This window comes from Bos indicus, chromosome X (genome assembly GCF_029378745.1).
Source record: "Bos indicus isolate NIAB-ARS_2022 breed Sahiwal x Tharparkar chromosome X, NIAB-ARS_B.indTharparkar_mat_pri_1.0, whole genome shotgun sequence".
In the NCBI taxonomy this organism is placed as follows: domain Eukaryota; kingdom Metazoa; phylum Chordata; class Mammalia; order Artiodactyla; family Bovidae; genus Bos; species Bos indicus.
Genome location: NC_091789.1, coordinates 54,554,793 through 54,698,971, shown reverse-complemented (window position 1 = coordinate 54,698,971; position 144,179 = coordinate 54,554,793). Strand labels below are relative to the sequence as shown.

Sequence of the window (144,179 nt, the reverse complement as noted above, 5' to 3'; positions counted from 1 at the left end):
CTGACACAAGGTGTCAACTGGGGACCACACCCAGCTTCCCATACCCCAGGGTGCCGCCTATAGAGACACTGCCATTTCGTTTTTGCAATGGTACAATGTAAAGGACAGAGAAGGCAATGGCACCCCACTCCACTACTCTTGCCTGGAAAATCCCATGGACGGAGGAGCCTGGTAGGCTGCAGTCCATGGGGTTGCTAGGAGTGGGACACGACTGAGCGACTTCACTCACTTTTCACTTTCATGCATTGGAGGAGGAAATGGCAACCCACTCCAGTACTCTTGCCTGGAGGATCCCAGGGATGGGGGAGCCTGGTGGGCTGCCGTCTATGGGGTCGCACAGAGTCGGACACGACTGAAGCGACTTAGCAGCAGCAGCAGCAGCAGCAATGGAAAGGAAGGGACTCCTGTGGGCTCAAAGTATGACCTGGTGCTGGAAGGCTCCCATGCAATCTGAAAGCCTTGATCACTCATTGGACGGCAGTCATGCCAATCCTGGCCTCCTGGCAAATGAGCTTAGAGCTGGCGCTGGAGGAAGTGGTCGCGGTTGACCCTTCCAGCTCCACCTACCGTCACCAGCCCATCAGGGTCTTTCCCGCCTTGACTGCCGCCAGCTCAGCTTCAGTCTTGGTGGGCCGATCTGCGGGCCACCCCCTCACCATTCCTGTTGTGGGGCCCACACCAGCCACTCCCAGACTCCTGTTCCCTGTGCAGCCGACGTCTCTGCTGTCCCCACCCCCACCCTGCGGTCCCACTGCCAACAGCGTGTCCTCACCGCAACACTCAGCTGGGCGGCCGCCATCTTCCCCACAGACATCACTGGAGGATGATCACTGTTTGGCACGTCTCTCCTGCCGTGTCTGCCACAGAGGAGCACGACTGGATCCCAGGTGGCCTGGAGAGAGCTGGTGGCGGGGCGGGCCGCGACCCCAGTCTCCTTGGGGTCCAAGCATCTGCTTGGGAGGGGACGGAAGGAGTCGAGGAGGCCACGGCTCTTCTGGCTTCCTTGGAGGTCTCCAGAGCCCTTCCCAGGGAGCAGGGTTGGCCACAGGCTGCAGTGGAAGAGGAATGTGGTAGAGAGCCGTTAGAGGAGTTGGAGATGGAGGAAGATGTAGAGATGCAGGAGGACGAGGAAGAGGGTGAGATTGACTTCGACTTGGAGAACTTGGAGGAGGAGGAGCACCTGTCTGTAGAGGGCGAGGAAGAGGAGGACGAGAATGAGCAGGAGGGTGCGGCAATGGTTACAGGCCTTGGGTTCTTCGTGGAGACGTTTGGGCCCCTGTTCTGGAGTCACGTCGACTCCTTTCTACACAATTTCCGTAACAGCAGACATGTCCTGTTCTGGCCTCACACTGACCGCCTGCTGGCCAGAGGCCGCTCCCAGCCACCCTCGGACCCTGGAGAAGGTCTGGTGCCTCCTCAGGAGCAGGAAGACCTGGGAGAGGGAGGCAGAGTCTTGCAGGGTGAGTACCCGGTGGAGGGCGCTCCACCCTGGGAGCTGCGGGATCCTGCGGAGGGGGTTGCGTCCTAAAAGACAGAGGAACCAGCAGTGGAGGCTGAGTTCTGAGCGAGAAGCCCTGAGTGCTGCCTCTGAGACTGGGAGGTTGAGGCCTGTGATCCCGGAGGGGCTGAGGCGGGCAAGTGGTGGCTGAGCCTTCAGGCCCTTGTGGGGCCATTGAGCTCAAAGGCAGGTAGGTCTCTAGCAGTCACGCAGTGGGTTAGAACTCTCAAAAACCTCCGGGCACAATTTACACAAGTGGAAGCCCAGTTCTGGAGACCTTCATGGTCTCGAGAAACAGCATGCTGCCTTCTCCCAACCTAGAGGCAAACAAGTGGCATCCCTCCCTGTTGGTCAACGGCTTTAACAAATGTGAATATTCTCGGTAGGAGGATCTGAGAAAATGATGACATAGCACAGGGACACTTTTCAGCGATTGAGGAATCTGTGAGTGTCCCCATAGAATTTGTCTTTAAGTCAAACGAACATTTTTTTCCATTGAAGCTCCGACAAACACATACAAAATGGTATCAGTATCAAATGATTCGGATCCCTTCTCCACAGGGGCCAGAAATAATCAGAGAGATCTGTGTACCGATCTACTGGAAAGAGGGGAAAAACATTTGTGAACATTGTCAAGCAGCAGACATGATGGGGGGCTAGAAATGTATCCAGGTATTATTTGTTGTTTCTTTCATTAAACCTATTTCTCTTCTCTCAGGCCTAGACTCTGCTGCTGGTTTTAAGTTGGGATATTTTCCCTGCCAACTTTTGACCCCAATGTCTGCATCATTCTGCCCCAATGATGAGGGTGAGGATCAGTATGAAAACACTGATGAAGAGGAAGAGGATGGAAATGAAAAACCTGAAGGACTCTAAATGGATGTGGTCTCAGCAAAGAGCAGCTCTGGATAATACAGGTATTGTTGTATAGGCTTTCGTACGACATAACCATTCCTGACACATACCTGTTACTAACAGCTTTATATTTTTTAATTTTTCTTCTGTAAAGTAAATAAGAAAATTGTTGAAATTTAATTTTGGAAAAACAGTTTATTGTTAATAATGTTTTCTAGATAATGTAGGAGGCAGTATGTTCTGAAATGTATTTCATTTATAGCCACAAGTCCTTTGTCCTGTAGCTTTAAGTCTACTGTAGTTGGGGAATTTATCAGACCTGGAAATGGAGACCAGTGCTTGTTTAGAGAATAGTCACCAGAAGCAGCAGCTAAAGTGACTAGGCCATGCATTAGCTGTGTCATCATCACCTGGCCACAGAATTGTAGTCTCTTGTACTGACAATGACTTTGAGAAAGCGATTCCTTACAAAGTAGTAAGATGTTAAGGGTTTCAAGAGAAGTGCATTTCAGGATTAATTCACAAATATTAGTTCAATTTAGGTTTTTTATTCAAAGGAAAAGAAAACTAGTCTCAGTAATATTATTGGTTGTCACTGAGTTGATAATTAAATCTTTGTTTCTCTTTCCTCTATTCATTCATCTTTTGGTCTCTCTCACTCACTCTCTCACTCTTTCTTAGTTTTCATGCATGTGGATGTTTGATAAAGCCTCATCCTCATTTTACACATGTGGAAACTGAAGGTCTCTAAATATAAGGGATTGATGATTTGTGCAAGGGAACACCAGTTTTTAAGGTAGAATGACTTATTTAAATCACCGTGTGGCCTTTCAAGGAAACAGCAAGCATTTATAGTGGTGGGCAAGAGGGAGATAAGTTTTGCGTGAGCAATGATGTGCACCCTGATCACCAAGGGTCTGGGTTACAAGAAGGAAACATTTTTGTTTTCTCCTTGTTGAGAAAATAGATGTACATAGTATTGACTCATATTTAGAAAGTCACTGCATGTTATTGAGGTACAATTGTTAACTGGCTCTTATTTCATCCTACAGTGGGAAGGCATAGAAAGAAGCAGACAGCAAAAGACAAGATGAATTTGTTCTTCATGGATATTCTTGTTTTCATTAGCCTGAAATACTAATTTTGTTTCAAAGTTTCAACCGCCCAAAATGATATTAACTACTGACATCTGACTTTACTGTTACCTTTTACAGATAATTGATAGTATTGTTCACATTGGAAATAAAGCTTGTTTGAAATTAATTCTCCCTTAGCCCAGTCAAGTTGACACGTAAAATTAACCATCATAATTCCTGTGGAGAATACTCACCCTGTACATTGCCCATGAGATGACATACTTACAGGACGATGACCTTCCACCTATAACAAAGACAATTTGAACAGCTCCTAGGTGTCAGGTTGCTCTAACAAACACATTTGTTAACAAATGTATTTTCTTAATTAAGAATGAAATGGATAACATGTTTATAAAATAGTCTTTGAAGATAAGTTTGAGAAAAAGGTATTCTAAAGGCCAGTGACTAGAGGCCCATCCCTTTGTCTCCATTTATTCTGCTCCTGCCCAAGGTCAAGATTGATTATCTCTAGCTTGGATCATTAACAGCCTCATTCTCTGATTTTCTGCACTTTCACTATGATGTGTCTAGGAGTGAATTTTTGTTTTTTATCCTGCCTAGAACTCACTGAGCTTTTAGAATCTGTGCATTTCACTTGCTCTGAAAAATCCTTGGCCATCATTTTCTTCCCCATTTCTCTCTACTGTCTTTCTGGGATTTGAATTAAACATATACTTTGTATGTCTTATCCTACTTTTTTTCATATTAATCTATTTCTCCAGGCAGAATTCTGGATGATTTCTTCTAATCTATCTTCCAATTCAATAATTGTCTTAGGTTTATTTTTCTTGATTACATTTATCATGATCTAATGGTTATGCCAATTTTTGTTTATTTGTTTATTTATTTTTTGCTGAGCTTTGTGGCTTGTGGGATCTTCCTTTCTCGACCAGGGATTAAAACCAAGCCACTGCAAAGCACAGTGAAAGCATGAGTCCTAATGGCTGGAGAGCAAGAGAATTCACTCTCTGCTGCTTTTTATGATTTTCTGTTCCCTGAAGATATTTTAAAACATACTTTTTAATTTTTTGAAATATAGGCCATAGTGATTTTACTCTACTCTTCATTCTGGCTGTCACTTACAGTATAATTTTTTTTTTCCTTATGTGCCTACATAAGGTACAGGGCTTGAAGTTCCTTGGATCACTACAGACATGTATATCTAGGCTGCAATTTATTCCAGCGCTTGTTACTTCTGGTTCACTATTACCTGAAAGGGGTAGTCACTTATTTTCAGCTTAAAGTGGTGGCAGAGCTCATCAGACCTACTCATTGGAGCTGTGGGATTTGACTTTCATTTTCTTTTCCCATGAGGCCACCAAAACCACAGATCAGTTCCATAATTCTTTCTTCTAGATTCAGCTAATGCCCTCAGGAAAAACTGGCTCTGAGTGCTGGGCTTTCCTATTTGGGTTCTTGTCTTCTTGAAGAGTTTAGTCTCATAGTTTCTTAGTGCTTAACAAAGATACTTTCTTTATACATTTCATCCAGTAATTTTTAGTTGTCCTCATTGGGATGGTTAGTCCAAATTACTAAGCCTGCCATTACTGTAAGCAGAGGTGTTCACCACCCTCCTAACTTCTCTCCTTGTCACCAATCTCTCTTTCTTCCAGTTTCTCCTCTAGAAAGTAATGGAAAGTTTCTTCCTGATGGTGTTATTTTCCTGCACAAATCCTCCAAAAGCTTGCTGCTAAATGTAAATTAGAAATCAAATTCCTCAGTTTGGACAATCAGATCGAAAATGCTCTTTCTGAGAAAGTACTGTACAGCGCAGGGAACTCTACTCAATACCCTGTGGTGACCGAAATGGAAAGGAATTCTAAAATAGAGGGGATAACTGATTCACTTTGTTATACAGCAGAAGCTGATATAACATTGTAAAGCAACTATACTCCAATAAAAATTAACTTAAAAATAAAAGAAGAGATGTGGATGCAAAGTGGAGTATGTGGAGTAGATTATGGAGAGAAAACATGAAGAAAAGTTCTCTGCCAGTTAATGAGAAGTCTGAAATTTTTAAAGTAAGAAAATGATGTGATTTTATTTGGATTTAGACATGGCACTTTATTGGCAGTATGGAAATTGTGTAAGTGTCATAAACAGAATGTCTGCATTCCCCCAAAATCTGTATGTTGAAATCTTAATTCCCAGGGTAATGGCTTCCCTGGTGGCTCAGACAGTAAAGCGTCTGCCTGCAATGCGGGAGACCTGGGTTCGATTCCTGGGTTGGGAAGATCCCCTGGAGAAGGAAATGGCAATCCACTCCAGCACTCTTGCCTGGAAAATCCCATGGACGGAAGGGCCTGAGAGGCTACAGTCCATGGGGTCGCAAAGAGTCAGACACGACTGAGTGACTTCACTTCACTTCAATGGTATTAGAAGGTGGAGTGTATGGGAGGGGCCTAGGTCATAAGGGTGGAGTCCTCACAAATGTGATTAGCGCCTTATTTAAGAGGGTCCAGAGAGATACTCTGCCCCTTCTGCCAAGTGAGGACATAGTGAAAAGTTGGCATTTAGGATCCAGGAAGTGGACTTCAGGAGACACCAAATCTGCTGGTGCCTTGATCTTGGATAAACCTGCTTCTAGGACTGTGAAAAATAAATGTTTGCTGTTTATAAAATAAAACATTCTTTCTTAGCTTCATTTATTCACTGAGTAGGTATTTTCTGTGCACTGAATGTGTGGCCCTCACTAGGCCAGATGCTTCCTATTCTTTTGCTTCTTACTTCATTTACCTCTTGTCTTACCTCCCAATCCACCTTATACTTTAGCAAAACTGAAATACTCATTGTCATGTGACAGAGCAGGGTCAGATAACATATAGGCCAACTCCTAGGTCAATGATATTTCCTCTACCTCAAAATATGATATTCATGTTTAAGTCATAATACCATATTCATGTTTAAGTCCATACAGTCTAGATATCTATGTACATTCTAATAAATGGCCAAGACAAAAACTCAAAAAGTACAGAGTGACTTTCTCATATTCCTTACTGTCTTTTGGAATCTTTCTCAAATAGTCTGGGATGTAAGCTCTGGAAAGAAATTCATTTTTGCCATCAAGCTTTTGGTAATTTCCATAGTCACAAGGGGGGCTTCCTTGGTGACCCAGTGGTAAAGAACCCACCTGCCAATGGAGGAGACACGGGTTCGATCCCTGGGCTGGAAAGATCCCCTGAAGAAGGAAATGGCAACCTACTCCAGTATTTTGCCTGGGAAATCGTAGGGACAGAGAAGACTACAGTGGGGTCCCAAGAGTCAGACACAACTTAGTAACTAAACTAAAACAGTAAAACTGTGAGGCTTTTCTGTCTACATGTTGGGGCCAGAATGCTGGAGCATTAGAGTGGCCTGCTCTCCAGGGGCTAACTGCCTTGAAGATCTGATACACTGACCTTTGCCTTCTTCCCCTTCTATGATGCCAGCCAAGAAGCCTCACGTCAACTTTGCACCCCTTAGCTACCGGAGGGGGGCACTCCAGGTGCCCAATTTCTGTACAGATGACCCTCCAGAGCCCTGTCATAAAACACATTGACTGAACCTCTTCTACCCTTTCCAGAAGAGAGGCACTTGGGTTGCCTGGAAGCCCAGGGATCTCAGAACGATCCCCAGTCAACTATCTTCTGATCCCTCCAAGTTGTCTAGAGCTTTCAGAATTCAACATGGACAGTCCATTTACTCCTTTCACAATGAAAAGCAAACTCTTGGGTATATCCTGTTTGAAGAGAAAAGCAGATTTTGCATTTTTGCAGAGGGAAGGTGCGGAGTGGGGTGCCCCACCACTGCGAACACGCAGCCCAGTTCTCCAGCTGCCAGGGTGCTGGAGCTGACCTAGGAATGACCGCAGTGGCCAGAATGAGCAGAGGGCTAGGTGGTGCCCAAGCCGTAATAGCAGGCAGAACCGCGTGTCTTTTTGAATGGCTCCTGGCATCTGCGGGATTTGCTGAGCTGGCAATGCCATTGGGGTGGGCAGAGCCAAGTGCATGCCAGGCTTCCTGAAGGCTCCCTGGCAGGCAAAAGTGCTTCAGGGGCTATGCACTCCAAAGCAGAGGGATTCGTCCTTGGCGTGCTTCATGGTGTGGAGTTGCTGGGCTGCTGATCTTGCCGCTGTCAGGCTCAGGCGTCACTCATCCATCCCTACCTTCCCTAAGGTAAGATGGGCTCACCCTAAAGGCTGGCTCTTAGAGGAAAAACAAGCTCTACTCCCCCGCACCCACCCACCCCCTCCACTCCCTCCACCTCATAGATTACCGGTTCACCCTGTCCTCTGTCTTCCTCCGGGTCCACAGCTGCCTGCAGTGTTCTCCAACTAGGAACTATGGCGTCCAGAGGTGCTGCGAGTCGTTGTATTCCTACTGCTCCACAGGATCCTGCTCTTGAAGGGCAACAACTGCAATACCACCTGGAAACTCCAGTTTGACGTCCAGCCCAGCCTCCTCTGATGTTCCTGATGTCATTCTGGACTTCTTTAATTGGTAAGCGGAGGTCGCCAGGCTGCCAGGAACTGGGAGTGCGGTGGATGAATGGACAAACTTTTAGAAGGAGACGGCTGGGGGAGATGGCCTGGGGTTTTTAACCCTTGTCCATGCACCCTGCCTACTGGCCAGTTCCTAGAGGAATTAGTGATGAAGGCGGGGACGTGCAGTTTAGACGGAGCCCCCTTGTTCTAGTGCCTATGTTACTGTGGTAGCTAACAGCGCCCCGGTCGTGGGGGTTGGGGAACTGCCATCCAGGGTCCGCCCATGGTCCAGGGACTGAGTTCTCCTCAGTCATGTGTACTGGCCTCTGTGTTTATGTGTGTATGTGTGTATGTGTGTTTGTGCATGTAAGCAGGGAGCGGCCCATTGTGAGATGATGGCTAAAAATAATACTTTGCACTGAGTTGACATGTGGTATATTTGAGAGAGCCTTGAATGTCCTACTCTCAATTTCTCTCCCCGCTCTGCTCCACCAGATGGGGTCCTGTAGCAACAAACCTCCATGTTGAATGCACCAGATGCATTCCCACTTAATATCGCTGTATAGTGTTTCCTTGTCAGGTTTCTTGTTGATTCACAGAAACCAATCACATCCTTGCTCAGGAACCAGGAGCTACCTCACCCTCCAAATACTGCAAATCCCTCTTCCCACAGACCCTTCTGCTTCACTCTGTTCCAGAATGCATCTCCCATATGTCCTACATGGGCCTGCGGTGTCCACCTTTCCTGGGCTGCACAAGAAGTGAGTCACTGTGTCTCTAAACTATCCCCGTAACCACCCAGAAGGTCTGGACCACTCATGATTAGACGAGATAAAAATCCAAAGCTGTAAATTTGCACTGCTAGGAATGTGAAATATTCTGACGGGATTTGTACAGAGAGAAAAGACAAAAAAAAAAAAAAAAAAAATCCATGCAACTGAAGTGGCAGCACATAGCAGAAGATGGTTTCAGTCTGTACCCCTCTGGCTTGGGGGCCCAGCAATCTTCTGCTGTGCCACTCTGTTACATTTGTCCCTGATTTAGTAAAAGTCCTGATCATCCTGGATACAGGGAAAAATGACCATAGCACTTTTGTGACACAGTGGTGAAATGAATTCAACCCCAACTCAAGCCAGAGACTTTAAAATTTATTAAGCAACCATTGTCATAGAGGAGACCCCTAGTGCTAATGAAACTGATTTGAAGCTCTCTGAAGGAAAAAAAAAATGCATAAATGTGAGCAGAGTAGAGAGGACACCTACCCCATCACACACAGAAAGTATATCCAGTGACAAACAAGCAAAAAGGATCAGAGAGAAACAAATCAGAAAACTTGAATACAGAGGGAGGAATGAATTTAAATTGATGCAAAGGCCCACAGTTTAATCTGGTTGGAAATCTAGAATTTGCTAAAAGAATTTATACCCCAGTAAGACCTTTGTCCTTGGCAGACAACTGTCTTCTCACTGTGTCCTCACATGGCCTTTTCTTTGTTTAGCGTAAGGGGAGAGAGAGAGCTCTGTGGTATCTGTTCCTCTTCTTATAAGGATGCCCCCCTATTGGATTAGAGCTCCATGCCTATGACATCCATGTCACCCAACACAGTCAAATAGGGGTTAATGCTTCAGCATATACATTTTGAGAGAATAGGATTCAGTCCATAACATCTTGATATATATTTTGTGTGCCTGTGAGGCCAGTGATTCCCAGAGTTCTTTACCTCAACTGGGACAACTTTTAGGCAATGGCCCAAGAGTTTATAATAATGTACAGATGGGCCCATTTGCCAGCCAGGGCATCCAGTACTAAAATGAGGATGGGCCAATTGTGCTGACCCATTGGTCCTGTCCTTTATCATGGGTATTGTCACTATCCATCAGTATTATTGCTTTCCATCCCTCCAGGGGATGATGGTGACAATACCACATGTAGTGCACAAACATTCAATATTTTCCACACAATGGATTCCAGGTAGCCAAGAGGTCTGGAAGAGGGATGGCTTCTTCTACCACTATCTCATCTGCCCTCTTGCAAGAAAGATATGCCAGAAACTGTCTTGTATCAGGGAGGCCTCAGTAACCATGCTGAGGTTTTGGGGTGCTGGTTCCTTGATCCAAGGAATGCTGGACAACTGAGTACAGGGTGTCACTGGCTCAGGGACTCTGAGAACCTCTATTTTGACGATTGCTCATTATGTGGCTGATACTTGCCACTCTAATGGTTTGTAGTACAAAGCCAAGAAGGGCAGTTTCTTGCATCAGTAGCCTGTGGACAACTTATAGCAATCATGGGTAGTCCAGAGATGCCAGGGGGCATGAACAAAGGTTACTAAAGCCTCAGCAATGAAGAGGCTTCATTGGAGACACTACTGGGAGTGTCCATTGTTTTAGCCTTGGACAGATTCTAGAGTCTTTTGTTGGAAAAAGCTTTTATCATTTTGTTAATATAAATTCTTTTAGTAAATTCTGGGTTTCTAGTTGGATTAAATTGTAACTTTAGACAGAAGCAGCCATACGACAATTTATATATTGATTCACAAGGAGCATAGGAACCTAACCCTATATACCCGCTGGGAGCAATGGTTTAGTGGCCACTAATTCATTACTTGTAGTGACTTTATAGGATATAAAGTGAACACACACTCACACGTTGCAGGAACTGATGTTCCTTGATCAGCATGTGAAACTATGTTAGGATCACAGTTATGCTCAGGGCCTGTTCCCATTCCCATGCCCTTGGGAAGGAAACCTACCTGCCAAAAGTCTCAGGTATCTTGGTTGACACATCAGAAAGCTTTGGGAAGGCCAGATACCTGTAGGGCTCAGGCTGGGTACTTGAGTATACTCATCCAAGACACCTCCAGGCTGGAAGCACATGATTAATGAGAGAAATGCCAGTTCCCAGAATGAATGTCTTTGAGAAGACAGCCTTAAAGCCTAAGAATCTGAAATGAATTTTTTGGGTAAAGCCAGAAGGTTCTCTCTGTGTGTCAAGCCACATTCCCAGTTCTAAAAACAGGTATACAAGAGAAAGGTTAACATGGTTGTGACAACAAAATGTCATTCCCAGCTCAGATAATGTGACTTTGTGCAGGAGAATGTAGGCTTGTTAGCTCAGCTCAGGAGGGCACTGAGGGTGGAAGATTACTTTTCCTGGCGCAGTCAGCTGCCCCTGGATGGATCCCCACCAACATGGAGAGCTGTGTCCATGCTGACTCCAAGATGGGGCTCTTTAGGGGGTTGAAGTAATTCTTTTTTTCTGTCGGCTGCCCTCTGCCTGCTTCCTCTCCTCTCCACTTGCCCAAATGCCTGCACTCTATCCCAGCCTCTCATCCTGCCTGGTGACATTGACCCAGTCTTTGTGCCCCATCCTCTGGAGAAAAGCTGGAGAGGAGAAGAGGAAGAGGCTGCCTCAGTGCGTGCTTCTGGCTCACTCACCATATGAAGAGAAGGGAGCAGGGGAAAGAATGTGCATACATAGGACTATATGCGTCTGTATGTGTGCCGGAGAAGGCACGGCCCTCAAAAGGTGACAGCTGGGGTATTCTCTGCTGTTTGTTCTCTGGGAAACTATGTGATATTTACCGATAACCAGTGACTTCTCTGTTTCAGCAAAAGCCTTGCAAATGAAGCTGGTTTAGATTTTTGACAGGGTGCTGACAGGATATCGTGTCCGTCTTAATCCACATAAAAGAAGAAACCTGCTTCTAGGCACTTGAGGGGTTTTTTTGTTTTTGTTTTGTTTTGTTTTGTTTTTGAAGTATAGTTGATTTTCAATGTTGTATTAACTTCAGGTGCACAGCAGAGTGACTCAGTTTTACATATATAGACATTCTTTTTTACATTAGTTTTCATTGTGGTTTATCACAGGATATTTAATATAATTCCCTGTGCTATACTGTACGACCTTGTTGTTTACCCATTCTATGTATAATAGTTTCCATCTGCTAGACCCAAACTCCCAATCCATTCCTCCCCTACAACCTCCCCCCACTCAGGCTAGGCAACCACAAGTTTGTTCTCTATGTCTGCTAGTCCGTTTCTGTTTCATAGATAAGTTCATTTGTAGACATTTGAGGGTATTTTTAACGACTTTTTAATTGTAATTTTAAAAGAATACATTTGAATCAGTTCTAATGAGGTGGATGAAACTGGAGCCTATTATACAGAGTGAAGTAAGCCAGAAAGAAAAGCACCAATACGGTATCAGATCAGATCAGATCAGTCGCTCAGTCATGTCCAACTCTTTGTGACCCCAAGAATCGCAGCACGCCAGGCCTCCCTGTCCACCACCAACTCCCGGAGTTCACTCAGACTCACGTCCATCGAGTCAGTGATGCCATCCACCCATCTCATCCTCTGTCGTCCCCTTCTCCTCCTGCCCCCAATCCCTCCCAGCATCAGAGTCTTTTCCAATGAGTCAACTCTTCGCATGAGGTGGCCAAAGTACTGGAGTTTCAGCTTTAGCATCATTCCTTCCAAAGAAATCCCAGGGCTCATCTTCAGAATGGACAGGTTGGATCTCCTTGCAGTCCTAGGGACTCTCAACAGTCTACTCCAACACCACAGTTAAAAAGGATCAATTCTTTGGCGCTCAGCCTTCTTCACAGTCCAACTCTCACATCCATACATGACCACAGGAAAAACCATAGCCTTGACTAGACGAACCTTTGTTGGCAAAGTAATGTCTCTGCTTTTGAATATGCTATCTAGGTTGGTCATAACTTTCCTTCAATGAGTAAGCGTCTTTTAATTTCATGGCTGCAGTCACCATCTGTAGTGATTTTGGAGCCCAGAAAAATAAAGTCTGACTCTGTCTCCACTGTTTCCCCATCTATTTCCCATGAAGTGGTGGGACCAGATGCCATGATCTTGGTTTTCTGAATGTTGAGCTTTAAGCCAACTTTTTCACTCTCCACTTTCACTTTCACCAAGAGGCTTTTAAGTTCCTCTTCACTTTCTGCCATAAGGGTGGTGTCATCTGCATATCTGAGGTTATTGATATTTCTCCCAGAAATCTTGATTCCAGCCTGTGTTTCTTCCAGTGCAGCGCTTCTCATGATGTACTCTGCATATAAGTTAAATAAACAGGGTGACAATATACAGCCTTGACAAACTCCTTTTCCTATTTGGAACCAGTGTGTTGTTCCATGTCCAGTTCTAACTGTTTTTTCCTGACCTGCATACAAATTTCTCAAGAGGCAGATCAGGTGGTCTGGTATTCCCATCTCTTGAAGAATTTTCCACAGTTTATTGTGATCCACACAGTCAACGGCTTTGGCATAGTCAATAAAGCAGAAATAGATGCTTTTCTGGAACTCTCTTGCTTTTTCCATGATCCAGCAGATGTTGGCAATTTGATCTCTGGTTCCTCTGCCTTTTCTAAAACCAGCTTGAACATCAGGAAGTTCAGGGTTCACATACTGCTGAAGCCTGGCTTGAATTTTGAGCATTACTTTACTAGCATGTGAGATGAGTGCAATTGTGCGGTAGTTTGAGCATTCTTTGGCATTGTCTTTCTTTGGGATTGGAATGAAAACTGACCTTTTCCAGTCCTGTGGCCACAACTGAGTTTTCCAAATTTGCTGGCATATTGACTGCAGCACTTGCACACCATCAGCTTTCAGGATTTGGAATAGCTCAACTGGAATTCCATCACCTCCACTAGCTTTGTTCGTACTGATGCTTTCTAAGGCCCACTTGACTTCACATTCCAGGATATCTGGCTCTAGGTGAGTGATCACACCATTGTGATTATCTGGGTTGTGAAGATCTTTTTGTACAGTTCTTCTGTGTATTCTTGCCATCTCTTCTTAATATCTTCTGCTTCTGTTAGGTCCATACCATTTCTGTCCTTTATCGAGCTCATCTTTGCATGAAATGTTCCTTTGGTGTCTCTGATTTTCTTGAAGAGATCCCTAGTCTTTCCCATTCTGTTGTTTTCCTCTATTTCTTTGCATTGATTGCTGAAGAAGGCTGTCTTATCTCTTCTTGCTATTCTTTGGAACTCTGCATTCAGATGTTTATATCTTTCCTTTTCTCCTTTGCCTTTCGCCTCTCGTCTTTTCACAGCTATTTGTAAGGCCTCCCCAGACAGCCATTTTGCTTTTTTGCATTTCTTTTCTATGGGAATGGTCTTGATCCCTGTCTCCTGTACAATGTCATGAACCTCATTCCATTGTTCATCAGGCACTCTATCTATCAGATCTAGGCCCTTAAATCTATTTCTCACTTCCACTGTATAATCATAGGTGATTTGATTTAGGTCATACCTGAATGGTCTAGTGGTTTTCCCTACTTTCTTCAATTTAAGTCTGAATTTGGCAATAAGGAGTTCATGGTCTGAGCCACAGTCAGCTCCTGGTCTTGTTTTTGCTGACTGTATAGAGCTTCTCCATCTTTGGCTGCAAAGAATATAATCAATCTGATTTCGGTGTCGACCATCTGGTGATGTCCATGTATAGAGTCTTCTCTTGTGTTGTTGGAAGAGGGTGTTTGTTATGGCCAGTGCATTTTCTTGGCAAAGCTCTATTAGTCTTTGCCCTGCTTCATTCTGTATTCCAAGGCCAAATTTGCCTGTCACTCCAGGTGTTTCTTGACTTCCTACTTTTGCATTCCAGTCCCCTATAATGAAAAGAACATCTTTTTTGGGTGTTAGTTCTAAAAGGTCTTGTAGGTCTTCATAGAACTGTTCAACTTCAGCTTCTTCAGCGTTACTGGTTGGGGCATAGACTTGGATTATTGTGATATTGAATGGTTTGCCTTGGAAACGAACAGAGATCATTCTGTCGTTTTTGAGATTGCATCCAAGTACTGCATTTCGGACTCTTTTGTTGACCATGATGGCCACTCCATTTCTTCTGAGGGATTCCTACCCGCAGTAGTAGATACAATGGTTATCTCAGTTAAATCCACCCATTCCAGTCCATTTCAGTTCGCTAATTCCTAGAATGTCGACATTCACTCTTGCCATCTCTTGTTTGACCACTTCCAATTTGCCTTGATTCATGGACCTGACATTCCAGGTCCCTATGCCATATTGCTCTTTACAGCATTGGACCTTGCTTCTATCACCAGTCACATCCACAGCTGGGTATTGTTTTTGTTTTGGCTCCATCCCTTCATTCTTTCTGGAGTTATTTCTCCACTGATCTCCCGTAGCATATTGGGCACCTACTGACCTGGGGAGTTTCTCTTTCAGTATCCTATCATTTTGCCTTTTCATACTGTTCATGGGGTTCTCAAGGCAAGAATACTGAAGTGGTTTGCCATTCCCTTCTCCAGTGGACCACATTCTGTCAAATCTCTCCACCATGGCCCACCAATACAGTATACTAACGCATATATATGGAATTTAGAAAGATGGTAACAATAACCCTGTATGCAAGACAGCACAAGAGACACAGATTTATAGAACAGTCTTTTGGACTCTGTGGGAGAGGGAAAGGGTGGGATGATTTGGGGGAATGTAATGGAAACATGTATAATATCATATAAGAAACGAATCACCAGTCCAGGTTCAATACAGGATCCTTGGGGCTGGTGCACTGGGATGACCTGAAGGGAAGGTATGGGGAGGGAGGTGGGAGGGGGGTTCAGGATGGGGATAGGGGGGTGGGAGGTGGGAGTTCAGGATGGGGAACACGTGTACGCCCGTGGCGGATTCATGTTGATGTGGAGCAGAACCAATACAATATTGTAAAGTAATTAGCCTCCAATTAAAATAAATAAATTAAAAAATACGTATTTAACTTATTAGTTTATGTTGGGTCTTAGTTGTGGCACATGAGATCTTCATTGCTTTCATGCAGCATCTCTTAAGTCAGGGCATGTGGGATATTTATTTTTAGTTGGCGGGTTGTTTAGCTGCAGCCTATGGGATCTTTTAGCTTTGGTGTGTGGGATTTTGTGGTGGCATGCAGGATCTTTGGTTGTGGCATGGGGGATCTTTTAGTTGTAGTGTGTGGGATCTTTGTAGTTGCATGTAAATCTTTAGTTACAGCATGTGTGATCTGTTAGTTGTTGCATGTAGGATCTTTTAGTTGCAGAATGAAGAATATGTTTAGGTGCAGCTTGTGAGATCTACTTGTTTTATGGGGATATTTGTTGCGATATGTGGGATCTTTATTGTGTCACGTAGGAACTTTTAGTTGTGACATGCGGGATCTTTTAGTTGCAGTAAGCAAGATCTTTAGTTGTGGCATGGGGCATCTTTAGTTGCTACATACAGAATCTTTTAGTTTTGGTTTGCAGGATCTTAGTTGCACCATGCAGAATCTATTAGTTGTGGTATGTGGGATATTTTAGTCACAGCATGTGGCATCTATCAGTTGGGAAATGCAAGATCCTTCTAGTTGCCACATGCATGATCTGCATTGCAGCATATAGGATTTTGTTGTAGCACATGAGATCTTTACCTGCGGTATGTGGGATCTTTGTTGTGGCACACAGGATCTTTTTAATGGTGGCAGGCAGACTCTTCATTGTAGCGTGGGGGATATTTATAGTTGTGGTATATGGGATCTTTGTTGCAGCATGGGGGATCTTTAGTTGTGGCATATGGGATCTTTTCATTTTGGTATGTGGGATCTTTGTTGTGGCCCATGGGATCTTTGTTGTGGCATGTGGGATCTTTTAGCTGCGATGTTGGGATATTTGTTGCAGTATATGGGATCATAGCTGCGGCATGTGAGATATTTTAGTTCAGGCATGTGGGATCATTTAGTTGGAACATGCAAGATATTTTTAGTTGGAGAATGTGAGGTCTTTGTTGCAACATGTCCGATTTTGTTGTGACATGCGGGATCTTTAGTTATAGCATGTGGGATCTTTGTTGCAGCATGCAGGGTCTTTTAGTTGTGGCTTGCTGGATCTTTTTGGTTGTGGCATGTAAGACCTTTGTTGTGGCATTCGAGTTAGCTTTTTACTTGTGACATGTGGGACATTTTAGTTGAGAGATGCAAGGTGTTTTAGTTGCCACATGTGAGATCTTGGTACAACATGTGGGGTCTTTTTAATGGTGCTATGCAGAATCCTTGTTGCAGCATGCAGGATCTTTTTATTTGTAGCATGTGGGATATTTTAGTTGTGGCATGTAGGCTATTTGGTGGCAGCATGTGGGATCTTTAGTTGTGGCCTGTAGGATCTTTTAGTGGTGCTATGTGGGATCTTTTTTGTAGTGGCATGTGGATCTTTAGTTGGGGCACGTGGGATCTTTTTAGTTACAGCAAGCAGGAATTTAATTGTGGCGTGGGGATCTTAAGTTACAGCATACAGAATCTTTCAGTTTTGGTATGTGGGATCTTTGTCACAGCACGTGGGATCTTCTAGTTGTGGCTTGTGGCATCTTTTAGTCGGAGCATGTGAGATGTTTATAGTTCCAGAATGCAGGATCTTTGTTGCAGCATGTGGAATATTGTTGAGGCATGTGGGATCTTTAGCTGTAGCATGTGGGATCTTGGTTGCGGCATTCAGGGTCTTTTTAATTGTGGCAGGCAGGATCTTCGCTGTGCCATGTGAGATCTTTTTAGTTTTAATATGTGGGATCTTTGTTGCTGCATGTGGGATCTTTTAGTTGGAGCATGCGAGGTATTTTTAATTGCAGAATGTAGGATCTTCATTGCAGCTTCTCAGATTTTATTGCAGCATATGGGATCTTTATTTGTAGCATGTGGGATCTTTGCTGTGGCACACAGCATCTTTTAGTTGGAGCATGTGAGATATTTTTAGCTGCAGAATGCAGGATCTTCTTTCAGCATGTGGAATTTTGTTGAGGCATGTGGGATCTTTAGTTGTAGCATTTGGGATCTTTGTCAAGGCCTCTGGAGTCTTTAATTGTGGCAGGCAGGATCTTCATTGTGCCATATGGGGTGTTTTTAGTTGTGATATGTGGGATCTTTGTTGTGGTATGTGGGATCTTTGCTGCAGCATGTTGGATTTTTTTTTTTTTTTTTGGCAGCATGACAGATCTTTTTAATTGTGACATGTGGGATAGTTCAGTTGGGACATGCAAGGTCTTTTTAGTTGCAGAATGTGAGATATTTATAGTTGTGGTATGTGGGACTTTTGAATTGTGACATGCGGGATCTTTTAGTTGTGGCATGCAGAAACTTCAGTTGCAGAATGGGGTATCTTTATTTTGTGGCATGCAGGATCTTTTAGTTGTGGCATGTGGGATCTTTTAGTTGTGGTTATTGAGATCTAATAATTGCAGCTGTGAGATCTTTCTTGTGGTATGCAGGGTCATTTGGTTGTATCACGTGGGATCTTAGTTGTGATATGTGGGGTCATTTAGTTATAGTATGTGGGAGTTCTTAGTTGTGGTACATGGCATCTTTTAGGTGGAGGATGTGAGATATTTTTAGTTGCAGACTGTGGTATCTTATTTGCAGCAGGTGAGATTTTGTTGCGGCATGGCATGTGGGATCTTTAATTGTATCATGTAGGATCTTGTTGCAGTATGTGGATCTTTAGTTGTGGTAGCGGGGTCCTTTGTTGTGACATGCGGGTCATTTTGTTGTAGTATGCAGGTTATTTTAGTTGTGGCATGTGGGATCATAATTGTGGCATGTGGGATCATTTTGTTGCAGCACGTGGCATCTTTTAGTTGGAGCATGCGAGGTATTTTTAGATGCAGAATGCAGGATCTTTTTAGCATGTAGGATTTCGTTGCCACATGTGGGATCTTTAGTTGTAGCAGGAGGGATTTTTGTTGCAGCATGTGGACATGTAGTTATGGTAGTGGGGACCTTTGTTGTGGCATTCAGGGTCTTTTTAATTGTGGCAGGAAGGATCTTCATTGTGCCCTGTGAAATCGTTTTAGTTGTGATGTTTGCAATATTTGTTGTGGCACATGGAATATCTGTTGCAGCATGTGAAATCTTTAGTTTTGACATGCAGGACCTTTAGTTGCAGCATTCAGAATCTTTTTGTTGTGGCATGAGGAATCTTTATAGTTGCTGCACGTGGGCTCTTTTAGTTGTGGCATGCAGGATCTTTTAGTCTTCATATGTGGCATCTTTGTTCTGGCATGAATGATCTTTTTTGTGGCATGTGAGATCTTTTAGTTGTGGTATGCAGGATCTTTTAGTTTGGCATGTGGGATCTTTGTTGCTACACGTTGACTCTATTAGTTCTAGCATGTTGGATCTTTTACTTGTGGCATGTAAGACCCTTTTAGTTAGGTCACGCTTGTTCTTCATTGCCGCCTGTGGGATTGTATCGCGGCATGTGAGATCTTTCTGTTGTGGTATGTTGGATCTTTGTTGTGGTATGTGGGATCTTTATAGTTCTATTATATGGCATCTTTGTTGTAGTATGTGGGATCTTTAGTTGTGTTATGGGATATCTTTAAATGTGGCATACAGTATCTTTTAAAAAGTTTTGGTATGTGGGATCTTTGTTGCAGCATGCGAGATCTTTTAGTTTTGGTATTAGGATCTTAGTTTTGGCATGTGGGTTATTTTAGTGTGGTACGTGAGATCTTTAGTTGCATTATGCAGCATCTTTTAGTTGGGGCATGCAAGATATTTTTAGTTACAGAATGTGGGATCTTCATTGCAGCATGTGGGAATATGTTGCAGCATATGGATCTTTAGTTGTTTTAGTTGATATCTTTGTTGTGGCATGTGGAGTCTTTTTAATTGCGACAGGCAGGGTCATCATTGTGCTATGTGCAATCTTTTTTATTTGTGACTTATCAGATCTTTGTTGTGGAATCTTGGATCTTTGTTGTAGCATGTTGGATCTTTTAGCTGGTGGCATGTAGGATCTTTAATTTGTGGCATGTAGGTGACACGACTGAGCGACTGAACTGAACTGAGGCTATTTTTAGTTGTGTGATCTTTGTTGCATCATGTGGCATCTTTCTTGCAGCACGTAGGACCTTTGCTGGATCTTTTAGTTGTAGTATTGGGATCTTTCTTACAGCATATGGGATCTTAGTTGTAGGATGTGGGACCATTTAGTTGTGGTATCTTTAAGTTGAAGCATGTGGTAACTTTCTTGTGGCATGTGGGAACTTTTAGTGTGGCATTCAGCATCTTTTAGTTGGAGCATGTGAGATATTTTAGTTGCTGAATGTGGGATCTTTGTTGCAGCATATGGGATTTTCTTGTGGCATGTGGGATCTTTAACTGTACCATGTGGGACTGTTGTTGCAGCATGTGGGGTAGTTTTAATTGTGGCAGGCAGGCTCTTCGGTTCGTCATGTGGGATCTTTTTTGTTGTGATATGTGGGATCTTTGCTGCAACATGGGATCTTTTAGTTGCAGCATGCAGGATCTTTTGGTCGTGGCATGTGTGATTTTTCTTCTGGCATGTGGAATCTTTGTAGTAGCATGTGGCATCTTTAGTGGTGGCATGCGTGATCTTTTTAATTGTTCTGTGTAGGAACTTTGTTTCAGCATGTGGGATATCTTTTTATTTTGGGCATGTGGGATCATTTTGTTGGGGCATGTGAAATCTTTTTAGTTGCAGCATGTGAGTTTTTTTAGCTGTGGCATGCAGGATGTGTGTTGCAGCATGAGGTATCTTTATTTGTGGTGTGTGGGATCCTTGTTGTGGCATGTAGGATCTTTAGTTGTAGCATGTGAGATCTTTGTTGCAGTTTTCAGGGTTTTCAAATTGTGGCAGGCAGGATCTTCCTTGTGCCATGTGGGATCTTTGTAGTTGTGATATGTGGACACTTTGTTGTGGTATGTGGGATCTTTGTTGGCGACATGCAGAATCTTTTTAATTGTGGCATAGGGTCTTTGTTGTGGCATGAAGGATCTTTTTATTTGTGGCATATGAGATCTTTTAGTTGTGCCATGCAAGATCTTTAGTTCAAGTGTGGGGAATCTTTTTATTTGTGGCATGGAAGATCTTCACTGTGGCATGCATGATCTTTTAGTTCCAGCCTGCCAGATCTTTATAGATTTGACATGCAGGATCTTCAGATGTGGCATGCGGGATCTTTCGTTGCAGCATCAGGATCCTTTAGTCATGGTATGTGGGATCTTTGTAGTGCGTGTGGATCTTTAGTTGGGGCATATGGGATATTTTTTAGGTGCTGCATGCAGGATCTTTAGTTGCAGCATATGGGATCTTTCATTGGGGTAAGTAGGAAATTTGTTGCAGTATATGGGATCTTTGTTGTGGCATGCAGGATCTTTTAGTTGCAGCATGTGAGATATTTTTGGTTGTGGGATGTGGGATCTTTTTAACTGGGGCATGCAGGATATTTGTTGCAGCTGAGGGATCTTTTTAATTGTGGCGTGTGAGATCGTTGTGGCGTGTAGATCTTTTAGTTGTGGCAGGCAGGATCTTTAGTTGCATTATGGGGAATCATTTTATTTGTGGCCCGCAGGATATTTTAGTTTCAGAATGTGAGATCTTTTTAGTTGTGGCATGCAGGATCTTTATGCAGCATGCAAGAACTTTAGTTGTGGCATGTGGGATCTTTTGGTTGTGGTATTGGGATATGTGAGCAGTATGTGGGATCTTAGTTGCAGCATGTGGGATCTTTGTTGTGGCTTGTGGGATCTTCACTGTGTCATATGAGATCTTTATAATTGTGGTATATGGGATCTTTGTTGCTGCATGTGGAATCGTCAGCTGCAGCATGTGGGATCTTTAGTTGTGGCATGCTGGATATTTTTAATTGTCACAGGCAGAATCTTTATTGTGGCATGGAATCTTTTAAATTGTGGTATGTGGGATCTTTTATGCAGCATGAATTTTTTTTTTTTTTTTTTGCAGCATGTGGGATCTTAGTTGTAGCATGCAGATCTTATAAATTGTCACATGTAGGATCTTTGTTGCAGCATGCAAGATCGTTTTATTTCTGGCATGTGGGATGCTTTAGTTGTGGCATGAGGAATCTCTTAGTTGCAGCATGTGGGATCATTTCAGTTGTGATACATGTGATTTTTATTGTGGTGTGTGGGATATGTGTTGCAGCATAGGTGATCATTTGTTGCAGCAAACAAGATTTTTTTACTTGCAGCATTTCAGATCTGTTTAGTTGTGGCATAGGGGATCTTTGTTGTTTCACATGGGATCTTTTATTTGGGGCTTGTGACATCTTTTTAGTTGTGGTATGTGGGATCTTTTCAGTTGTGACATGCAGGATCCCTGTGGTGGCATGTAGGATCTTTTCTTTCTAGCATTTGGGATCTTTGTTGTGGCATGTGGGATCTTTTAGTTGTGGCATGTGGGATCTTTTAGTTGTGGCATGCAGGATCTTCAGTTGGGGTATGTGGAATCTTTTTATTTGTGGCATGCAGAACTTTCATTGTGGCATGTGGGATCTTTCACGTACAGCATGCAAGGTCTTTTTAGTTGCAACACGCAGGATCTTCAGTTGTGGCACGTGGCATCTTTAGTTGTGGCATGCAGGATCGTTAGTTGTGGCACGTGGGATCTTTATTTGCAGCATGTGGAACCTTTAGTTGTGGCATACTATTTAATTGTGGCATGTGGGATTTAGTTCCCTGACCAGGGATCAAACCTGGGCCCCCTGCGTTGGGAGTGCAGTCTTAGCCAGCGCACCACCAGGGAAGTCATGACACTTACGAATTTTGTGTTAGGTATACATGGGTTCCCCATCCTGAACCCTCCTCCCTCCTCCCTCCCCATACCATACCTGTGGCAGATTCATTTCGATATATGGCAAAACCAATACAATATTGTAAAGTTAAAAAATAAAATAAAATTAAAAAAAAAAAAAAAAGAGTTTTGTGTTAGGTTGAAAAGAGCTGAAATGCAGCAAACCAGCTGCACCTTACCAGTGGCACTCCCCCCAGGCTGTACATATTTGTATTTGGAGTACACCAACACGCAGTCCGTAACACTTTTAATTTGCCTTTTTGAGATGTATGGATACTTCCACTACGTTCTCATGCAGATCCCTTCTAGCACATAAGGCGTCCTCTCTGGGAAGATAAAGTAGAGCATGTCTCCCGTCTTTTGGGCTGCATCTCAGAGCCAGGGCACGCAGCTTGATGAGGAGAATGTGGACTGTATTTCAGCTCCCATTTGCTCTTATCGCTGGGAGTCTCTCGACCAGGCCCTGTGCTGGCCCTTTAGGGTCTTCTGGATCCCACCCAAAGGGATGGCTGTCTGAGTGGCACTAAATGGTCTAGAATGAGAAGTATGACCTTGGGGTCGGTGGGGTCCCTGGCTCCCTGGGCCTGCTAGATTTTCTTAACTGACATACATAGCTTCCATTCTCTAATGGCATGTTTGTGGGGGGTGGGGTCTGAATGGTTGGAATAAAGGGCTGTGTTTATAGCAACTCCTGTAAGCACTTTGCTGGGGCTTGATCATGGTAACCCTAAATGCTAGTGTCTGGGATTTGACCTAACACAGAGCCCCATTTACTTCTCAGCTGTTATTCAAACAATTATTCCCAATAGCACTTTGCTTTCTAAAGCGTTCGACTTGGGATAACTTATTTCTCTCTTTGCAGGTCAGCTTCTGGGCAGTTAGCCTGCAGTGAAGCCAGCAGGGTGAATCATGAGAGTCACACATGTTTCTATAGGAGGGGTGGGATGTTATTTACAGAGAATAATGTGCCCTAGCTGTACAGCTGGTTATAGACAGTTTTGAGCCAATAGAGAAGAAAAGCTTATTTGTGCACAGTGCCTTACATTTCACCATGTGGACATGCAGTCCTGAAAAAAACCCAGGGGGAAGAAACACACTCAAACCCATGCTCACACATTCAGTCACACTTTCCCATTAAATCTATAACACACATAAGAATTGTCATACATTCACTTACTCAGATACATGCTGACACATTCACTCTTGAACATACTTACTCATAGTCTTACATTTTTGCATCAACATGTTGACACATGTGGACGTGCTCACGTTTTTTTACACATGAACACGCTGGTACATTCCCACACAAAGAGACTCTTACACTCAGGTTCACTCACACATGAACATGCTCACATGCATGTGTGCTAAGTCACTTCAGTTGTGTCTGACTCTGTATGACGCTACTGACTGTAGCCTGCCAGGCTCCTCTGTCCATGGGATTCTCCAGGCAAGAATTTTGGAGTGGATTGCTGTGCCCTCCTCCAGGGCATCTTCACTATCCAGGGTTCAAACCCGCATCTCTTGCCTCTCCTGCATTGGCAGGCAGGTTCTTCACCACTAGCACCACCTGTAAAGCCTGAATGTGCTCACACACGGACATATTTGCATATTCACTGAAACATGTGCTCCCACTTATGCACACTCAAATCACTCACACGTCACATTCACACATTCATACAAAGAAATATGCTCACACACCCTTATGGCAGAAAGTGAAGAGGAACTAAAAAGCCTCTTGATGAAAGTGAAAGAGGAGAGTGAAAAAATTGGCTTAAAGCTCAACATTCAGAAAACAAAGTTCATGGCATCTGGTCCCATCACTTCATGGGAAATAGATGGGGAAACAGTGGCTGACTATCTTTTTGGGCTGCAAAATTACTGCAGATGGTGACTGCAGCCATGAAATTAAAAGACGCTTACTCCTTGGAAGAAACGTTATGACCAACCTAGATAGCATATTAAAAAGCAGAGACATTACTTTGCCGACAAAGGTCCGTCTAGTCAAGGCTATGGTGTTTCCAGTGGTCATGTATGGATGTGAGAGTTGGACCATAAAGCAAGCTGAGCACCGAAGAATTGGTGCTTTTGAACTGTGGTGTTGGAGAAGACTCTTGAGAGTCCCTTGGACTGCAAGGAGACCCAACCGGTCCATTCTGAAGGAGGTCAGCCCTGGGTGTTCTTTGGAAGGAATGATGCTAAAGCTGAAACTCCAGTACTTTGGCCACTTCATGTGAAGAGTTACTCGTTGGAAAAGACTCTAATGCTGGGAGGGATTGGGGGCAGGAGGAGAAGGGGACGACAGAGGATGAGATGGCTGGATGGCATCACCAACTCGATGGACGTGAGTTTGAGTGAACTCCGAGAGATGGTGATGGACAGGGAGGCCTGGCATGCTGCAATTCATGGGGTTGCAAAGAGTCGGACACGACTGAGCGACTGAACTGAACTGATACATGCATATTAAATGGGTCACCCAAAGAAACATGCTCACACACTGATAGACACAATAGCATACATTTGTACTCACACACACATCCCAGGGATGGGGGAGCCTGGTGGGCTGCCGTCTATGGGGTCACACAGAGTTGGACACGACTGAAGCGACTTAGCAGCAGCAGCAGCAGCAGCATACTCACACATCATTCACACACATCAACATACTGAGACAGACAACTCCTAGGTAGGTTGATAAGAAGTCCGGGGTCCCCGTGGAGGAGAAAAGGGTCTAGTTAAGGCTCTCAAGGAATAGATAGGTGTCTGGAATTCTCAAGGAGGAGAAAAGGACAAACTTTTTTTTTTTCTTTAAGTTTTTTTCTTTTAAGCTGATGATTACACAACAGACAACTTGGCTTAAACTCTGTGCTAAGGATTATTTAACAACAATGTATCCTGTTTGAGGATAGTTGCTCCTTCTTAAAAACCTTCTGAACTGAACTGAACTGAAAAACCTTCTGACTAGTCCTGTTATCTTAAAATGTGTATTATGGGAGTTCCCCTGGCAAGATCTTTCTATTTTTGGTTCTAATCCTGTTATCTTACAATGTAAATTGTGGGAGTGGGTCTAGTAAGATCTTTACAACCTTGGAACATTATTTTGATTTTTTGTAATAACAAATTAAAAAAGTATATAGCTCCCTTGTGGAGACTAGCCAGGGGGACATTCTCCATCCCCCTTCTGATATCTATGTCAGCAGCTTTCTCTGTCCCTTTTTATTCTTTAATAAAACTCGGCTACATAAAAGCTCTTGAGTGACCAAGCCTGGTCCCTAGTTCTGAAGCTAAATCTTCTTTGGACATCACGAATTGCACATCATTCACCGTCCGCTATCAGTACTGATATTCTCTCACACACTCACACAGATAAAATTCATGTTTGTTCACACTTGCACATGAATGTATACCTACAGACTCACAACCACTCTCAAACACGCTCATGAATTCAATCACACATAGGAGCATATCATCACCTTCATTCACGCAAATGAGCACACTCATATTAGTGTGTTTCTATGCACAAACGTGCTCATATATCTGCTCAAATCTAGATACACTCAAATCTAATCCCAGAACACTCATCAGATCAAATCAGATCAGATCAGTCACTCAGTCGTGTCCGACTCTTTGCGACCCCATGAATCGCAGCACGCCAGGCCTCCCTGTCCATCACCAACTCCCAGAGTTCACTCAGACTCATGTCCATCGAGTCAGTGATGCCATCCACCCATCTCATCCTCTGTCATCCCCTTCTCCTCCTGCCCCCAATCCCTCCCACCATCAGAGTCTTTTCCAATGAGTCAACTCTTCGCATGAGGTGGCCAAAGTACTGGAGTTTCAGCTTTAGCATCATTTCTTCCAAAGAAATCTCAGGGCTGATCTCCTTCAGAATGGACCGGTTGGATCTCCTTGCAGTCCAAGGGACTCTCAACAGTCTTCTCCAACACCACAGTTCAAAAGCATCAATTCTTTGGCGCTCAGCCTTCTTCACAGTCCAACTCTCACATCCATACATGACCACAGGAAAAACCATAGCCTTGACTAGACGAACCTTTGTTGGCAAAGTAATGTCTCTGCTTTTGAATATGCTATCTAGAGTTCAATAAAAAAAATAGAATAAAAATAAAATTTAACGTATCAAATGTTCAGCATTATACAGATGTGATTAATTAAACATTAAAAAAAGAAGGCTGGGAGGTTATGGCAAGTTAACTTAGTGGCAGGGAATGTGGCTATTTTCTCATGGAGTTGCAACACTCTAGTAAGTCCAGGTTTAGCTCAATCCAGTAGATACATTACCATTTGAATACAGACCTCTGCTTGTATGGGAGAAGCTTCTGCTATCACCCAGGGCATAATAGGAATCTCCACTCATAGCATAACTGGCTCTGCTCCAGTAGAGCTTTGAGTTTCAGTGAGGGCTCAGTGTATCTCTGGAAGTTGCCTCTCCATTGGCCAATACTTTTGGACTTGAGTCTGCAAGTTGCTTATGCCAAAAACCCATGGACATGGGGCCAGTGGATCGTAGAAATCAATTTTTGGGTGGCTGAAACTTCTAACTGTAAGTCCTGTTCTCAGAGCACTAGTGGGAGAGCTGAAACGATAGACTTCTTTAGTTTATCTAGTGTCTGTTGTTGCTCGGGTCCCCACAGATAAGTGGATGTCCTGAGGGTGGCTCCATACACAGGGACCAGCAAATATTGGAGGTTGGCACTGGAATTGAATGTTACTACCAAATGTTGGATCTCCTTTACCAACATGGGAGGTTGGGGCATGAGAAGCTTTTCTTCTACCAAATGCAGACTAGTTTACCCTTCTGAGTTTCAATTATAGACCAGACATTGAACAGACTAGGAGGCTCCCTGTAGCTTATGGAGGGCAATTGCCCATCCCCTCAGTGAAGTGTTTACTCACAGTGGTGACAGTGTGTGACACAGAGTCATAGCCAGGTCCCGGGACAAGGATGACATCAGTACAATGCCAGAGCTGAGTTTCTGTGGGAGGTGCCTGGTGCAGAGCAGGAGTCTAGATCCAGACAGCAAATTCCTTGTGAAATCCCGGAGGTATTCATGTACCCTACAGGCAACTGGGAAAAGTGTACTGTTGATCCTCAAAGGGGAAGGCAAATTGTGCTCAATTATCTTATGACACATTTAACAAAGAGAACATGTTAGACCAGTCTAGGCCTCCGGACCATTTACCAATATTACTTGAGTGTCATTCATTCTGGTATGAGATTCATAATGTCAATACCTAGTAGAGGGGCTCTGATACAGGGAGCAGCCTCCTTTAATTCTCTCTAGTCCATAGATAGCCTCTACCCATTAGTAGTGGCTTGAGGACAGGCCATAGCAGGAAACCACAAAGTGGGGATCCGTATCCTTTCACTAACAAGGCTAAGACAGGTCATAATCTTCAGTGCTTTACTTTTAGTCAGTACCTCCCACATGGGTAGAGGAAAGTTCAGTAATTTCCACTGGCCAGGGCCTACTAGTAGAATAGAAGCCTTAGGATTGTTTCGTGAGGTTATCTGCTGATTCCAATAACAGGAAAAGAGATAATTTCAGAGAGAACAACCAGGGCAGAAGCATCTTTTAGCAAAATTAAGTCAATTTTAAAACCTCAGTAGGCAATCATCCTTTTAATTAATTATCCTCCCAAGCCAGTCATCTCCTGAGGAATCCCTTTGAAGCAACAGTCACAAACATTTTTGGCACCAGGGACTGGTTTTGGGTAGAGAATTTTCCCATGCACCAGGGTGGTGGGGGATGTTTTAAGTATATTACATTTGTTGTGCCCTTTATTTCTATTATTATTACATCAGCTTAATCTCAGATCATCAGGCATTAGATCCTAGAGGTTGGGCACTCTTGTTTTAAAATATGAGTGCTTACTAGGATTAGGGAGATGTGGGCATCTGTATCCAAAACAGCCAGCCAGTGTTGTTAATATTTGGGAGCCCACACCACAGTTCATGTGGTAAGAGGGCAACAGCCTGCCAAAAGAGGCCTGCTTTGAGAATACTGGGTCCTGATGTGGGGGCGGCATAATGTGTGTGTGTGTGTGTGTGTGTGTGTGTGTGTGTGTGTGTGTGCACCTATGTGTGTGAATGAGACTGTACCCACATTTGCATGTGTGATTGAATGTGCATGTTTGTGAACAACTTAAGGAGGAGTATGTTCATGTATGTAAATTTATGACTGACACAGTGTATGTGAAGCATATTGAGGTGTGTGAGTGAGTGCATAACTATTTTAGTTTAAGCATATTTGTATTTGAATGAATTTGTCCATGTGTCAGCGTATCTATGAATGGGAGTAAATCTTTGAGCGTGTTCATTTGAGTGAATGTGTAATTTGTGGACGTATGTGAGCTTGTCTGTGTGTAGGAGTGAATTGAGCCTGTTCATATGTCAGTGTATTAATGTGCTTTTGTGTGTTTCTGTGTGTTCACGTTTTTGAGTGAATTTGTAAGCATGTGCATGATGGTAGCATGCTTACCTCTGAGTGAAGGTGTAACCATGATGATCTGTGTGAACTTGTTACTGTGTACATCTATTTCTGAATCAATGCATGGATGTATGTGTGAATGCTGATCATATGCATGTACACAACTGTTTTAATGAGTGTACTTGTGAGTTTGTGATCAGGTTCACTGTGTGTATATGTGAACATGTTCATGTTTGGGTGTAAATGACTGAGTATATACATGTGATCATATGCCTGTGTTTGAATGAATATGTAAGCATATCATGTACTTTCATGAATGTGAGTGAATGTATGCTTTGTATTTATGTTTTTGTACATTTGTGCTTGCGAGACTGTGAAAAAAGTCTGTCATTAAATGCATGAGCATGTATATGTATATCGATACATATATATGTGCATATTAATATACAACTATAAGTGGATATAGCAACATGTGTGTGTTAATGAATATCTAAACATGCTTGTGTTAGGGCATGGTAATGTGTGTGTTCTTTTCTGTGAGTGAATGTGATTATGTCTATGTGTGATTAAATGTGTGTTCACTGGTGTGGAAGTGATAATGTGTGTCTGTGTGCAACTGTGAGTGAATATATGCATATCTGTGTGTGAGAGATTGTGTGAATGAATATGAATATGATCCTGTCTAAATGTGAATGTGTTATCATGTCCAGGTCTCAGCATGAGTGATTTTGCAGTGTCTGTGTTAATACACATGTGTGTGTTTATGAGCATGCAGGCTTTGTGAATAAGTGAACTTGTTCATGTGTGTGAAATTGATCATACATGAGTGATTCGTGTGTTAGCATGTTGTCTGTTAAATAAATGTGAGAGTATGTGCATGTATGAATGTGTGTGAGAGGTCGGAGGGAGTGGATGTAAGTGTGCAACTGTGTCAGTATACAAGTACATTAGAATATGTGTATTTTTGTGGGAATTTAAGTGAGAGTGTAGACTTGTTAGGGAGATAACATGTAAACATGCTTTGTGTGTCTGGGAATGTTCACGTTTAAGTATGTCCATGTATGAGTGAACATCTGAGTATGAACATATGTAAATAAAAGTGTGAACACATTTGTGTTTTGAGCATGTTAATGTCAACAGTGAAAGTCTGTTTGTGTGTGAATGAATTCACGTGTTCATATCTGAGTGCATGAGCTCATGCATGCATGGGAGCATGTTCATGTGTGTAGACTGATGCATGATCAAGTTGGTGTATGTGAAGGTGTTAATGTATAATTATTTTTCCTGAGTGGAACTGAATGTGTAAGCAAGTTCATGTATGTGAGCATGATGTAAATTTGAAGCAAATTTGTGATTGTATGTGGGCAAGTCCGTGTACATGAATTAATCATGTGAGTGAATATGTCAATATGTTTATTTGCACGTGTTTATGTCTTCAAGTGTTAATGGAGTGTTTGAGCAGGTTTTTGAGTTTTATTGAATATGAGCATGTGCATTTATGTGAAATTTTCTTTGTGTAAAAAAATTTGTGAAGGTTTTGTGTGTTTGAGCATGTCAATATATGAATAAGCTCATTTTGTGAATGTGTAAATTTGGGTATATGTGAATGAACATGTAAGTATGTGTCATTTTATTGAAATCTGTGTTTATCTGCGTATACTTATATATGTGACTATGTGATGGCATCCATATGTGGATTAATATATGAATAGGTACATGTGAGTGAATGTAGGAGCAGTTTTCTGTGTGTATAATTCATGTCGGTGAAAATCTCAACATCTTAGTTTGCTTGACTGTATGAGTGTTCTCCACAGGACTGGAAAAGGTCAGTTTTCAATCCCAAAGAAAGGCAATGCCAAAGAATGCTCAAACTACTGCACAATTGCACTCATCTCACACCGCTAGTAAAGTAATGCTCAAAATTCTCCAAGCCAGGCTTCAGCAATATGTGAACCGTGAACTTCCTGATGTTCAAGCCGGTTTTAGAAAAGGCAGAGGAACCAGAGATCAAATTGCCAACATCCACTGGATCATGAAAACAGCAAGAGAGTTCCAGAAAAGCATGTATTTCTGCTTTATTGACTATGCCAAAGCCTTTGACTGTGTGGATCACAATGAACTGTGGATAATTCTGAAAGAGACGGGAATACCAGATCACCTGATCTGCCTCTTGAGAAATTTGTATGCAGGTCAGGAAAAAACAGTTAGAACTGGACATGGAACAACACACTGGTTCCAAATAGGAAAAGGAGTTTGTCAAGGCTGTATATTGTCACCCTGTTTAATTAACTTATATGCAGAGTACATCATGAGAAATGCTGGACTGGAAGAAACACAGGCTGGAATCAAGATTTCTGGGAGAAATATCAATAACCTCAGATATGCAGATGACACCACCCTTATGGCAGACAGTGAAGAGGAACTAAAAAGCCTCTTGGTGAAAGTGAAAGTGGAGAGTGAAAAAGTTGGTTTAAACTCAACATTCAGAAAACCAAGATCATGGCATCTGGTCCCACCACTTCATGGGAAATAGATGGGGAAACAGTGGAGACAGAGTCAGACTTTATTTTTCTGGGCTCCAAAATCACTACAGATGGTGACTGCAGCCATGAAATTAAAAGACGCTTACTCATTGAAGGAAAGTTATGACCAACCTAGATAGCATATTCAAAAGCAGAGACATTACTTTGCCAACAAAGGTTCGTCTAGTCAAGGCTATGGTTTTTCCTGTGGTCATGTATGGATGTGAGAGTTGGACTGTGAAGAAGGCTGAGCGCCAAAGAATTGATGCTTTTGAACTGTGGTGTTGGAGAAGACTGTTGAGAGTCCCTTGGACTGCAAGGAGATCCAACCGGTCCATTCTGAAGGAGATCAGCCCTGAGATTTCTTTGGAAGAAATGATGCTAAAGCTGAAACTCCAGTACTTTGGCCACCTCATGCGAAGAGTTGACTCATTGGAAAAGACTCTGATGGTGGGAGGGATTGGGGGCAGGAGGAGAAGGGGATGACAGAGGATGAGATGGGTGGATGGCATCACTGACTCGATGGACATGAGTCTGAGTGAACTCTGGGAGTTGGTGATGGACATGGAGGCCTGGCGTGCTGCGATTCATGGGGTCACAAAGAGTCGGACACGACTGAGTGACTGATCTGATCTGATTTGATCTGATGAGTGTTCTGGGATTAGATTTGAGTGTATCTAGATTTGAGCAGATATATGAGCACGTTTGTGCATAGAAACACACTAATATGAGTGTGCTCATTTGCGTGAATGAAGGTGATGATATGCTCCTATGTGTGATTGAATTCATGAGCGTGTTTGAGAGTGGTTGTGAGTCTGTAGGTATACATTCATGTGCAAGTGTGAACAAACATGAATTTTATCTGTGTGAGTGTGTGAGAGAATATCAGTACTGATAGCGGACGGTGAATGATGTGCAATTCGTGATGTCCAAAGAAGATTTAGCTTCAGAACTAGGGACCAGGCTTGGTCACTCAAGAGCTTTTATGTAGCCGAGTTTTATTAAAGAATAAAAAGGGACAGAGAAAGCTGCTGACATAGATATCAGAAGGGGGATGGAGAATGTCCCCCTGGCTAGTCTCCACAAGGGAGCTATATACTTTTTTAATTTGTTATTACAAAAAATCAAAATAATGTTCCAAGGTTGTAAAGATCTTACTAGACCCACTCCCACAATTTACATTGTAAGATAACAGGATTAGAACCAAAAATAGAAAGATCTTGCCAGGGGAACTCCCATAATACACATTTTAAGATAACAGGACTAGTCAGAAGGTTTTTCAGTTCAGTTCAGTTCAGAAGGTTTTTAAGAAGGAGCAACTATCCTCAAACAGGATACATTGTTGTTAAATAATCCTTAGCACAGAGTTTAAGCCAAGTTGTCTGTTGTGTAATCATCAGCTTAAAAGAAAAAAACTTAAAGAAAAAAAAAAAGTTTGTCCTTTTCTCCTCCTTGAGAATTCCAGACACCTATCTATTCCTTGAGAGCCTTAACTAGACCCTTTTCTCCTCCACGGGGACCCCGGACTTCTTATCAACCTACCTAGGAGTTGTCTGTCTCAGTATGTTGATGTGTGTGAATGATGTGTGAGTATGCTGCTGCTGCTGCTGCTGCTAAGTCGCTTCAGTCGTGTCCAACTCTGTGTGACCCCATAGACGGCAGCCCACCAGGCTCCCCCATCCCTGGGATGTGTGTGTGAGTACAAATGTATGCTATTGTGTCTATCAGTGTGTGAGCATGTTTCTTTGGGTGACCCATTTAATATGCATGTATCAGTTCAGTTCAGTCGCTCAGTCGTGTCCGACTCTTTGCAACCCCATGAATTGCAGCATGCCAGGCCTCCCTGTCCATCACCATCTCTCGGAGTTCACTCAAACTCACGTCCATCGAGTTGGTGATGCCATCCAGCCATCTCATCCTCTGTCGTCCCCTTCTCCTCCTGCCCCCAATCCCTCCCAGCATTAGAGTCTTTTCCAACGAGTAACTCTTCACATGAAGTGGCCAAAGTACTGGAGTTTCAGCTTTAGCATCATTCCTTCCAAAGAACACCCAGGGCTGACCTCCTTCAGAATGGACCGGTTGGGTCTCCTTGCAGTCCAAGGGACTCTCAAGAGTCTTCTCCAACACCACAGTTCAAAAGCACCAATTCTTCGGTGCTCAGCTTGCTTTATGGTCCAACTCTCACATCCATACATGACCACTGGAAACACCATAGCCTTGACTAGACGGACCTTTGTCGGCAAAGTAATGTCTCTGCTTTTTAATATGCTATCTAGGTTGGTCATAACGTTTCTTCCAAGGAGTAAGCGTCTTTTAATTTCATGGCTGCAGTCACCATCTGCAGTAATTTTGCAGCCCAAAAAGATAGTCAGCCACTGTTTCCCCATCTATTTCCCATGAAGTGATGGGACCAGATGCCATGAACTTTGTTTTCTGAATGTTGAGCTTTAAGCCAATTTTTTCACTCTCCTCTTTCACTTTCATCAAGAGGCTTTTTAGTTCCTCTTCACTTTCTGCCATAAGGGTGTGTGAGCATATTTCTTTGTATGAATGTGTGAATGTGACGTGTGAGTGATTTGAGTGTGCATAAGTGGGAGCACATGTTTCAGTGAATATGCAAATATGTCCGTGTGTGAGCACATTCAGGCTTTACAGGTGGTGCTAGTGGTGAAGAACCTGCCTGCCAATGCAGGAGAGGCAAGAGATGCGGGTTTGAACCCTGGATAGTGAAGATGCCCTGGAGGAGGGCACAGCAATCCACTCCAATATTCTTGCCTGGAGAATCCCATGGACAGAGGAGCCTGGCAGGCTACAGTCAGTAGCGTCATACAGAGTCAGACACAACTGAAGTGACTTAGCACACATGCATGTGAGCATGTTCATGTGTGAGTGAACCTGAGTGTAAGAGTCTCTTTGTGTGGGAATGTACCAGCGTGTTCATGTGTAAAAAAACGTGAGCACGTCCACATGTGTCAACATGTTGATGCAAAAATGTAAGACTATGAGTAAGTATGTTCAAGAGTGAATGTGTCAGCATGTATCTGAGTAAGTGAATGTATGACAATTCTTATGTGTGTTATAGATTTAATGGGAAAGTGTGACTGAATGTGTGAGCATGGGTTTGAGTGTGTTTCTTCCCCCTGGGTTTTTTTCAGGACTGCATGTCCACATGGTGAAATGTAAGGCACTGTGCACAAATAAGCTTTTCTTCTCTATTGGCTCAAAACTGTCTATAACCAGCTGTACAGCTAGGGCACATTATTCTCTGTAAATAACATCCCACCCCTCCTATAGAAACATGTGTGACTCTCATGATTCACCCTGCTGGCTTCACTGCAGGCTAACTGCCCAGAAGCTGACCTGCAAAGAGAGAAATAAGTTATCCCAAGTCGAACGCTTTAGAAAGCAAAGTGCTATTGGGAATAATTGTTTGAATAACAGCTGAGAAGTAAATGGGGCTCTGTGTTAGGTCAAATCCCAGACACTAGCATTTAGGGTTACCATGATCAAGCCCCAGCAAAGTGCTTACAGGAGTTGCTATAAACACAGCCCTTTATTCCAACCATTCAGACCCCACCCCCCACAAACATGCCATTAGAGAATGGAAGCTATGTATGTCAGTTAAGAAAATCTAGCAGGCCCAGGGAGCCAGGGACCCCACCGACCCCAAGGTCATACTTCTCATTCTAGACCATTTAGTGCCACTCAGACAGCCATCCCTTTGGGTGGGATCCAGAAGACCCTAAAGGGCCAGCACAGGGCCTGGTCGAGAGACTCCCAGCGATAAGAGCAAATGGGAGCTGAAATACAGTCCACATTCTCCTCATCAAGCTGCGTGCCCTGGCTCTGAGATGCAGCCCAAAAGACGGGAGACATGCTCTACTTTATCTTCCCAGAGAGGACGCCTTATGTGCTAGAAGGGATCTGCATGAGAACGTAGTGGAAGTATCCATACATCTCAAAAAGGCAAATTAAAAGTGTTACGGACTGCGTGTTGGTGTACTCCAAATACAAATATGTACAGCCTGGGGGGAGTGCCACTGGTAAGGTGCAGCTGGTTTGCTGCATTTCAGCTCTTTTCAACCTAACACAAAACTCTTTTTTTTTTTTTTTTAATTTTATTTTATTTTTTAACTTTACAATATTGTATTGGTTTTGCCATATATCGAAATGAATCTGCCACAGGTATGGTATGGGGAGGGAGGAGGGAGGAGGGTTCAGGATGGGGAACCCATGTATACCTAACACAAAATTCGTAAGTGTCATGACTTCCCTGGTGGTGCGCTGGCTAAGACTGCACTCCCAACGCAGGGGGCCCAGGTTTGATCCCTGGTCAGGGAACTAAATCCCACATGCCACAATTAAATAGTATGCCACAACTAAAGGTTCCACATGCTGCAAATAAAGATCCCACGTGCCACAACTAACGATCCTGCATGCCACAACTAAAGATGCCACGTGCCACAACTGAAGATCCTGCGTGTTGCAACTAAAAAGACCTTGCATGCTGTACGTGAAAGATCCCACATGCCACAATGAAAGTTCTGCATGCCACAAATAAAAAGATTCCACATACCCCAACTGAAGATCCTGCATGCCACAACTAAAAGATCCCACATGCCACAACTAAAAGATCCCACATGCCACAACAAAGATCCCAAATGCTAGAAAGAAAAGATCCTACATGCCACCACAGGGATCCTGCATGTCACAACTGAAAAGATCCCACATACCACAACTAAAAAGATGTCACAAGCCCCAAATAAAAGATCCCATGTGAAACAACAAAGATCCCCTATGCCACAACTAAACAGATCTGAAATGCTGCAAGTAAAAAAATCTTGTTTGCTGCAACAAATGATCACCTATGCTGCAACACATATCCCACACACCACAATAAAAATCACATGTATCACAACTGAAATGATCCCACATGCTGCAACTAAGAGATTCCTCATGCCACAACTAAAGCATCCCACATGCCAGAAATAAAACGATCTTGCATGCTGCAACAAAGATCCTACATGTGACAATTTATAAGATCTGCATGCTACAACTAAGATCCCACATGCTGCAAAAAAAAAAAAAAAAAATTCATGCTGCATAAAAGATCCCACATACCACAATTTAAAAGATTCCATGCCACAATAAAGATTCTGCCTGTGACAATTAAAAATATCCAGCATGCCACAACTAAAGATCCCACATGCTGCAGCTGACGATTCCACATGCAGCAACAAAGATCCCATATACCACAATTATAAAGATCTCATATGACACAGTGAAGATCCCACAAGCCACAACAAAGATCCCACATGCTGCAACTAAGATCCCACATACTGCTCACATATCCCAATACCACAACCAAAAGATCCCACATGCCACAACTAAAGTTCTTGCATGCTGCATAAAGATCCTGCATGCCACAACTAAAAAGATCTCACATTCTGAAACTAAAATATCCTGCGGGCCACAAATAAAATGATTCCCCATAATGCAACTAAAGATCCTGCCTGCCACAACTAAAAGATCTACACGCCATAACGATCTCACACGCCACAATTAAAAAGATCCCTCAGCTGCAACAAATATCCTGCATGCCCCAGTTAAAAAGATCCCACATCCCACAACCAAAAATATCTCACATGCTGCAACTAAAAGATCCTGCATGCCACAACAAAGATCCCATATACTGCAACAAATTTCCTACTTACCCCAATGAAAGATCCCATATGCTGCAACTAAAGATCCTGCATGCAGCACCTAAAAAATATCCCATATGCCCCAACTAAAGATCCACACGCACTACAAAGATCCCACATACCATGACTAAAGGATCCTGATGCTGCAACGAAAGATCCCGCATGCCACATCTGAAGATCCTGCATGTCAAATCTATAAAGATCTGGCAGGCTGGAACTAAAAGATCATGCATGCCACAGTGAAGATCTTCCATGCCACAAATAAAAAGATTCCCCACACTTGAACTAAAGATCTTGCATGGCACAACTAAAAGATCTCATATGCCACAAATAAAAAGATCCTTCATGCCACAACAAAGACCCTATGCCACAATTAAAAAGATTCTGCATGTCGCCAACAAAGATCCCACATACCACAACAAAGTGTCCACATATCACAACTACAAAGATCCCACATGGCACAAGGAAGATCCTGCCTGCCACAATTTGAAAACCCTGAAAACTGCAACAAAGATCTCACATGCTACAACTAAAGATCCTACATGCCACAACAAGGATCCCACACACCACAAATAAAGATACCTCATGCTGCAACACACATCCTGCATGCCACAGCTAAAAAAACTCACATGCTGCAACTAAAAAGATTTCACATGCCCCAACAAAATGATCCCACATGCCCAAAATAAAAAGATATCCCACATGCTGAAACAAAGTTCCTACACAGAACAATTAAAAAGATCACGCATGCCACCACTAAAGATGCCACATGCTACTACAAAGATTCCACATGCCAGAAGAAAAATCACACATGCCACGACCAAAAGATCCTGCATGCTGCAACTAAAAGATCCCATGTTGCAGCAAAGATCCCACATATCACAACAAAAAAGATCCCACATGACGAACTGAAGAGCCTGCCTGCCACAATTAAAACTACCCCACATGCTGCAACAACAGTCCCACATGGTACAGTTAAAGATCCCACATGCCACAAGAAAATCTCATATGCTGCAACAAAGATCCCACATTCAGCAACTAAAATATCTCACATGCTCCAACTAAAAGATGCTGAATGCCACACTAAAAGTTCCCACATGCCACAAGAAAGTTACCACATGCTTCAACTTAAAGATACCACAACTAAATGGTCCCACATCCTACAACTAAGATCCCATATGCTGTAAGAAAGATCCCAATACTACAACTAAAAGATCCAGCAAAGGTCCTGCGTGCTGCAAGAAAGATGCCACATGATGCAACAAAGATCACACAACTAAAAATAGCCTCAGTTCAGTTCAGTCGCTCAGTCGTGTCACCTACATGCCACAAATTAAAGATCCTACATGCCACCAGCTAAAAGATCCAACATGCTACAACAAAGATCCAAGATTCCACAACAAAGATCTGATAAGTCACAAATAAAAAAGATTGCACATAGCACAATGATGACCCTGCCTGTCGCAATTAAAAAGACTCCACATGCCACAACAAAGATATCAACTAAAACAACTAAAGATCCATATGCTGCAACATATTCCCACATGCTGCAATGAAGATCCCACATTCTGTAACTAAAAATATCTTGCATGCCCCAACTAAAAGATGCTGCATAATGCAACTAAAGATCTCACGTACCACACTAAAATAACCCACATGCCAAAACTAAGATCCTAATACCAAAACTAAAAGATCTCGCATGCTGCAACAAAGATCCCACATACCAAAACTTTTTAAAAGATACTGTATGCCACATTTAAAGATATCCCATAACACAACTAAAGATCCCACATACTACAACAAAGATGCCATATAATAGAACTATAAAGATCCCACATACCACAACAAAGATCCAACATACCACAACAGAAAGATCTCACATGCCGCGATACAATCCCACAGGCGGCAATGAAGAACAAGCGTGACCTAACTAAAAGGGTCTTACATGCCACAAGTAAAAGATCCAACATGCTAGAACTAATAGAGTCAACGTGTAGCAACAAAGATCCCACATGCCAAACTAAAAGATCCTGCATACCACAACTAAAAGATCTCACATGCCACAAAAAAGATCATTCATGCCAGAACAAAGATGCCACATATGAAGACTAAAAGATCCTGCATGCCACAACTAAAAGAGCCCACGTGCAGCAACTATAAAGATTCCTCATGCCACAACAAAAAGATTCTGAATGCTGCAACTAAAGGTCCTGCATGTCAAAACTAAAGATTTCACATGCTGCAACAGATATTCCATGTGCCACAACAAATATTGCAAACATCACAACTAAAACGATTTCACAGGGCACAATGAAGATCCTTCCTGCCACAATTAAAAAGACCCTGAATGCCACAACAAAGGTCCCCACTACCATAACTACATGTCCACATGCTGCAACAAAAATCCCTCCTGCTACAACTAAAGATCCCACATGTGGCAACGAAATCCTACATGCTAAAAAGATCCTGCATTCTGCATCTAAAAATACCTCGCATGCTCCAACTAAAAGATGCCACGTGCTGCAACAAAATGATCCCACATGCCACAATTATGATCCCACATGCCACAACTAAAATAACCTGCATACTACAACAAAATGACCCGCATGTCACAACAAAGGACCCCGCTACCACAACTAAAGATCCACATACTGCAACAAGATCCTACATGATACAATTAAAGATCCCACATGCCATGCCGCAACAAAATCTCACCTGCTGCAAATAAGATACCACAGTCTGCAACTAAAAATATCTCACATCCTCCACCTAAAAGATGCCATGTACCACAACTAAGAACTCCCACATACTATAACTAAATGACCCCACATATCACAACTAAGATCCCACGTGATACAACCAAATGACCCTGCATACCACAAGAAAGATCTCACAGCTGCAATTATTAGATCTCAATAACCACAACTAAAAGATCCCACATGCCACAACTAAAAGATCCTGCATGCCACGACGAAGATCCTGCACGCCACAAAATAAAGATACCCCATTCTGCAACTGAAGTTTCTGCATGCCACAACTAAAAGATCCCGCATGTCACAATTCAAAAGTCCCACATACCACAACTATAAATATCTCACATTCTGCAACTAAAAAGACCTTGCATGTCCCAACTGAACTATCCCACATGTCACAATTAAAAAGATCTGTCATGCTGCCAAAAAAAAAAAAAAAAAATCCAACATGCTGCAGCAAAGATCCCACATACCACAACAAAGATCCCACATATCACAACTAAAAACACCCCATATGGCACAATGAAGATCCTGCCTGCCACAATTAAAGACTCCAGGGGCCTTGACAAAGATCCCACATACCAAAATGAAAAGATCCCATATGCCACAACTAAAGATTTCCCATCCTCAACAAAGATCCCATATACCACAACTATAAATATCCCCCACGCTACAATGAAGAGTCTGCCTGCCACCATTAAAAAGATCCTGTGTGCCACAACAAAGATCCCACATACCGCAGGTAAAGACCTCATGTGCTACAACAAAATCCTATATGCTGCAATGCAGATCATGCATGTGGCAACTAGAAGGATCTTGCATTTCCCAACTGATAGATGCCACATGCTGTGACTAAAATATCCCACATACCACAACTAATAGATTCTGCATGGTGCAACTAAGATCCTACATATCACAACAAATATCCCAATACCACAATTAAAAGATCCTGCATGTTGCAACAAAGATCCTGCAAACCAAAACTAAAAGATTCTGTATGTAGGAAGTAAAGATGCCCCATGCCACAACTAAAGATCTTGCTTACTGCAACTAAAAGATCCCACACGTCACAACTAAAAGTTCCTACATGACACAATAAAGATCCCACATATCGCAACAAATATCCCCATAGCACAAGTAAAAGATCTCAAAAGCTGCAACCAAACATATTCCTCATTCTGCAACTAAAAGATCCTACATGCAACAACTAAAAGATCACATATGCTGTAACTAAAGATTTACATGCAACTACAAAGATCCCACACACTACAACTAAAAGATCCCCCATGCCACAACCAAAGGTCCTGCATGCCACCAGAAGATCCCACACACTACAACTAAAAGATCCCCCATGCCACAACCAAAGATCCTGCATGCCACCACAAAATCCCACACACCAAAGCTAAAAGATCCCATAGGCTGCAGCTAAACAACCCGCAAACTAAAAATAAATATCCCACATGCCCTGACTTAAGAGATGCTGCACGAAAGCAATGAAGATCCCATGTGCCACAACTAAGACCCAACATAAACTAATAAGTTAAATACATATTTTTTAATTTATTTAATTGGAGGCTAATTACTTTACAATATTGTATTGGTTCTGCCACACATCAACATGAATCCGCCACGGGCGGACACGTGTTCTCCATCCTGAACTCCCACCTCCCACCCCCCCATCCCCATCCTGAACCCCCCTCCCACCTCCCTCCCCGTACCATCCCTCCAGGTCATCCCAGTGCACCAGCCCCAAGGATCCTGTATTGAACCTGGACTGGTGATTCGTTTCTTATATGATATTATACACGTTTCCATAACATTCCCCCAAATCATCCACCCCCTCCCTCTCCCACAGAGTCCGAAAGACTGTTCCATAAATCTGTGTCTCTTGTGCTGTCTTGCATACAGGGTTATCGTTACCATCTTTCTAAATTCCATATATATGCGTTAGTATACTGTATTGGTGCTTCTCTTTCTGGCTTACTTCACTCTGTATAATAGGCTCCAGTTTCATCCACCTCATTAGAACTGATTCAAATGTATTCTTTGAAATTACAATTTAAAAGTCATTAAAAATACCCTCAACTGTCTACAAATGAACTTATCTATGAAACAGAAACGGACTAGCAGACATAGAGAACAGACTTGTGGTTGCCTAGCCTGGGGTGGGGGGAGGCTGTAGGGGAGGAATGGATTGGGAGTTTGGGTCTAGCAGATGGAAACTATTATACATAGAATGGATAAACAACAAGGTCCTACAGTATAGCACAGGGAATTATATCCAATATCCTGTGATAAACCACAATGAAAAATAATGTAAAAAAGAATGTCTATATATGTAAAACTGAGTCACTCTGCTGTGCACCTGAAGTTAACACAACATTGAAAATCAACTATACTTCAAAAAAAAAAAAAAAAAAAAACAACCCTCAAGTGCCTAGAAGCAGGTTTCCTCTTTTATGTGGACTAAGATGGACACGATATCCTGTCAGCACCCTGTCAAAAATCTAAACCAGCTTCATTTGCAAGGCTTTTGCTGAAACAGAGAAGTCACTGGTTATCGGTAAATATCACATAGTTTCCCAGAGAACAAACAGCAGAGAATACCCCAGCTGTCACCTTTTGAGGGCCGTGCCTTCTCCGGCACACATACAGACGCATATAGTCCTATGTATGCACATTCTTTCCCCTGCTCCCTTCTCTTCATATGGTGAGTGAGCCAGAAGCACGCACTGAGGCAGCCTCTTCCTCTTCTCCTCTCCAGCTTTTCTCCAGAGGATGGGGCACAAAGACTGGGTCAATGTCACCAGGCAGGATGAGAGGCTGGGATAGAGTGCAGGCATTTGGGCAAGTGGAGAGGAGAGGAAGCAGGCAGAGGGCAGCCGACAGAAAAAAAAGAATTACTTCAACCCCCTAAAGAGCCCAATCTCAGTCAGCATGGACACAGCTCTCCATGTTGGCGGGGATCCATCCAGGGGCAGCTGACTGCGCCAGGAAAAGTAATCTTCCACCCTCAGTGCCCTCCTGAGCGGAGCTAACAAGCCTACATTCTCCTGCACAAAGTCACATTATCTGAGCTGGGAATGACATTTTGTTGTCACAACCATGTTAACCTTTCTCTTGTATACCTGTTTTTAGAACTGGGAATGTGGCTTGACACACAGAGAGAACCTTCTGGCTTTACCCAAAAAATTCATTTCAGATTCTTAGGCTTTAAGGCTGTCTTCTCAAAGACATTCATCCTGGGAACTGGCATTTCTCTCATTAATCATGTGCTTCCAGCCTGGAGGTGTCTTGCATGAGTATACTCAAGTACCCAGCCTGAGCCCTACAGGTATCTGGCCTTCCCAAAGCTTTCTGATGTGTCAACCAGGATACCAGAGACTTTTAGCAGGTAGGTTTCCTTCCCAAGGGCATGGGAATGGGAACAGGCCCTGAGCATAACTGTGATCCTAACATATTTTCACATGCTGATCAAGGAACATCAGTTGCTGCAACGTGTGAGTGTGTGTTCACTTTATATCCTATAAAGTCACTACAAGTAATGAATTAGTGGCCACTAAACCATTGCTCCCAGCGGGTATATAGGGTTAGGTTCCTATGCTCCTTGTGAATCAATATATAAACTTGTTGTATGGCTGCTTCTGTCTAAAGTTACAATTTAATCCAACTAGAAACCCAGAATTTACTAAAAGAATTTATATTAACAAAATGATAAAAGCTTCTTCCAACAAAAGACTCTAGAATCTGTCCAAGGCTAAAACAATGGACACTCCCAGTAGTGTCTCCAATGAAGCCTCTTCATTGCTGAGGCTTTAGTAACCTTTGTTCATGCCCCCTGGCATCTCTGGACTACCCATGATTGCTATAAGTTGTCCACAGGCTACTGATGCAAGAAACTGCCCTTCTTGGCTTTGTACTACAAACCATTAGAGTGGCAAGTATCAGCCACATAATGAGCAATGGTCAAAATAGAGGTTCTCAGAGTCCCTGAGCCAGTGACACCCTGTACTCAGTTGCCCAGCATTCCTTGGATCAAGGAACCAGCACCCCAAAACCTCAGCATGGTTACTGAGGCCTCCCTGATACAAGAGAGTTTCTGGCATATGTTTCTTGCAAGAGGGCAGATGAGATAGTGGTAGAAGAAGCCATCCCTCTTCCAGACCTCTTGGCTACCTGGGGAGCCCCTTGGAATCCATTGTGTGGAAAATATTGAATGTTTGTGCACTACATATGGTATTGTCACCATCATCACCTGGAGGGATGGAAAGCAGTAATACTGATGGATAGTGGCAATACCCATGATAAAGGACAGGACCAATGCGTCAGCACAATTGGCCCATCCTCATTTTAGTCCTGGATGCCCTGGCTGGCAAATGGGCCCATCTGTACATTATTATAAACTCTTGGGCCATTGCCTAAAAGTTGTCCCAGTTGAGGTAAAGAACTCTGGGAATCACTGGCCTCACAGGCACACAAAATATACATCAAGATGTTATGGACTGAATCCTATTCTCTCAAAATGTATATGCTGAAGCATTAACCCCTATTTGACTGTGTTTGGTGACATGGATGTCATAAGCATGGAGCTCTAATCCAATAGGGGGGCATCCTTATAAGAAGAGGAAAAGATACCACAGAGCTCTCTCTCTCCCCCCACACTAAACAAAGAAAAGGCCATGTGAGGACACAGTGAGAAGACAGTTGTCTGCCAAGGACAAAGGTCTTACTGGGGTATAAATTCTTTTAGCAAATTCTAGATTTCCAACCAGATTAAACTGTGGGCCTTTGCATCAATTTAAATTCATTCCTCCCTCTGTATTCAAGTTTTCTGATTTGTTTCTGTCTGATCCTTTTTGCTTGTTTGTCACTGGATATACTTTCTGTGTGTGATGGGGAAGGTGTCCTCTCTACTCTGCTCACATTTACACATTTTTTTCCTTCAGAGAGCTTCAAATCAGTTTCATTAGTGCTAGGGGTCTCCTCTATGAAAATGGTTGCTTAATAAATTTTAAAGTCTCTGGCTTGAGTTGAGTTTGAATTCATTTCACCACTGTGTCACAAAAGTGCTATGGTCATTCTTCCCTGTATCCAGGATGATCAAGACTGTTACTACATCAGAGACAAATGTAACAGAGTGGCACAGCAGAAGATTGCTGGGCCCCCAAGCCAGAGGGGTACAGACTGAAACCGTCTTCTGCTATGTGCTGCCACTTCAGTTGCATGGATTTTTTTTTTTTTTTTTTTTTTTTTGTCTTTTCTCTCTGTACAAATCCCGTCAGAATATTTCACATTCCTAGCAGTGCAAATTTACAGCTTTGGATTTTTATCTCGTCTAATCATGAGTGGTCCAGACCTTCTGGGTGGTTATGGAGATAGTTTAGAGACACAGTTATTCACTTCTTGGGAAGCCCAGGAAAGGTGGACATTGTAGGCCCATGTAGGACATATGGGAGTTGCATTCTGGAACAGAGTGAAACAGAAGGGTCTGTGGGAAGAGGGATTTGCAGTATTTGGAGGGTGAGGTAGCCCATGGTTCCTGAGCAAGGATGTGATTGGTTTCTGTGAATCAACAAGAAACCTGACAAGGAAACACTATACAGCGATATTAAGTGGGAATGCATCTGGTGCATTCAACATGGAGGTTTGTTGCTACAGGACCCAATCTGGTGGAGCAGAGTGGGGAAAGAAACTTGAGAGCAGGCCATTCAAGGCTCTCTCAAATATACCACATGCCAACTCAGTGCAAAATATTATTTTTAGCCATCATCTCACAAAAGGCCACTCCCTGCTTACACACACACACACACACACACACACACATACACACATAAACACAGAGGCCAATACACATGACTGAGGAGAACTCAGTCCCTGGACATGGATGGGCGGACCCTGGATGGCAGTTCCCCAACCCCCACGACCGGGGCACTGTTAGCTACCACAGTAACATAGGCACTAGAACAAGGGGGCTCCGTCTAAACTGCACGTTCCCGCCTTCATCACCAATTCCTCTAGGAACTGGCCAGTAGGCAGGGTGCGTGGACAAGGGTTTAAAACCCCAGGCCATCTCCCCCAGCCGTCTCCTTCTAAAAGTTTGTCCATTCATCCACCGCACCCCCAGTTCCTGGCAGCCTGGCGACCTCCGCTTACCAATTAAAGAAGTCCAGAATGACATCAGGAACATCAGAGGAGGCTGGGCTGGACGTCAAACTGGAGTTTCCAGGTGGTATTGCAGTTGTTGCCCTTCAAGAGCAGGATCCTGTGGAGCAGTAGGAATACAACGACTCGCAGCACCTCTGGACGCCATAGTTCCTAGTTGGAGAACACTGCAGGCAGCTGTGGACCCGGAGGAAGACAGAGGACAGGGTGAACCTGTAATCTATGAGGTGGAGGGAGTGGAGGGGGTGGGTGGGTGCGGGGGAGTAGAGCTTGGTTTTCCTCTAAGAGCCAGCCTTTAGGGTGAGCCCATCTTACCTTAGGGAAGGTGGGGATGGATCAGTGACCCTGAGCCTGAGAGCGGCAAGATCAGCAGCCCAGCAACTCCACTCCACGAAGCACACCAAGGACGAATCCCTCTGCTTTGGAGTGCATAGCCTCTGAAGCACTTTTGGCTGCCAGGGAGGCTTCAGGAAGCCTGGCACACACCTGGCTCTGCCCAGCCCAATGCCATCGCCAGGTAAGCAAATCCCGCAGATGCCAGGAGCCATTCAAAAAGACACGTGGTTCTGCCTGCTATTACGGCTTGGGCACCACCTAGCCCTCTGCTCATTCTGGCCACTGCGGTCATTCCTGGGTCAGCTCCAGCACCCTGGCAGCTGGAGAACTGGGCTGCGTGTTCACAGTGGTGGGGCACCCCACTCTGCACCTTCCCTCTGCAAAAATGCAAAATCTGCTTTTCTCTTCAAACAGGATATGCCCAAGAGTTTGTTTTTCATTGTGAAAGGAGTAAATGGACTGTCCATGTTGAATTCTGAAAGCTCTAAACAACTTGGAGGGATCAAAAGATAGTTGACTGGGGATCGTTCTGAGATCCTTGGTTCTAGGCAACCCAAGTGCCTCTCTTCTGGAAAGGATAGAAGAGGTTCAGTCAATGTGTTTTATGATAGGGCTCTGGAGGGTCATCTGTACAGAAATTGGGCACCTGGAGTGCCCCCCTCCGATAGCTAAGGGGTGCAAAGTTGACGTGAGGCTTCTTGGCTGGCATCATAGAAGGGGAAGAAGGCAAAGGTCAGTGTATCAGATCTTCAAGGCAGTTAGCCCCTGGAGAGCAGGCCACTCTAATGCTCCAGCATTCTGGCCCCAACATGTAGACAGAAAAGCCTCACAGTTTTACTGTTTTAGTTTAGTTACTAAGTTGTGTCTGACTCTTGGGACCCCACTGTAGTCTTCTCTGTCCCTACGATTTCCCAGGCAAAATACTGAAGTGGGTTGACATTTCCTTCTTCAGGGGATCTTTCCAGCCCAGGGATCGAACCCGTGTTTCCTCCATTGGCAGGTGGGTTCTTTACCACTGGGCCACCAAGGAAGCCCCCCTTGTGACTATGGAAATTACCAAAAGCTTGATGGCAAAAATGAATTTCTTTCCATAGCTTACATCCCAGATATATATGAGAAAGATTCCAAAAGACAGTAAGGAATATGAGAAAGTCACTTTGTGCTTTTTGAGTTTTTGTCTTGGTCATTTATTAGAATGTTCATAGATATCTAGATTGAATGGACTTAAACATGAATATGGTATTATGACTTAAACATGAATATCATATTTTGAGGTAGAGGAAATATCACTGACCTTGGTGTTAGCCTGTTATCTGACCCAGCTCTGTCACATGACAATGAGTATTTCAGTTTTGCTAAAGTATAAGGTGGATTGGGAGGTAAGACAAGAGGTAAATGAAGTAAGAAGCAAAAGAATAGGAAGCATCTGGCCTAGTGAGGGCCACACATTCAGTGCACAGAAAATACCTACTCAGTGAATAAATGAAGCTAAGAAAGAATGTTTTATTTTATAAACAGCAAACATTTATTTTTCACAGTCCTAGAAGCAGGTTTATCCAAGATCAAGGCACCAGCAGATTTGGTGTCTCCTGAAGTCCACTTCCTGGATCTTAAATGCCAACTTTTCACTATGTCCTCACTTGGCAGAAGGGGCAGAGTATCTCTCTGGACCCTCTTAAATAAGGCACTAATCACATTCGTGAGGACTCCACCCTTATGACCTAGGCCCCTCCCATACACTCCACCTTCTAATACCATTGAAGTGAAGTGAAGTTGCTCAGTCGTGTCCGACTCTGTGCGACCCCATGAACTGTAGCCTCTCAGGCCCTTCCGTCCATGGGATTTTCCAGGCAAGAGTGCTGGAGAGGATTGCCATTTCCTTCTCCAGGAGATCTTCCCAACCCACGAAACAAACCCACGTCTCCCGCATTGCGGACAGATGCTTTTCTGTCTGAGCCACCAGGGAAGCCATTACCCTGGGAATTAAGATTTCAACATACAGATTTTGGGGGAATGCAGACATTCTGTTTATGACACTTACACAATTTCCATACTGCCAATAAAGTGCCATGTCTAAATCCAAATAAAATCACATCATTTTCTTACTTTAAAAATTTCAGACTTCTCATTAACTGGCAGAGAACTTTTCTTCATGTTTTCTCTCCATAATCTACTCCACATACTCCACTTTGCATCCACATCTCTTATTTTTAAGTTAATTTTTATTGGAGTATAGTTGCTTTACAATGTTATATCAGCTTCTGCTGTATAACAAAGTGAATCAGTTATCCCATCTATTTTAGAATTCCTTCCCATTTCGGTCACCACAGTGTACTGAGTAGAGTTCCCTGCGCTGTACAGTACTTTCTCAGAAAGAGCATTTTCGATCTGATTGTCCAAACTGAGGAATTTGATTTCTAATTTACATTTAGCAGCAAGCTTTTGGAGGATTTGTGCAGGAAAATAACACCATCAGGAAGAAACTTTCCATTACTTTCTAGAGGAGAAACTGGAAGAAAGAGAGATTGGTGACAAGGAGAGAAGTTAGGAGGGTGGTGAACACCTCTGCTTACAGTAATGGCAGGCTTAGTAATTTGGACTAACCATCCCAATGAGGACAACTAAAAATTACTGGATGAAATGTATAAAGAAAGTATCTTTGTTAAGCACTAAGAAACTATGAGACTAAACTCTTCAAGAAGACAAGAACCCAAATAGGAAAGCCCAGCACTCAGAGCCAGTTTTTCCTGAGGGCATTAGCTGAATCTAGAAGAAAGAATTATGGAACTGATCTGTGGTTTTGGTGGCCTCGTGGGAAAAGAAAATGAAAGTCAAATCCCACAGCTCCAATGAGTAGGTCTGATGAGCTCTGCCACCACTTTAAGCTGAAAATAAGTGACTACCCCTTTCAGGTAATAGTGAAACAGAAGTAACAAGTGCTGGAATAAATTGCAGCCTAGATATACATCACTGTAGTGATCCAAGGAACTTCAAGCCCTGTACCTTATGTAGGCACATAAGGAAAAAAAAAAAAATATACTGTAAGTGACAGCCAGAATGAAGAGTAGAGTAAAATCACTATGGCCTATATTTCAAAAAATTAAAAAGTATGTTTTAAAATATCTTCAGGGAACAGAAAATCATAAAAAGCAGCCGAGAGTGAATTATCTTGGTCTCCAGCCATTAGGACTCATGCTTTCACTGTGCTTTGCAGTGGCTTGGTTTTAATCCCTGGTTGAGAAAGGAAGATCCCACAAGCCACGAAGCTCAGCAAAAAATAAATGAACACATAAATAAAAATTGGCATAACCATTAAATCCTGATAAATGCAATCAAGAAAAATAAACCTAAGACAATTATTGAATTGGAAGATAGATTAGAAGAAATCATCCAGAATTCTGCCTGGAGAAATAGATTAATATGAAAAAAAGTAGGATAAGACATACAAAGTATATGTTTAATTCAAATCCCAGAAAGACAGGAGAGAGAAATGGGGAAGAAAATGATGGCCAAGGATTTTTCAGAGCAAGTGAAATGCACAGATTCTAAAAGCTCAGGGAGTTCTAGGCAGGATAAAAAAAACAAAAATTCACTCCTAGACACATCATAGTGAAAGTGCAGAAAATCAGAGAGAATGAGGCTGTTAATGATCCAAGTTAGAGATAATCAATCTTGACCTTGGGCAGGAGCAGAATAAATGGAGACAAAGGGATGGGCCTCTAGTCACTGGCCTTTAGAATACCTTTTTCTCAAACTTACCTTGAAAGAGTATTTCATAAACATGTTATCCATTTCATTCTTAATTAAGAAAATACATTTGTTAACAAATGTGTTTGTTAGAGCAACCTGACACCTAAGACCTGTTCATATTGTCTTTGTTATAGGTGGAAGGTCATCATCCTGTAAGTATGTTATCTCATGGGCAATGTACAGGGTGAGTATTCTCCACAGGAATTATGATGGTTAATTTTACGTGTCAACTTGACTGGGCTAAGGGAGAATTAATTTCAAACAAGCTTTATTTCCAATATGAACAATACTATCAATTATCTGTAAAAGGTAATAGTAAAGTCAGATGTCAGTAGTTAGTATCACTTTGGGGCATTGAAACTTTGAAACAAAATTAGTATTTCAGGCTAATGAAAACAAGAATATCCATTAAGAACAAATTCATCTTTTCTTTTGCTGTCTGCTTTTTCTATGCCTTCCCATTGTAGGATGAAATAAGAGCCAGTTAACAATTGTACCCCAATAACATGCAGTGACTTTCTAAATATGAGTCAAAACTATGTACATCTATTTTCTTAATGTTTTCTTCTTGTAACCCAGACCCTTGGTGATCAGGGTGCACATCATTGCTCACAGAAAACTTATCTCCCTCTTGCCCCCACTATAAAGGCTTGCTGTTTCCTTGAAAGGCCACACTGTGATTTAAATAAGTCATTCCACCTTAAAAACTGGTGTTCCCTTGCACAAATCATCAATCCCTTATATTTCCAGACCTTCAGTTTCCACATGTGTAAAATGAGGATGAGGCTTTATCAAACATCCACATGCATGAAAACTAAGAAAGAGTGAGAGAGTGAGTGAGAGAGACTAAAAGATGAATGAATAGAGGAAAGAGAAACAAAGATATAATTACCAACTCAGTGACAACCAATAATATTACAGAGACTAGTTTTCTTTTCTTTTGAATAAAAAATCTAAACTGAACTAATATTTGTGAATTAATCCTGAAATGCAGTTCTCTTGAAACCCTTAACATCTTACTGCTTTGTAAGGAATCACTTTCTCAAAGTCATTGTCAGTACACGAGACTACAATTCTGTGGCCAGGTGATGATGACACAGCTAATGCGTGGCCTAGTCACTTTAGCTGATGCTTCTGGTGACTATTCTCTAAACAAGCACTGGTCTCCATTTCCAGGTCTGATAAATTTCCCATCTGTAGTAGACTTAAAGCTACAGGACAAAGGACTTGTGGCTATAAATGAAATACATTTCAGAACATACTGCCTCCTACATTATCTAGAAAACATTATTAACAATAAACTGCTTTTCCAAAATTAAATTTCAACAATTTTCTTATTTACTTTACAGAAGAAAAATTAAAAATATACAGCTGTTAGTAACAGGTATGTGTCAGGAATGGTTATGTCGTACTAAAGCCTATACAACAATACCTGTATTATCCAGAGCTGCTCTTTGCTGAGACCACATCCATTTAGAGTCTTTCAGGTTTTTCATTTCCATCCTCTTCCTCTTCATCAGTGTTTTCATACTTGTCCTCACCCTCATCATTGGGGCAGAATGATGCAGACATTGGGGTCAAAGTTGGCAGGAAAAATATCTCAACCTCAAATCAGCAGCAGAGTCTAGGCCTGAGAGAAGAGAAATAGGTTTAATAAAAGAAACAACAAATAATACCTGGATACATTTCTAGCCCCCCATCATGTCTGCTGCTTGACAATGTTCACAAACATTTTTCCCCTCTTTCCAGTAGATCGGCACACAGATCTCTCTGATTATTTCTGGCCCCTGTGAAGAAGGGATCCGAATCATTTGATACTTACACCATTTTGTATGTGTGTGTTGGAACTTCAATGGAAAAAAATGTTCCTTTGACTTAAAGACAAATTCTATAGGGACGCTCACAGATTCCTCAGTCGCTGAAAAGTGTCCCTGTGCTATGTCATCATTTTCTCAGATCCTCCTACCGAGAATATTCATATTTGTTAAAGCCGTTGACCAACAGGGAGGGATGCCACTTGTTTGCCTCTAGGTTGGGAGAAGGCAGCATGCTGTTTCTCGAGACCATGAAGGTCTCCAGAACTGGGCTTCCACTTGTGTAAATTGTGCCCGGAGGTTTTTGAGAGTTCTGACCCACTGCGTGACTTCTAGAGACCTACCTGCCTTTGAGCTCAATGGCCCCACAAGGGCCTGAAGGCTCAGCCACCACTTGCCCACCTCAGCCCCTCCGGGATCACAGGCCTCAGCCTCCCAGTCTCAGAGGCAGCAGTCAGGGCTTCCTCGCCCAGAACTCGGCCTCACTGCTGGTTCCTCTGTCTTCTAGGACGCAACCCCCTCCGCAGGATCCCACAGCTCCCAGGGTGTATCGCCCTCCACCGGGTACTCACCCTGCCAGACTCTGCCTCCCTCTCCCAGGTCTTCCTGCTCCTGAGGAGGCACCGGACCTTCTCCAGGGTCTGAGGATGGCTGGGAGCAGCCCATGGACATCAGGCTGTCAGTGGGAGGCCAGAACAGGACATATTTGTTGTCACGGAAGTTGTGTAGAAAGGAGTCGACATGACTCCAGAACAGGGGCTCAAACGTCTCCACACAGAACATAAGGCCTGTAACCTCTGCCGCACCCTCCTGCTCACTCTCATCCTCCTTTTCCTCGCCCTCTCCAGACAGGTGCTCCTCCTCCTCCCAAGTTCTCCATGTCGAAGTCAATCTCACCCTCTTCCTCGTCCTCCTGCATCTCTACATCTTCCTCCATCTCCTCCCCCTCTTAACAGCTCTCTATCACATTCCTCTTCCACTGTGGCCTGTGGCCAACTCTGCTCCCCGGGAAGGGCTCTGGAGACCTCCAAGGAAGCCAGAAGAGCCGTGGCCTCCTCGACTCCTTCCGTCCCCTCCCAAGCAGATGCTTGGACCCCAAGGAGACTGGGGTCGAGGCCCGCCCCGCCACCAGCTCTATCCGGGCCACCTGGGATCCAGTCGTGCTCCTCTGTGGCAGACATGCCAGGAGAGACGTGCCAGACAGTGACCGTCCTGCAGTGATGCCTGTGGGGAAGATGGCGGCCGCCCGTCTGAGTGTTGTGCTGAGGACACGCTGTTGGCAGTGGGACCGCAGGGTGGGGGTGGGGACAGCAGAGACGTCGGCTGCACAGGGAACAGGAGTCTGCGAGTGGCTGGTGTGGGCCCCACAACAGGAATGGTGAGGGGGTGGTCCACAGACCGGCCCACCAAGACCGAAGCTGAGCTGGCGGTGGACAAGGCGGGAAAGACCCTGATGGGCTGGCGACGGTAGGTGGAGCTGGAAGGGTCAACGGCGACCACTTCCTCCAGCGCCAGCTCTAAGCTCATTTGCCAGAAGGCAAGGATTGGCATGACCACCGTCCAATGAGTGATCAAGGCTTTCAGATTGCATGCAAGCCTTCCAGCACCAGGTCATACTTTGAGCCCACAGGAGTCCCTTCCTTTCCATTGCTGCTGCTGCTGCTGCTAAGTTGCTTCAGTCGTGTCCGACTCTGTGCGACCCCATAGATGGCAGCCCACCAAGCTCCCCCATCCCTGGGACCCTCCAGGCAAGAGTACTGGAGTGGGTTGCCATTTCCTCCTCCAATGCATGAGAGTGAAAAGTGAGTGAAGTTGCTCAGTCGTGTCTGACTCCTAGCGACCCCATGGACTGCAGCCTACCAGGCTTCCCCATTCCTGGGATCCTCCAGGCAAGAGTACTGGAGTGGGTTGCCATTTCCTCCTCCAATGCATGAGAGTGAAAAGTGAGTGAAGTTGCTTAGGCGTGTCTGACTCCAAGCGACCCCATAGATGGCAGCCCACCAGGCTCCCTCATCCCTGGGATCCTCCAGGCAAGAGTACTGGAGTGGGTTGCCATTTTGTCCTCTAATGCATGAGAGTGAAAAGTGAATGAAGTCGCTCGCTCAGTCGTGTCTGACTCCTAGCGACCCCATGGACTGCAGCCTACCAGGCTCCTCGGTCCAGGGGATTTTCCAGGCAAGAGTAGTGGAGTGGGGTGCCATTGCCTTCTCTGTCCTTTACATTGCACCATTGCAAAAAGGAAATGGCAATGTCCCTATAGGCGGCACCCTGGGGTATGGGAAGCTGGGTGTGGTCCCCAGTTGACACCTTGTGTCAGCTCAGGTCATCAGAGATACACTTATTTTAAAAACTTCATAAAGGCTTGAGAAAGAACATCAAAGGTAAGAGATGGAGAAATTGGAAAACATAAACTGAATTAAACGGGAGCACTGAATATGAAATAGAAAAAATGAAACAAACTACATAAAACTAAAAGATCATCATATGGTCCAGTTGATTTTAAGCATGGCTGCTCATTAGCAACATATCTATAGCTTTGGAGAATAAAAGCAATACCTTGGCATTTTTCAAAAAATTCTTGGCATTTTTCAATATAATTCTGATATGTGTCAGGTTTTTCTATTAAGTGGTAGCTTTGGTGATATAGAATTCTACTACTTTTGTGTTGACCACTCATGATACAATGGTATTAAGTGAATAATAGTTACTCACTAGTACGTATAATATATATTTTAGAAAACTTATTAATGTTTGCCTAACTAAAATATTTATGACATTTTGATTCCACTTGTTTGACTTAGTATGAATAGAATGCTAGATTTCTAATTTTAAAAAAAGATGTGCAACAACCAACAAAGTTTTAATATATACCACTGGGAAGTGTAGTCCCTTTGTCAATCTCTTGAAATACCTATAATGGAAAATAAACTGAAAAATAATATATGTGTATATGTATAACTGAATCACTTTGCTGTGCACCTGGAACTTTGTAAGGCAACTATACATCAATAATATATACATATATATGTATATGTATTATTATATTTATTTTCTATATATATAAATACAAAGAAAAAAAGATAAACTGCATAGATCACATATGAGCAACTGTTTCAACCTCCTGTGAGAGACAGAAGGAGAATTTAGAGGTTTTAATGTTGCTAAAGTTACTTAGAAAAGAACATACCGTTAACATGGATGCCTCGAGAATGGAGACTGGAGAGTGGAAGGAGTAAAAATAGGAGCTGAAAAGGGATTCATCAGGGCTCCCCAATTCACTTCAAGGCTCCGAGAAATGAAGAGAGACTTCTTTTCATGACTGGGCTAATCACCTGCTCTACAATAAACAGTGACACCCCCTCCCAAATGCATGTATTTAAATGTTTACCCACTCCATTCCCCAGGTGACGGTATTTGGGAGTTATGGCTTTTAGTAGGAGACACAGTGAAGATAATCAACCTTGCCCTATATAGAACTTATGCATTATAGATTTCACCCCTTATACCGGCCTTGTTTTGTTTTACCTAACTCATACTCAGTATTTTCAATGGGGATAGTCCATTGGGTCCCAAGCTGTCAAGCCCATTTCTAAGTGTCAAAGACTCAATTTAACTTTATGAGCCATATGTCCGAGTGCCTATGCCCACTAGGGGCTATTTTAGGAGAATGGCTGCTATGATCTGGAGCACTGAAACACCACAATCATAAAATTCTTGAGGCAAATACATCTATTGGGTCTCTTCAGTAGCTCCCTTAACACTATAGGGGCATCTTTTAAAAATTTAGGGATATCTTCAAGTATTCCTCTATTTCGTTCCCCGGTATTATGTTCAAAGAGTTTTCCTAAAGCATGCATTTCAGCATTTGCTGAAAAGTGAAAGTGAAAGTCACTCAGTCATGTCATGTCCGACTGTTTGCGACCCCATGGACTACACAGTCCATGGAATTCTCTGGGCTAGAGTACTGGAGTGGGTAGCCATTCCCTTCTTCAGTGGATCTTCCAAATCCAGGGATCTGACCCAGGTCTCCCACATTGCAGGAGGATTCTTTACCAGCTGAGCCACAAAGGAAGCCCAGCATTTGTTGAAGTCAATTCCCAATCTATTTGCAGAAGTCTTAAGCCAATAAGCACTTTTTGTGTTTAAAAATATTATTGCACTATTGTGGTGAATGTCACAGGCATTTAGTACGTTCACAATGCTTCTCAGCCATTCTCTCTGTTGTGCCTAAATAAATCATCACTCCTAAAGGAAACCCCATGCCAGTAATCACTCCTTTTCCATTTCGCCCTTGATGCAACCAGGCTCTGATAACTACTAATCTTCTGTTTACCTCTATGAACTTGCATTTTCTAGGTAGCTGAGAGAAATAAAATCCTACAATATGTGACCTTTTGTGTCTGGCCTCTCTCATTCCTTTTTGCGGCTGAATGCTATGCCCGGGTACAGAGGGTCACTTTTGTTTATGAATGTGAGACAAGTTGAGGACAAGTTGGTGGATCCTTGGGGTGTTTCCCATTTGGGTTCCCATTTCGGTTAGGGCTGCTATGAACATGGGGATAGAACTTTTTGTTACCTTTTATTTGAACAAATACTTCTAATTCTTTGGCTTATATCGCTAATAGTGGAATTGATGAGACAACCATAAGGCTTTTACCTTTTTCAGGAACTTTCAGACACTTTTTTATAGCTATTTGCTGTTGTTCAGTTGTTCTGCCCCTCAGTTGTGTCTGACTTTTTGCAATCCCATGGACTGCAGCACCCCAGGCTTCCCTTTCCTTCACGATCTCTCAGAGTTGCTCAAACTCATGTCCATAGAGTTGGTGATGCCATCCAACCATGTCATCCTCTGTTGTCCCCTTCTCCTCCTGCCTTCTATCTTTCCCAGCATCAGAGTCTATTCCAGTGGGTTGGCTTTTCACATGAGGTGGCCAAAATATCGGAGCTTCAGTTTCAGGATCAGTCCTTCCAGTGAACATTCAGGGTTGATTTCCTTTAGCATTGACTGGTTTGTTTTCCTTGCAGTCCAGGGGACACTCAAGAGTGTTCTCCAACAACGCAGTTAGAATGCATGGATTCTTTGGCTCTCAGCCTCCTTTATGGTCCAAAAACTGGAAAAACTTTGACTATATGGACTTTTGTCATCAAAGTAATGTCTCAGCTGTTTAATTCACTGTCTAGGTTTGTCATAGCTTTTCTTCCAAGGAGCAAGCATCTTTTAATTTCATGGCTGTACTCACCATCTGCAGTGATTTTGGAGCCCAAGAAAATAAATCTGTCACCGTTTCCATTGGTTCCCCATCTATTTGCCATTAAGTGATGGGACCAAATGCCAAGGTCTTAGTTTTTTGAGTGTTGAAGTCTAAGCCAACTTTTTCACTCTCCTCTTTCACTTTCATCAAGAGGCTCTTCAGTTCCACTTTGCATTCTGCCGTAAGTGTGGTGTCATCTGCATATCTCAGGTTATGGATATTTCTCCCGGCAATTTTGATTCCAACTTGATCTTCATCCAGCCCGGAATTTCACATGATATACTCTGCACATAAGTTAAATAAGCAATGCGACAACTTACAGCCTTGACATACTCCTTTCCCAATTTGGAACCAGTCCACTGTTCCATGTCCAGTTCTAACTGTTGCTTCTTGACCTCCATACACATTTCTCAGGAGGCAGGTAAAGTGGTCTGATATTCCCATCTCTTTAAGAGTTTTCCACAGTTTGTTGTGATCCACACAGTCAAAGACTAGTGTAGTTATTGAAGTAGAATGACGTTACTTGTGTTCTTCTTCATGCAAACATATTCGAAGATCAGAGAGCTTCTTTCCAATGAAATGAACTAATATGATACCTTTCTCATGTAAAACTTCACTTTAAATTCATTAAAAATAAACAAAAATGGTTATTTTGGTCTGAGGATTATGTGTGGATCTTCATTACAAAGTATACTCTCTGTCCCAGCCCACTGATCAGAAAGTGGCCACCCTCCTGCACAGAATTAATAGTAATCATTTAATTCTCACTTCAGCTCTCTAAGATAGGTATTATTCCTCACATTTTCCATCCAAGAGGGGAGATGATGTAGTAGAAGTCAGAGCTTAGACTCTGAAGCGAGACTGGCTGGGTTTGAATTTCACCTGTGCCACTCACTAGCTGTGGAATCTTAGGCAACTTACACAGCTTTGCTTTGCCTCAGTTTCCTCATCTCCAGAGTAAGATAGTAATAAGACTTCCATGTAGGATACGATGAGTTGATTCATGGAAAGCACTGAAATTATTCTTGCCAGATATATAATCAGTGCTCAAAAAATGGAAGATACTCTGGAGTTAAGTGGGCTTTTTCTTCTGGCCAGTTGATAGGACATATGAGAAGGAAAAACATGGATCACTGAAGCCAATTAGAAGACAAAACATAGGTCATGGGAGCCACCTGACCTTATCCATAGTTCCTGAGATGAGTTTTGTAACTCTGACTGAGGGGAGGTTGCGGTGTACAGAAGGGTTGGAAAATGCAGTCCAGGGGGAGTTAGAGCCTAGGATATGTTCCAAATGTGTCTGCCTCAGTCAGAAGCTCCTGGAATCCAGGAGATCAGAAAAGGCTCTTTCTGACACAGGCTCCAGGAAGGCTTTAGAGCCCCAAGGAATACAGTGAGTACCCATGTGCGAATCTTCAACTTGTGAGCTTTCAAAGATGCAAAAATTGCGGCTTTCCCTCCATCTCCTATGGCTGGCAATCTTCCAGCCATACCATCTCCCACTTCCTTTCCCTCCTCCAGTCAGTAACTCTTCTTGCCTGTTCATTCGATGCCAGCCCCTGTTATACTGTACTAGTATACTTTTCAAGGCAGTGTATTCTAAGATTAAAAATGTTTTCATTATTTTCTGTTTGTTTGTTTATGTATTAGTCATGTGTAATGGAGAAGGAAATGGCAACCCACTCCAGTGTTCTTGCCTGGAGAACCCCAGGGACGGGGGAGCCTGGTGGGCTGCCATCTGTGGGGTTGCACAGCGTCAGACACGAATGAAGCGACATAGCAGCAGCAGCTGCAGCATGTGTAAAGTATTATAAATCGATTACAATAGTACTATATAGCCGGTAGTGTTAATTGTGTATCTAGGTTAACTTTGTTGAACTTAACAAATACATTGGACTTCTGAAAGCACTCTCAGAATGGAACACATTCATATGCAGGGGCTTAATATATATACAAACTACTACCCTCACTGAATCACAATAAATTCATTTTAAACGTGCTGCTATCCCATTAATTTAGAAGTGGCAATGTACACAGCAACTGATCGTTCATGATGGCTTTTCTTTGGGAGACCTGAAGTGTAGATTCTGGCGTACCCAGTAGGGGTGGTAAACCCTTAAGTTACATGGAACCAGCTTATTGCCTTACTTTAAAATTTGGAATGACGAGACTTAGTGTTTTATTGTCATCACAGAATTTAAATGCTTACACATATAACATTATTCAAAGCTCTTAGTCCATATCAAGTTAATGTTTCTGCTTTCCTTTTCAATGAGACTCTCAAATATTTCCTATAGCAGCAACTTCAGCAGTTATACCTTTCTGTCAGCAGCTTTGTCTAGATATTCATGTGGACATGCTCTTCTTCACAATGGAGCACAGGACAAAAGAAAAAGAATTTTCTCTGGGGTTCTGATTTACTATAATGAGGCATAAGTGGGCTTAGGGCAATCACTCTCATGGAGCGCAAAAGGGAAATTTAGCTGAACATAATGTGAATTGCCGGGAATAAGCCTCAATTGCACGCCCGTTACTTGGGTTTGGATCTCAGTTTTTGACTACTAAAATGTGCTCACAACGCACACTAGAAGATGTAGCCCCATCTGGCAACACTGGAAATAAGCAAGGAGTCACAGGGCCCCTTAATACAGAGAAACTCACCATCACTGAGCTGATGAACTCATAGTGATCCAGCATTCCTTCATTCATCATTATAACAGTATTTATTGAGAGAGCACCATGCCAGCCACTGTGCCACGCACAGCCACACATACATCGACCCCTGGGGAAATGACTGTGTAGTAGAAATACAGATGATGAAACAAGGAATTCCTAAACACATGATATGGTGATATACATCAGAGAGGCTCCTAAACCAGGTTTGAGGGTTTGCAAAGAAAACGATGTCTAGGACAGGAGTGAAAGGAATTATTAATCCTCAGAGTTTATTATCTTTCCCTCAACCCTGCCATAATGTACAGGCGAGTCCTGTTTTCTGAGTAAAACGTAAATCCAACCACTTCCTAACTACCTTTGCTTTTGTCACCCTGATCCAAGACGCCATCATCTCTCAGGTGGACTACTACAATAGCCTCCAAACTGGCATCTCCACCTTCAGTTTTACATCCTGCGGCAAATGTCATAGATTAGCTCACCTGACTCCATCCCAATCCCAATTACACCAGGTAAGTCTTGATAGAAGTTGGAAACCAAGTCTACCTTTTCTGAAGTCTTGCCTGGATGGCCTGGATTCCACGAATAGAAGCTTCTTCCAAGTAGATAAGAAACATCCATGAGACTTGGAAGGAGAAGTGAGGTGTAGTCCGCGCTTCTCCTGTGGTTTCTGTTTTCTGTTAGTGAGCGTGGGCTCATAAAATTTCATTCTTTTGCATCAGTGACAATAGAGGTCCCAGGGTACAGTTCCTAGCTTTGTGGGTATCAAAAGGCAAGGCATGAGACATCTACTTTGACTGTATAGATGGAGAAGGAGTCAGTGTGGTCTCGCAGCCAAAATCTGTGATGGTCTCAGCAGAAACAGAGTAGTCCAGTGGCTTCCTCGCTTCCCACCCTCCTGATTATGCCAGTTATGTGGTATTATTCAGGAAAATACTTCTTTAAATTGTAAATACCCGAGTTAAATAAAAATGACCACCTCCCAAAGGTCTCTCATTCTTTTTCTTCATACCTGCAGTTATTTAGTATACTCTTATCGTCTATTTATGCATGCCAGTTTTTAATTTTGTAAATTCTCCTGGCAAGAATCCTGGAGTGAAGTTCCTATTCCCTTCTCCAGTGGTTCTCCCTGACCCAGGGATCAAACCCAGATCTCCTGCATTGCAGGCAGATTCTTTACCATCTGAGCCACCAAGGAAGCCCCAAGAATGCTGGAGTGGTTAGCCATTCCCTTCTCCAGAGGACAGACTGACACAGAGATTGAACCCAGGTCTCCTGCACTGCAAGCAGATTCTTTACCATCTAAGCCACCAGGGCGGCCCTTAACAATGGCCTCATATAGTATATATTGTTGGGACTTCCCTGGTTGTTGATGGTTAAGAACCTGCCTGGCAATGCAGGAAAAGCAGGTTTGGTCACTGGTCAGGGAACTAAGGGCTTTCCCAACAGCTAGTGAGTGGGTAAAAAGAATCTTCCTTCAGTGCAGGAGACACAGGAGATGCAGCTTCGAGTCCTGGGTCAGGAAGATCTCCTGGAGGAGGGCATGGCAACCCACTCCAGTATTATTGCCTGGAGAATCCCAATATTTGGGGATTTAGGAGCCTGGAGGACTACAGTCCAATGGGTCTCAAAGAGTCAGACACAACTTAATGACTAATCATACATGCACACAGGGAATTAAGATCCCACATGCTGCTGAGCAGCTAAGCCCACGTCTCACAACTAGAGAGCTGCAACTACTGAGCCCACGTGCCACAACGTGCACTGAAACAAAGATCCCACGTGCCACAACGAAGACCCAATGCAGTCAAATAAATATTAAAAACAAAACAAAAAACTTATGACTTAAAAAAGATAATGACAGTAATTATGCTCTAAGTAGGCAAGAATGTGGAGCAAGTAGAATTCTCATTTCCTGCTATTGGGAATATAAACCGGTACAACCATTTTGAAAGATTTTTGAGATTACCTAGTAAAGTTGAGGGGCTTCCCTGCTGGCTCAGCAATAAAGAATCCACCTGCCAATGCAGGACATGCAAGTTGATCCCTGGGCCAGGAAGATCCCCTGGAGAAGGAAATGGCAACCCACTCCAGTATTCTTGCCTGGGAAATTCCATGATCAGGGGAGCCTTGCAGGCTACACTATATGGGGGTCACAAAAGAGTCGGACATGACTTAACGACTAATCAACAACAGGTACAGTTGAACTGTTCCTGAGCCCAAGCTTGCTCTGCTCCCTGCAAGATGGGCTAACGAATCAGAGATAAGGTGTTGAGGCAAGGAATACCATTTTATCTGGAAAGCCATCTGACCTATCAGATGGCCGACTAATGTCTCAAAATAACCATCTTATCAGGGTCTGGATACAAGATTCCTTTATAGATCAGGTGGAAGGAGGTGAGGAAACAAAGTGAAAAGCCCATAAATGTTGTAAATATCTCTTAGAATGGCAGGCCTCGGGAAGGAGATGTTTAACTTCTTCCTTTCAGTCATCCGCATGTGATAGGGTCTTGAACAAAAGCAGTTTAGTTTAACAGTTAGGCAGAGGGGCAGGATTCTCTGAGGCAGCCCTTGTGTATGACTATAACAAAAGCAATGAAAAACAAGTCAAAGTAACAGTTCCAACATGGGGTCAGAACTGGCTTTTCCCTGCAACAGAACGTGGGCACACACTATGATCCAGGACTTTCATGTCTATGAATGTACTGGAGATCAGGGCTTCTCAACTGTTGACATTTTGGAAGAGACAATGCTGCGTTGTGGACTGTCCTGTCCATTGTAGGGTGCTTAGCAGTGTCTCTGGCCTCTACCCACTAGGTGCCAGGAGCACATCCTCGCTTATGACAACCAAAGATGTTTCCAGACATTATCAAATGTTCCTTGGTTGGGGGCCATTGTGTATAAAATTGCCCTCAACTGAGAATCTAGAGAAACTCTCGTGGATGGGCATCAGGGGATATGAACGAGAAAGTTCACTGCACAATGATTTGCAAAAAGATAAAAATGAAAACAACCCATATGTCCACAAACAGGAAATAGACACATTCTGGGATTTTCATATGATGGATAACTGTACAGCAATGAAAACTGACTTATAAGTTGTTCACATCAATATACATAAATCTCACAAACACAGGGTGATGGGGGAGGGGAGAAACACAAGTAATACATCTAGTATAAGTATATTTGCATACACTCCAAAATGGACAAGAAATAATGTAATTTGAAGGAACATTTCCATGCAGGGAATGTATAAATAAGTGAATTATTAATAAAGTTCAGGATAGTTGTTACCTCTGGGAAGGAATGAGAAAGTGAATCACGGAGGGCACAGGTAAGATTCAAAAGCATTGGCGATGTTCTAATTTTCAAGCTGTGTGATGGGTAAACAGGTTTTTATATTATTATGATATACCTTACATATATGCTGTATTATCTTCTGTATATACAAAATAGTTCATAATTTATAAGGAACTGATGGGGACTAAAATATAGTGGGAAATGCAAATAAAGGCACTGGAGTAAATAACAAATTGAATGAGAGGGAGAGAAAAAGAGCTAAGTTTTAGGTGCCTCTTAGAATAGTTTTAAACTGATTTTCTTCATGGATTTGGTGATGAGATCAATTCCTCATCTAAGCACACATAAACCATTGCTTAGACTTCTACGAAATGTAAATTTCACGCCTCAAAAGCTATGCTATAATACTACGTGATTCATATCACAGAGGACTTAAGAATACCACATTTCACAAAACATCATTTTCCAAGAGTCCTGCCATGTTAGAGTTTTGAATGTGTACTCCTTTGTATTCCTTGGAGTTACAAGCATCTGAAAATAGGGGGCTTAGAGGACAGTGATTCTTCATCACTAACTGTAGTATCATTAAAATATCCCTAAGTGGTAACAGAAAATCGATTCCATCTCTGGCACCCACCATACCCCTTTCTTTTTCTCCCAATGGTAATCTCCCAGGTAGTGGAATAAAGGAGAGTTTTGGATCACATCCTTTGAGAACATGGAGCCATAACCAAGGAAAATATCAAAACAGCCTAACCTTTCCTGGCTGAGACAGATAGGTACAAGACAGGTCTTATCCTAAAGAAGCCCCAAATTTTCAAGGTTGAAGGACTCAGTGAGAATATATTCAATACATGTGAAAATAGGGAAACCCACAAACACCCAGAGTAACAGGAAAGGGTTTGTCCCTGACCTGATTTAGGGACCATCTCTCAGAGACCCAGAGAAGCCCGATATGTTAGAGCTTCAGCAACCTTCAGTGAAGCAAGGCTGAGGTTCCTCCCTCACCACGAGAGGCGTCACGTACATCTATGTGGATAATGTGGCCCACTTGTCCTGTTGCCTGTATACAAAGCCACCACCTCTTAGATTCCTCTCAGTCCTGAGAGTATAGCACTGACTGTGCCACTCAACCCTTAGAAACACAGACTCAGTGAAGAGGAACACACATGCCTCTTGGGGCTGGGAACATAGGGCCACTTGGAGAGTAAATTCAGGGCCCTAGGTACCTGGACCATAATGAGAGGCAGGACACAGACTCAAGAGTATGCACCAAAAAAGGCTTATCTCAAAAAGAGGGGTTTTTTGTTTATAGTGAAGCTCCAAAAATTCTTAAGCCCACATAAGGGCCTTTCATATTAACTACAGCTATACATGGGTGGCTCAGTGTTAAGCAATTGCCTGCAATGCAGGAGACCCATGAGATGCAGGTTCAATCCCTGGCTCGGGAAGATCCCCTTCAAGAGGAAATGCCAAGTCATTCCAGTACTCTCACTGGGCCAGTGAGACACTCCTATGGACAGAGGAGCCTGGAGGCCTACAGTCCACAGGGTTGCAAAGAGTTGGACATGACTGAATTACATTACATTAACTATATTAACACAGAAATACACACTCACACACACACACACACTCCTAGCATGGCATAAGCCAAACAACCAATCTGAAGCCTTTCAAGTGACACTCAGATCAGATCCGATCAGATCAGTCGCTCAGTCGTGTCCGACTCTTTTCGACCCCATGAATCGCAGCACGCCAGGCCTCCCTGTCCATCACCAACTCCCGGAGTTCACTCAGACTCATGTCCATCGGGTCAGTGATGCCATCCAGCCATCTCATCTTCTGTCGTCCCCTTCTCCTCTTGCCCCCAATCCCTCCCAGCATCAGAGTCTTTTCCAATGAGTTAACTCTTCGCATGAGGTGGCCAAAGTACTGGAGTTTCAGCTTTAGCGTCATTCCTTCCAAAGAAGTCCCAGGGCTGATCTCCTTCAGAATGGACTGGTTGGATCTCCTTGCAGTCCAAGTGACACTACATGGATAAGTTTCTACTTGGACTGTTATTTCATTAAACAACAATGAAAAAAGTTCTTGTGCCTCTTTTCTTTGTTCAAGCCATAAGTAATACTCTGTGATAATACATTTTTAAATGACAAAACCAGAGTCGTGGAAAACGGTTGTGGATACCTTATACTAACTTCACTTTAACAAACCTTTATCAAGCACCTATGAAGAAGAAACCACAATGCTTTAGAAGTGACGAATAGAAGCCTATAAGTTCAGAAGCTCACACTTTAGGGAGTCCGGGAGAAACATTAATAAATAATGTTAATATACACAAGGATATGAGATGAACTAGCACAGAAAATAGGAAAAGGTATTGCTACTAACTAGCGAGCATTCAAGTGGCCTGAACTAAATACAGAAATAAGGCCTTCTACCCCAAACCCCTGGTACTCTCTCTGATCCTCTCTACTCTGCTCAAATAGCACTTTACAGTTTTCCTTCAGTAAGTTCCAGATATTAGGCCCATTTCGCCTTTCAATTTTCTTTAGAGGCGATATTTCAGACCTAGACAAAGGTACAGAGATTACTACACCCATGCAAACATCGCTCATCTTAAAAACAAAAGATTACAAATAAAATTTAAACCCATAATACCTCTCCCCAGTTGAATTCTCCCTCTATTGAATAAGATTTAACCACTGTCCTAAATAAGGTTATTGTTCTCATACACACCTTTCTGCATGCTACATATGTATGCATCACTCCTATGTATACCTTTTACTACAAATATATGAACCTATAATCAATATAAGAACTGTTGCATCTTTTTAAACTTCACATATGTATGGTATCATAATGCCTTTACCCTTTCAGAAGGGTACCCTTTACCCTTTATCTATCTGTCGCTTCCACCCCTGAATCTTTGCCCCATGCTATAAGCTGTATTTTGTCCCCCTAAAAAGATATGTTGAAGCTTTACCCCTTGAACCTGTAAATGTGACATTCTTTGGAACTAGATATTTGCAGGTGTAACAGTTAAGATGAGGTCATACTGGATTAGGGTGGGTCTTAATTCAGTATGACTGATATCCTTATGAGAAGAGAAAGGACAAAGAAACAGACAGGGGAAAACGCTATGTGACGATGGATGCCAACGACTGACAGCAACCACCAGAAACCAGGAGAGAGGCATGAAACAGATTCTCCCTCAGAGCCTCTGGAAGGGACCACCCTTGCTGATACCTTGACCTCAGACTTCTGGCCTCCAGAACTGAGAATGTATTTCTGTTGTTTTAAGCCATCTGGTTTGTGGCAATTTGTTACGGTAACCTTAGGACACTAACACACCCCTCTTTGTGTCTCAAGCCCCTGAGAATTCTAGTGTCTTCCTAAGTCCAGACCTTACCACCCTGTTTAGTTTACCTGCAACAGTACCAAGTCAGTGAGTTAAGGATCCTGCAGTGGGTGTAGCAAACCTTCCCCTGCTCTAAAGCAGTGGTTCTGAAACTTCAGTGTGCTTCAGTAGCAGCTGGAGGACTGTAAAACCCTGATGGCTAGCGGCCTACCCTCAGAATTTCCAACTCAGTAGGTCTGGAGCAGGGTCTGAGAATGTGCATTGCAAACAAGTTTGCAGCTGATGCTGATGCTGCTGTTCCAGGGCAAGCTAGGTCATCCATCAGTTCCTTTCAATAAAATATAGTAGAGGCTAGGGCACCATCCCACAAATTATTTACAATCTTATATTTTAATTTATTTGGGGCTGCAATAAAAGGATTTAAAACAGACTTGACAAATAGCGGAAAGAAATCCCTTTCAGTGACAGTAATGTGGGCCAGAATAAATAGAACAATGATAGATTTGAGTGAGTGGTATATATGTGGAAAAAAAAAAAACAAAAAACTACAGGCTTATTATTTCAACCAAGCTTTTATTTCCAATGTGAACAATACTATCAAATTATCTGTAAAAGGTAAGAGTAAAGTCAGATGTCAGTAGTGAATATCACTTTGGGGCACTGAAACTTTGAAACAAAATTAGTATTTCAGGCTAATGAAAACAAGAATATCCATGAAGAACAGATTCATCTTTTCTTTTGCTGTCTGCTTTTTCTATGCCTTCCCACTGTAGGATGAAATAAGAGCCAGTTAACAATTGTACCTCAATAACATGCAGTGACTTTCTAAATAGGAGTCAACAGTATGTACATCTATTTTCTCAATGTTTTCTTCTTGTAACCCAGACCCTTGGTGATCAGGGTGCACATCATTGCTCATGCAAAACTTATCTCCCTCTTGCCCACAGCTATAAATGCTTGCTGTTTCCCTCAAAGGCCACAATGTGATTTAAATAAGTCATTCCACCTTAAAAACTGGTGTTCCCTTGCACAAATCATCAATCCCTTATATTTCCAGACCTTCAGTTTCCACATGAGTAAAATGAGGATGAGGCTTTGTCAAACATCCACATGCATGAAAACTAAGAAAGAGTGAGACAGTGAGTGACAGAGACTAAAAGATGAATGAATGGAGAAACGAGAAACAAAGATTTAATTACCAGCCTCAGTGACAACCAATAATATTACTGAGACTAGTTTTCTTTTCTTTTGAATAAAAAATCTAAATTGAACTAATATTTGTGAATTAATCCTGAAATGCAGTTCTCTTGAAACCCTTAACATCTTACTATTTTGTAAGGAATCGCTTTCTCAAAGTAATTGTCAGTACAAGAGACTACAATTCTGTGGCCAGGTGATGATGACACAGCTAATGCAGGGCCTAGTCTCTTTAGCTGCTGCTTCTGGTGACTATTCTCTAAACAAGCACTAGTCTCCATTTCCAGGTCTGATAAATTTCCCATCTGTAGTAGACTTAAAGCTACAGGACAAAGGACTTGTGGCTATAAATGAAATACATTTCAGAACATACTGCCTCCTACATTATCTAGAAAACATTATTAACAATAAACTGCTTTTCCAAAATTAAATTTCAACAATTTTCTTATTTACTTTACAGAAGAAAAATTAAAAATATACAGCTGTTAGTAACAGGTATGTGTCAGGAATGGTTATGTCGTACTAAAGCCTATACAACAATACCTGTATTATCCAGAGCTGCTCTTTGCTGAGACCACATCCATTCAGAGTCCTTCAGGTTTTTCATTTCCATCCTCTTCCTCTTCATCAATGTTTTCATACTGATCCTCACCCTTGTCATTGGGGCAGAGTGATGCAGACATTGGGGTCAAAAGTTGGCAGGGAAAATGTCCCAACCTCAAATCAGCAGCAGAGTCTAGGCCTGAGAGAAGAGAAATAGGTTTAATAAAAGAAACAACAAATAATACCTGGATACATTTCTAGCCCCCCATCATGTCTGCTGCTTGACAATGTTCACAAACGTTTTTCCACTCTTTCCAGTAGATCAGCACACAGATCCCTCTTATTATTTCTGGCCCCTTTGGAGAAGGGATGCAAATCATTTGATACTGATACCATTTTGTATGTGTGTGTCGGAACTTCAATGGAAAAAAATGCTCCTTTGACTTAAAGACAAATTCTATGGGGACGCTCACAGATTCCTCAATCGCTGAAAAGTGCCCCTGTGCTATGTCATCATTTTCTCAGATCCTCCTACCGAGAATATTCACATTTGTTAAAGCCGTTGACCAACAGGGAGGGATGCCACTTGTTTGCCTCTAGGTTGGTAGAAGGCAGCATGCTGTTTCTCGAGACCATGAAGGTCTCCAGAACTGGGCTTCCAATTGTGTAAATTGTGCCCGGAGGTTTTTGAGAGTTCTGACCCACTGTGTGACTGCTAGAGACCTAACTGCCTTTGAGCTCAATGGCCCCACAAGGGCCTAAAGTCTCAGCCACCACTTGCCCACCTCAGCCCCTCCGGGATCACAGGCCTCAACCTTCCCAGTCTCAGAGGCAGCAGTCAGGGCTTCCTCGCCCAGAACTCGGCCTCCACTGCTGGTTCCTCTGTATTCTAGGAAGCAACCCCCTCTGCAGGATCCTGCAGCTCCCAGGGTGGAGCGCGCTCCACCAGGGTACTCACTCTGCAAGACTCTGCCTCCCTCTCCCAGGTCTTCCTGCTCCTGAGGAGGCACCGGACCTTCTCCAGGGTCCGAGGGTGGCTGGGAGCGGCCCCTGGCCATCAGGCGGTCAGTGGGAGGCCGGAACAGGACATATTTGTTGTCACGGAAATTGTGTAGAAAGGAGTCGACGTGACTCCAGAACAGGGGCCCAAACGTCTCCACGCAGAACCCAAGGCCTGTAACCTCTGCCGCACCCTCCTGCTCACTCTCGTCCTCCTCTTCCTTGCCCTCTCCAGACAGGTGCTCCTCCTCCTCCACGTCCTCCAAGTCGAAGTCAATCTCACCCTCTTCCTCATTCTCCTGCATCTCTACATCTTCCTCCATCTCCAACTCCTCTAACGGCTCTCTACCACATTCCTCTTCCACTGCAGCCTGTGGCCAACCCTGCTCCCCGGGAAGGGCTCTGGAGACCTCCAAGGAAGCCAGAAGAGCCGTGGCCTCCTCGACTCCTTCCGTCTCCTCCCAAGCAGATGCTTGGACCCCAAGGAGACTGGGGTCGTGGCCTGCCCCGCTACCAGCTCTATCCGGGCCACCTGGGATCCAATAGTGCTCCTCTGTGGCAGACATGGCAGGAGAGACGTGCCAGACAGTGATCCTCCTGCAGTGATGCCTGTGGGGAAGATGGCGGCTGCCGGGCTGAGTGTTGCGCTGAGGAGACGCTGTTTGCAGTGGGACCGCAGGGTGGGGGTGGGGACAGCAGAGACGTCGGCTGCACAGGGAACAGGAGTCTGCAAGTGGCTGGTGTGGGCCCCACAACAGGAATGGTGCGGGGCGGGGGGGGGGGGGGAGGCCCGCAGACCGGCCCACAAAGACGGAAGCTCAGCTGGTGGCAGATAAGGCGGGAAAGACCCTAATGGGCTGGTGACGGTAGGTGGAGCTGGAAGGGTCAACCGCGACCATTTCCCCCAGCGCCAGCTCTAAGCTCATTTGCCAGGAGGCAAGGATTGGAATGACCGCTGTCCAATGAGTGATCAAGGCTTTCAGATTGCATGGAAGCCTTCCAGCACCAGGTCATACTTTGAGCCCACAGGAGTCCCTTCCTTTCCATTGCTGCTGCTGCTGATGCTGCTGCTAAGTCGCATCAGTCGTGTCCGACTCTGTGCGACCCCATAGACGGCAGCCCACCAGGCTCCCTCATCCCTGGGATCCTCCAGGCAAGAGTACTGGAGTGGGTTGCCATTTCCTCCTCCAGTGCATGAAAGTGAAAAGTGAGTGAAGTTGCTCAGTCGTGTCTGACTCCTAGCGACCCCATGGACTGCAGCCTACCAGGCTCCTCAGTCCATGGGATTTTCCAGGCAAGAGTAGTGGAGTGGGGTGCCACTGCCTTCTCTGTCCTTTACATTGCACCATTGCAAAAACGAAATGGCAATGTCCATACAGGCGGCACCCTGGGGTATGGGAAGCTGGGTGTGGTCCCCAGTTGCCACCTTGTGTCAGCTCAGGTCATCAGAGATACACTTATTTTAAAAAGTTCATAAAGGCTTGAGAAAGAACATCAAAAGTAAGAGATGGAGAAATTGGAAAACATAAACTGAATTAAATGGGAGCACTGAATATGAAATAGAAAAAAATGAAACAAACTACATAAAACTAAAAGATCATCATATGGCCCAGTTGATTTTAAGCATGGCTGCTCTTTAGCAACATATCTGTAGCTTTGGAGAATAAAAGCAATACCTCGGCATTTTTCAAAAAATTCTAAGATAATTCTGATATGTGTCAGGTTTTTCTCTTAAATGGTAGCTTTGGTGATATAGAATTCTACTACTTTTGTGTTGACCACTCATGGTACAATGGTATTAAGTGAATAATAGTTACTCACTAGTACGTATAATATATATTTTAGAAAACTTATTAATGTTTGCCTAACTAAAAATTTTATGACATTTTGATTCCACTTGTTTGACTTAGTATGAACAGAATGCTAGACTTCTAATTTTAAAAATAGATGTGCAACAACCAACAAAGTTTTACTATATAACCCTGGGAAGTGTAGTCCCTTTGTCAATCTCTTGAAATACCTATAATGGAAAATAAACTGAAAAATAATATATGTGTATATGTATAACTGAGTCACCTTGCTCTGCACCTGAATATTTGTAAGGCAACTATACATCAATAATATATATGCTGTTCTAAGTCACTTCAGTCGTGTCCGACTCTGTGCGACCCCATAGATGGTAGCCCACCAGGCTCCCCTGTCCCTGGGATTCTCCAGGCAAGAACACTGGAGTGGTTTGCCATTTCCTCCTCCAGTGCATGAAAGTGAAATGTGAAAGTGAAGTCGCTCAGTCGTGTCTGACTCTTAGTGACCCCATGGATTGCTCCTAACAGGCACCTCCATGCATGGGATTTTCCAAGCAGGAGTGGGGTGCCATTGCCTTCTCCGATTATATATATATATATATATATATATATATATATATATATATATAATATTTATTTGCTTTATATATATTTAAATATAAAGAAAAAAAGATAAAGTGTATAGATCACATATGATCAACTGTTTCAACCTCCTGTGAGAGACAGAAGGAGAATTTTGAGGTTTTAATGTTGCTAAAGTTACTTAGAAAAGAACATAGAAGTTGATGTGTATGCCTTGAGAATGGAGACTGGAGAGTGGAAGGAGTAAAAATAGGAGCTGAAAAGGGATTCATCAGGGCTCCCCAATTCACTTCAAGGCTCCAAGAAACGAAGAGAGACTTCTTTTCAGGACTGGGCTAATCACCTGCACTACACTAAACAGTGATACCCCCTCCTAAATGCATGTATTTAAATGTTTACCCACTCCATTCCCCAGGTGATGGTATTTGGGAGTTATGGCCTTTAGTAGGAGACACAGTGAAGATAATCAACCTTGCCCTATATAGAACTTATGCATTATAGATTTCACCCCTTATACCGGCCTTGTTTTGTTTTACCTAACTCATACTCAATATTTTCAATGGGAATAGTCCATTGGGTCCCAAGCTGTCAAGCCCTTTTCTAAGTGAAAAATACTCAATTTAACTTTTTGAGCCATATGTCTGAGTGTCTGTGCCCACTAGGGGATATTTTAGGAGAATGGCTGCTATGATCTGGAGCACTGAAACACTGCAATCATAAAATTCTTGAGGCAAATACATCTATTGGCGCTCTTCAGTAGCTCCCTTAACACGATAGGGGCATCTTTTAAAAATTTAGGGATATCTTCAAGTATTCCTCTATTTCGTTCTCCGGTATTATGTTCAAAGAGTTTTCTAAAGCATGCATTTCAGCATTTGCTGAAAAGTGAAAGTGAAAGTCACTCAGTCATGTCATGTCCGACTGTTTGCGACCCCATGGACTACACAGTCCATGGAATTCTCTGGGCTAGAGTACTGGAGTGGGTAGCCATTCCCTTCTTCAGTGGAGCTTCCAAATCCAGGGGTCAGACCCAGGCCTCCCACATTGCAGGAGGATTCTTTACCAGCTGAGCCACAAAGGAAGCCCAGCATTTGTTGAAGTCAATTCCCAATCTATTTGCAGAAGTCTTAAGCCAATAAGCACTTTTTATGTTTAAAAATATTATTGCACTATTGTGGTGAATGTCACAGGCATTTAGTACGTTCACAATGCTTTTCAGCCATTCTCTCTGTTGTGCCTAAATAAATCATCACTCCTAAAGGAAACCCCATGCCAGTAATCACTCCTTTTCCATTTCCCCCTCACTGCTCTGATAACTACTCTGATAACCAGGCTCTGGTAACTACTAATCTTCTGTTTACCTGTATGAACTTACATTTTCTAGATGGCTGAGAGAAATAAAATCCTACAATACGTGACCTTTTGTGTCTGGCCTCTCTCATTCCTTTTTGTGGCTGAATGCTATGCCCGTGTACAGAGGGTCACTTTTGTTTATGAATGTGAGACAAGTTGAGGACAAGTTGGTGGATCCTTGGGATGTTTCCCATTTGGGTTCCCATTTCGGTTACGGCTGCTATGAACGTGGGGATAGAACTTTTTGTTACCTTTTGTTTGAACAAATACTTCTAATTCTTTGGCTTATATAGCTAATAGTGGAATTGATGAGACAACCATAAGGCTTTTACCTTTTTCAGGAGCTTTCGGGCTCTTTTTTACAGCTACTTGCTGTTGTTCAGTTGTTCTGCCCCTCAGTTGTGTCTGACTTTTTGCAATCCCATGGACTGCAGCACCCCAGGCTTCCCTTTCCTTCACCATCTCTCAGAGTTTGCTCAAACTCATGTCCATAGAGTTGGTGATGCCATCCAACCGTGGCGTCCTCTGTTGTCCCCTTCTCCTCCTGCCTTCTATCTTTCCCAGCATCAAAGTCTATTCCAATGAGTTGGCTCTTTGCATCAGGTGGCCAAAGTATTGGAGCTTCAGTTTCAGCATCAGTCCTTCCTGTGAACATTCAGGGTTGATTTCCTTTAGCTTTGACTGGTTTGATTTCCTTGCAGTCCAGGGGAATCTCAAGAGTGTTCTCCAACACTGCAGTTCGAATGCATCAATTCTTCAGCGCTCAGCCTCCTTTATGGTCCAACTTTCACGTCCATACATGACTACTGGAAAAACTTTGTCTATATGGACTTTTGTCATCAAAGTAATGTCTCAGCTTTTTAATTCACTGTCTAGGTTTGCCATAGCTTTTCTTTCAAGGAGCAAGCATCTTTTAATTTCATGGCTGTAGTCACCATCTGCAGTGGTTTTGGAGTCCAAGAAAATAAATCTGTCACCGTTTCTATTGTTTCCCCATCTATTTGCCATTAAGTGATGGGACCAAATGCCATGATCTTAGTTTTTTGAGTGTTGAGTTCTAAGCCAACTTTTTCACTCTCCTCTTTCACTTTCATCAAGAGGCTCTTCAGTTCCACTTTGCATTCTGCCATAAGTGTGGTGTCATCTGCATATCTCAGGTTATTGGTATTTCTCTTGGTAGTCTTGATTCCAGCTTGTCCTTCATCCAGTCCAGCATTTCCCATGATGTATTCTGCATATAAATTAAATAAGCAGGGTGACAATATACAGCCTTTATGTACTCCTTTCCCAATTTAGAATCAGTCAGTTATTCCATGTCTGGTTCTAACTGTTGCTTCTTGACCTACATATAGGTTTTTCAGGAGGCAAGTAAGATGGTCTGGTATTTCTGTCTCTTTAAATTTTTCTGTAGTTTCTTGTAATCCACATAAGGAAAGGCTTTAGCATAGTCAATGAAACATAAGTAGATGTTTTTCTGGAATTCTTTCCATGATCCAGTGGATGTTGGCAGCTTAATCTCTGATTCTTCTGCCTTTTGTAAATCCAGCTTGTAAATCTGGAAGTTCTCGGTTCACATAATGTTGAAACCTAGCTTGAAGGATTTTGACCATTACCTTGCTAGCATGTGAAATGAGTGTATTTGTGTGGTATCTTGAACAGTCTTTGGCATTTCCCAACAGTAATGTACAGGGATCCCAATGCCTCTACATCCTCATAAATATGTTTTATTTTTCACCTAAAAAAAATCTACTTACCCATCTTTTTTTTGTGTGTGACATCATGTGGTGGCTTTTCCTTGTATTTCCTTAATGACTAATGATGTTAAGCTTATTTTCACGTCCTTATGGCACATTTGTATATCTTGTTTGGAAACATTTGTATTCACATTCTATGCTCATTTCTCATTCGGATTCCTCGGCTACTTGTTGAGTTGTAAATGTTTTTCATGTGTTCTGGATACTAGACCTTTATTAGATATATGCATACCACAAGATTCTTATCCTATTTTCTAGGTTGTCCTTTCACTGTCTTGTTCATGTTCTTTGATATAGAAATATTTTTGATTTTTATGAAATTCAATGTATTGTAATTAACTTCCAATTAAAATAAATAGATTAAAAAATACATAAATATATATGTGTAAAAATAAATTAAAAAAAGAAATAAAAAGAAATTCAATGTATCTGTTTCTTCTTTTGTTACTTATGCTTTTATCATCATATTTATGAATCCATTGCCAAATGAAGGTTATGAAGATTTACCCCTTCTGAGGACTGAATTATGGACCCCCCCATATTTCCACATGTTTAATGTCTAAGCCCCATTACTTCAAAATGTGGTTGTTTTTGGTGACAGGACCTTAAGGTCAGCAGAGGTCATATGGTTAGACCCTAATGAGTCTGACTGGTATCCTAGACAAAAGTATACTTGGTGACAGGAAGACACGCCAGAGATGGGTATACACTGGAGGAACGATCATGTAAGGATGCAGGGAGAAGCTCGCCATCTGCAAGCCAGGAGAGCCCTCACAAGAAACCAAACCTGCTCACACCTTGTTCTTGGACTTCTAGTTTCCAAAGGTGTCAGCAAATAAATTTGTGCTGTTTAAGCCATCGGTCTGTGGTATTTTGTGATAGCAAGCCCAGCAATCTAATATACCCTTGTATTTGTTCTAAAAGTTTTATGCTTTTAGCTCTTACAGCTAATTCTTTATCCATTTAACGTCTGTATTTGGCATAATGTAAGAGTCCAACTTTATTCTATTGCATATGTATATCCTGCTGTCCTCATACCATTTTGGGGAAAAGATTCCCACTTCTCACCACTTAATGATCTGATATCCCAGGGGAAAATCAATTGAGGGTAGATATCTGGGTTTATTTCCAGACTCCCTGTTCTATTCTGTTGATCTGCATGTCTTTCATTATCTCAGTACGACACTGTCTTGATTACTGTTGCCATGGTACATGGGTTGGGTTGAAACTGACACAGGGTAGTGGAATCTTCCAATTTTCTTTTTCAAGATTGTCTTAGCTATTTCTGGTCTCTTGTAATTGCACATGAATTTTAGGACCAGCTTTTTTTTCTGCCAAAAAAGGTCACTGTCATTTTGAAAGTGATTGCTTGCTTTTCATCTGTGTGCTGCTGCTGCTGCTGCTGCTGCTGCTAAGTTGCTTCAGTCGTGTCCGACTCTGTGCGATCCCAGAGATGGCAGCCTACCAGGCTTCCCCGTCCCTGGGATTGTCCAGGCAAGAACACTGCAGTGGGTTGCCATTTCCTTCTCCAATGCATGAAAGTGAAAAGTGAAAGTGAAGTCGCTCAGCCGTGTCCGACTCTTAGCAACCCCATGGACTGCAGCCCACCAGGCTCCTCCATCCATGGGATTTTCCAGGCAAAAGTACTGGAGTGGGGTGCCATTGCCTTTTCCCTTTCATCTGTAGACCTCATTATATAAGATTCCCATCTGTATATTAAGACCTCAAATTTTCAATGCTGCCTTAATGCCTTTGAGACTCGTATTACTCCACTGGCCCAACTCTGCTTTCTCCTGCTCTCACCTGCAATGCCCCCTTCCTTGTGGGAAGACTACCCCACTCAGCTGATTCTCCCCTGTCAACCAGACTAGCTGTACCGGACCCATTCCCCCAGCCACCAAGTTCTACTTCCCTGCCAGCCAGTGCAGTATTCCAATAGGACAATCATCTCCTCGTGTGGGAACGTGGGTGTGCCCCATCCTCTTGTTACTACAACATTTATTTCCCATGGTCCCTGCAGGTGAACTCTCCTGTTAAGTCCCACACCCTCATTGTCCTGCTTGGCGTTTCCTGTTGCCACCCGCCCCCCACCCCTGGCCAGCTGTTAGTCCATGAGACTCACAAACAGCTCGCTGTCCATCTGTCCAGTGTTGCATGCTTGGCCATCTCACACTACTTAGGGTAGAGGATCCCTCCTTTATTAGTGCAGTGGATGAGGGAGATCCCAACCATGATGCTGGACAGCTTTAACTCACTTCTCTTTTGCTAACTAAATGTTTTTTTTTTGTTTTTTTTTTTTTTTTTTAGTTTAAGGTGAAGGCAACCTGGGTTGAAACTGCCAAAGGTGCCTGGATTGTGCTTTGGCTTGTGCCTATTCTGTTGTCTCTCTCAACCTCAGCCATCTCTTCCCACCCTAACTTATTGTTCTAGCACCTGAGGAGGGAACTATGGGTAATTGACTGTATCCTGGCCTGAGTGGTACTGGGTTGCCCCTGGTGCTTGGCCCCTCCCAGCATGCATTCTGAGGCTAGGGATCATCGATTAATCCATAGAGTGGAAGCCAAGGGAGTGTTCAGCCAATAGTGACAGGGAGTGCTGATGACATCATTTCTTAACTGCTCCACGGTCAATTCCCACTTTCTGGGGGGCACCCTAGAGCCTCTGGAGATAAGAATCCCAGTGTAGTGTGTGTAGGCTGGTCACTGCAGACGGATCATGGAATGCAGTAGCAGGTAGATCATGGGGCAATCATCCAGAAAGGAGCCCACAGGGCAGGTTCAGGTTGGCTTTCTAAAGAGTTGTGGAAAAGCATAGCTCCAGGCCACCCACAATGGAAGAATTGTGAATAATGCTTCCTGGTTGCTTCTCACGTGTGTCCGTGTCAAGCAAGGGTAGCAAACTTTCCTTCTCCTTTGCTGTAACTTCCCTAACACATGTGATTTTCTGGGCTGTGAGCTCTACAGATGTTAATTAGTTCTAGCGGTTCCTTCCTTAATTTCATTATTGGTCTTCTGTCTGTCTGCCTATCCCTCATTGAAAATAGAGTATTGGAGTCTCCAGGTTTATTGTTTTATGTATTCTGGGAGTCTGTTAGGACTATATGGATGAATAACTGTTACATCTCCCCTTACTGATCCTTTTATTAACACAGAAATCCGTTTTTGGCATTCTGTTTAAAAAAAAAAAAAAAAAAAAACACTCTTGTTAAAATCTATTTCATCTGATATCAGTATAGCCACTGCATCTATCACTTTAGGATGATTTGCATGGAATACCATTGTCCATCCTTTTGTTTTCAAACTATCTGTCTTTGGATACAAGGCAAGGCTCTTGTAGATAACATATAGTGGGTAACATTTGTTATTAATCCCCTTTGCCAATCTGTCTTTTCATAGAAAAGTTTTATACATTGGTATTGTGGTGATTACTTCCAAGGAAATATTTTTCCTGACATTTTCTTACTTTCCACATGCCATACCTTTTTGGTTCCTTCATTCCTCAATTACTGTCTTTTTCCTGTGATTAATTGAATTTTTCTAGTGTACAAAGTGACTATCACTCTTTGTCTTTACTTACTTTTTTTTATTTTTTAAGTTTGGAGCCTTTAAATTTTTTTGTGTTTTTTTTTTTTTTTTTGGGGGGGAGGCTGGGTGGCTATGCTGTGAATTATACTTAGTATCTTAATTTTAGAATAATCAAGTGTGTATTGTAGTGAGATAGTTTTCATAGTATTCTAAACTCTGCTTCTTCCCAGCTGCGCTATATTCCCTTATTTAGTTATTGTGACAAATATCATGTTTGTACATGGTTTGCACTAACGGTTTTATGGTTACTGCTTTATACATCTCTATTTTAAATCAACATACAAAGAGGAGAGCAAAAAGAGAAGTTACAGGGATTTCCCTGGTGATCCAGTGTTTAGAATCCGCCTTCCAAAGCAGGAGATGAGGATTCAATCCCTGGTCCAGGAACTAAAATGCCACATGTGGTGGAGCAACTAAGCCTGTGGGCCACACCTCCTGTTCTGCATGGTCTGGAGCCCGTGTGTCACAACTAGAGAGAAGCACTCATGAGGCAACAAAGATCCTGCTGCAACGAAGACCCAGTGAGGCCATTAATAAATAAATGATTTTTTTTTTAAAGAAGAGTCAGAAAGAAGCCCCAAATGCAGTAATTCTGGCGTTTGCAGTAATACTGCGCATAATCTGTGCAGTTCCCTTGACCTTTGTGGTTTATTTCTTCACATTCCTCCAAATAGGTGCCCAGTGTTGTGTCACTTCACCCTGAAGGACTACTTTATTATTTTCTATCCAGCAGGCTTACTAACTGTGTAATCCCTCAGTTTTTGCTTTTCTTGGAATGAATTTATCTACCTTCCATTTCCCCCACATATAGAATTCTTGGTTGAAAGAAGTTTTCATTTGTTCATTGCCTGTTTTTTAATATATCATTCCAATGTCACCTGTCCTCTATGGTTTCTGTAAAGAAATTGGCACAAATCTTACTGAGGATTACTTGTACTGTGAAGAGTTGTATCTATTGCTTCCAATGATCATACACCATGAATTGTGTGATTCCATTTCTAGTAAAAGTCCAGAAGAGACAAATATATAAAAAAAGCAACTAGTGCTTTCCTATGGCTCAGAGGGTGGAAAATTGAGTGTGTCTGCTAATGGATAAAGGAATTACTGGAAGAAATGAAATGTTCTGGAATTAGATAGTAGTGTTGATTGCATAATTATATAAATAGCATAAAAAACCATTGATTTGTACACTTTAAATGGTATATATTATGATAGACATTATTTCTCAATAAACTGTTATAAAATGTTATTGATACAGTATAATCATCCATTTAATAGCAATACATTTGACAATTTAGGTAGATCAAAAAATTCTAAACCTAAGAAAAATGCAACCTTAACCCTAGAATTGATAAAAGCTGAAATAAAAAGCTTCTTTTTATTAAAAATTTGAATAACTCTTCACAAACTTCCAAACACCCCTCTATTTCCATATATTCACATAGGTGAATTCTATCACATGCTCAAGAAAAAAATAGCATCCATTCTTTAGAAATTTTCAGAAAATGAAGCTGGTGTGGGAGGTGATTACTACCCAGGTTGTTAATGAAGTTTATTGACATCTGAAAAGGACAGTTTTTAAAACTTCAAAATTACACTCAAATGTCATTCTTGAATATAGTCACAAAATCAGCATGGCGATACATAAAATGATATGACATTTTGACATATCATTATGTCAAAGTACATTATGACAAAGTACAAAGTACATTATGACAAAGCAGAGATTATCCCAAGACTACAAGATTGGTTTCATGTTTTTAAGAAATCAGTCAATGGCAGGCTTCAACTCCTGTTCCACATACGAGGAGATTGGACGTTGCCACGCCATCCTAACTGCAAGTTAAAAGTTGAACACACTGAAAAGTCAGCAACTCATCTTAGATTCATAGAGAAGAGAGATCATAGGCCAAACTGCTCCCTGAACATTGGAGGGACAAGTGAACACAGAGAATCCTAACTTAGCAAAGCAAAAATTCAAGGTCAGAAACCTCTGCAGGAACCAGCGGTGTGGACAAGTCTGTGAGTTAACAACCCCAGGATGACCCAGTTATAGGAGTTCTCCACACTTTTGTTTTACCTCTAGGAACTTAGCCAGGTTCTCACAGTACAATAAATATGTCACTGTGAAAACTTCTCATGCTTCCAGCAGGAGAGGGAAAGAGGGGAAACGGAATCATTTTTAAATGTGCCAGGGCACTCTGTTCTTCTTAACAATGTTTGCCCTCATGCTTAGAGCCCAACCTAACCATGTAAAATTGTGTATAAAGCTCTTGGCTCAAGAAAAGACTGCATACACTTGGATCTCAAGCTAAGAACAATATCAAATAATTTTAGAACTGATCAAACAAGTAGACTACTGTCTAGATCCCACTTTCCTCAGTGGGTGGCCCATATTTGGGCCAGATATGAATAGCACTGCAAAGACTTTGAAATTTTACCTGAGACTGCAACAAAAAATTAGGATAAAAATTTGTGGTCTGAACCTAAAACAAAACAAAACTAAACAAACAAACAAAAAATAAACACACTCCTTAGTATTAAGTCAGATACCATGTCTAACAATATAATACTAAAATGTCTAGGATAAACTTAAAATTAATTGGTATATGAAGAACCAGGAAAAAGTTTAAAAGTTACAAGCTAAAATTCAAACAAGAGAGACAACTTCAGGATGATGCAAGTATTGGAATCACCAGAAAAATATATTAAAGCAGCTATTATAACCATACCACCTGAAGTAATGACTGTTGCTTACAAACTAAACCAAAAATTAAATATGATTCTTTGGGACTTCCCTGGTGGCTCAGTGGTAAAGAATCCGCCTGGTAATGCAGGAAACACGGGCTAAATCCCTGATCTGGGAAGATCCCATATGCCTCAGAGCAACTAAGACGATGGGCCACAACTATTTAGCCTGTGCTCTTGAGTCCAGGAACCACAACTACTGAATCCCATGTGCCCTAGAGCCTGTGCTTGGCAACAAGAGAAGCCACTGCAATGAGAAGCCCACGCCACTGCAACTAGAGAGTAGCCCCTCCTACTTGCCCTAACTAGAGAAAGCCCCCCTAGCAACAAAGATCCAACACAGCCAAAAATAAATAGATAAGTAAATAAATACCATTGTCTGATCTCTCAACCTCTATACACACACATGAACAAACACACAAATGTAGGCACGCATGTATACAAATACACATGTATGCATATAAGTACATGTAAACACATATGTGCATATACAAAGAGTTATGCATATATATATATCCACAAATATGTATATATAAATATAGATGCAAATGCACAACACACACACACACATTAGAGATCAGTATCAAAGCAAAAACTTCAGCATGCATTTCAGTGTGGCATTGAAACCATCATCAATCAAATTCAGCCACAACGTATGTATGCAGCTTTCTGAGTATTCAGAAAGTTCCACCAAACTTAGTAGAGACAAATAAAGAGGACATACACAAATGTCATTTTTTCTATATTATGATCTTTTACTTTTATCTAGTTTGTTTCACTTTTTCTATTTCATATTCAGTGTTCCCATTTCAGTTAGTTTATGCTTTCCAATTTCTCGCTTTCTTCTTTTGTTTGATGGTCTTTCTCAAGCCTTTATCAAGTGTAGTAGAAAAGCTTTTGCATGCATATATGTAAATAGTATGTATAGTGTATATATATATATAATTTTTTTTAGAAAACTTAAGAATTTTTGCCTAACTAAAATTTTTGACATTTTTATTCCACTTGTTTGACTTAGAATGAATAGAATGCTACATCTCTAGTTTAAAAAAAGATATGCAACAAGCAAAAAAGGTTTAGGTGGCTCAGATGGTAAAGAATCTGCCTGCAATGTAGGAGACCCAGGTTCGATCCCTGGGTTGGAAAGATTCCCTGGAGAAGGGAATGGCAACCCATTCCAGTATTCTTGCCTGGAGAATCCAATGGACAGAGGAGCCTGGCAGGCTACAGTCTACGGGGTCGCAAAGAGTGGACAGGACTTAGCGACTAACACATTCCCAGGGAACTATAATCAATAACTTGTAATAACCTATAATAGAAAATAATCTGAAAAATAATATATGTGTATATGTATAACTGAATCACCTTGCTGTGTACCTGAAACGTTGTAAGTCAGCTAAAGTTCAATAAAATACATATATATATATATAAAGAAAAAAAACCAAATGTAGTCTTTTTTTAAAAATCAGTTTCACTCTGGGTTTTTTCCCTCAAAATGGGATTGTTCAATGCAAGCCATTCTATAACTTGTCATCATTATACAACTTGATATCATCTCATACTTCTTTCTCCAAAGGGATGTGAATGAATACTTACATTCTTCCCTTCAACCTCATCTTCTTAACATCTGTGTTATCATTCTGTTGTTTAGAAAACATATTTTGTATGAATGAAAAACTTTAAAGTTTATTAAGGCTAATTTTCTGATCTAATATAAGGTCTGTCCTGGAGAATGTCCCATGTTCACTTGAGAAGAATGTGTATTCTGCTGCTGAGTAAAGTCCTTTATAGATGTCTGTTAGATCTAACTAATTAATAGCATTGTTCAAGTCTTCTACTCTCTGGTTGCTCTTCTGCCCAGCTGTTCTATTCATTTGTGAAAGTGGGTTGTTGAAGATTCCAATTATTATTGTTGAATTATGTACTTTGCCTTTAAATTGTGTCAGTTTTTCTTTCATGGATTTTGGCACTCTCTTGTTAGGTGCATTTATATTCATAATTGTTTTGTCTTTTCTATGAATTTGCCCTTTAATCATTATTAATGTTTATCTATTTTTCTATCCTTTAACTTTTAACCTATTTTGAATCTAAGGGGTGTCACTTGTAGACAGCATGTCATTGGATTATTGCTTTTTAATTCTATTCTACAAATACCTAACTTTTCATTGGAAGATTTAGTACATTTATATTAAATATAATTAATGATAGGGTAGGATTTATGTTTACCATTTTGTTCTTTTTGTAAACTATTTTTTATTGGAGTATAGTTGCTTTACAATGTTGCATTAGTTTCTGCTTTTCAGCAAAGTGAATCAGTTATACGTATACATGTGTCCCCTCTTTTTTAGGTTTCCTTCCCATTTATGTCACCACAGAGCTGTGAGTAGAGTTCCCTTTGCTATACAGTATATGTTACTGTGTTATACATTAGTTATCTATTTTATACATAATAGTGGATATATGTCAGTCCCAATCTCCCAATTCATTCTACCCTCCTTCTGCCTTGGTATCCATAAGTTTGTCTCTATTTCTGCTTTGCAAATAAGTTCATCAGTATCATTTTTTTTTGCATTCCACATATAAGTGATTTAATACAATATGTGTTTTTTTCTTTCTAACTTACTTCACTCTGTATGACAGTCTCTAATTCTATCCATGTGTCTGCAAATGGCACTATTTAATTCCTTTTTATGGCTGAGTAATATTCCATTATATATATGCACCACTTCTTCTTTATCCATTCCTCTGTTGATGGACATTTAGGTTGCTTCCATGTCCTGGCTATTGTAAATAGTGCTACAATGAACATTGAGGTGCATGTATCTTTTTGAATTATGGTTTTCTCTGGGTAGATGCCCAGGAGTGAGATTGCTGGGTCCTATTGTAGTTCTATTTTAGTTGTTTTGAGGAAACTCTATATTGTTCTCCATAGTGGCCGCACCAATTTTTTCCTTATATTTTATATGTTTTGTTCTTTATCCATTTATTTCCTTTTTTAGTAAGCAGATATTTTTATTATGCAACTTAATTGCCTTATTGTCAACTTTACTACACTTTTAATTAGCTTTTTAAAAAATGTTGTGGAGTATTTTTAAAATAGTTTATTGGTGTATAGATGATTTACAATGTTAGTTTCAGGTGTATAGCAAAGTGAATCAGTTATACATATATCCACTTTTCTTTTAGATTCTTTTCCAATATAGGCCATTTAGAGTATTAAATAGAGTTCCCTGTGCTATATAGGAGGTCCTTATTAGTTATCTATTTTAGGTACGGTACTGTGTACATGGCATCTGGTCCCATCACTTCATGGGAAATAGATGGGGAAACAGTGGAAATAGTGTCAGACTTAATCTTTTTGGGCTCCAAAATCACTGTAGATGGTGACTGCAGCCATGACATTAAAAGACACTTACTCCTTGGAAGAAAAGTTATGACCAACCTAGATAGCATACTGAAAAGCAGAGACATTACTTTGCCAACAAAGGTCCGTCTAGTCAAGGCTATGGTTTTTCCAGTGGTCATGTATGGATGTGAGAGTTGGACCATAAAGAAAGCTGAGCATCGAAGAATTGACGCTTTTGAACTGTGGTGTTGGACAAGACTCTTGAGAGTCCCTTGGACTGCAAGGCGATCCAACCAGTCCGTTCTGAAGGAGATCAGCCCTGGGATTTCTTTGGAAGGAATGATGCTAAAGCTGAAACTCCAGTACTTTGGCCACCTCATGCGAAGAGTTAACTCATTGGAAAAGACCCTGCTGCTGGGAGGGATTGGGGGCAGGAGGAGAAGGGGACGACAAAGGATGAGATGGCTGAATGGCATCACTGACTCGATGAACGTGAGTCTGGGTGAACTCTGGGAGTTGGTGATGGACAGGGAGGCCTGGCGTGCTGCGATTCATGGGGTCGCAAAGAGTCGGACACGACTGAGTGACTGAACTGAACTGTGTACATGTCAATCCAATCTCCCAATTTATCCCTTCCCTCTTATCCTTCTGTTATTTTCTTAATGGTTGCCTTAGGTATCATAATTAATATTTTAGCTAAAGCATTCTAAGATGGAGTAATACCAACATAATTTCGATGGCAAACAAAAGCTTTGTAACTACTAGCATTTTCTCTTTTCTTAAGGGTACTATTGTCTTATAAATTATATCTGTACATATTAGAAACTCATCAATGCAGTTTCATGATCACTTTTTCCTATAGGAAATCATATGAGAAAACGAATCATATGAGAATCACTGAATCATATGAGAAAACAAAAATCTCCATATCCTCTGTCTTTAAATTACTTATCCAGTTACATTTCTTGGTGCTTCTTATCTCTTCATGCAAATTCGGGTTATTTTCTAGGATCCTTTGGTTTCATCTTGAAAGATTCCCTTTCATATTTCTTGTGGGACAGGTCTACTAGTGAATCTCTAAGTATTTGTTTATCTCTGAAAGTCCTACTTCTTCTTCAGTTTTGAAGGATAGTTTTTCTAGATATAGATTCCTTAATTCACAATCTTTTTCTTTCAATACATCATTACACTACCTCTGAGTCTTCCTGGATCTTGCTGAGAAGGAAGTATCTCTTATAGGTGATGAGTTGCCTTTTTCTTGTTGCTTTCAAGATCTTCTCTTGGTCTTGGGCTTTGAAAGTTTGATTATACCATGTCCAGCTGTGTCTTTCTCAGAGTGTATCCTACTTGGATGCTACTGAATTTCTTGAGTGTATATATTAATATTTTCAACTATTTTAGTAAATTTAGTGATAATTTCTTCATACACTCTTTCTGCCCATTCCTCTATCTCCTTTATTTCTGAGGCTACCATTATGTATATGTTGATATGCTTGATTCTTGTCCCATAGATCTGACTCTGTTCTGTTTTCTTCACTTGTTTTACCTTTTCTGTTCCTCAATTTGTATAATGTTAGTAGACCTACCCTAAATCTGCTATTGACCTCCAATGGGAAGTTTTTCATTTCAATTGTTGTACTTTCAATTTCAGAATTTCTATTTTCTTCTTATTCTTTTTTAAAAAATATATTCTTGTTGATATTCTATATTTGGTGAGATACATTTCTCAAATTTAACTTTTATTATGTAGGCATACTTTCCTATACTTATTTGAATATATTTATAACAGTTGATTTAAAGTCTTTATTTGGTAAGTTCAATGTCTAGGCTTCATCAAGAATGGTTTATATGACTGTTTTTTTTCCTGGTTTCATGAGTCATTCTTAGTTTGTTCTTTTCATGTTTATATAGTTCTATTGTTTTGATTGTTATTTTTTCAAGTTAGATATTTAAAATAATACATTGTGGGGCTTTTCTGGCTGTCCAGTGGTACACCTGCCAATGCAAAGTACATGGGTTTGATCCCTGGTCAATGAAGATTACACACCCTGAAAGGCAACTGAAGCCACGTGCAGCAACTGCTAGAGACCACCAAGCTGCAACTACTGAGCCCATGTGACATAGATACTGAAGCCTGAGCACCCTAGAGCCTGTGTTATGCAACAAAACGAATCCATTGCAATGAGAAGCTCATGAGCTGCAGCTAGAGAGTATCCCGCACTTGCTACAGCTAGAGAAAGCCTGTGAGAAGTAATGAAGACTCAGCATAGCCAAAAATAAAAATAGGTAATAATAAATTTAAAAAACATTGTGGAAACTCCATCAAAAAATGGGCCAAAGAACTAAACAGACATCTCTCCAAAGAAGACATACAGATGGCTAACAAACACATGAAAAGATGCTCAACATCATTCATTGTCAGAAAAATGCAAATCCAAACCACAATGAGGTGCCATCTCATGCCAGTCAGAATGGCTGCCATCAAAAGGTCTACAAACAATAAATGCTGGAGAGGGTGTGGAGAAAAGGGGATACTCTTGCATTGTTGGTGGGAATGCAAACTAGTACAGCCACTATGGAGAAGAGTGTGGAGATTCCTTAAAAAACTGGAAATAGAACTGCCATATGACCCAGCAATCCCACTGCTGGGCATATACACTGAGGAAACCAGAGTTGAAAGAGACATGTGTACCCCAATGTTCATTGCAGCACTGTTTACAATAGCTAGGAATGGAAGCAACCTAGATGTCCATCAGCAGATGAATGGATAAGAACGTTGTGGTTTATATACATAATATGTGTTATACATAATACACAGCTATTAAAAAGAACACATTTGAGTCAGTTTTAATGAGGTGGATGAAACTGGAGCCTATTATACAGAGTGAAGTAAGTGAGAAAGAAAAACACCAATATAGTGTATTAATGCATATATGTGGGATTTAGAAAGATGATAATGACAACCCAATGTGCAAGACAGCAAAAAAGACACAGATATAAAGAACAGACTTTTGGACTCTGTGGGAAAAGGCGAGAGTGGGATGATTTGAGAGAATAGCACTGAAACATGTATATTACCATATGTGAAATAGATGACCAGTCCAAGTTCTACGCATGAAACAGGGCACTCAAAGCTGGTGCTCTGGGATGATCCAGAGGGATGGGATGGGGAGGGAGGTGGGAGGGAGATTTGGGATGGTGGGACACGTGTACACTTGTGGCTGATTCATATCAATGTATGGCAAAACCCACCACAATATTGTAAAGTAATTAGCCTTTAATTAAAATGAATAAATAAGTAAGTAAGTAAGTAACCTTATAAACATCTCCTTATGATAAAGGGACACTGTGTGTATTGAGCACCAGTGAGGACTCTCAATAAGAGATGAGACAATTACACACCTACTTTAATCACGTGGAAGTCATAATGGAGATCTTAACTTTGGCAAAGGATGAAATGATCCATGTGTTTTAGTCAAAAATATCCTTTATTAATTTCTTATAGTAATAGGGATTTGGGAATTCTTGCCCATAGCAGAGTATGAAGGTAGGAATCCATAGTAATGAGATGAGAGACATTCATCAAGATGGTGGAGAAAGAAGTTGTGGAGGTCACCTCTCCCCATGAACATACCAAATACATTTACGTGTGGGACAGTTCTCACTGAAAACTAATTGGAAACTGGCCAGAAACACTCGTGTATAAGCCAGGCTATAAGAATGATACACACATCATCAGGTAGGAAAGGAAGAGAAGTGATTGGGTCCAGACATATGCCTCTGGGAAGAGACTCAGAGGAAAAGGATGATTACATGGGCAGACACCTGCCCTGGGGAGTGAGTGATTTGAGCCAGAGACTGGGCGCCTCTATCCTGGAGTTCTACATGGAGGAGAAAAACCTCTTACTGGTTCGAGGACTGCTGCAACCGATAGAAGGACTGTGGAAGCCTGGACTCTGCTGGTGAAGAGTGCACGTGTACTGACTTGCTCCCAGGCAGGGTGCAAAGTGTTCTGCCCTAGCTGCTGCCAGCTGTCGGGTGACTACCTAGCCACAAGCCCCAGCCTTGCAAATGCTCTGCTCACTCCACATCACAGTTTGGCGCTGGATCTGGGGCAGACATGACTGGGCACAAGACTGGATCATGGAATGCAGAGGCTATGGAGTCCCTGGGTGGAGCCTGAGCTGCACCACAGGGGCTGTTGTTAGGACTTACACAAAGAGTGCCTCAGAAGCAGCCCAGATCTTGGATAGCAGCCGCTTTACCACAACTTGCCCCTGATACATGCTAAGATTTCATTCAGGCACTGCCTGCTCTGACCAGTGGTTCCACCACAAGGTGGGGGCATGAGTTGGGGCAGAGGCTGGGAGTGGTAGTTGGCTATGAAGGAATAAATAAGGGTGGGAACATGCACTCAAGGCTGCCTCTGAGTAGAGTCATGGGAACCTGCACAGGCAATGCATTGGACCTTCCTCGGGCAGAGGCCCTGCTTGCTTGAGCACTAACTTCCCTTGGGACAGGGGTTCCAGTGCAGGAAGAGGGAAAAGTAAATACACACTTAAAGGGAACAGAGTCAACTTGGACTCTGTTCCCAACGAAATTCCCACCAAAAAAGTGTTAGAACTAATAAATGAATTCAGCAAAGTTGCAGAATAAAACTATGCTCCAATAAAAAAAAATAAAAATAATAGAGTGAATGGATGACCAATGTTTTATTCTTTCAAAAAAAAAAAAGTGCTACATTTATTTAGATTGGCCAAGGGAAAAACTGAGGAGATTTTATTTTAAAATATCAGGAATGAAAGAGGTGACATAACAATTGTTAAAAACAAGACAGTAGGTCCAAAATGGAGTCATTTACGCTAAGCTTCTGGTCATCAAACAGAGACTTAACTTCATTACAGTTTCAACTCTCCCAAAAGTGTAATCTTAAACAAGTCAGTCAGAAATCAACTAATCAGCACTAGTGAAACAATCTTCATTGACCTAGGCCATCCTCTATAGGAAAGTGGCCTTGCCACAACCTTTCTGCTTTTTGCTAGCATAACCTCTTAATTCTTGTTCCTTTTTGCCTATAAAAGTCTTTCACTTTGTAAAGCTCCTTGGAACTCCTTTCTGTCTACTAGATTGGATGCTGCCTGGTTCATGAATCATTGAATAAAGCTAATAAGATCTTTAAAATTTACTCAGCTGAATTTTGTTTTGTAACACTACCAATGCTACAACATTAAAAGGATTATAAGGGAGTACTATGAAAAACTGTATGCCAACAAGTTAGATAACTATATGAAATGTAAAAATTACTGGAAAGATACAAAGCAATAAAACTGACTCAAAAATCAATAGAAAACCTGAATAGACTTTTCACAAGAGATTGACTTATTAATCAAAATACTTATCACATGGAAAAACCCAGTATCAGATGTTTTCACAGATGTGTTCTATATTTAAGGAAAGCTTAACATCTTTTAAAAACACTTCCAATATATGCACTTAACATAGGAGCACTGCAATATGGAAGGCAAATGCTACCAAGTATGAAAGGGGAAATTAACAGTAACACAATAATAGTGGGAGACTTTAATACTGCATTCACACCTATGGATAGGTCAACTAAACAGAAAATTAGCAAGGAAACTCAAACTTTAAAAGATGCAATGGACCAGTAAGACCTAATTGATATCTATAGGACATTTCACCAGAAAACAGGGAATTTCACCTTCTTCTCAAGTGCACACGGAACCTTCTCCAGGATAGATAACATCCTGGGCCATAAATCTAGCCTTGGTAAATTGAAAAAGATTTGAAATCGTTTCAAGCATCTTATCTGATCACAATGCAGTAAGATTAGATGTCAAATACAGGAAAAAAACACACACACAGAACACATTCATACATGCTCATTTTACAAACAGAAACATACTCATACATTCAGTCACACATATGGGCATCCCCATCTCAACATGATCACACACTCAAATGTTAACACATTCAACCATGCACACGTATTAATGAAATCATACACATGTATACTCTTACATATGATGGTTTGTACAAATCACATGTCCAGTCTTATGCCCATATTCATATACACATGCACAAACATCTCTGTGTTCTCTCACACACACGTACCTGCTGTCACCCCTGAATATGCTTACAAATTCACTAAAAGAAATTTGTGCTCATATGCATATATTCACACATTCACTGACACAAGCATCCTCAATTCTCACACACATGTAAACACACATATTTTGAGACCACCAATGCACACATTCATTCATTCACACAATTCACATAAAAGACACACTCATATCTCACATGAACACATTTCCTCATTTAAACATATTAGCACACACTTGAAGGTGAAAGAGGAGAGTGAAAAAGCTGACTTAAAACTCAACATTATGAAAACAAAGATCATGGCATCCAGTCTCATCACTCCATGGCAAATAGATGGGGAAACAATGGAAACAATGACAGACTTTATTTTCTTGGGCTTCAAAATCACTGTAGATGGTCACTGCAGCTGAAATGAAAAGATGCTGGCTTGACAAACGTAGACAGTGTTTTAAAAGGTAGAGACATCACTTTGCTGAGAAAGGTCTGCATGGTCAAAACTGTGATTTTTCCAGTAGCCATGTATGGATGTGAGAGTTGGACCATAAAGAAGGCTGAGCACCAAAGAATTGATAGGCACAAATTGTCATGCTGGAGAAGACTTTTGAGAGCCCGTTGGACAGCAAGGAGATCAAACTTGTCAATTCTAAAGGGAATCAGTCCTGAACATTCATTGGAAGGACTGATGCTGAAGCTGAGGTTCCAGTCCTTTGGCCAACTGGTGGAAAGATTGGACTCATTGGGAAAAGACCCTGATGCTGGGAAAGATTGAGGGCAGGAGGAGAAAGGGGCAACAGAGGATGAGATGGTTGGATGGCACCACTGACTCAAAGGACAAGAGTTTGAGCAAACTCCAGGAAATAGTGAAGGACAGGGAAGCCTGGCATGCTGCAGTCCATGGGGTTGCAAAGAGTCAGACATGACTGAGTGACTGAACAACAACCAAGCGCACTCAAAAACAGGGACGTACTCACATTCATTGACTTAACGTGCATTCTCACAGAGTCACACTCACAGAAACCCAGTCATATAGATGATGTGCTTACACGCAGCCTGCTCACAGGCACGTTGACACACTCAAACAGAAATCTGATTACATAGTCACTCTGACACAAGCATACTCACACTCACCATCAACTCAAACATTCACTCACACACACAAAGATTAACTCACTCAAATTTAGCATAGAGCACACTTCCCTGGTGGTTCAGATGGTTAAGCGTCTGTCTACAATGTGAGAGACCCGGGTTCAATCCCTGGGTAGGGAAGATCCCCTGGAGAAGGAAATGGCAATCCACTCCAGTACTATTGCGTGGAAAATCCCATGCACAGAGGAGCCTGGTAGGCTACAGTCCGTGCAGTCGCAAAGAGTCGGACACGACTAAGCGACTTCACTTTCACACACTCACATTAACAGGCTTATGAAAACAAATATACATATTCCCTCACTGACACAAGCATGTAAACACATATACAGATACTCACAAATTCCATAGGCTTGAGCACACCCATTTAGTTCAACACTCAAATATTGTTACATAACATACTGTAAGACGTGAAAAAGTTCACAAATTCACTCTCACAAATGTTTTTGTTGTTCAGTCACTCAGTCATGTCCAACTCTTTGTGGCCCCATGGACCACAGCACGCCAGGCTTCCCTGTCCTTTTTTTTTTTTTTTTTCCATTTTCTCCACACCCTCTCTAGCATTTATTATTTATAGTTTTTTTTTTCTTTGTGTGTGTGGTGTGTGTGTGTGTGTGTGTTCATCTTCAACTGCTTCTTTACTATTCCATTCCAGTTGATTTGGATTTATTTTACTCTTAATTTTCCAGAATCTTGAGGTTAAAAACTTAGATTACTGATGAGAAACATTTTCTCTACTCTAATGTATACTCAGTGCTATAAATGTATCTTTCAGCACAGATCTCACACTATCTCACAAATTTTGATATTGCATACTTTTATTTTCATTCAATTCAATGCATTTTGTGTTTCCCATGAGACTTTCTCTATGACATATGAATTATTTACAGATGAGTTGTTAGTTTCCAAGGGTTTGGAAATTTTCCTGGTATATGTTACTATTTTTTAGTTTGATTTCATTGTAATCAGAAAATAAATTTTGTATGATTTCAGTTTTTTAAATTTGTTTAGGTTTATTTTATGGCTTGGGATATGATCTTGGTATGTGTTCATAGACCCTTTAAAAATATATTTATTCTGCTGTTATTGGGTGAAGTTTTATAGTTGATTGGACATTGATGTTTGATGGTATTGCTGATTTCTTCTAGATCCTTGCTGATTTCTGTCTAGTTCTCTCTATTGTTTAGAGAGAGATGTTGAACTTTCCAACTTTAATTTTCAGTCTGTCTATTTCTCCTTTCAGTTCTACCAGTTCCTGCATCAAATAATTTGCAACTCTGTCATTTGGTATATAAGCACTTAGAATTGCCATGTCTTTTTAATGGATTGATTCATCAATATATAATGTTTCTCTGTGTCTCTGGTAATTTTCTTTGATATGAAATCAATTTTACTTGATATTAATATAGACACTACTATTTTTTTTTTTTTTTGGTTACTGTTTGTGTAGCTTTTCCAATCCTTTTACTTCCAACTTGACCATTTTATTTCATTTTCAGTAAGGTTCTAGTAGATAGTTCATGATTTTTCATACTCTGGCCATCTCTGTGCTTTATTTTTTTTATTTTTATTTTTTTTATTTGTTGGTTATTCAGCAGCGTGTTGTTCAGCCTCCATATGTTGGAATTTTTAATAGTTTTTCTCCTGTAATTGAGATCTAATCTTACTGCATTGTGGTCAGAAAAGATGCTTGGAATGATTTCTATTTTTTTGGATTTACCAAGGCTAGCTTTATGGCCCAGGATGTGATCTATCCTGGAGAAGGTTCCATGTGTGCTTGAGAAAAAGGTGAAATTCATTGTTTTGGGATGAAATGTCCTATAGCTATCAATTAGGTCTAACTGGTCTATTGTATCATTTAAAGTTTGTGTTTCCTTGTTAATTTTCTGTTTAGTTGATCTATCCATAGGTGTGAGTGGGGTATTAAAGTCTCCCACTATTATTGTGTTATTGTTAATTTCTCCTTTCATCTTGTTAGCCTTTGTCTTACATACTGCGGTGCTCCCATGTTGGGTGCATATATATTTATAATTGTTATATCTTCTTCTTGGATTGATCCTTTGATCATTATGTAGTGACCATCTTTGTCTCTTTTCACAGCCTTTGTTTTAAAGTCTAATTTATCTGATACGAGTATTGTGACTCCTGCTTTCTTTTGGTCCCTATTTGCATGGAAAGTCTTTTTCCACAGCACGCCAGTCTTCCCTGTCCTTTACCACCTCCCAGAATTTGCACAAACTCATGTCCACTGAGTCAGTGATGCCATCCAACCATCTTGTCTCCTGTCATCCCCTTCTCCTGCCTTCCATCTTTCCCAGCATCAGGGTCTTTTCCATGAGTCAGCTCATCTTCTGTTTCAGCATCAGTCCTTCTAATGAATATTCAAGACTGATTTCCTTTAGGACTGACTGGTTTGATCTCCTTGCAGTACAAGGGACTCTCAAAAGTCTTCTCCAACAGCACAGTTCAAAAAGCATCAGTTTTTCAGTGCTCAGCCTTCTTTATGGTCCAACTCTCACATCCATATATGACTACTGGAAATACCATAGCTTGACTTGACGGACCTTTGTCACTAAAGTAATGTCTCTGCTTTTTAATACACTGTCTACATTGGTCATAGCTTTTCTTCCAAGGAGCAAGTGTCTTTTTTTAATTTCATGGCTGCAGCCACCAACTGCAGTGATTTTGGAGCCCAAGAAAATAAAGTCTGTCACAGTTTCCATTGTTTCCCCATCCATTTGCCATGAAGCGTTGGGACCAGATGTCATGATTTTAGTTTTTTGAATGTTGAGTTTTAAGCCAGCTCTTTCACTCTCCTCTTGCACCTTCATCAAGAGGATCTTCACGAAAAGCCTCTTCACTTTCTGCCGTACGGGTGGTGTCATCTGCATATCTGAGGTTATTGATGTTTCTCCTGGCACTCTTGATTCCAGCTTGTGCTTCATCCACCCCAGTATTACTCATGATATACTCTGCATATAAGTTAAATAAGCGGGATGACAATTTCCAGCCTTGACGTACTCCTTTCCCAATTTGCAACCAGTCCTTTGTTCCATGTCCGGTTCTAACTATTGCTTCTTGACCTGCATACAGGTTTCGCAGGAGGCAGGTAGTGTGTACAAATATACATGTTCACATGTATGTGCATGCTCCCACATTCAGTCACTTACATTAACATGTTTACTGTTTACTCAGTCAAATGAACATGCTGACACATTATTCACGTGCAGACACACTCATGTAATTCACACCCACATGGTCACACATTCACTCATTAATACAGATGTGCTCACACCATCATTGCCTCACGTGAACATGCTCATAGATGTATTCAAATATGTAGACACAACTAGTCACACTGTAATAAATTCACTCTGTGCAAACTTGCACAAAAATTCACTCAATCACATGAATATTCCTACAAATTCAGTCACACAGGTTCATGAATACATAAACTCAGGTGCTCCCAGACATTCACTTTCACATGCACATTAGCACTCTCATAGTCAGGAACATGCTCACATGGATGCTCTCCTACAAACATGTGCACATCCTCCACAAAGTACAAATATTCCCTCATAAAGAAAATACACCCATATGTATTTACATTCAGATGCTCACATTTCACTCATACAAGAATACTCCACATGTTACCTAGTTTGCAGCACTAAACATGATACACATTCACTGACTCACAGGAAAGTGCTAATAACATCCATACACATGGCTTCAAATTCAGGTATACACTTGGACACACACAAACATGCATTTCAACACTCAAACATTGCTTTAACCTACTCTGACATGTACAAGTTCATATGTTCACCCTCTTGAACAATACTACGCACACATGCAGACACTGACACATTCACTTACATGAACATACTCAGATCTCATTCACATGAAAATTATCACACATTCACTCATGTGCATACATGATCAAAAATTCACTCACACTCATGAGGTTAGTGTACCCACAATGACACACTCATTTACACATGCAGGTCAACATTGACATAGAGAAGAACATGCCCAGGTATTCATCTGCACACAAACAGTAAAGCTCACTAGGAAGCTCACAAATTCAGTCACATAAATACACTTACATTCACTGACACACATATATGTGCCTTTACACAAATACAACCATATATTAATAAGATTACACAGAAACACATAAACACACTAACATGTGTGTTCATGCTCACAAATACCTTCATACAATCGAGCACACACATATTCACTAAAGCAGAAATTTACTCACAATGGACCGCTCTTACCTATGAACAGGTTCAAATACACACTGACACTGTCACATTTATGCTCACGTGCAAAAGTGCTCAAACAAAAAAATCCAAATAACAAATACACTAAAAAAATGCTCAAAACATTTACTTACCAAAAATGCTCACTCATTAGCTCCCACCAATCTGATGAAAATCTCACTCACATGCCAGCACACATTCAGATTGTTGATTTGAAACCTCATGAGTTCCCTGGATGAAATTTGAAACTCACTCCCATGTATGAAGGGCAAGGAGATACCAGAGCAAGAGGCAGAGCACTCCAAGTGGGTGGGTGGCAATTTTTTTTTGTTTTTAGCTCTAGAAGGGAAATTTCCTTATATATATATATATATATATATATATATATATATATATGCATATATATTTTTTACTTGGAGGCTTTTAATTGGAGACTTTACAATAGGTGGTGGGTTTTGCCATACATTCATATGAATCAGCCATGTATGTACATGTGTTATTAGCAAGAGAACTTACATATAAGGCTTGTGTTGAGTGGCCACAAGCCAAGTAGATCTCCACGCCTGCCTGTCAGAATGTTAAGTTTATATGGCGAATTTAATGGGGCTCAGCCAAATGTCTTGTCCATATGATCTCAACAGCAATATTCCTCTTTCAAGGCTGTGTCTTTAAAACAGGACCTAGTATGGGAACTGTGGGCAGAACATATATTGCAAGGATGAGGAGTGGGTGAGGAGACTCTGATTGCCAAGATTCAGATCTTGGGTCAACCAGTAATCATGACTTCTTTTTTAAAAAAAATTAAGTATTTCTATTTGGCTATGCCAGGTCTTTGTTTTGACACACGGGATCTTCAATCTTCATTGCGGCATGCAGGATCTTTTTAGTTACAGCATGAGGGACCTTTAGCTGTGGCATGTAATCTCTTAGTTGTGGCATGTGGGATCTAGTTCCTTGACCAGAGATTGAGCCTGGGCCCCCTGCAATGGGAATGTGGCATCTTACCCGCTGGACCACCAGAGAAGTCCCTGTCATATCTTCTTGATGATCTTCTCCAACATTCCATCCCTCATGACTGATTCTTACAATCTTATACATCCCCCTCTTCTGCCATGTGCCCTGAGCCATTAACAAGGGGTTTTATTAGCATGGAAATAGTTCATTTGGTGGCTGTCTAGCTGCATTGGTGGCAGATACACCAATAATAATATAAGCATGTGCAAGAGAAAAGACAGATTATGATTCCTGATGAATAATCTTTTTTGTTCACCCCACCAAGAGCTCCATGATCTGAACCACTGAAAATAAGTCCCCTAAGCAGGGAGTTGGATCACTCAAGGTGTTCACTTGTGTGACTTAATAAGGATGATACATTAGTAGACTCATCAGGTATGAACGTATATCATTCTGTTACCCAACAGTTGTATTGATTCCTTCGGAAGGCCCTTGAGCAGATCTACTGAAGGAAGGTATTTCCACGAGAGTTCATTGTGTGACCAGACACTGGAGCAGCAGTAGTCTAAAGATGAAAAGACAGATATTTAGTAGGGACTTGTATGGAAAGTCTTCCCCTCGCATAAAAATTACACTTCTGGCCTAATCCTTAGATGTTAATGGTTAATATGGCTGTTGCATTAGGAGCTTGACCTGGTTGTTTATACCATATATATTGGCTTGGGAAGGCAGCACTGTCAGGTATATGGAGATGAACTGTGGGTGGGATATGCTAGGCCAGGACTCCCACCTTCTCCCCTTTCAGTGGTGTGTATTTGATTCCAAGCATAGCGCATTTCCTCAGGTCTGGCTCCCTGTGGAGATTTGAGCAGTTCCTCCTCACCCAGGGTTGCAGAGTAACTCATCCATCCTGGTAGAATGTCTTATTGCAAATTCCAGTAGATAATGCCTTTCCCAGGTGTGATGTGGCTTGGTGTTCCCAGCATCATAGTATGTAGATCCTGTTGGAAATGCTCTCAAAATGGTGCCATGGGACTAGAACAGACAATCAAAAATGGCTCAGCAAGGTATTCTTCACTTCTGCAGAAGGGCGCTTTGCAGACAAAAGGTCTGGGAGCAAGCACTGAGTGGGAGGTCTGATCAGGTTTTATCCCTAAGAAGCAGGTTCCCCCCACTGGCTCCTCGTAGGCTGAGGACCAGAGTCACAATCTTCCCAGAATGTCACCTAAGATTTTTATTGGTCGATGGGGTCACAAGTGATACCTGCAAGCTCTTGAGTGGAGGACTGTTTCACCCACCCCTTTAATTCTCTGAACATATGCAGTGTAAAAACCCATGAAATTACCCTACCAAACTGTTTTTATGAGGAAGGGGAGAGAACAAAGGACTGGCAACAAGCTGCCATTTTTAGAAACCTTATTCACAAGCTGGGTGTATATGTATATATATCTAAATAATGTGTGCCTAAAATGAATATGGATCACTTCTCTATTTCTCATACCTTTCTTTTGGTAGAAAAGACTGTATTTTCCTACAGTCCACAGTGAGAAGAGTGCAATCTAAGTCATATTCCATGACTTCTGTACCTTCATGATATTGGGTGTCTTGGTAGAGGGCCTCAGTCTGGATTATGGGGCAGTCAGCATCATTCAAATGTATTAAAGCTAGAGATAGTACTTTAGTCTACCTGGCTAAAGTGGTTTTACCTGTTAGTAATTTAATCTGCTGCTTCAATATTCTCCTTTTCTTTTCCATCACCCATGCTCCTTAGGGGAGACAGAACCTCCATTTACTATCATGTTCTTTTCTGCAAGCTTGTCTATCACGATATTTGAAACGTCATCCTTGGTCACTGTCCATTTGACTAGTGTATCTATACATAGTACTCTACTCTTGTAATTCCCTAATGATGACCTCTTTTTCGTGTGTGGTGACTGGAGAAAGTCTAAGTTAGGCCAGACACAGTGTCCACCCAAACGAAGACATTCAGAACCCTCACTCGGATGAAGGGGGCCAATATAATCATTTTGCTCTCAGTGACTCACAAGTGGGGAGCTCCAGTGAACGGACTCATGCTCCTTTGGCAGTTGCCTTGGGCCTTGTTTAGAATACACAGCTACTGCATTAACAAAGTCATTTTGTTTCAAGGGCTTTCTAGCAAACTTGGCCATATGCCATCCCCTTCAAACACTATGGTGGCCACTCTTTGTATGCTGTATCTACTGAAGGGCAGATTGCTAAGGCTTGTACCCGGGCTAGGGCATCAGCTTCATGCTGCCAGAGGGTATCAGTGCCTCATGATCTGGTATATGGAAATCAGTGACAACTGACTCAGGTTCTGGCAAGCAAACCCAAATGTCTTTCTATATATTCTAACCCCCTAAGGGCTTATTCATAATTATCCACTCATATGCTTCCCACTGTCCAAGCCATAGGGTTAATCCCTTTAGAACAGCAGAATTTTCAGTGCAAAATGTTAACAGTCAGGACCTATGAGTGATTACCAGTGAAATCTTCTGCGTTCATCCTCATGGCTGCTGCAGTTCATTCCTGTTTCTATCCAGATGATGTCAGTGTTGCTAACACCAAGACCAAATTCCCAGACACCTGGATTAAACTGATCTGTACCTGATGTCCTCATGGGTTGCCAGAGGAATACGAGTGGGGGAATTTGGAGGACTGACACATTCTATAAGGCCTAGTGGGGAAGGAAATGGCAACCCACTTCAGTATTCATGCCTGGGAAATCCCGTGGACGGAGGAGCCTGGTGGGCTACAGTCCATGGGGTCGCAAAGAGTCGGACATGACTGCACGACTTCACTTCACTTCACTTCACCTCATAAGGCCTAGTAGCACCTGCATTTTTAGAGACAGTGGGCTGGCATACAGGATGCGCCTCTGCTGCAAATAGGCAACCATTTAGTCAAAGTGGGGGGTTAAGCTATGGCAGATGTGGGTCAATAGAACATGTTCTCAATCTCCCCTTGATAGGAAGGCAAATTCTTACTATAAGATGCTGTTCCTTAAAACTGTCTGGTCATATCTAATTTGTGTGCATTCTCAGATATTCCAGTCAGAGCCTTGGTAATATAACCAGTGTTTCCAATTGTGTCCTGTTATGAGGAGAACAGATTATTATTGTATTTATACAAACAAATATATGAGCATAAAAATCAGAATACTCACGGAACACTCCAAAACCTGGAGGGATCAGATAGGGAGAAAAAAGTAAATGTTTCATCTTTACTCACAAATGTATATGTTAGCAAATTGCTCATAGCTTAGGAGAAAAGAGAAAAAGTTTTCTCAATTCTGGAAAACCAAAACACAAAAGAACTAACAGTGTTTCAAACAGAAAGTCAAAATTATGATCATCCTCATTATTTCACTCAGTCCCATGAAATTTATGGAGAAAGACCAACACTAAAAAAAAACAAAACAAACAAACAAACAAACTGCCCTTTTTAACTGATGAAGGAAAATTACGTTTTAGTTTAACGTAAGTACACTATAGATATTAAAGCCTTTTTTTTTTCTTTCGTATAGAAGCCTAATGAAGTTCAATAATGTATCCAATCTAGATCATATAAGCAACACTACTCTCTCAAGTCTGCATTTTTGACATGGCTCCTAGTATGGGAATTGTGGGCCACATCTACATTCCAAGGACAGGGGAGGTAGCGAGGAGCCTCTCATTGCCTGAGTCCAGCTCACCTGTCAACCAGTGGTCACATCCTCTCAGTAAGCTCTAACACAGATACACTGACCTGGACCCTGACACATTGACTCCTTCACACAAATGTGCTCAAATGCTCAAAAATTCACTCATTTCAGTTCAGTTCAGTCGCTCAGTCATGTCTGACTCTTTGTGACCCCATGAATTGCAGCACGCAAGTCATGTCCATCACCAAGTCCCGGAGTTCACCCAAACTCACGTGCATCAAGTCGGTGATGCCATCCAGCCATCTCATCCTCTTTCGTCCCCTTCTCCTCCTGCCCCCAACCCCTCCCAGCATCAGAGACTTTTCCAATGAGTCCACTCTATGCATGAGGTGGCAAAAGTACTGGAGTTTCAGCTTTAGCATCAGTCCTTCCAAAGAACACCCAGGACTGATGTCCTTTAGAATGGACCAGTTGGATCTCCTTGAAATTCAAGGGACTCTGAAGAGTCTTCTCCAACACCACAGTTCAAAATCATCAATTCTTAGGCACTCAGCTTTCTTCACAGACCAACCCTCACAGCCATACATGACTACTGGAAAAACAATAGCCTTGACTAGACGGACCTTTGTTGGCAAAGCAATGTCTCTGCTTTTTAATATGCTATATAGGTTGGCCCAAATATGTACACTCTGATCTTCCCATATACCCCTTCATTTACACATGTGCATTAACCTCAAAATAAGGAATCTGCTAATGTACACACTCACACACAAGCAAACTCACATCTACCATGAAGCTCAACCATTCACTCATATGTAAATAAAGTCACACTCCCATTCATGATTATGTTACACTCATACAATTCTTGCAAGTTAAGCTCACGTTAACTTGTGGGAACCTAGTACACATTCACTGCCTCACATGAACATACTGGTGTTCTCTCATGTGTTCACAAATTTCAGTCATATGCCTTGAACATAAACATGTACTTCAATACTCAAATATTATCACACTAACAGACTCTTACGGTGTATAGGATTATGAGGCATGGAGGGAGGAGTGCACTTCTCCAGAGGTGGAACCAGCACTGGAGCACCAGCACCTTTGGGCTGCATCCTTTCCTTGTTGGACAGCACTTCAGCTGCACACTTTCCCCCACCCTCAAGACTCAGTGAACAGACAGGTCCCACAAGATTGTGGAGTAGAAGGATGTGCATTCATCTTCTCCTTGAGAACTCCAAAATTGCAAAGAACTGTTGAACAACCATTGGCAGGAGAATGTTGGATCCCACTGAAAAAACTACCCCATGTCTGAGGGCAAAGGAGAAGCCCCAAGGCGATAGTAGGAGAGGTGAAATCGTGTTTAGAATCAAACCTCATACCCACCAGAGATGCTCAGAGGGCTCAAACAAAACCTTGTGTGCACCAGGACCCAGGGACCCCACAAGAGACTGAGCCACACCTGCCTTTCAGTGTTTGAGTCTCCTCTATGGAGGCATAGGTCAGCAGTGTCCTGCCATGGGAACAGGGGCTCTGGCTGCAGCAGACCTGGGAGGCGTGGTGTGTAAGCCCCACCATAGAGCCACCAAATAGACAACTCACAAACTGGAGGACAATCAAACAATTATACCAAAGAAGATCTCGCACTGTTGTGAAAGTTCTGGGGCCCACAACAGATTTCCCAACCTGGGAATCCAGCAAAGAGACTGAGAACCCCCAGGGAATGTGATTTTGAAGGCCAGTGGGCTTTGATTACAGAACTTACACAGGACTAGGGAAACAGACTCTTGGAGGGCACAACAAAACCTTGTGTGCACCAGGACCCAGGAGAAAGGAGCAGTGACCCCACAAGAGAATGAGCCAGACTTGCCTGTGAGTATCCAGGAGATTCCGGCGGAGGCATGGGTCAACAGTGGCTTGCTGTGGGTCAGGGGCACTGAATCTAACAGTCCTGGCATAAGTTCTTTTGAAGGACTTCCATTACCCCTATCATAGTTTAGCCTCAGGACAGATGACAGGGAGGGAACACAGCCCCTCCAATCAACAGAAAATTGGATTAAAGATTTACTGAGCATGGCCCTGCCCATCAGAGCAAGACCCAGATGCCCCCACAGCCAGTCCTTCCCATCAGGAAGCTTCCACAAGCCTCGTATGCTTATCCATCAAAGAACAGACAGAATGGAAACCACAATTACAGAAAACTAACCAAACCGATCACTTGGATCACAGCCTTGTCTAACTCAATGAAACGATGAGCCATGCCAGGTAGGGCCACGCAACATGGATGGGTCAGTGTGGAGAGTTCTGACAAAACGTGGTTCATTGGAGAAGGAACGGAAAACCACCTCAGTATTCTTGCCTTAAGAACCCCATGAAAAGGCAAAAATATATGACAGTGAAAGATGAACTTCTCAGGTCAGTAGATGCCCAATACACTACTGGAGAAGAGTGGAGAAATAGCTCCAGGAAGAATGAAGAGGCTGAGGCAAAGCATAAACAGTGCCCAGGTGTGGATGTGACTGGTGATGGAAGTAAAGTCTGAAGCTGTAGAGAACAATATTGTATCAGATCTGATCAGATCAGTCTCTCAGTTGTGTATGAGTCTTTGTGACCCCATGAATTGCAGCACGCCAGGCCTCCCTGTCCATCACCAACTCCTGGAGTTCACTCAGACTCACGTCCATCGAGTCAGTGATGCCATCCACCCATCTCATCCTCTGTTGTCCCCTTCTCCTCCTGCCCCCAATCCCTCCCATCATCAGAGTCTTTTCCAATGCGTCAACTCTTCGCATGTGGTGGCCAAAGTACTGGAGTTTCAGCTTCAGCATCATTTCTTCCAAAGAAATCTCAAGGCTGATCTCCTTCAGAATGGACGGGTTGGATCTCCTTGCAGTCCAAGGGACTCTCAAGAGTCTTTTCCAACATGACAGTTCAAAAGCATCAATTCTTTGGCGCTCAGCCTTCTTCACAGTCCAACTCTCACATCCATACATGACCACAGAAAAAACCATAGCATTGACTAGACGAACCTTTGTTGACAAAGTAATGTCTCTGCTTTTGAATATGCTATCTAGGTTGGTCATAACTTTCCTTCCAAGGAGTAAGCGTCTTTCAATTTCATGGCTGCAGTCAACATCTATAGTGATTTTGGAGCCCAGAAAAATAAAGTCTCACACTGTTTCCACTGTTTGCCCATCTATTTCCCATGAAGTGGTGGGACCGGATGCCATGATCTTCATTTTCTAAATGTTGAGCTTTAAGCCAACTTTTTCACTCTCCACTTTCACTTTCATCAAGAGGCTTTTGTGTTCTTCTTCACTTTCTGCCATAAGGGTGGTGTCATCTGCATATCTGAGGTTATTGATATTTCTCCGGGCAATCTTGATTCCAGTTTGGAACCTGGAATGCTAGGTCTATGAATCAGGGTAAATTGGAAGTGGTCAAACAGGAGATTGCAAGAGTGCACATCAACACTTTAGGAATCAGTGAACTAAAATGGACCAGAATGGGCAAATTTAATTCAGTTGGCCATTTTATCTACTTCTGTGGGCAAGGATCACTTAGAAGAAATGCACTAGCCCTCATAGTCGACAAAAGAATCTGAAATGCAGTACTTGGGTGCAGTCTCAAAAAAGACAGAATGACCTCTGTTCGTTTCCAAGGCAAACCATTCAATATCACAGTAATCCAAGTCTATGCCCCAACCACTAATACCAAAGAAGCTGAATTGACTGGTTTGATGAAGACATACAAGACCTTCTAGAACTAACACCAAAAGAAGATATCCTTTTCATCATAGGGTACTAGAAAGCAAAAGTAGGAACAGGCAAGTTTGGCCTTGGAGTACAAAATGAAGCAGGGCAAAGGCTAACAGAGTTTTGCCAAGAGAACACACTAGTCATAGCAAACACCCTCTTCCAACAACACTAGATGACTACACATGGACATCACCAGATGGTCAACACCGAAATCATATTGATTATATTCTTTGCAGCAGAAGATGGAGAAGCTCTATACAGTCAGAAAAAACAAGACCAGGAGCTCACTGTGACTCAGATCATGAACTCCTTATTGCCAAATTCAGACTTAAGTTGAAGAAAGAAAGGAAAACCACTGAACCATTCAGGTATGACCTAATCAAATCCCTTACAGTGGAAGTGACCAATAGACTCAAGGGATTAGATCTTATAGAAAGAGTGCCTGAAGAACTGTGGATGGAGGTCTCTAACACTGTGCAAGAGACGGTGATCAAAACCATCCCCAAGAAGAAGACATGCAAGCAGGCAAAATGGTTGTATGAGAATGCCTTACAAATAGCAGAGAAAAGAAGAGAAGCGAAAGGCAAAGGAGAAAAGGAAAGATACATCCATCTGAATCCAGTGTACCAAAGAATAGCACGGAGAGATAAGAAAGCCTTCCTCAGTGTTCAATGCAAAGAAATAGAGGAAAACAATAGAATGGGAAAGACTAGCAATCTCCTCAAGAAAATTAGAGATACAAAGGGATTATTTCATTCAAAGATTGGCTCAATAAAGGACAGAAATGGCATGGACCTAACAGAAACAGAAGATATTAAGAAGAGTTGGCAAGAACACACAGAAGACCTATACAAAAATGATCTTCATGACCCAGATAACCATGATGATGTGATCACTCACATACAGCCAGACATCTTGGAATGTGAAGTCCAGTGGGCCTTAGGAAACATCACTATTAATAAAGCTAGTGGAGGTGATGGCATTCCAGCTGAGCTATTTCAAATCCTAAAAGATAAAGCTGTGAAAATGCTGCACTTAATATGCCAGCAAATTTGGAAAACTCAGCAGTGGCCACAGGACTGGAAAAGGTCAGTTTTCATTCCAGTCCCAAAGAAAGGCAATGCCAAAGAATGTTCAAACTACTGCACAAATGCACTCATCTCACAGACTAGCAAAGGAATGCTCAAAATTCTCCAAGCTAGGCTTCAACAGTATGTGAACTGAGAACTTCCAGAAGTTCAAGCTGGATTTAGAAAAGGCAGAGGAATCAGAGATCAAATTGTCAACATCCTTTATATCATCGAAAAAGCAAGAGAGCTCCAGAAAAACATCTCCTTCTGCTTCGATGACTATGCTAAAGGCTTTGACTGTGTGGATCACAACAAACTCTGCAATGCTCTTAAGGAGATGGGACTACCAGCCCACCTTACTTGCCTCCTGACAAATCTGGTTGCAGGTCAAGAAGCAAGAGTTAGAACCAGACATGGAACAACAGACTGGTTCCAAACTGGGAAAGGGGTACATCAAGGCTGTATATAGTCACCATACTTATTTAATTTATATGCAGAGTACATCATGCAAAATGCCAGGGTGGATGAAGCACAAGTTGGAATCAAGATTGTCGGGAGAAATATCAGTAACTAGCCTCAGAAATGCAGGTGACAGTACCCTTATGGCAGAAAGCAAAGAGGAACGAAAGAGCCTCTTGATGAAAGTGAAACAGGAGAGTGAAAAAGCTGGCTTAAAACTCAACACTGAAAAACGAAGACCATGACATCTTGCCCCATCACTTCATGGCAAATTGATGGGGAAACAATGGAAACAGTGACAGGCTTTATTTTCTTGGGCTCCAGAATCACTGCAGATGGTGACTGCAGCCATGATTAAAGACGCTTGCTCCTTGGAAGAAAAGCTATGGCAAACCTAGACAGTGTATTAAAAAGCAGAGACATGACTTTAGCGACAAAGGTCCGTGTAGTCAAAGCTATGGTTTTTCCAGCAGTCATGTATGGCTGTGAGAGTTGGACCATAAAGAAAACTGAGCGCCAAAGAATTGACGCTTTTGAACTGTGGTGTTGGGGAAGACTCTTGAGAGTCCCTTGAACTGCAAGGACATCAGACCAGGCAATGCTAAAGGAAACCAGTTCTGAATATTCATTGGAAGGACTGATGCTGAAACTGGAGCTCCAATACTTTGGCCACCTGATGCGAAGAACTGACTCATTAGCAAGGACCCTGATGCTGGGAAAGATTGAAGGCAGGAGGAGAAGGGGACGACAGAGGATGAGATGGTTGGATGGCATCACTGACTCGATGGACATGAGTCTGAGCAAGCTCCGGGACTTGGTGATGGACAGGGAAGCCTGGCATGCTGCGGTCCACGGGGTCACAGAGTCGGACATGACTGAATGAGTGAACTCACTGGAACAGTAACATGCTCATATGTTTACTTGCACACAAATATGGTCACACCAGGAAGCTCACAAATTCACTCAGTCGCATTACATAACAGTAGCTATGTTCACTCACGTGCTCACAGATTTCTTTATTCAAATATTTTCACACTTTTACAAGATCACTTGCACAACAAAATCACTGACTCAGTACTCAGATATATACGAAAATGCATTCACGTGATTGAAAATTTATCTATAGAGATGAGCACACATAAATTTATACTCTAAGTGTGCAAATTTACAGCCAGAAAATTCCTCTTGCCCCTACATAGTCTCACACATAGACTGTTGCACACAGATATCCTGACTTACATCCAGATACACATTCACTCACAAAACAGATCAAATATTCACAAACTCAAACATGCACTCACATTCAGAAACACAGATGCACGTACACATACACTCTTGACACATTCACTCTTTCACAAAAACATGCTTAAACATGTATTCAACCAAATGACCATTCCAACGAATTCACTCAAACTGAAATACAAATACATACAGTCAGATGCTCCCACTCACACCTTCACTTACACATATCATTCACAATCTTAAAATGCAGACTGTGCCCACATGAATGCATGAATACAAGCATGCTCACATCCATCTTGGCGCTGAAACATTTGCTCACAGAAGAAAATGCACTCATACGTCCTTCCGTGTACACCCATATTTTATACTAAGGTGCTCACTCTACATTAACTAGTTCAAAACAAAGAACCTGATACATATTCCCTTACACAAACATGCTAACATCCAAGCACATGGTCACAGATATGTAACCAGGCAGGCACATTGTGTTTATATGTGCAAACATGTGAATTCATTTACTCATGCAAACTTTTTGTCATAAGCATGCACATGGTCACAAATATAGTTGCACACAAACAGACTCACCCATCTATATAAAACAGTTACATTTACTCACACATGGGTATGAATGACCTTATTCCAATATACAGTTGACCCTTGCCTGACATGGATTTCAACTGTGGGTCCACTTATGTGCAAACTTTTTCAATAAATATACAGTTGGCCCTTTGTGTCTATGGGTTTTGAATTCACAGATTTAACCAACTGCATATCACATTCTATACTGATGATCCACGGCTGGTTGAATCTGAGGATGCAGACTACAGGGACAGAGAGGGCTGACTATGGGACTTAGACACGCTCAGATTTTGGTATCCTCAGTGGGTCCTAGACTCAGTCTTCTGTGGATAGTGAGTGACCACTGTAATCACATATTAACAAGGTCACGAGAAAATATACTTTCCCATCCATTATACATGAATATGCCAAGATGATTATCAGACTTGCAAATGCGTTTATACAGATGAGCATACATAAATGTTCACTCTAAGCATACAGATAAATATATATCCTAGAGACCACTCTCACCCATGAACAGGCTCACAGAGACACTGTCACAGACAGATGTGCTGACATACCTATACATTTACACATTCACTCACTCACAAAACACTTTAACACTCAAACAGTCTCAGACTTGCCCACCAGTACATTCCCATTCACACACCCATACACTTACATGTGCATATTGACATTCACTCCTTCACACAAACATGCTCAAACATTCACTTAATCACATGACCATGCCCATAGATTCATTCACACAGGGACACAAATGCTTATATTCAAAAGTTCCCACTCACACATTCCACTTATACATGCACATTTTCACTCAAAATCTATGTTCACATAGAGACTCACATACAAATATGTTCACATCCTGTATGAAGCTCAGATATTCACTCAAAGAAGAAAATACACTCACAAGCACTTACACTCATGTTTATGTTTCACTCACACAAATACACTCACCTATTAACTAGCTCACAACAGTGAACCTGATACACATTCCTACTCATACAAACATGCTAACACCCATGCATGTGGCTGCAAATTCAGGGTATACTTGAACACACAAACATTTACAGCAATACCCAAATATTGAAATATGAACACACTCTCAGATGTACAAGGTCACATATTTACTCTCACAAATGGACAAACCCATATATATGCACATGCTCATTTGTTCAGGCTTCTCTGGTGGCTCAGATGGTAAAGAATCTGCCTGCAATGCAGGAGACCCGGGTTAGATCCTGGGTCAGGAAGATCCCCTGGAGAAGGGAGTGGGAACCCACTCCAGCATTGTAGCTTGGAGAATCCCATGGATAGAGGAGCCTGGCGGGCTACAGTCCATGGAATCACAGAGTCGGACACGACTGAGTGACTAGCTTACAAATTAACACATGCTGACCAATGTACTCACACATATACACATCCTAACATGCATTCACACTTGGTGGCTCACAATTCACACACATGAGGTGGCCCTAGATAATTCATATTATCATAGTTGTGCACTTAAAAACATACACATGATTATAAATTCACTCACATTCAACATACAGTCATTTCATTTATACATGCACACACCCATTCACTTACCCATATAAAATATCATTGTCACAAACATGCTTACATATTGAATTGCACAGGAACGTGCTCACAATCAGCAAGAAGCTAACAATTTCATTCATTTATTTAAAAAAAAAACATTACATGGGACTTCCTGGTGGCTCCGTGGTAAAGAATCCACCTGCCAATGTAAAAGCCATGGATTTGATCCCTGGTCCGAGAGGATCCTACATGCCATGAAGCAACTAAGCCCATGTGCCACAACTATTGAGCCTGTGCTCTAGACCCCGCAAGCCACAAGTACTGAGCCCACATGCCACAACCACTGAAGCCTGCGTGCCCTAGAGTCCTTGCTCCACAACCAGAAGTCTGTGCATCTCAGCCAAAGAGAAGCAACTAGAGAAACGCCCGCGCAGCAACAAAGACACAGTACAGCCAAAAATAAATAAATAATATTATTCATGCATATATGTGCAATTTAGAAAGATGATATGGACAATCGTACATGCAGGGCAGCAAAGGAGACATGGATGTAAAGAACAGACTTTTGGACTCAGTGGGAGAAGGCGAGGGTGGGATGATTTGAGAGAATAGCATCGAAGCATATGCATTACCACATGTAAAATAGATGGCCAGTGCGAGTTTGATGCAAGAAGCAGGGCATCCAAAGCCGGTTTTCTGGGACAACCTAAAGGGATAGGGTGGGGAGGGAGGTGGGAGGGAGATTCAGGATGAGGGGGGACACATATATGTATGGCCGATTCATGTTGATGTATGGCAAAACCCATCACGATATTGTAAATAATTATCCTCCAAGTAACTAATTTAAAAAATAAAAAACCATTGAATGTACTCCCACATATATGCTCACAAATAACCTTACTCAAATGTATTCACACATAAACAAGATCACACAAAAAACACATTTACCCCAACTACTCAGTATTATGCTAATATGCATTCACATGCCTACAAATTCATTTATACAGGTGAACACACTTAAATATTCATTTTAAGCACACACATTTACACCTAGGAAAACACTCTCACCCATGAACATGCTCACACATACAATGTCACACAGAGATATGTTGACATACATACACATTCTTGCACACTAACTAAACACACACTGATTTGCCCTCAAACTCAAATTCAAAAACACATACATTCACATGCGTGCACCAACACATTCATTGTTTCACATAAACATGCTGATGTGTGTGTTTGTGTCTGTGTGTGTGTGTCTGTGTTAGTCGCTCAGTCGTGTCCAACTCTTTGTGACCCCATGGACTGTAACTGTAGCTGCCAGGCTCTTCTGTCCGTGGGGATTCGCCAGGCCAGAATGCTGGAGTGGGTTGCTAGGCCCCCCTCCAGGGGATCTTCCTGACCCAGGTATCGAACCCAGATCTGCCATATTGCAGGTGGATTCTTTACCGTCTGAGCCACCAGGGAAGCCCAAGAATCCTGGAGTGGGTAGCCTATCCCTTCTCCAGGGCATCTTCCCAACCCAGGAATCGAACCAGGATCTCCTGCGTTGCAGGCGGATTCTTTACCAGCTGAGCTACCAGGGAAGCCAAAACATGCTGATATAGTCACTCCATTTCAGGACCTTACTCACAAGTTTACTCACAAAGGGACTCAGATATAAACAGTCAGATGCTTCCAGATGTTCCCACTCACACTTTCACTTACACATTCTTAAAATCCAGAACATGCTTATATACATGTATACACAAACATGTTTCCATCCACCATAAAGCTCAGACATTAGCTCACAGAAGAAATTTGCTCACATGTACTCACATTCTCATTTTATCTCACATAAATATGCACATACTAGCTCACAGCTGAGAACCTGACACACATTCTCTCATTCACATGAACATAACTTGAATACTGTCAATAGATAATTATGCCACATGGAGTTTAAGGCAAGGAAGGCTTTGTTTAAGACTACTGTAAAAGGGGACAGAGACTGTTGCAACAGGGAAAATAAACTCAACTCCATCTACACGAGAGACAGATGAAAATTTATCGCCAACAGGGTGGTTGAAGGAGGTAGTGACTGGGAAATTACTAACAGGAACTTAGGTATTGTGTTGGCTAATTTTAGATGTCAACTTGCTTGTACAGCATTTCCTGGTGTGTCTGTAAGCAGGATTCTGGAAGAGATTAGCATAGGAATTGGTAGACTGAGTAAAGAAAATTGCCCTCATCAATGCAAGTGGGCATCACCCAATCCCTTGAGGGCCTGAATAGAACAGAAAGGCAGAGGAAGGATGAGTTTGCTCTTTGCCTGAACTGAGACATCCATATGACTCTGTTCTAAGACATCGGCATTCCTCGTCTTAGGCCTTTGCACTTAGACCAGGATTTGCACCGTCTGCCCTCTGATTCTCAGGCTTTTAGCCTTGAACTGGGTTCAGGGTTTGTCAGGCCTTCTGACTTAGACTGAATTATACCACTGACTTTCTTGGTTTACCAGCTTGCAGACAGCAGATTGCATGATTTCTCATCCTCCACAATTGCATGAGCCAATTTCTATAATAAATCTCTTCATGTATATGTATGCTCGTGCTCATGCTCAGTTGCTAAGTTGTGCCTGACTCTGCAACCCTGTGGACCTGTAACCCTCCAGAATCCTCTGTCCATGGGATTTCCCAGACAAGAATACTGGAGTGCGTTGCCATTACCTCCTCCAGGGGATCTTCCCAATCGAGGGACTGAACCCAGGTCTCCTGCGTCTCCTGCATTGGCAGCAGATTCTTTACCACTGAGCCACCTGGGAAGCCATATCTATATCTATCTTATATCTATGCTGCTGCTGCTGCTAAGTCGCTTCAGTCGTGTCTGACTCTGTGCAACCCCATTGACAGCAGCCCACAAGGCTCCCCCATCCCTGGGGTTCTCCAGGCAAGAACACTGGAGTGGGTCGCCATTTCCTTCTCCAATGCATGAAAGTGAAAAGTGAAAGTGAAGTCACTCATTTGTGTCTGATTCTTAGTGACTCTATGGACTGCAGCCCACCAGGCTTCTCCGTCCATGGGATTTTCCAGGCAAGAGTACTGGAGTGGGGTGCCATTGCCTTCTCTGTCTTATATCTATAGCAACATCTATATATAGTAGAGGAATAGAACTAGTGTATGTGTATATATATATTTATATATATACATATATACACTAGTTCTATTATATATATAATATATACATATACACTAGTTCTATTATATATATATATAGTACTAGTGTATACATATATATACAATATATATGCAATATATATGTATATATATAGTACTAGTGTATATATATATACACTAGTTCTATTATATATATATAATATATATATACACTAGTTCTATTATATATATTATATATACAATATATTAATATATAGTAATATATAATATATTATTAATAATTATATAATATATATTAGTAATAATATACAATATTATTATTATATATATAATGATATATATATACACTAGTTCTATATATATATACACACTAGTTCTATATATATATATATTCTATATATATACACACACACATATATATAAATGTATAGATATTAGGTATCTGATCTAGTTATCTATACCTATAGGTATAGATACTTGATATATAAGATATGTGTATATCTATCTGTTTCTTGTTGATCCTGTTTCTGTGGAGAACTCTGACTAACACAAGTATCAAGGGAGGCTGGGAGTGGGACTTGATTAGATATCAAGAGGAGGGATGAAAAACTCAGATATGAATTATTGGGGGAATCTGATTAAACTCATTCTGATTATGGAGGATCTTTGCTAAAACTGGGCTCGGCAGCTTGGCAGGTAGGATCAAGCTTCAGGTAGAGTGAAGAAGAGGACTCAGAAGGGCCTAAGGTTTGGTTAAGGAGGGAGTTATTTTCAGTTCCTCCCCTTCTTCAAGGGAAGAAGAGGCATTCTTTTTCCTGTGAACAATATAAGTCCATTTCTCACTCAGTCACCTTTTGTTCACTAAGCAACAGCTGAAGCGTCTGCTGATATTTGGTAGTAGAAGATATCTGCTGGATCCTGCAAGGAATCAATCACTTAATGAGGGAGGTTTCTAAGGAAACAAAAAAGAAAGATTAAGATTTATAGTGGACTATTAATATTTAGACACAGTTTCTGAGTCCAGAAGGATAACCAATTGAAAACATTTCTAGATGTTGGGCTTGAAGCATGTTTAGGCTGTGGAATGAGGAGATGGCAGTGGTAATCTGATAGATTTCCTAGTTTGCAGTGAATGTTTTCTATGAAGCATAGACATCAGATAGGTTTTGGTAAGCTCATCCACAATCATGATTATTTCCTGGAGCAGAGCATGGAGATAAAGTGTAATTTCCTGAGCGACCCACGTGGCAGCAGTTTCAGGCATGAAGATCATACATAATCTGCTGCAATGATGAGTCCTTTGAAATTTATATCAAGTTGTCTAGCTTCAGCTCATAGGACTTCTTTTGATCCTATGAAGACAAAGCGTAGACTTCCAATAAGAATCTGGGCAGTCAGCTTTGTGTTCTCAATGATGTCAAATCAGGAGGGCTGGAAAAAATTTGGAAACAGAAGTTTGAGGAGTTGCCGCCAGATATTGAAGCAAACTGGAAGAGCTGAGAAATTGGTAACGACTGGCAAAGTGTATGAGATAGCAGAAGCCAGTCCGATTTAGATGTAGGTAACATAACCACGTAGTTTACAACAATGTGCAAAATAGCTCAAAGACCAGAATCCCATACCTTACAATGCTGTGTTTTCTTTTTAAAAACAAAATTTCAACAGTCACTTCCTTTTTGGCCAAAGATACTCAAAGTAAGATCATTCTTTGTAATTCTTGTAATTCTTGTTCTGTTTGATCTGGGATTAGCCATCTCATGAACTTATCAGCTGAGAGTCTCCAGGAGAATTCAGGAAATCCTGTCTCAGTCTAGTGGTGTGGTCTCAAAGTTGTCTAAGCAATGCCATTAGGAGTAAGAATAAGATCATTCTTACATTTATAAAATGTCTGATCTCACTAGATTTGGCTTGCTTATTTGCACAATTTCAGCAAGAATGATAATTGACCACAGAGGCCTTTTTAGTTTGCATTGCTGGAACTTTTCATAAGGAGTCTTAGATTGGACTTTGAAAAGCCTCTCGAGGCTAGGAAGCCTTGCCAAGAACTCACCACCAGAATTCACATGCAGATTTAGGTAAATTAATCTCTTCTTGAAGTCCTCACAGTATCCTAAGTTTGCTAGGCCTGCCAGGTGGTGACCTCTCCTACTCAGCTCTAAGACTGAGAAAGCTGTAATCCAGGTAGGAGGCCCATTTGCCCAAGAGGACGTTGTAAGCATTGGCTTCATAAAATCACCTTTAATTTCTTTAACTATCTGATCATGTCTGATTATATGTATTGTTTTCAAATGTGATAGTCCACTAAAAGCTTATATAATCAAATCAATACAGAGGAAATTTTCATATTGAACCTATACCATTCATTGTATTACTATGAAAATGAGAATACTTAATAAGAATATTCAAACTCTAGAGTGATCAGGCAGGGAAAAGAAGATAAATACCTCACTTACATTTACAGCAGTATGATTTACTAAACTATTATGAATCTTAGATAGCTGAAGTTAGAAGAGAAAGTTGTTCTCCAGAGAACAGAACATTAAGACATCAGCAGTAGTCCAAACAAAACCTGTAATCATGCCTAATGTGTTCACTCAGCCCCATGTAATTCTTGTTCTGTTTGATCTTGGATTAGCCATCTCATGAACTTACCAGCTTCTCCAGGAGAATTCAGGAAATCCTGACTTGGTCTAGTGGTGTGGTCTCCAAGTTGTTTAAGCAATGCCATTAGGAGTTCTGTGCCTCAAGAGTACCTGGCAGAGTCCTTTCGGGACTCCAAGATAGTCTCATTTTGTTGAAGATAGTTAGTCTGGCATGTAGCTGATTACAAGGGTTTTCAAGGAAGCATCAGGGTTTATTTATTTTACCAGGGTAAAATAACTATGGATGACAAAAGATGAAAATCATTGGTCTGTATTTCTGCTTTTGTGCCAGTACCATACTGTCTTGATGACTGTAGCCTTATACTATAATATGAAGTCAGGAAAGTTGATTCCTCCAGCTCCATTCTTCTTTTCAAGACTGCTTTGGATTTTCGGGGTCTTTTGTGTTTCCATAGGAATTGTGAACTTTTTTGTTCTAGTTCTGTGAAAAATGCCATTGGTAACTATTTACAATAGCTAGAACATAGAAGCAACCTAGACGTTCATTGACAGATGAATGGATAAACAGATTGTAGTACATATACACAATGGAATATTACTCAGCCATAAAAGGAACACATTTCAGTCAGTTCTAATGAGGTGGATGAACCTGGAACCTGTTATAAGTAAGAAGTAAGTATTATAGGAGTGAAGTAAGTCAAAAAGAGAAAGATAAATATCATATTCTAACCCATATATACGGAAAATAGAAAAATGGCACTGAAGAATTTATTTACAGGGCAACAATGGAGAAACAGACATAGAGAATAGACTTATGGACATGGGGAGAGGGGAAGAGATGGTGAGATGTATGGAAAGAGTAACATGGAAATGTACATTACCAAATGTAAAATAGATAGCCAATGGGAATTTGCTGTATGGCTCAGGAAACTCAAACAGGGGCTCTGTATAAACCTAGAGGGGTGTGATGGGGAGGGAGATGGGAGGGAGGTTCAAAAGGGAGGGGATATATGTATACCTATGGCTGATTCATGTTGAGGTTTGACAGAAAAGAGCAAAATTCTATAAAGCAATTATCCTTCAATAAAAAATAAATAAATTTTTAAAAAAGATGAAAATCACCATGGTAAAAGATGGGATGGATGTTCATTATACAATGTTCATTATACAAAGTGATGCAATTGACAAGGACATTTAGTTGTTTCTGTGGCATACAACATTCTAAAATAGTAACTGGAATTGCAGCTGATAACATTTTGCCAGTGTTGTCTAATTATAAGGCAAAGCAGCACCAAGATACATCAGGAACAACAAAGGCATTGACATTTCTAGGAAGTTAATATAATTTCTAAAGTATTTATATTAACATTGTACACAAAGAAGTATAAATTAGAAAAGGTGAAGCATCTCTTAGTATTTGAGAATGCTTCCTGTGCAACTCAGCTGATCAAATAAACCTAATTATTGTAACATCTCTCATTTACAAGGTGAAGGAACAGGCTCTTTGTGATATTCCAGAGGCCTTCTGGAAAATATCAAAGTCAGTTTGAGATCAAGCAGATTTCATTTAGAATTTTATATTGGAAAGACAGAATTTCACAAGTTGTTAGAAATGTCAAAAGTTTTGTACAATTTGCTAAATACATTCATGGGTCATGGACTTCCCTGGCAGTTTAATGGTTAAGACTCTGCCTTCCAATGCAGGAGACACAGATTTGAGCCCTGGTCAAAGAAATAGGATCCCACATGCGATGTGGAACAACAAATGATGCTGGAAGACTTGAATGTGTGTGTGTGTGTGTGCACACGCGCGCACACGTGTATATGTGTGCACAGGCACACGCACATGCTCAGTTGTGTCTGACTCTTTGCAACCCCATGGACTGCCAGGCTCCTCTGTGCATGGAATTTTCCAAGCAAGAATACTGGAGTGTGTTGCCATGTCCTCCTCCAGCGGATCTTTCTGACCCAGGGATCAAACCCGCATCTCCTGCATCGGCAGGAGGCTTCTTTGCCACTGGAGTCTCCTGGGAAGCCCAGAAAACGTGAATACCTCTGTGTAAATAGAACAGCAACAACAACTGATCACACCTTGCATCATATACAAAGATTAACTCAAAAAAAATGAATCATAGACCTAAATGTAAAACCTGAAAAAAAAAAAAAAAAAACAGAATTAAAAAAAGAATCATAGGTAACTAAGAAACTGTTTGGCTATCCATTTATCCAGATTATTGATAAGAATATTTCAAAAGTAAATATTGAAGGGAATGTGATTGCAAATAGCCTTATCCCTTTTATTTATCGATTAAACATGAGGTTTTAATTTTTATTAAAGAATCCTTGTATAATTTCACTGAAACTAGGAAATGTGGCAACAAAGAAGGGAAAATTCTTGCTATTGCATCGAGGGCTTCCCTGGTTGCTCAGTGGTAAAGAACCTGCCTGCCAACGCAGGAGACTCAGGTTCCATCCCTGATCCCACATGCCGTGGAGTAACTAAGCCTGTGGCACAACTCCTGAGCCTGTGCTCTAGAGCCTGGAAGCCACAGCTACTAGACCCACATGCTGCAACTGCTGAGACTCACATGCTCTAGAACCCATGCTCTGCAACAAGAGAAGCCACCACAACGAGACACCCATGTACTGCAACGAGAGATAGGCCCCAGTCTCCACAACTAGAGAAAAGCCTGCCCAGCAACAAAAAACTAGCAAGCCAAAAATAAATACATAAATAAATAAAATTAAGTTGCATCTACATGGGCAAACTAAAAGTCATACCTACGAATCAGTCCTATAAATCAAAGCAAAAACTACAATATTTTTTTTCTTTAAAACATTAACTGCATGTGTAAGCATGAAAACAATGATCTCTTTTAGAAGTAAGACTGCTCAGTTCTCTTACAAATAAAAGACGCGATAAATCAACAAAGAGCACAGGACATTATTCTGATAAGACATAGAATCTGTGCCTTCTAAGGAGATTACTTAGAAGATAAGGAAAAACCTTTTACATCTCTTATTAAGAGCAAACCTAGGAACAAGTTGCCTTAGCAACTGTCAAATACACAATACAGTATTATTAACTATAGTCACCATGCCGTACATTATATCCTTATGATTATCTATCTTATAACTGAGAGTTTGTACCTTTTTTTGGCTTCATAACTGTTTCATTTTTTGTTGTTGTTGCTGTTCAGTCACTATGTTGTGTCTGACTCTGCAACCCCATGGACTGCAGCACGCCAGGCACCCCTGACCATCACTATCTCCTGGACACTGCTCAAATTCATGTCCATTGAGTCGGTGTCTGTGCTAAGTCACTTCTGTCGTGTCCGACTCATTCTGACCCATGTACTGTAGCCTGCCAGGCTCCTCTGTCCATGGAATTCTCTAAGCAAGGATACTGGAGTGGGCTGCCATGCCCTCCTCCAGGGGATCTTCCCAACCAAGGAGGGATCGAACCCCCGTCTCTTACGTCTCCTGCTTTGGCACTCGGGTTCTTTACCACTAGCACCGCCTGAGAAGCCCAAAAGTAGATGAGGGTTTCCCTCATGACTCAGTGGTAAAGAATTTGCCTGCCACTTCAGGAGACTTAGGTTCAGTCCCTGATCCCAGAAGATTCCACATGTCATTGAGCAGCTAAGCTCATGTGCCACAACTATTGAGCTTTCATTGTGTCAGTCATGCTATCTAACCATCTCATCCCCTGATGTCCCCTTCTCCTCTTGCCCTCAATTTTTCCCAGCATCAGGATCTTGTCCAGTGAGTCAGCTCTTCACATCAGGTGGCCAAAGTATTGGAGCTTTGGCTTCGGCATTGGTCCATTCAATGAATATTCAGGGTTGATATCCTTTTGGATTCACTGGTTTGATCACCGTGCTGACCAAGGGACTGGAAATCATCACAATTTGAAACCATCAGTTCTTCAGTGCTCACCCCACTTCTTTATGGTGCAAGTCTCACATCCGCATGAGACTACTGGAAAAACCATAGCTTTGACTAGATGGACCTTTGTCGGCAAAGTGATGTGTCTGATTTTTAATATGCTGTCTAGGTTTCTCACAGCTTTTCTTCCAAGGAGCAAGCGTCTTTTAATTTCATGGCTGCTGTCACCGTCTGCAGTATTTTGGAGCCCAAGAAAATAAACTCTGTCATTGTTTCTACTTTTTTCCCATCTCTTTGCCATGAAGGGATGGGACCAGATGCCGTGATCTTAGTTTTTCAGGGTTTTAAGCCAGCTTTTTCACTCTGCTCTTTCACTTTCATCAAGAGGCTCTTTAGTTCCTCTTCGCTTTCTGCCATTAAAGTGGTATCATCTGCATATCTGAGATTGTTGGTATTTCTCCTGGTGTTCTTGATTCTAGCTTGTGTTATATCCAGCCTAGCATTTCACATGATGTACTCAGCATAAAAGTTATACTAAATCAGGATGACCATATACAGCCTTGTATGCCATTCACAATTTTGAACCAGTCCATTGTTCCTTGTCAGGTTCTAACTGTTGTTTCTGAGCCACATACAGGTTTCACAGGAGACAGGTAAGGTGGTCTGGTATTCCCATCTCTTTTTAAAAATTTTCCACACTTTATTGTGATCCACACAGTCAAAGGCTTTCATTTTTCAGTATATTTTTATTGAAGTGTAATTGATTTACAAGGTTATATTCAGTTCAGTTCAGTTCAGTCGCTCAGTTGTATCCAGCTCTTTGCCACCCCATGGATGGCAGCACACCAGGCCTCCCTGTCCATCACCAACTCCTGGAGTTCACTCAAACCCACGTCCATCGAGTCAGTGATGCCATCCAGCCATCTCATCCTGTGTCGTCCCCTTCTCCGCCTGCCCCCAATCCCTCCAGGCATCAGAGTCTTTTCCAATGAGTCAACTCTTCGCATGAGGTGGCCATGGTACTGGAGTTTCAGCTTTAGCATCAGTCCTTCCAAAGAACACCCAGGGCTGATCTCCTTCAGAATGGACTGGTTGGATCTCCTTGCAGGCCAAAGGACTCTCAAGAGTCTTCTCCAACACCACAGTTCAAAAGCATCAATGCTTTGGTGCTCAGCTTTCTTCACAGTCCAACTCTCACATCCATTCATGACTACTGGAAAAACCGTAGCCTTGACTAGACGGACCTTTGTTGGCAAAGTAACGTCTCTGCTTTTTAATATGCTATCTAGGTTGGTCATAAGTTTACTTCCAAGGAGTAAGCGTCTTTTAATTTCATGGCTGAAGTCACCGTCTGCAGTGATTTTGGAGCCCCCCAAAATAAAGTCCGACACTGTTTACACTGTTTCCCCATCTATTTCCCATGAAGTGATGGGACCAGATGCCATGATCTTAGTTTTCTGAGTGTTGAGCTTTAAGCATATACGTTTTCATATTCTTTTCCGTTATGGTTTATTACAGATAGTTCCCTGTGCTATACAGTAGGACCTTGTTGGTTATATATTTCATATTTAGTAGTTTATATCTGCTTAGCCCAACCTCTCAATTAACCCCTTCTCTAACCCCTTACCCCTTTGGTAACCATAAGTTTGTTTTTTTTGTCTGTGAGTGTTTCTCTTTTGTAAATATGTTCACTTGTAACATAGTTTGATCCCACATATAAGTGAAATCCTATGATGTTTGTCTTTGTCTGTCTGACTTACCTCACTTAGTATGATAATCTCTCGGTCCATCCATGTTGCTGATAAATGGCCTCATTATATTTCATTCTCTTATGGCTGAGTAGTATTCTGTTGTATATGTGTACCACATCTTCTTTATCCATTCATGTGTGGATGGACATTTAGGTTGCTTCCTTGTCTTGGCCCTTGTAAATAGTGCTGCTATGAACGTTGGGGTGCATGTATCTTTTTGAATTAGAGTTTTCTCTGGATATATGCCCAGGAGTGGGTTTGAGGGGTCATATGGTGTGTTCTTGCTAAGTCACTTCACTCCAGTCGTGTCCAATTCTGTGCAGACAACAATGTTGTGTTGGTTTCTGCCATACAGCAACATGAATCAGCCATAGGTATCCATGTGTCACCTCCCTCTTCAGACTCCCTCTCGACTCCCACCCCATCTCACCCCTCTAGGTTGTCACAGAGCACAAAGTTGAGCTCCCTGTGTTATACAGCAACTTCACACCAGCTATTTATATTACATATAGTAATGTATAGTAATGCTCTTTCAATACGTCCCACCCTCTCCTGCCCCCACTGTGTCCATGAGTCTGCTCTCTATATCTGAATCCTATTCCTGCCCTGCAAAGAAGTTCATCAGTACCATTTTTCTAGATTCCATATATATGTGTTAATGAACGATATTTGTTTTTCTCTTTCTGACTTACTTCACTCTGTATATATAACAAGCTCCGGGTAGGAGGTCGGGTTTGAGAGCTCGCACTCTTTAACTGCCACACCTGCCCAAAGACCCCAGGTCCTGCCTCTGCAGCGAAGCTCACCCCATGAGTTTAAACACAGGGAATTGGAAAGTGTTTCTGTGTAGAGTGTATGTTTGCAGTTTGCTTAAAGTTCAACTGAAATAATACACATACACTCACACACACCCACACAGTGCTCCAGATAAGTTTCTGAGTCATAGAAGGTTTGTGTCTCTACACAGTTTTTACACAGGTTTTATCTTTAGATCTCCCAATTCTAACAAAAAATTTTAAGGCTATTTTAAAATCTTTCAGGTAGAAAAACTGGCTTACGTAAGAGTGATGTTCCACCTGGTGCTCAGGCAAAGGTGTTGAGTGTGCCTGAGGCTGGAATATTAAACAAATATATGGAGAAGGATACTTTTAACCTACACTCTGAGTTTTCTAGGTGGCCATGTGAGAAAGAAGAGAAGTCATTATGTGTATGAAATTTTCAATACCAAAATTAGTAAAATATGTAAACTTAATTAAAATCTGTCAGCGGTTCCCTATTTACTAATAAACATCAGTACAGCTCCTAACAAAGGTCTCAATTTTAGTTTTTGTGTTTTTGAAAGCGGGTGTTATTGATGCTATTACAGTCATTTCTGTGTTTCTTTTGTTACAAAAGGCACAGTGTTTGCATTCTCTCTCAGGGTATATGTGGCATAAGACATAGAGGCTAGGTAAGTTACAGTTGTCTAAATATAGGAGTTCCAAATCTATAATGTGTTCTATGTTTCTGGGTCACTGCCAACCCCATTTTGCCTTTTCAACTGTCTCCCGATTAAGCTCTGCCTGTAGAGATTTCCAGAGAAAGGCAAGAAGTCTGAAGGACGGAGAATCCACTATGTATTATCACTGCTCCTGCTTCCCCTCAGTTTCACCCCCATAAAGGCAAAAATATTTTTTCAGATGAATTTTTTAAAAGAATTCTATTTTATGCCACATAAGTATTTATGATATATAGTATATTATATTGAATATATACTGTATATATATATTATATTAAATACATATTGTGTTACATATATTGTGTTTTATATATATATATCACTGGAGTGGGTTGTCATTTCCTTCTCCAGGGGATATTCCTCATCCTGGGATCAAACCTAGGTCTCCTGCATTGCAGGCAGATTCTTTACCATCTGAACCACCAGGGAAGCCCCATATATATATGTGTATTATACACACATATACATATATATGCATATAGTATTTTCTTTATCCTTTCATCTGCCACAAACACTTAGGTTGTCTTCATTCTTGACTATTGCAAATAATGCTGCAATGAGCATATAAGAGCAGAGCAGGAATCATGTCCTTTGGATATATTTTCAGGAGCGGGATTGCTGGATGATCTGATAATTCTATTTTTAATTTTTTGAGGAATCTCCACACTGTTTTTCCTAGTGGCTGCACAATTTTGCATTCCCACCAACGGAGCAGAAGGGTTCCTTTTTTACCACAACCTTGCCAGTGCTTGCTATTTCTTGTCCTTTTGATAATAGCCATTGTAACAGATGTGATGTCTTTTTTCACATTTTATTTTATACTGGAGTATAGTTGATTAGCAATGTCATGATAGTTTCAAGTATACAATAAAGTGATTTGTTATACATGTATTAATAGATGTTAAGTATTATTTTTCAAATTCTTTTCCCATTTAGGTTGTTACATGATATGATCAGAAGATTTCTTTTGGGGGGCCATGCCACGAGGCTTGTAGGATCTTCGTTCCCTGACCAGGGGTCAAACCCATGCACCCTGCAGTGGAAGTGTGGAGTCCTAACCACTGGACCACCAGGGAAGTCCTCCATGTATCATTTTACTGATTGAGAATTTCTCTTTTGCTCTTGAGTTGACTGAGTTCCTTATACATTTTGCATATGAACCCCTTAACAGATACATGCTTTGCAAATATTTTCCTCTGCTCCATAGGTAAGTTGCCTTTTCATTTTGTTGATTGCTTTCTTTGCTGTGTAGAATCTTTTTAGTTTGATGTAATTCACCTGTTTATTTTTGCTTTCATTGCCTTTGTTTTGGGGTCAATTAAAAAAATTCTTTGTCAAAACCTATGTTAAAGTGCTTACCCCAATATTTTCTTCTTGGAGTTTTACAGTTTCAGGCCTTATGTTTAATCTTTAAACATTTTGAATTGACTTGGGGATATAGTGTAAGATAATAGGCTATGCTTTCCTCATGATGTTTTCTAGATTGTTGTTTTCCTTGCTTGCAGGTGGTCTTCCCAACCCAGGGACCCAACACACATCTCCTGCAAGTCTCCTGCGTTGCAGGGGAACTCTTTGCTGCTGAGCTACCAGGAAACACTCATTGCATGTTCTTGGAGCTCTTGTCAAATAGGTGAGCATATATGTGTGGGTTTGGCCTTCCCAGGTGGCACTAGTGGTAAGACACAGGTTGGATCCCTGGGTTGGGAAGATCCCCAGGAGGAGGGCACGGCAGTGCACTCCAATATTCTTGCCTGGAAAATCCCATGGACAGAGGAGCCTGGTGGGCTACTGCCCATAGGGTTGCAAAGCGTTGGACATGACTGAAGTGACTTAGCATGCACGCATGAATGCACGCACGCACATGTGGGTTTATTTCTGGGATCTGTATGTTGTTTCAAAGATCTGTGTATCTATTCTTATGCCAGAACCATACTGTTTTGATTACTATATCTTTGTGATATAATGAAATCAGGAAGCATGATACATCCAGGGCTGTAATTTGTGGAGTGCTTCATCAAAGGGTAAAAACAATCAGTTATAAGCTAAATAAATTCTAGGGATCTAACGTACAGCATGTTGAATATAAATTTAAGACATTGTATGGTATACTGCAGACTTGATGAGGGAGTAGATCCTAGTTTTATCCCACACCCCACCTCCTAAAATCCTTTAACTATGTGAGGTAATATGTGTATTAAGTAGCCTGTGGTAATCATTTAACAATGTATGCATACATCACATCACGTTGTTCAACTTAAATATACAAATTTTATTTATAAATTATACCGCAACAAAGTAGGAGGGGATGGGAGGCACGCATATCCTGTTCACACTGAAAAATTGATACAGGGACTACCCTTGTGGCTCAGTGTTAAAGAACCTGCCTGCCAATTCAGAGGACATGGGTTTGATCCCAGGTCCAGGAAGATCCCACATACGGTGGAGCAATTAAACCGGTGTGTCACAACTGCTGAGCCTGAGCCCTAGAGCCCATGTTCTGCAATAATAGAAGCCATTGTAATGAGAAGCCCTTCCACTGCAACCAGACAGTAGCCCCTGCTCTTCACAGCTAGAGAAAAGCCTGCGCAGCTAAATAGACCCAGCATAGCTTAAAAAATAAATGCTAAAGTAGTCCTTCAGGCTGAAGTGAAACACCCGTGGGCACCTATTTGGAGGACTGTGAAGAAATAAAGCACAAAGGCCAAGGGAACTGCACAGATAAACGCGAAAGCCAGTATTCCTGCACTTTGGGTTTATAACTGCTCTTTTCAAACAATACTTATTTATTAATGGACACATTGGGTCTTCATTGCAACACGATCTTCACTGCATCGTGAGGGCGTCTCTCCAGCTGTGACACACGGGCTCCAGAGCATGCGGGCTCAGGAGTTGTGGCCCCAAGGTTTAGTTGATCCACCACATGTGGCATCTTAGATACGGGTTCAGGGTTTGAACCTACATCCCCTGCATTGGAAGGCGGATTCTAAACCACTGGACCACCAGGGAAATCCCTGTGACTTCTGTTTATCTTCTCCTCTCTTTGTATTTTGATTTAAAAGAAAAATGTATAAAGCAGTAACCATAAATCTGTAAATAGGAACCACATGCAAACCTGCCATTTATCACAATAAATAAAGGAATGTGGCAGAGCTGGGAGGCAACAGAGTTTAGAATACTATGAAAACTATCTCAGTATTAATACAAACTTGACTTTTTTAAAGGTAAGATAATAATTATAATTCACAGCATAACAACCTCCCAAAAAAGCATAAAACAAATTTAAAAACTCCAGACTTAAAAATATTTTAAAAGTAAAGAGTAAGAGTGATAATCACTTTGTGCAAGAGAAATTTCAATTAATCACAGAAAAAGACAGTAATTGAGGAGTGATGGAACAAAAATGGGCTGACATGTGGAAAGTTAGAAAACTGTTAGGAAAAATCTTTCCTCGGAAATAATCTCTGCAATGCTGCTGCTGCTAAGTCGCTTCATCGTGTCTGACTGTGTGCGACCCCATAGATGGCAGCCCACCAGGCTCCTCTGTCCCTGGGATTCTCCAGGCAAGAATACTGGAGTGCGTTGCCATTTCCTTCTCGAATGCATGCATGCATGCTAAGTCGCTTCAGCCGTGTCAGACTCCATGCGACCCCATGGGCAGCACCCCATCAGGCTCCTTTGTCCACGGGATTCTCCAGGCAAGAATACTGGAGTGGGTTGCCATTTCCTTCTCCAAATCTCTGCAATTCCAACAGATAAAACTATTCAATGAAAAGGCAGGTTGGCAAATAGGATTAACAATAAATGTAACTCAGTATATGTTATCTATTATATAAGAGTCTTGTCTTACATCCAAAAAGAGTTGAAAACAAAAGGGTAGAAAATGGTATCTATGCAAATCGTCCCAAAGTGGGAGTTGCAGTGGCTGTACTGGCATGAGATGAAATAGATTTTAACAGAACTTTTTTTTTTTTTTTTTTTTTACAGAATATCAACACATTTCTATATTATTAAAAAATCAGTACACAAAGGAGATGTATGAGTTATATATCCATAAGGTCCCAGCAGCCTCCCCAAATATATGAAACAAAAAGTTACAAACTGGAGAGTACATAGTTCTAAATAATCCATGGAGACTTCAACACTCCATTTTCAATGAGGGACAGGCACATAGAGAGGAGACCAATAGTGAGATCAAGGAATGGAACAGCTAGGCCTAACTAACATCTGTAGAGCACACAGCCAAGAAAAGCAATTGTGTTTGGAAAGCAACACATGGAAGCCACAAGGCTTCCCTTGTGGCTCAGCTTGTAAAGAATCCTCCTGCCATGCGGGAGACCTGGGTTCAATCCCTGAATTGGGAAGATCCGCTGGAGAAGGAACGGCTAGCCACTCCAGTATTCTGTCCTGGAGAATTTCAAGGACTGTATAGTCCATGGGGTCACAAAGAGTTGGACATGACTGAGTGGCTTTCACTTGGAAAGCAACAGCAAAGGAGACAGGGAAGTTTGCTACCCTTGCTTGAAATGGGCACACTTGAGAAGCAACCGGGATGACTGCCCCATGGTCCACCCCCTGCTGCACCCCATGATCCATCTTCAGTGACCACCCTACTACACTGGATTTCTTATCCCCAAAGACTCTAGGCCGGCCCCTGGAACGTGGGAATCAAAAGCGAAACAGTTAAGCTGTGTCATCAGCACCCCCTTGTCACTATCGGCTGAACACTCCCTAGACTTCCACTCTATGGATTCATTGATGATCCCCAGCCTCAGACTGTGTCCTTGGAGGTGCCAGGCAAAGGGGCAAAACAGCCCACCTCAGGCCAGGATACAGTCAATTCACTATAGTTCCCTCCTCAGGCACTAGAACAACAAGTTAGGGTGGGAAGAGACGGCCAAGGTCGAGAGGCAACAGAACAGGCACAAGCCAAAGCACAATCCAGGCACCTTTGGCAGCTCCAGCCCAGGTCACCGTCAACTTCAACTAACAAAACTTTTAGTTAGCAAAAGAGAAGTGAGTTAAAGATGTTCAGGCTTCCCGGGTAGTGGTTGGGCCATCTTGTTGTGACACCCAAAGTTCTGTTTATCTCCCATCTACCCTACTAATGAAGGAGGGATCCCCTACCCTAAGAAGTGTGAGATGGCCAAGCACACGACACTGGACAGATGGACAGCTGTTGGTGAGTCTCAGGTACTCACAGCCTGGGTGGACAACAGGGAATGCCATGCAGGACAATGGGGGAGTGTGGCTTTGGAGTAGAGTTAAGCAGCAGGGACTGTGGGAAATAGATGTTGTAGTAACAAGAGGATGGGGCACACCAGGGTTCCCACACGAGGGGATTGTTGTCCTGTAGGAATCATTGCACTGCCTGGCAGGGAAGTTAAGCTTGGTGGATGGAAGAATGGGCAGAGTGCGGCTAGTCTTTCTGATAGGAGAGAATCAGCTGGGTGGGGTAGTTTTCTGACAGGGAGGGGACATTGCAGGTCAGAGCAGGAGAAAGTACAGTTGGGCCAGTGGAGTATCTGAGGCTCAAAGGCGTCAAGGCAGCTTAGAAAATTTGAGGTCTTAATATACAGTTGGGAAGCCTATGTAAAAAGGTCTACAGATGAAAAGCAATCCTTTTCAAAATTCCAGTGACCTATTTTGCAGGAAAAAAAAGCTCATCCTAGAATTTATGTGGAATTGCAAGAGACCAGGAATAGCTAAGACAATCTTGAAAAAGAGAGTTGCAGGAGACCCCTACCCTGTATCAGAACTTACTTGGGAACAATAATCAAGACAGTGTGGTACTGAGATAATGATAGACACACAGATCAATGGACTAGAGCGGTGAGTCCAGAAATAAACCCAGATACATACCCTCAATTGATTTTCTGCAGGGATGTCAGATCATTAATTGGTGAGAAGTACAAGTCTTGTCCCCAGAATGGTACGAGGACAGCAATAGAATGAAGTTGGACTCCTACATTTCACCAAATACAGACATTAAAGTGATCCTCTGGACAGCACACAGCATTCAGCCACAAAAAGGAATGAGGTCCCAAATGAAACTCAAAATCATTATGCCAAGTGAGAGAGGCCAGACAAAAAAGGTCACATACTGTACAATTTCATTTGTAGCAACTACCCAGGAAAGGTAAGTCTGTAGAGACAGAGAGCAGATTATTGGTTCTCAGAGCTTGGTTGCAGTGAGGGGGAAATGGAGAAGGACTGATTACTGGGCATGGGGTTTACTTTTGGACACAACAGAGGGGATGGCTGAACTACACTGTGCATGTACCAGATGCCTGTAAAGTATACCCTTTAAAAAGGTGACAATTACCACAATAGCATACCAATATTTTTTAAAGATAAAAAGTGCTTATTGGCTTAGACTTCTACAAATAGATTGGGAATTGACTTCAACATCTGCTAAAATGCATCCTTTAGGAAAATTTTTTGACCTTCGTACTGGGGCACAAAATAGAGGAAACTTGAGGATAACACTGAATTTTTAAAAGATGTCCCTATAGTGTTAAGGGAGGTACTGAAGTTGGCCAATAGGTATATTTGCCTTAACCATCTTATCACTGCAGTGTTTCCGTTCTCCAGACCATAGCAGCCATTGTCGTAAAATATCCTACAGTGGGCGTAGGCACTCTGACATATAGCTCATGAAGTTAAATTGAGTCTTTGCCACTTATAAATGGGCTTGACAACATGGGATCAGATGGACTATCCTCACTGAAAACACTGATTATGAGTTAAGGTAAAATAAAACAAGGCTGACATAAAGCGAGAAACCCATGTTGCATATGTTCTAGATAGGGAAGGGGTAATTATCCCCACTGTTTTTCGACTCATTTCTCCAATATTTCCAGTTCTTGAGCCATGGGAAACAAATGGCGCCTCTGGATGGATTACCCCAGGCTTCTTTTCTTAATATATACGTATTCCTTGAAGTCTAGTTGACTTACAGTGTTTTAGGTGCAGAGCAAGCTGATTCAGTTATACATATATATATATTATTTTTCAAATTATTTTCTTTTCTAGGTTATACAAGACATTGACTATAGTTCCCTGTGCTATATAGTAAACCTTTGTTGCATATCTATTTTTTTAATTAGAAATCTATCATTGTATTCATGCTAAGTGAAACAAATGGAATCAAAATAGAACAAATTTTTTAGGCAAACACTCGTAAGTTTTCTAAAATAGATATACATACTATGTATATGTGTGTGTGTGTGTAGCTTTTCTACTATGCTTGCTAAAGGCTTGAGAAAGAATATCAGAAAGAGAGATGGAAAAATTGGAAAACATAAAGTAAATGAAATGAGGGCACTGAATATGAAATAGAAAAAGTGAAACAAACTAGATAAAAGTAAAATACCATCGTATAGTCCAGTTGTTTTTAAACATGGTAGCTCATTAGAAACAGTGAAACAAACTAGATAAAAGTAAAATATCATCATATAGTCCAGTTGTTTTTAAACATGGTAGCTCATTAGAAACATTTCTGTAGCTTTGGATAAAAAAAGCTACTGGCTGGGCATTTGTATTTTTCAAAAAAAAAATCCAAGAAAATTCTGGATTTTAAAAAGTGATTACAGGTTTTTCTATTAAATGGTAGTTTTGGTGATATCAGTTCAGTTCAGTTCAGTCGCTCAGTCATGTCCACCTCTTTGCGACCCCATGGACTGCAGCACCCCAGGCTTCCCTGTCCATCACCAACTTCCTGAGCTTGCTCAAACCCATGTCCATTGAGTCGGTGATGCCATCCAACCACCTCATCCTCTGTCATCCTCTTCTCCCCCCTGCCTTCAATTTTTCCCAGCATCAGGGTCTTTTCCAAGGAGTCAGTTCTTCACATCAGGTGGCCAATGTATTGGAGTTTCAGCTTCAGCATCAGTCCTTCCAGTGAATATTCAGGACTGATGTCCTTTAGGACTGACTGGTTTGATCTCCTTGCAGTCCAAGGGACTCTCAAGAGTCTTCTCTAACACCACAGTTCAAAAGCATCAGTTCTCATCCTGAACCCCCCTCCCACCTCCCTCTCCATACCCCTGTGGCAGACTCATGTTGATGTATGGCAAAACCAATACAATATTGTAAAGTAATTAGCCTCCAATTAAAATACATAAATTTATATTTTTTAAAAAGCATCAGTTCTTTGGAGCTCAGCTTTCTTTATGGTCCAACTCTAACATCCGTATATGGTTACTGGAAGAACCATAGCTTTGACTAGACAGACCTTTGTTGGCAAGGGCATGTCTGCTTTTTAATATGCTGTCTAGGTTGGTCATAGCTTTTCTTCCAAGGAGCAAGTGTCTTTTAATTTCATGGCTGCAGCCACCATCTGCAGTGATTTTGGAGCCCAGGAAAATAAAGTCTGTCACTGTTTCCATTGTTTCCCCCTCTATTTGCCATGAAGTGATGGGACCGGATGCCATAATCTTTGTTTTTTGAATGTTGAGTTTTAAGCCAACTTTTTCACTCTCCTCTTTGACTTTCATCAAGCACCTCTTTTGTTCTTCTTCACTTTCTGCCATAAGGGTGATGTCATCTGCATATCTGAGGTTATTGATATTTCTCCCAGCAGTGTTGCTTCCAGCTTGTGCTTCATCCAGCCCGGCATTTCGCATGGTTTACTCTGCTTCCTTCAGTGGCTCAGTGGTAAAAAATATGCCTGCCAGTGCAGAAGATGCAAGAGACCTGGGTTCAGTCTCTGCATTGGGAAGTTCCCCTGGAGAAAGAAATGGCAACCCACTCCGATATTCTTGCCTGGGAAAATCCCATGGACAGAGGAGCCTGGCAGGTTACAGTCCATGGGGTCACAAAAGAGTCGGGCACGACTTAGTGACTAAACAACAACAACAACTCCGCGTAGAAGTTAAATAAGCAGAGTGACAATATACAGCCTTGACGTACTCCTTTCCCAATTTGGAACAAGTCTGTTGTTCCACGTCCGGTTCTAACTGTTGCTTCTTGACCTGCACACAGATTTCTCAGGAGGCAGGTAAGGTGGTCTGGTATTCCCATCTCTTGAAGAAGTTTCCACAATTTGTTGTGATCCACAGAGGCAAAGGCTTTGGTGTGGTCAATTAAGCAAAAGTAGATGTTTTTTAGGAACTCTCTGGCTTTTCCTATGATCCCACGGATGTTGGCAATTTGATCTCTGGTTCCTCTGCCTTTTTTTTGGTGATGTAGAATTCTATTATTTTTCTGTTGACCAATCATGACACAATGGTATTAAGTGAATAATAGTTACGTACCCACCATGGTAAAAGATGTTTATCAGTTTTCACAATCAATAGCCAGACAAAAAATAAAAGGTAATTACAATTGCAAGCCATAATTGGAGCATGATTAATCTAACAGTATACAATGATTACATACAATTTGGGAGTTAAGCAGAGTGATGGGGTAAGCGGAAGTGCATGCACGCATATGTTTTCATCCACCCAGCCAGTCTATGTCTTTTGGTTGGTACATTTTACCCATTTACATTTAAGGTAATTATCGATATATATGATGCTATTACCATTTTCTTAATTGCTTTGGGTTTATTTTCTGTAGGTCTTTTCATTCTCTTAACTTTTGCTTGTGTGGAAAGCTTTTGATTTCTCCATCAAATCTGAATGAGAATCTTGCAGGGTGGTGTATTCTTGGTTGGAGTTTCTTCCTTTCCATCACGTTAAATATATCATGCCATTCCCTTCTGGCTTGTAGAGTTTCTGTTGAGAAATCAGCTGATAACCTGACGGGGGTTCCCTCGTGTGTTATTTGTCATTTTCCCCTTGTGCTTTTAATATTTTATCTTTGTCTTTAATTTTGGTGAGTTTGATTACTAGGTGTATTGGTGGATACAGTCACCAATATACCTCCTTGGGTTTATCCTCCTTGGATAAACCTCCTTGGGTTTATCCTGCCTGGGACTCTCTGCCCTTCCTGGACTTGGTTGACCATTCCCTATCCCATGTTAGGGAAGTTTTCAGCTATTATCTCCTCACATATTTTCTTGAGTCCTTTCTCTCTCTCTCTTCTCCTTATGGGACCCCTTTGGTGCATTTAATGTTGTCCCAGAAGTTTCTTACGCTGTCCTTTTTTTTTTTTGCATTTTTTTCCTTATATTCTGTTTCGCAGCAGTGATTTCCACCATTCTGTCCTCCAGGTCCCTTATCCATTTTTCTGCCTCAGTTGTTCTGCTATTGAATTCTTCTAGTGTTGTGTTCATCTCAGTTTGTTCTTTAGTGCTTCTAGGTCTCTGGTAAACAATTCTTGCATCTTCTCCATTGTTTTTCTTCTTGCTTCTTCTGCATGCCCTCTGGTGGATGAGGCTAAGAGGCTTCTGTAAGCTTTCTGATGGGAAGGACAGGGTGGGGAAAACTGGGTCTTGTTTTGGTGGGCAGGGCCTTGGTCAGTAAATCTTTAATTCAATTGTCTGCAAATGGGTGGGCTTGTACTCCCTTCTTGTTAGTGTTTTGGCCTTAGGCATCCCAGGGCTGGGATCTATGGGCTCTGTGGTAGGGTTAATGGCAAGTCCAAGAGGACTTACATCAAGGGGGACCTTCCAGGACTGCTGCTGCCAGTGTCCCCGTCCCTGCCATGAGCCCTTGCCGACTCAGGCCTCCACAGGTGACCCTCCAACAGTAGCAGGTAGTTTTGCATCAGTCTCCTCTGGGGTCACTGCTCCTTTCCCTTGGGTCGTAGTGTGTGCAAGATTTTGTTTGTGCCTTCCAAGAGTGGAGTCTCTGTTTCCTCCAGTCCTGTGCAAGTACTATAATCAAAGCCCGCTGGCCTTCAAGGTCAGATTCCCTGGGGATTCCCAGCCCCTTTATCAAATTCCCAGGTTGGGAAGCCTGATGTGGGGCTCAGAACTTTCACAACAGTGAGAGAACTTCTTGAGTATCATTGCTCTCCAGTTTGTGGGTTGCCCAATGGGTGGGTACGGGATTTGATTTTATCGTGATTGCACCCTTCCTACCATCTCATTGTAGCTTCTCCTTTGTCTTTGGACGTGGGGTGTCTCTTTTTGGTAGGTTCCAGCATCCTCCTGTCGATGGTTGTTCAACAGGTAGTTGCAATTCTGGTGTTCTCACAGGAGGAGATGAGCACATATCCTTCTACTCCCCCATCTGGGGTGTGAGGTGGCTAAGCACTTCAAAATATGAATTTCGGAGGGAGTGTGTATAACTGTTTAGTGCAGAGCAGGTGCTTAGTGCAGTCTTGAAAGAAGTCACTCTCTCTTCATGTCATGGAGCCTTGAAGTGAATTAGGGGAGCCCTGATGAAACAGGGTTCAGTCCAATTTTTACTGCTTCTTCCACTCTCCATTCTCATCAGCATCCATACCAACTTTGTATGCTCTTACTAAGTAACTTTAGCAACATTAAAACCACCACATTCTCTTTCTGTCTCTCACAGGAGGTTTTAATCAGTTGCTGATATTTGATCTATACACCTTTGCTTTTTCTTTCTTTTTTTTTTTTCTTTCTTTTTTAAAAAGTGTATCTCTGCTGGTGTGAGTTGTCCCAGCGTGGCAACTGGGCACCACATCCAGGTTCCCATACACCAGGGCACCCCCACCCCCCGCCCCGCCCCATTCAGACACTGTAGTTTTGCTTTTGCAATGAAGGAATGAAAGGGAAAGGACTCCTGTGGGCTTAAAGTGTGACCTGGGCCTGTCAGGCCTCCAGGGAAGCTGAGGGCCTTGACCACTCACTGGATGGCGATCATGCCAATCCTTGACTCCTGGCAAATGAGCTTAGAGCTGGCGCTGGAGGAAGTGGTCCCCGGTTGACCTTTAAGCTCCACCTACCATCGCCAGCCCTTCAGGTTCTTTCCTGCCTGTACACCGCCATCTCAGCCTCGGTCGTGGTGGGCCAGTCTGCCGGCCACCCCCTTGCCATTCCTGTCGTGGGGCCCACACCAGCAACTTCACAGACTCCTGTTCCCTGTGCAGCTGACATCTCTGCCGCCCACACCCCCACCCTGTGGTCTGCGCTGCCAACGGCATCTCCTCCGCGACTCTCAGCTCGGCGGCTGCCATCTTCCCCGTGGACATCACTGCAGGCCCATCACCGTCTGGCACAGTCTCTCCTGCCATGTCTGCCACAGAGGAGCACAACTGGATGCCAGGTGGCCTGGACAGGGCTGGTGGCAGGGTAGGCTGTGACCCCAGTCCCCTTGGGGTCCTGGCACCTGCTTGGGAGGGGACGGATGGGGTCGAGGAGGCTGCGGCCCTTCTGCCCTCCCTGAGGGTGTCAGGAGGCCTTCACAGGGGGGCACGGTGGGCCACAGGCCACAATGGAAGAGTGGGCTATAGAGCCGTTAGAGGAGGAGGAGGAGTCTGATTTCGAGCTGGAGGCCCTGGAGGAGGAGGAGCACCTGGAGGAGGAGGAGCACCTATTGGAAGAGGTCGAGGAGGAGGAGACAGTAGAGAATGATGAGAGTGAGCAGGAAGGCGCAGCAGTGGTTGCAGGCCATGGGGACCCCTTGGAGCAGTTTGGGCCTGTGTTCTGGGGTCTGGTCCACTCACTGCTACACAGTTTCTCCTACGATGACCATGTCCTGGTCTGGCCCCCTGGCCCCTGCCCGATGGTCACGCACAGCTGCCAGCCTCCCTCCGGCCCTGGAGAGGGTCCCGTGCCTCGGCAGGAGCAGGAAGACCTGGCAGAGGGAGGCGAGGCCTCGCAGGGTGAGTACCAAGCAGAGGGCGCCCCACCCTGGAAGCCTCAGGGACCCAGGGTCCAGGGGTCTGCATCCCAGAAGTCAGAGGAATCTACAGTGGAGGCTGAGCTCTGGGAGGGTGGCGCCCTGGCTGTTGCCTCTGAGTCCTGGGAGGCTGGGACCTGTGGTCCTGGCAGGGCCGAGGTAGGCAAGTGGCGGCCAGGCCCTCAGGCCTTTGCGGACCCTTTGGGGGCATCGGGCTCAAAGGCAGGCTGCACTCATCACTGGCCTCTAGCGGTTAAGCAGCGGGTCAAAGCTCTCAAAAACTTCCAGGCGTAATTTGCACAAGTGGAAGCCCAATTCTATAAAGACCTTTACGGTCTTGAGAAAATGTATGCTTCCTTCTGCCAGCCTCTGTTTGATAAGAGTGCTGACATCATCAATGCAATTCATGAGCCCACAGAAGGTGAATGTTAGTGGCCAGTACCTGTTCCAGAAGGGGCCTGGGAGGAGATGGAAAGAGAGCCTGAAGGGAAGGGGAAACAAAGGGCATCCCTCGCTTTTGGTTGAGGCCATTTAAAAACCTAAAGATTCTCGGTAGCATTATCTGGGAAAATGATGCACTTATACTGGAGCACCTGAAAGATGTAAAAATAAAAATTCTCAGGGGTCCGGGAACCAATGAGCATCACAGTAGAATTTCTTTTTAAGTGAAAGGAATACTTTTTCAACGAAGTTCTGACAGAAACATATCAAATGTGGTCAGACCCAGATGATTCTGATCCCTTCTCCAAAGGGCCAGAAATAATCAGCAGCACAGGGTGTGAGATCTACTGGAAAGACGGTAAAGACCTCACCCTGAAAACCCTGAAGCTGCAGAAATGTGAGGGCCCTGAAGGTGTCCCACCAACCTCTAGGAAGGTGCCCAGCTATTCTTTCTTCAGCTACTTCTCTCCTCCCTGGGGGTAGAGTACTGGATGTGGCTACTGATTATAAATTGGGTTATTTTTTTCCGTGTAGTTCCGGTCCCAAAGTCTGTATTACACTTCACAAAAGAAGTGAGTGATTATCAGTATGAAGAGTCTGATGAGGAGGTCCAAGAAGCTGAAGGTGAGGAGGAGGACAGCGATAAAAAGCCAGAAGAAGGACCTGAAAAGGACCTGGACCCAGCAGAGGACAGCCCCGGAGAACCCAGGTATCTTTGTGCAGCTCTGAGTATCACCCAGCCACCATTGCTGACATACGTTTTTAAATGTTCTCCCCAAAGTAAATAATAATTAAAACTTGGTTAAAGTCTAGTTTCAAAACAGCTTAATGTTAATAATACTTTGTGTGCTAGATAATATAGAACACAGCATGTTCTGAAATATACTTCATTCACAGCTACAGGTCCTTTGAGCTGTAGCTGTAAGGCTTCCCCACGTGGGAAATTTTTGAGACCTAGTAGCAGAGATCACTGTTTGTCTGGAACGCAGTTAACCAGAACAAGCGACTAAAGGTGACTGGAATGTACACTAGCTGGGCCTTCAGCACTGAGCTACAGACATACGGTCTTTTGTCCTAACCGGGAGAAAGCAAATGCCTTTGAGGTTGTGACTATTGACAAAGATGTAGTCAGTGAAAAATTTTCAAGTGGGAGCACATTTAATGACTAATCCTTATTTGTTCAGTTGTAAGTTTTTCTAGTTCATGGGACAGTCAGAAGAAAAGCAAATTAGTCATGGTGAGATTGTTGTTCACTGCTGAATTGGTCATTCAGTTCAGTTCAGTTCAGTCACTCAGTCGTGTCCGACTCTTTGCGACCCCATGAATCGCAGCACGCCAGGCCTCCCTGTCCATCACCGAATTGGTCATTAAGTCAGCTTATATCTGACCTATCCCTCCCCCTCTTTCTTGCTTTGCTTTTTCCTGTCTTTCTTCTCTTCCTTTTATGGATGTGCAAACTGAGAGTCTGGGAGTTTAAGAGTGTGATTGATGGAGAGAGCACAGGCTTGTAAGGTGGAAAGACTTACTAGATAAGTCTCTCTCAAGAAAAACCACCACCAACAAAGCAGGCAGTTTGGTGTTTGGTGAGTGGGAGAGGACGTTGGTATGAGGGGTGAGTTATTTATGACATATCTCAAGGTCTGTGTTGAGAGAGGTAAATGTGGTAATTTCTCTTTTGACTTAGCAGGCATATGTAGGACTGACTGTTTTCTTAGATTTAGAAAGTCAGTGTTGCATGTTACTGGTTTACAGTTTTTTAAATTAATTTATATGTTTTAATTGGAGACCAGTTACTTTACAATATTGTGGTGGTTTTTACCATACATCAACATGAATCAGCCATGGGTGTACATGTGTCCCACCATCCTGACCCCGCTCCCACCTCCCTCCCCACCCCATCCCTCTGAGTTGTCCCAGAGCACCAGCTTCGGGTGCCCTGCTTCATGCATCAAACTTGCACTGGTCATCTATTTTTCATAGAGTAATATACATGTTTCAATGCTATTCTCTCGTATCGTCCCACCCTCGCCTTCTCCCACAGAGTCCAAAAGTCTGTTCTTTACATCGGTGTCTCTTTGCTGTCTTGCATATAGGGTTGCTGTTACCGTCTTTCTAAATTCCATATATATGCGTTAATATACTCTATTTGGTGTTTCTCTTTCTGACTTACTTCACTCTGTATAATAGGCTCCAGTTTCACCCCCCTCATTAGAACTGACTGAAATGCATTCTTTTTTTTTTATAGCTGAGTAATAGTCCATCGTGTATATGTACCACAACTGCCTAATCCATTCGTCTGCTGATGGACATCTAGGTTGCTTCCATGTCCTAGCTATTGTAAACAGTGTTGCAATGAACATTGGGGTACATGTGTCTCTTTCGACTCTGGTTTTTCAGTGTGAATGCCCATCAGTGGGATTGCTGGGTCGTATGGCAGTTCTATTTCCAGTTTGTTGTTGTTGTTGTTGTTGTTGTTAAGGAATCTCCACACTGTTCTCCATAGTGGCTGTACTAGTTTGCATTCCCACCAACAGTGTAAGAGGGTGCCCTTTTTCTCCACACTCTCTCCAGCATTTATTTTTTGTAGACTTTTTGATGGCAGCCATTCTGACTGGCGTGAGATGGTACCTCATTGTGGTTTTGATTTGCATTTCTCTGATAATAAGTGATGTTGAGCATCTTTTCATGTGTTTGTTAGCCATCTGTATGTCTTCTTTGGAGAAATGTCTGTTTAGTTCTTTGGCCCATTTTTTGATTGGGTCGTTTATTTTTCTGGAATTGAGCTGCATGAGCTGCTTGTATATTTTGGAGATTAATTCTTTGTCAGTTGCTTCGTTTGCTATTATTTTCTCTCATTGTCAAGGCTCCCTTTTCACCCTGCTTATAGTGTCCTTCATTGTGCAAAAGCTTTTAAGTTTAATTAGATCCCTTTTGCTTATTTTTGCTTTTATTTCCATTACTCTGGGAGGAGGGTCATAGAGGATCTTGCTGTGATTTGTGTCCGAGAGTGTTCTGCCTAGGTTTTCCTCTAAGAGTTTTACAGTTTCTGGCCTTAGGTTTAGATCTTTAATCCATTTTGAGTTTATTTTTGTGTATGGTGTTAAAAAGTGTTCTAGTTTCATTCTTTTACAGGTGGTTGACCGGTTTTCCCAGCACCACTTGTTAAAGAGATTGTCTTTTCTCCACTGTATATTTTTGCCCCCTTTCTCAATGATAAGGTATCCATAGGTGCGTGGGCTTATCTCTGGGCTTTCTATTTTGTTCCATTGATCTATATTTCTGTCTTTGTGCCAGTACCATAATGTCTTGATGACTGTAGCTTTGTAGTGTCGTCTGAAGTCAAGCAGTTGATTCCTCCAGTTCCATTCTTCTCTCTCAGGATTGCTTTGGCTATTTGAGTTTTTTTGTGTTTCCATACAAATTGTGAAATTATTTGTTCTAGTTCTGTGAAAAATACTGTTGGTAGCTTGACAGGGATTGTTTTGGGTAGTGTACTCATTTTCACTATATTGACTCTTCCAATCCACGAACATGGCATATTTCTCCATCTACTTGTGTCGTCTTTGATTTCTTTCATCAGTGTTTTATAGTTTTCCATATATGTCTTTTGTTTCTTTAGGTGAATTTCTTGCTAAGTGTTTTATTCTTTACATTGCAATGGTAAATGGGATTGTTTCCTTAGTTTCTCTTTCTGTTTTCTCATTGTTAGTGTATAGGAATGCAAGGGATTTCTGTGTGTTTATTTTATATCCTGCAACTTTACTATATTCGTGGATTAGCTCTAGTAACTTTCTGGTGATGTCTTTAGGGTTTTCTACGTAGGAGGATCATGTCATCTGCAAACAGTGAGGGTTTTACTTCTTCTTTTCCAATCTGGATTACTTTTATTTATTTTTCTTCTCCAATTGCTGTGGCTAGGACTTAAAAAACTGTGTTGAATAGTAGTGGTTAGAGTGGGCACCCTTGTCTTGTTCCTGATTCTGGAGGAAATGCTTTCAATTTTTCACCATTGAGGATAATGTTTGCTGTGGGCTTGTCGTATATGGCTTTTATTATGTTGAGGTATGTTCCTTCTATGCCTGCTTTCTGGAGAGTTTTTATCATAAATGGGTGCTGAATTTTGTCAAAGGCTTTCTCTGCATCTGTTGAGATGACCATATGTTTTTTATCATTCAATATGTTCATATGGTGTATCCCATTGATTGATTTGTGAATACTGAAGAATCCTTGCATCCCTGGGATAAAGCCCACTTGGTCATGATGTGTGATCTTTTTAATATGTTGATGAATTCGGTTTGCTAGAATTTTGTTGAGGATTTATGCGTCTCTGTTCATCAGTGATAAAGTGTACTGTAGTTTTCTTTCTTTGTGGCATCTTTGTCTGGTTTGGGTATGAGGGTGATGGTGGCCTCATAGAATGAGTTTGGCACTTTACCCGCCTCTGCAATTTTCTGGAAGAGTTTGAGTAGGATAGGTGTTAGCTCTTCTCTAAGTTTTTGGTAGAATTCACCTGTGAAGCCACCTGGTCCTGGGCTTTTGTTTGTTGGAAGGTTTTTTATTACAGCTTCAATTTCCCTGCTTGTGATGGGCCTGTTAAGATTTTCTATTTCTTCCTGGTTCAGTTTTGGAAAGTTATACTTTTCTGAGAATTTGTCCATTTCTTCCAAGTTGTCCATTTTATTGGCATATAACTGCTCATAGTAGTCTCTTAGGACCTTTTGTATTTCTGTGTTGTCTGCTGTGATTTCTCCATTTTCGTTTCTAAGTTTATTGATTTGATTCTTCTCCCGGTTTTTCCTGTGAGACGGCTAATGGTTTGTCTATTTTATTTATCTTCTCAAAGAACCAGCTTTTACGTTTGTTGATTTCTGCTACAGTCTCCTTTGTTTCTTTTTCAGTTATTTCTGCTCTCAGCTTTATGATTTCTTTCCTTCTACTAACTTTGGGGTGGTTCTTTTCTTCTTTTGCTACTAGCTTTAGATGTAAAGTTAGGTTCTTTATTTGATGTCTCTCTTGGTTCTTGAGGTAGGCTTGTACTGGTATGAATCTCCCTCTTAGTACTGCTTTTACCGAATCCCATAGGTCTTGGGTTGTCGTGTTTTCATTTTCACTTGTTTCTATGCAGATTTTCATTTCCTTTTTGATTTCTTCCATGATCTGTTGGTTATTCAGAAGCGTGTTGTCTAGCCTCCATATGTTTGTATTTTTACTAGTTTTTTTTTTTTTTTTTTCCTGTACTTGACATCTAATCTTACCGCCTTGTGGTCAGAAAAGGTGCTTGAAGTGATTTCAATTTTTTTTTTTTTTTTTTAATTTTGCCAAGGCTATATTTATGGCCCCGGATGTGATCTATCCTGAAGAATGTTCCACGTACACTTGAGAAAAGGGTGAATTCCATTGTATTGGGGTGACATGCCCTATAGATATCAATTAGCTCTAACTGGTCCATTGTATCTTTTAGCACTCGTGTTTCTTTGCTAATTTTCTGTTTGGTTGATCTATCCATAAGTGTGGGGGGGTATTAAAGTCCCCCACTATTATTGTGTTACTCTTAATTTCCCCTTTAATACTCGTTAGCATTTGCCTTCCATTTTGAGGTACTCCTGTGTTGGGTGCCTATATATTTATAATTGTTATATCTTCTTTTTGGATTGATCCTTTGATCATTATGTAGTGTCCTTCTTTGTCTCTTATCACGGTCTTTATTTCACATTCTATTTTTTCTGATATGAGTATTGCTCTCCTGCTTTCTTTTGGTCCCCATGTACATGAAATATCTTTTTCCAGCCCTTCAGTTTCAGTCTGTACATGTCCCTAGGTTTGAGGTGAGTCTCTTGTAGACAGCATATATAGGGGTCTTGTTTTTTTTTTTTTTTTTTTTAATCCAGTTGACCAGTCTTTGTCTTTGGGTTGGAGCATTTAACCCATTTACAGTTAAGGTAATTATTGATAAGTATGATCCTGTTGCCATTTACATTTTGTGGTGGGGGGTGGGTTCGTTTTTATAAACATTTACTGTGTTTCCTGTCTAGAGAAGATCCTTTAGTATTTGTTGAAGAGCTGGTTTGGTCGTGCTGAATTCTCTCAGCTTTTGCTGAGAGAATGAGATCTGAATGAGATCCTTGCTGGGTAGAGTAATCTTGGTTGTAAGTTTTTCTCTTTCATCACTTTAAGTATGTCCTGCCATCCCTTTCTGGCCTGAAGAGTTTCTATTGAAAGATCAGCTGTTATCCTTATGGGGATCCCCTTGTGTGTTTTTTGTTGCTTTTGTCTTGCTACTTTTAATGTTTGATCTTTGTTAGTTTGATTAATTTGTGTCTCGGGGTATTTTGCCTTGGGTTTATCCCGTTTGGGACGCTCTGGGTTTCTTGGGCGTGGGTGGCTGTTTCCTTCCCCACATTAGGGAAGTTTTCGACTGTTATCTCCTCAAGTATTTTCTCACGCATTTTCTTTTTGTCTTCTTCTTCTGGGACACCTATGATTCGAATGTTGGGGCATTTAACTTTGTCCCAGAGGTCTCTGAGGTTGTTCTCATTTCTTTTAATTCTTTTTTCTTTTTTCCTCTGTGCTTCATTTATTTCCACCATTCTGTCTTCCACCTCACCTATCCTCTCTTCTGCCTCAGTTATTCTACTGTTGGTTCCCTCCAGAGTGCTTTTGATCTCAGTTACTGCATTATTCGTTACTGGTTGATTCTTCTTTATTTCTTCTAGGTCCTTAGTTAAACATTTCTTGCATTTTCTCGATTCTTGCCTCTAGTCTATTTATCTGTAGCTCTATTTTGTTTTCAAGATTTTGGATCATCTTTACTGTCCTTATTCTGAATACCTTTTCAGGTATCTCCTCCTCTTTTGTTTGGTTTGGTGGGTTTTTAGCATGTTCCCTCACCTGCTGAATATTTCTCTGCCTTTCCATTTTGTTTAGATTGCTGTGTTTGGGTGCCCTTTCTGCAGGATTGAAGTTCATTCCTCTTAATTGTGGAGTCTTCTCCCTGTGGGTGGGGTTGGACTAAGGCTTGTCAAGGTTTCCTGGTTGGGGGAAGCTTGTGCCTGTGTTCTGGTGGGTGGAACTGGATGTCTTCTCTCTGGAGTGCAATGAAGTGTCCAGTAGTGAGTTTTGGGGTGTCTATGGGCTCAGCATGGCTTTGGGCAGCCCGTCTTTTAATGTTCAAGGTTGGGTTCCTGTTTTGCTGGAGAATTTTTGTGGGGTGTCTTGCACTGGATATTGTTAGGTCTTGGGTGGAGCTTGGTTTCAGTGTAGGTGTGGAGACTTTTGGGTGAGCTCTTGTCTATTAATGTTCTCTGAAGTCAGGAGTTCTCTGATGTTCTAAAGTTTTGGGGTTAAGCCTCCTGCCTCTGGCTTTCGGTTCCTGTCACAGTAGCCTCAAGACTTCTCCATCCACACAGCATAGAAGATATATCCCTAGGTTTATTGATGAAACAATTCTCCACAGCCAGAAACACCCAGAGAGATTCACAGAGTTATATAGAGAAGAGAAGAGGGAGGAGGGAGATAGAGGTGACCAGGAGGAGAAAAGGGAGAGTCAAAAGGGGAGAGAAGAGTCTAGGAGTTAATCTAATCCCTAAGTGCTCTCCACAGCCTGGAACACCCAGAGAGATTCACAGAGTTATATACAGAAGAGAAGAGGGAGGAAGGCGATAGAGGTGACCTGGAGGAGGAAAGGGAGAGAGCAGTCAAGCCAGTAATCAGATCTTTTAAGTGAAAATGGATACCGAAGATTAGATTCTTAGAGGTACAAAATTGATAACAAATATCAAAAAGCAAAGATTATAAACCTGGGAGAGAGGTTAGACTCTCAAAAACAAACATAATCAATCACAGTAATCAAAAAACTATGGAATTTGTTTTCTAAAAAAAATAGGGGTTTTTTGGGGAGATGTAATAGAAGGCTATAAAAATGAAAGTTAAAGGAGTGATAAAAACTAAATTAACAAAAAATTTAAAAGTGATAACAGTAAAAATATATCTAGGAATTTCTCTGGGCATTGTGGGGTCTGTTCAGTGTCAGATCATCCCTTGTTCTGGCTTGTACTTGTTCTCAAGGTCTATAGGCACCCCTCAGATGTCTCCAGTATTAAATGCAGGCTTTCAATCTGTTGTACCTGTTACTTCCAAAGCGGTTCCCCCTTCTTTGTTTATTTTGGCTTCCTCTGCAAGTCTCTTCAGTGTCTAATTTCTGCCCTAACACAAGGGGGCGAAGGTGGCCACTTACTTAGGCTCACTTGTTCAGTTGTGTTGTGGAGAGGGAGGGACTCTGCAAACAAACACCGCTGGCGTGTGTGGGGAGTGCTCGCAGTGGATGGACCACATTAGGTTTGCCACAGTCCAAGGCAGCATGTGCTTCCCGGGTCTAGACTGATCAGTCTCCAGGGTGCTCTGCAAGGGCACTGTGCCAAGTGGGCCCTGTGTTTCATGCACTTCCCAGGTCTCAGCCGCTCAGGTTCTCAGGTGCTCCACAAGGGCACGGACCCGGATAGGCTGTGCGTTTTGTGCCCCTCCCAGGTCCGAGCAGCTCAGGCGACCGGGTGCTCAGTGGGCCATGCGTCTAACTCACCTGCCTGGTCCCCGCCACTCAGTTTCCACAAGAGCGCAGTTCCAGGTGTACCGTATGTCTCCTCTGGAGAGCTGATCCCAGGCTGTGACACTCCTGGCAGATGTCAACCATCTAGGATCCCAAGAAGACGAGGTTAGCAACTGGGAGCCTGCTCACAGTTTGGTGGAAGATGTCATCTCTGGGGCCGAGATTGCAGCAGCCCCTTGCCTTCTGGCTCTGGCTATCTCTCGCCTGCCTCTCTGCCTCCAGGGAGGGA

General features: G+C 42.0%; 2 protein-coding genes across 2 annotated transcripts; one reads left to right on the top strand and one right to left on the bottom strand.

Moving 5' to 3' along the window:
* Positions 1 to 600: 600 nt before the first annotated feature.
* Positions 601 to 3,754, top strand: LOC139181290 (uncharacterized). Its single transcript, XM_070784246.1, has 3 exons — positions 601 to 1,460; positions 2,217 to 2,415; positions 3,406 to 3,754. The coding sequence occupies exons 1-2, from the start codon at positions 824 to 826 to the stop codon at positions 2,372 to 2,374; spliced, it is 795 nt and encodes a 264-aa protein (XP_070640347.1). The 5' UTR covers positions 601 to 823; the 3' UTR covers positions 2,375 to 2,415; positions 3,406 to 3,754.
* Positions 3,755 to 67,200: 63,446 nt separating this feature from the next.
* On the bottom strand, positions 67,201 to 134,299 carry LOC139181513 (uncharacterized). Its single transcript, XM_070785035.1, has 4 exons — positions 134,184 to 134,299; positions 69,303 to 69,952; positions 68,345 to 68,543; positions 67,201 to 67,371 (listed from the first exon to the last, which is right to left on the bottom strand). The coding sequence occupies exons 1-3, from the start codon at positions 134,297 to 134,299 to the stop codon at positions 68,386 to 68,388; spliced, it is 924 nt and encodes a 307-aa protein (XP_070641136.1). The 3' UTR covers positions 67,201 to 67,371; positions 68,345 to 68,385.
* Between the last annotated feature and the right edge of the window lie 9,880 nt (positions 134,300 to 144,179).

What these genes read in the sequence shown, in the direction of transcription:
- LOC139181290 (XM_070784246.1), top strand. Translation starts at nt 824, where the DNA reads ATGATCACTGTTTGGCACGTCTCTCCTGCCGTGTCTGCCACAGAGGAG. An exon ending in GGGAGGCAGAGTCTTGCAGG is followed by an intron (nt 1,461 to 2,216) that starts GTGAGTACCCGG and finishes CTCTTCTCTCAG; the next exon opens with GCCTAGACTCTGCTGCTGGT.
- LOC139181513 (XM_070785035.1), bottom strand. Translation starts at nt 134,299, where the DNA reads ATGGCAGGAGAGACTGTGCCAGACGGTGATGGGCCTGCAGTGATGTCC. An exon ending in TTGGCAGCGCAGACCACAGG is followed by an intron (nt 69,953 to 134,183) that starts GTGGGGGTGTGG and finishes TCTTCCCCACAG; the next exon opens with GCATCACTGCAGGAGGATCA. An exon ending in GGGAGGCAGAGTCTTGCAGA is followed by an intron (nt 68,544 to 69,302) that starts GTGAGTACCCTG and finishes CTCTTCTCTCAG; the next exon opens with GCCTAGACTCTGCTGCTGAT.